The following is a 144179-nucleotide window of genomic DNA, read 5'->3' on the forward strand; positions in this document are numbered from 1 at the left end:
AAACCAAAGTGCTCTGTTACACGCAGGACATGAATAATGAAATGTCTGCCTACAATATGAAACATGTGCATTCATTAAGCTCTCCCCCATTGCCGAGCCAGCTTTCTAATAAACAAATGAGTGTGTATACAGTGTACGGCTACAGCAGCCATTCACAGAAATAAAATAACCTGCTTTATTGTCGCCTTAAATGAAGGCAAGTGGCAGAATCATGTTTTATAGTAGCTTCAAACCTTGAAATGCGGTATGTAAACATCCGCCAGCACTGTACAGCTGGAGCCCTGGAGCACTGAGCTACAAGCACTGGTGAAGCGCTGTGCTGTGCTGTGTATTTGCAAGTACAAGACAGAAAATCTATGTAATTACCTCTGAAGCAGAAGACACTGTGCTGCCTGACAGAACAGCGTGTGTATGAAGCACTTTGTGAGGTCTCTGCTGACTAATTCCCAGCTCCACATGATTTTATCCATAAGTTTTCTGCATTAACCCCTATCGCGCTAAGGCACTTCAGATTTACTGTGTTTCCCCTTCTGCATCATACATAAATTGTAACTTTTTTTTATTTTCTTTGCTTTTTTTTTGTAACTTCGTTTGCATGTGTAGATATTTAGGTTAACCTGTAGGATTATGAAATAACATCTGCTTATTTCAACAAAGCATCTGTTTTGCCTTCTTCAGCAGACGATAATATTGGGCAGAAATGCTGATGTACAGAAAAGTGGTTCAAGCCATTCAGCGTACACTTGTTCCAAAGAGTGACTCTTTTATTTTACTTTATTTTTTCTATTTACTTACTTACTTAACTCTTCCTTAACTTTTAGGTACCAGCTAGGATGTATAATACTGAGGGAGAGATGTATCAAGCAACAACATTCGGTAAAACCTGCATTTGGTTCCCAATATGTATTAAAGTGGTCTGCGGCAGATATTGTAGATATCCATACAATTAAATGGGGCTGTGATGCTACAGACAGCAACTTGTGTCTGATAGGCAGCACATATATAGAAGCCTATGGAACTCTCGCGTCATAAACCTGGAAATTCTCTTATTGGAAGATCTGTCCTGGGAGTAAAGGGGCCTATCAATTAGGCGACCTGAAAGTCTGAACGTCATTCAGTGAAAGAGTCCGACCTCTATCCCTGAACATGCCCAACCTGACGAGCGTTGTCAGGTTGACGGGCATGTTCAGTAGACAGTTGGGGACTGCAAGGACCAAGTGTGCATGCGCATCGCTGGTCCTTGCCAGCTATCCATTACCCGACTTTGGCCCTCATTCAGAGCCGTACGCTCTGAGCAGAGCGCACGCTCTGAATGAGGGCCGCCCTCCATAATTATGGAGCGTCCTCCTGGACGCTCGTATAGCTGTGGGTCACCACCCACAGCCTATACGAGCGTGCAGTTTTATGGCCGCGATGGCCTTGACCATCGCAACTATTGCCACTGCGAGCCGGAGCCTGCGGTTGAGTTTTTCAACCGCAAGGCCCGGAGTGATTTTGGCTCTATCAGAGCCAAAATCACTCCCACTGACATCACTAGTGATGTCAGTGGGCCGGCTTCTGACGGTAGGCATTCCCTTGGGAACGCCCCCGTCAGGGAGGCATGCCCCCGGCACGCCCACCAAAGGGGGCGTGCTGTCAATCAACATCGACAGCACGCCCCCTTTGATCAGACACAACGAGCGAAGGAAAGTCCTTTGCTCGTCGCGTCTGGCGCATGCGCACAACGGATCTCCCGCCGTCGTGCGCATGCGCAGTGCACAACATCGACCCACTTGCGAGCGGACAGCAGCTTGCGAGTGGGTCTGAATCAGGCCCTTTGTGAACAATGCGACCAAAACCTCCTTCTTTTGGTCGGATTGTTCACAAAGTCGGGTAATGGATAGGCCCCTTAAGTCATCATGCATACAAGTGTTAATATTCACCGGTATGCTTGCAATAAAGGACTGGATGTATCACATAGTATCAGTGGCTACTCCAGGGGTGGGGGTACAGCACAGTCCATAATTCAAATATCGGAGCAACACCAACTGCCAGTGAGTCCCAGCCAGTGATGTTTGAAATGGCAGTTGGTGTGGCTCCCTTATTTTAAGTTTGGAGTGTGCTGCAGCCCCTCCCCTGGAGCCACCACTGCATAGTATACATCCCACCCTGAAGATGAAACGTGCTTTAGTTAATGTGTGCTTTAGCCATTAGCCGGCGTGCTGACATTCAGTGAACCATTTTTCCCATCACTAGAGATGAGGAAAATTTCCAAAACTGTTTAACTGAATTTTGTATAATTTGGCCTTAAGAGTTCCGAGGCTTACCCCAGCTGAACGAATTGACCATCGCTGTATAATTTTCAATTGTTCATCTTTTTTAATTGAAAAAACAATGGCGATTTTGATGCAGTTCAGCGATTATCGGTAAACTGCGGTAAATTCATGGCACATTGTATAATTTGGCCTTAAGAGTTCCGAGGCTTACCCCAGCTGAACGAATTGACCATCGCTGTATAATTTTCAATTGTTCATCTTTTTTAATTGAAAAAACAATGGCGATTTTGATGCAGTTCAGCGATTATCGGTAAACTGTGGTAAATTCATGGCACATTGTATAATTTGGCCTTAAGAGTTCCGAGGCTTACCCCAGCTGAACGAATTGACCATCGCTGTATAATTTTCAATTGTTCAGCTTTTTTAATTGAAAAAACAATGGCGATTTTGATGCAGTTCAGCGATTATCGGTAAACTGCGCCCTATTCAAGGTACATTGCCGTTGTTGCTCGCAGAGACTTTTTACTCACGGTGTGATTTTCAGGCAGGGAGCATTTTGGGGAGGTAATGTGGAGTGGCACAAAAAAATAGTAGGTGTAGCACAACTGTGTTGGAGGCATGTCACAGCCTGCCTCTGCGATCCTGTAAGCAATAAAAGATGTCTATTCTAATCAGCCTTAGGGTAACTCAGAACTGTGAAAATTGAATGATCTGTGATCAGTGCTGCGTCTTTTTTATGTAGATGCCTGGATTTGAAAAGTCGCAGATGGGTGTTATAATCCTCAATGTCTGCGACATTTGCATATTTTCGCAAAGCAGCTGCCATGGCTTTACCGTACAGCTCCGAATCAGGCCCACAGTGCTGAAAAGCAAAAAAAAGTCACAGGTGCTTTCCACCTGTTTTGCTGGAGAACTTGATTTAAGTGACGTTTCGCCATATCTTGTGCACTTAAACGCATTTGGATAAGAAAAGAAAATAGAGATAAAAATAAGAAAATAGAGAGATCCATTGTAAAATGTAACAGTCTCTGACACAACTCAATGAAACAGAATATTTGCCACATCTATGTCTTTGGGGGTGGATTAAACTATGACCCCTTACCTTTGGCCTCTGTCCTCCTATTTCCCCTTTTTCTCTAAAAGTAACAACTTTCCCTGTGTTGCAGTGATGTGCGGTCAGGTGAGGCAGGTGAGGCAGAGCCTTTCCTACCACACTTAGGTATACTCCAGAGTTTTGACTATAAAAATTATAAGAAAAATATAATAAAAATATTATAAATATCTTCTTTGTATTATTCTAATATTTTTTAAACTCTGGAGTAAATAGTGTATGGCAGGTGAGGCACTGCCTCCCCTATCTACCTTTTCCTCACATCTCTGATCAAAACACAACAAATGTCCTGCACTATATACTGCTGCACCTTAGTGTAATGCCCTCATTAACCCTCAGGTTCATATATCTATGTGTATCTGGCTCTGATACTAGCCAGTGCCTCCCCAGCCATTTACCTCACTGCACTTCACTGCCAGTGCCTCCCCAGTCATTTACCTCACCGCACGTCACTGCCAGTGCCTCCCCAGCCATTTACCTCACTGCCAGTGCCTCCCCAGCCATTTACCTCACCGCACGTCACTGCCAGTGCCTCCCCAGTCATTTACCTAACCGCACGTCACTGCCGGTACCTCCCCAGTCATTTACCTCACCGAATGTCACTGCCAGTGCCTCCCCAACCATTTACCTCACCGCACGTCACTGCCAGTGCCTCCCCAACCATTTACCTAGCTGCACGTCACTGCCAGTGCCTCCCCAGTCATTTACCTTACTGCACGTCACTGCCAGTGCCTACCCAGCCATTTAGCTCACCACACGTCACTGCCAGTGCCTCCCCAGTCATTTACCTCACTGCACGTCACTGCCAGTACCTCCCCAGCCATTTACCTCACCGAATGTCACTGCCAGTGCCTCCCCAACCATTTACCTCACCGCACGTCACTGACAGTGCCTCCCCAGCCATTCAACTCACCGCACATCACTGCCAGTGCCTCCCCAGCTATTTACCTCACCGCACGTCACTGCGCAGTACCTCCCCTGCCATTTACCTCACTGCACTTCACTGCCAGTGCCTCCCCAGCCATTCACCTCACTGCATGTCACTGCCAGTTCCTCCCCAGCCATTTACCTCACCGCACGTCACTGCGCAGTGCCTCCCCAGCCATTTACCTCACCGCACGTCACTGCTGTGTTGATATATATTTTTTTGCTCTTAATTTATTTGGCTCCCAACTCAGAATCAGTCCCTCATAGCAGTGTAGTGTTATTTGGCTACTAGGAGATGGCATTGGATGTAAATGAAAACAGACACGAAGAGCAGCCTACGTAGGTAGTTAGATGTGTTACTGCCATTATTGGTAGTACTGGGATGCTCCATGATATCTCAGTCTACAGCAAAGAGCAGCTGACCAGGGTCACAGTGGAGATCAGCTGACACCAATCACAGAAGAGGTAACCTGGTGCACAGGCACAGACTCAGGGTATTCTTTGCGAAAAGTGCTGGGTAGAGGTTCGCAGGGACAGAACTTTCTCGCAACCTCTGTCCTTGCATGCAATATTTGATAGATCCTTGCAATGTATTCAAATATGTCATTGTGATTTAGAGCAAATTTATCACACCATTCCACATCTGAGATGCGGATTGTGATAAATCTGCCCTTTAGTGATTTATTTTTGCATTCTTTTTAATGCTTTTTGTTTTTTTCTGACAAAGCATTTAATATCCTGCAAAAACATAGGCTTAGATATTAGGCTTAGATATTGTAGAGCTCGCAGCCCATGTTAGGCCATGTAAAAGTATATTTTATCACTAGAGGAGCTGAAATAGATTAAAGGGAGATATATTACTATGTCCCTATCTTAGAGCTAAGAAATATTCTCTATTGGCGCTTATTGCAACAATGCAGGGTGTTTTAGTGCTTAAATGTATTAGAAGAGAGTCACCGGATAGATGTTATGTAAAACTCACCTCTCCAGTATAGATGAGTGGTTTGGTTTTACTGAAAACTGAACACATCCATACTTTGAGGCTCGAAGTCGAACCAAGTACTGGCTCAGATCACTTAGGGGATCCGAGTAGAACCAGGTCCCTGCTCCGGTCTTCTTGTACAGTTTGGACTTCGGATCTAAAAAATAAAGATCTGCAGTCCGGTACTGCTCAGTTATTTTCACCAATCCAAGTTCAGATTTATCTTAGGGCTATCCAAAAAATGTAAGAGCCAAATAACCAGTAAGATGCCATTTTAAGATACGAACTGCTCATATCTAGTAAAACATTTGAGATTTTGTATTGAATGTAAATATCATCCTCATGATTTCAAATGCTGAGAGATGGTCATATTGACTAAACATGATTGAAAAGGAAAGTTATTAATGTTAGTAATATTATAGCAACATAAACAGGTCCAAGTTATATGACTTTAGCTGTTTATAAATTTTTATAGAAATCCAAAATCAAAACCGAATCAAAACACATGAGGGTGGTTTTGCCAAAACCAAACCATGATAACGATTTAGAACTAGGGGTGAGCGGGTTCGGATTTCTGAAATCCGAACCCCCCCGAGCCCCCCCGATCCGAGTCCGATCCGAATCAGGCTCGACTTTTCCCGCCTGACTCGGATCTGAAATCGAGGCAAAACGTCATCATCCCGCCTTCCGAGTCTCGCGGGTTTTGGATCCTATATAAGGTACCCACGTCGGCGCCATTTTCTCACTCGGCTGTGGACAGTGAAGAGGGAGGGTGGGAGTTAGGGCTGTGTAGTGTAGTGTAGTGTAGTGCTGCTGTTGTCCACTACTTCAAAGTCCATAGGGGCTGGCTGTGTTGTGCTGTGCTGCTGTTGTTAATAGGGGCTGTGTCCACTACTTCAAAGTCCATAGGGCTGGCTGGACTGTGTTGTGCAGTCAGTTCTCCATAGGGGCTGTGTCCACTCCAAAGTCCTGTGCAGTGTCCCAGTCCTAAAGAGGTGCTGTAGTGTTGTCCAGGGGGTGCTCTGTCCATCAGGGGTGCTCCCCCCAAGTGCTAAAAAAATAATATATTTTCTGTGTTTGTGAATTGTGTGTGCAGTAGCCGCACGTGCATCAACAAAGTAGTGCCAAGCGTGCGCCTGTGTCATAAGTAAAGGGCCGGCTGGCTTGACCGTTAAGGGTGCTGTAACCCCCGAAAGTACACTCCAGTCCAAACCAAAAAAAAAATTATTTTCTGTGTTTGTGAATTGTGTGCGCAGTAGCCGCACGTGCATCAACAAAGTAGTGCCAAGCGTGCGCCTGTGTCATAAGTAAAGGGCCGGCTGGCTTGACCGTTAAGGGTGCTGTAACCCCCGAAAGTACACTCCAGTCCAAACCAAAAAAAAAATTATTTTCTGTGTTTGTGAATTGTGTGCGCAGTAGCCGCACGTGCATCAACAAAGTAGTGCCAAGCGTGCGCCTGTGTCATAAGTAAAGGGCCGGCTGGCTTGACCGTTAAGGGTGCTGTAACCCCCGAAAGTACACTCCAGTCCAAACCAAAAAAAAAATTATTTTCTGTGTTTGTGAATTGTGTGCACAGTAGCCGCACGTGCATCAACAAATTAGTGCCAAGCGTGCGCCTGTGTCATAAGTAAAGGGCCGGCTGGCTTGACCGTTAAAGGGTGCTGTAACCCCCGAAAGTACACTCCAGTCCAAACCAAAAAAAAATTATTTTCTGTGTTTGTGAATTGTGTGCGCAGTAGCCGCACGTGCATCAACAAAGTAGTGCCAAGCGTGCGCCTGTGTCATAAGTAAAGGGCCGGCTGGCTTGACCGTTAAGGGTGCTGTAACCCCCGAAAGTACACTCCAGTTCAAACCTAAAAAAAAATTATTTTCTGTGTTTGTGAATTGTGTGCGCAGTAGCCGCACGTGCATCAACAAAGTAGTGCCAAGCGTGCGCCTGTGTCATAAGTAAAGGGCCGGCTGGCTTGACCGTTAAAGGGTGCTGTAACCCCCGAAAGTACACTCCAGTCCAAACCAAAAAAAAATTATTTTCTGTGTTTGTGAATTGTGTGCGCAGTAGCCGCACGTGCATCAACAAAGTAGTGCCAAGCGTGCGCCTGTGTCATAAGTAAAGGGCCGGCTGGCTTGACCGTTAAGGGTGCTGTAACCCCCGAAAGTACACTCCAGTCCAAACCTAAAAAAAAATTATTTTCTGTGTTTGTGAATTGTGTGCGCAGTAGCCGCACGTGCATCAACAAAGTAGTGCCAAGTGTGCGCCTGTGTCATAAGTAAAGGGCCGGCTGGCTTGACCGTTAAGGGTGCTGTAACCCCCGAAAGTACACTCCAGTCCAAACCAAAAAAAAAATTATTTTCTGTGTTTGTGAATTGTGTGCACTCTGGCTGCACGTGCATCAACAAAGGAGCAGCGCCAAGCGTGCGCCTGTGTCCCATAAGTAAAGAGCCGGCTGGCTCATTTCTTAAAGGGTGGTGTAACCCACAAAGTGCACTACTCTCCAGCAAAAATAAAATAATATTTTCTGTGTTTGTGTGCGCTTTAGCCGCACGTATATATATCAATATAACATAAATTGGGGACCAAACTTTCTCTGATAAAAATAAAATAGGGAAAGATCAAGAACCTCTTCCTCCTAGTGCTGTTGCTGCTGCTGGGAGTTGTTCATCATCCCAGAGAGGAAGTAGGAACATCACTACTTTTACTAAACAATTGACCCTCCAACAGTCCCTAGCGATGAGGATGAAGTACGACAGCAGTCATCCTGAAGCAAAACGTATAACTGAGGCCTTGACTGCTATGTTGGTGTTAGACGTGCGTCCGGTATCCGACATTAGTGCAGTGGGATTTAGACAATTGATGGAGGTAGTGTGTCCTCGGTTCCAAATCCCGTCTAGATTCCACCTGCATCCTCAAAGCAGCAGCGACAAGCGTGCGTCTGTCTGTTAAAGGGTGGTGACACCCTCAAAGTGTTCTACACAAACAATTAAAATATTGTTCTTTTATTTTCGGTCTTTGTGAAATGTGTGGGCTGTAGCCTCACCTGCATCCTTAAAGCAGCAGCGACAAGAGTGCGTCTGTCTGTTAAAGGGTGGTGTAACTCTCAAAGTGTTCCAAAAAATAAAAAACTATTTTTTTAATGTGTTTGTGACTTGTGTGCGATGTAGCCACACTTGCATCCTCAAATCAGCAGCGACAAGCGTGCGTCTGTCTGTTAAAGGGTGGTGACACCCTCAAAGTGTGCTACACAAACAATTAAAATATTGTTCTTTTTTTTTTGGTCTTTGTGAAATGTGTGGGCTGTAGCCACTCCTGCATCCTTAAAGCAGCAGCGACAAGCGTGCGTCTGTCTGTTAAAGGGTGGTGACACCCTCAAAGTGTGCTACACAAACAATTAAAATATTGTTCTTTTTTCTGTCTTTGTGAATTGTGTGGGCTGTAGCCGCACCTGCATCCTTAAAGCAGCAGCGACAAGCGTGCGTCTGTCTGTTAAAGGGTGGTGACACCCTCAAAGTGTGCTACACAAACAATTAAAATATTGTTCTTTTTTCTGTCTTTGTGAATTGTGTGGGCTGTAGCCGCACCTGCATCCTTAAAGCAGCAGCGACAAGCGTGCGTCTGTCTGTTAAAGGGTGGTGACACCCTCAAAGTGTGCTACACAAACAATTAAAATATTGTTCTTTTTTTTTTGGTCTTTGTGAAATGTGTGGGCTGTAGCCGCACCTGCATCCTTAAAGCAGCAGCGACAAGCGTGCGTCTGTCTGTTAAAGGGTGGTGACACCCTCAAAGTGTTCTACACAAACAATTAAAATATTGTTCTTTTTTTTTCGGTCTTTGTGAAATGTGTGGGCTGTAGCCGCACCTGCATCCTTAAAGCAGCAGCGACAAGCGTGCGTCTGTCTGTTAAAGGGTGGTGTAACTCTCAAAGTGTTCCAAAAAATAAAAAACTATTTTTTTAATGTGTTTGTGACTTGTGTGCGATGTAGCCACACTTGCATCCTCAAAGCAGCAGCGACAAGCGTGCGTCTGTCTGTTAAAGGGTGGTGACACCCTCAAAGTGTGCTACAGAAACAATTAAAATATTGTTCTTTTTTTTTCTGTCTATGTGAATTGTGTGGGCTGTAGCCGCACCTGCATCCTTAAAGCAGCAGCGACAAGCGTGCGTCTGTCTGTTAAAGGGTGATGACACCTCAAAGTGTTCTACACAAACAATTAAAATATTGTTCTTTTTTTTTTTGGTCTTTGTGAAATGTGTGGGCTGTAGCCGCACCTGCATCCTTAAAGCAGCAGCGACAAGCGTGCGTCTGTCTGTTAAAGGGTGGTGACACCTCAAAGTGTTCTACACAAACAATTAAAATATTCTTCTTCTTTTTTCTGTCTTTTTGAATTGTGTGGGCTGTAGCCGCACTTGCATCCTCAAAGCAGCAGCGACAAGCGTGCGTCTGTCTGTTAAAGGGTGGTGTAACCCTCAAAGTGTGCTCCACAAACAATAAAAATATTCTTTTTTTTTCTCTGTCTTTGTGAATTGTGTGGGCTGTAGCCGCACTTGAATCCTCAAAGCAGCAGCGACAAGCGTGCGTCTGTCTGTTAAAGGATTACATCGGTGACAGCATCCAAGTAGGCATGTCAGACAGTCCGTACCTGTACTGGCAGGAAAAAGAAGCAATTTGGAGGTCCCTGTACAAACTGGCTCTATTTTACCTGAGTTGCCCCCCCTCCAGTGTGTACTCCGAAAGAGTGTTTAGTGCAGCCTGGAACCTTGTCAGCGAAAGGCGTAGGAGGTTGCTTCCACAAAATGTGGAGAAGATGATGTTCATAAAATGAATTATCAACTCTTCCAGGGAGACCAGCCTCCAGAACGTACAGAGGGACCTGTGGTTCCAGCAGGGACGAATTAATACTCTGTGAGGATGAGGATGTACACACTGAAGAGGGTGAGGAATCGGTGGATGAGGAGGATGAGGATGACATCTTGCCTCCGTAGAGCCAGTTTGTGCAGGGACACATTAATTGCCAGCTTGTTTTGTGGGGGCCCAAACGAACCAATCATTTCAGCCACAGTTGTGTGGCAGACCCTGGCGCTGAAATGATTGATTTGTTAAAGTGTGCATGTCCTGTTTATACAACATAAGGGTGGGTGGGAGGGCCCAAGGACAATTCCATCTTGCACTTCTTTTTTTTCTTTGCATTATGTACAGTTTGGGGCCTAGTTTTTCTAACTGCCATCCTGTCTGCCACTGCAGTGTCACTCCTAGATGGGTCACGTGTTTGTGCCGCCCACTCGTGTCGCTTAGCATAGTCATCCAGCTACCTCGGTGCAACCTTTTGGGCATGAAAACACTATTGTGAGGTGTGAGGTGTTCAGAATAGACTGGAAATTAGTGGAAATTAAGGTTATTGAGGTTAATAATAGCATAGGAGCAGAGAAACCAACAAATTCTGTGATTTTAGCTGTTTTTATGCTTTTTTTTAAAAAAATACAGATCCAAAACACAAAACCCAGAACCCAAAACACGGAAGGGTGGTTTTGGCAAAACCAATCCAGATCCAAAACACGAAGAAAGATCCAGATCCAAAACCAAAACACAAAACACGAAAAGTGGCCGGTGCACACCCCTATTTAGAACCAAAATCAAAACACTGGGATCTGCGCTCTGTCTTACCTGTAACACATCAGCCTTGTGATGATGTAAAACGGAATCACTCTTGGTGGGTGCACAGAAACATGTGCAAAATCTTACAGAAAATGTGAGATCTGAATGTGAGAGGACTGCAAGTGTGTTAAGATATGGGGAGATCGTGGAAGTACTAGTATGTAGGTTAATACATAGCACCATCTAAGACTTGCACTATGTGTAATTGCACAAATGACAGAGGCAGAAAGCACAACTGGAGAAGTCAGTGGGGATAACCCTTTTTTTCGGCAAAAGAAAAGAACAAAAGAGGTAATTACCACCTTATACATTTGCCCCCAAGACTTCTTTCAGAGAAGACACATTGGTGTTCCCTTAAACTGATAATTTCAGGCTATTAGAAGAATGCTATGGCAGCTGGTGCCACACAATCAATGGCCACAATATAAATTCTCCATAGTGCCCTCTTAAAGGATTCAAATTTGACATCTATGGACATTATTGACGAGTTAGATCATTTCTGTAAATTAGTAATGCAGGCTGATATAAGTGTAATCTCTTGTAAGTTTTTTGATATTTCTGTTTATGTGTTTGGTGAACTTTCTGTGCTTTAGAAGTGATATAATTTAATTGAATTCAAAATGTCAACAGGCAACAAAGATCTACTTTTATTAGTTTAATTAGAAGGGATGCAAAGCAAGACAATTAAAAGACGCTGTTTTATGAATAAAATGCTTCTATCTATAGAAATAAGTGATTTTCTCCTAGTGCTGAATTTATTTAGTACTTACTTTTTATTTGTATGGGGGAGAGATTGGTTACCAGTCACCAGTTGAAACTGTGGTTGTAGCTAATATCTGGTTTGAAATATTAAAGGAAATAAATCAAATATTATGATTAGTACAATAAAGTTCTCTGGGGCAATTGCATGAATCAGTGACTGGTGATCCAGGAAAACACAGAAAAAAGGGACCATTACCACTTTTCCAAATATATGAAGAGGAAGGTGATACAGAAACCAGGGATTTCTCCAAGCAGCGCTATTGGCTTCTGGGTTTATCACCATCACCGTAGCTGGAGAAGCAAGATCAGCATTTGCTAAGCATCAAAAAGCTGATCATTTTGGTGTTTGCTCAGTAGTACATAGTGCCATCACTCCCCGGTGACCTCGCTGTGTCTGTATCAGAACTGAAACGGAACTGCTATTAGTGGGCGCACTGTGGTGGTTGCGAGATCTCACAAAACCTCAAGATCTTATTCTGGACCAATGGCACATCTGATGGGACTGGCAGGTAACACATAGCACCACCCCCTGGGCTCTGCACCCTTGGTTGTTGCACCACTTGTCCACCCCTAGTTATGACCCTGATTATTTGTATAATTAAATAGATAATAATAAATTTAATAATACTTACAGAACTTTAGTTTAGCGATGAAAAGTTTGTAGATCAGAGTTCAATACTTCATAATGCAGGACCATGTACAGAAGAGGATCAGTACACTGTACTACTGTAAAAAGAACCATGGCACCATTATAGGTGCTATTAATAATAATTATGCTTTCAAACAGCGGTGACTGTTAGGCTAGTACATTAAAATAATACAGCCACAGCATAGCATAATGCGGCAGCCAAATATTAGTTAAGCCGAATAATATGTAAAATAAATGTGAGATACCCAAAGACATATAGTTAGAGAGCACTAAATTAGAAGTAATTTTAATTGCAATTCATTGATTTGGAAATATTTCAAATTGATCAAATCAATTTTGAGTGACTGGCAGAGCAAATGGCAGAAAATATCTGGGAGAACAACGTATAGACAGAGCGTTCTCGTTAAACAAGCAAGTGCAAAACATGACCTACTGTACAGTAATATATAGGTACAATACTTTGAAAAAAGTAATCAGAGATCAGAAAATTTGCTATTATGCCAGCATTTCAAGTGCCAGTACGCAGCCACTGCCAGTTTAATTTTGAGCCATGTAGCTTAGAGACACTGCCCGGGCTGTGATCTATGGCGCGGCGGCATGAAATCATAGGTCACTCACGTCGCCACCCTGCCCACATTCGCTATATCTCTGCACTGTACAGTAAGTGATTGAGTGTGACTGAAGTTACACACCACTGATTGCTGAGGGCCGGTGCCAACCATGTCTGAGGGACAAGGATGACTAGGAGCTCCTATCTCTGTTACCATCAGGTCAAGCAAGTCTTTTGTTGGAGCCAATGTCTTTGATTTTTTTCCTGTGGGGGTCAATGTCTTTGATTTTTTCCTGTGTGGGCCAATGTCTTTGATTTTTTCCTGTGTGGGCCAATGTCTTTGGTTTTGTTTTTTCTTTGGTGGCCAATGTCTTTGATTTTTTTTCTTTGGTCGGCCAATGTCTTTGTTTTTGTTTTTTTTGGTGGCCAATGTCTTTGTTTTTTTTCTGTGTGGGCCAATGTCTTTGTTTTTTTTTCTTTGGTGGCCAATGTCTTTGGTTTTTTTCTTTGGCGGCCAATGTCTGTGATTTTTTCTTCTTTGGCGGCCATTGTCTTTGTTTTTTTTCAGTGTGGGTCAATGTCTTTGTTTTTTTTTCCCATGAGGGATAATTTTTATGTTTTTTTTATGGTGTGCCTTGGCAATATTAAAACTTGTTCGGTGTGTCGCGAGTTGAAAAAGGTTGAAAATCACTGTATTAAGTAATATTGAAAATCACTGTATTAAGCAGTATTGTATGGCTTATTTGCCAGGTCGCATGATTCAGTAGCCTGTACTTTCTCTAACTCCATAGTGTGTTCACTTGTTGTGGCCGCAGCTAAAACACGACAATTTTGTCATTTAGGTTCTGCAATACATGAGCCTCCCTGCTGTTGTCATAGATCAATCTATTCAACAGGAGCATCTAAGTACTGGCAATGCCACTGGTACTATTTGCACTAACAATTAAGGTTATGTAAGAAGAGATTCTCAGATAGCAGATAACAGCCTCCAAAACAACAGCTTTTTAAATGGGTCATTACTATTAGGTGTGAGGGGCATGAGAATGCCGATAACACTTTGGTAACTAACCCCCCTATCACTTCTATCCCCTCCAGCAGCTTAGCCCTCCCCCAAGTGTATAACCCTTAAAATAAAATAAAAAAAGAACAGGTTTTGAACATTTTTGTGTTTACCATTTGTGTCAACTATTTGTCCCTGTTGACCTTTCAACACTGTTGACCATCTGATGTGGACAAATTGACTATCGACCTTTTACATTGGCAACCTTTTATCCAGATACTGCTAAGCTCTTGTTTATTAAACTTCCATCCTATCTGCTGCCTCCCTGCCACTCTCCTTCATTTGCACCCAATGGCATCTCCTTGCAATAGCAGCAAATGGATATTTTATTAAACTGTTAACTGCCTTCCTAGGATTTTTTTGGGCAATCTGTTTCAATTGTCTATAACTCTGCCTTGAGGATAAACATCGGGCCTACATACAGTACAGAAATATGTCAATGCATTTAATGTAGATAATCCTATTTTTCACGGTTGTGTTACACAAACCCATTTAGTATGGATTGTAGCTAACATATTTAGCCAGGCACTTTGCTGTAGCATATAACGTTGCTAATTGTGAGGTTGTCTCTTTAAAACAGACTTAATGATTTTTTTTTTTTTAGCTTTTCTTTTCACAGTAGCTGAAAGAGAAGAAAGAGGTTTTTGCAGATGAGACGGAGGAGTGTGAATTACAGTAGCTGAAAGAGAAGAAAGGTTGTTGTAGATGAGACGGAGGAGTGTGAATTACAGTAGCTGAAAGAGAAGAAAGGTTGTTGTAGATGAGATGGAGGAGTGTGAATTACAGTAGCTGAAAGAGAAGAAAGAGGTTGTTGCAGATGAATCAGAGACTGTAAACTACAGAAGTTGTCAGCAGTTGTAAGAGAAGATATTCAGAGTAGTGTGAATTCCAGTAGCTCTCAGAGTATAAAGAGGTAATTGTAGATGAATAGGAGATGAAAAAAGCATTAATTAATTTGGATTAAGTGCAGTGTGATCCACATAAAAGAGATGAATGAGTGGTTATGAGAAGCGCACAACAGAAAAGTATGAAAGTAAAAGTGAAATAACTGCTCCTGAAAAGTGCACAGTGATAACGTTATCTGAAAAGCTACAGGACAGTTATGACAGTCCTGATTTCAGAGGTAAAAAGGTTTGTGCCCTGCAGGCAAAATAAGTTTCTATCATGGCAAATGGACATCAAATGAATTGAATAGATAGAGGTTGTGGGTGTGGCCAATATGTTGTATAATAGCCAATGGGTATAACATGTTTTGAACAGGTGTGGGTTGCGGGTGTGGCCAAGATATGTATCATAGCCAATGGGCATCAAAGGGATTGAACAAATATGGGTTGTGGGTGTGACCAATATGTTGTATCATAGCCAATGAGCATTCATTGTACTGAACAAGTGTGGGCTGTGGGTGTGGCCTAATTTTTCCTAATTGTTCAGTTATAAATATGGAAAAAGAATGGCATTATAACAGTGGGGTAGTTAATGGATAGTTTGCAGCCTCTGTTCTTGAAAAATATATTTTGCTCTTTGATTATTGTTATCATGTTCAATTTTATAAACAATACATAACACTGCACGTAAAGTCGCCGCTTGCTATTCATAAGTACAACACTGATGAACTGAAAAAGTGTTTCTTTTCTACAACAAAAGTTTCTGCTACTCAGAAGAAAGGTGGTGGTACTCACCAGGGAACACATGGATACAATGTTGACACAACATTAAAAATAACTTCTGGATTCTGGGTTGGTTGCTTTTATATTATTATTTATTTATGAAAGTAATTCACTAATTTCTTAGTACATTTGGAACTACAGTGTAGTTATTAGAATTACAACTGATACCATAAGAAGGTACCAGTACTGGTTCTAATTCATCATTGTGTTCTGAATATCAAGTATTCTTCAAATGTTTTGGTTTAGATTCAGATTTGGTTCAGTTTTGTATTCCTTAAATAAAATTATAAAACATCGATAAAAAATGCTAAAATCATGTAATTTGGACCTACTGTACGTACATATAATCCAAACTTAGTTCAGTTTTTGAATCCGAGTTCTGACCTGAAAGCAGACCTGAGCCTGGACTTGGTTCCACTCAGAACTCCAAAGAGATTAGGAACTGCGACTCGATTCAACTTAGACTTAAGTTCTGGTGTGTTCGTATTTCAGAAAAACCGAACCACACATCTCTTATTATTTTGGATAGATTTAAAAGACAGAAATGAAGGACTAGACATCTAGACTCCATGCGCGCTAAACAGCCCTTCTAGTCGCGCCATGCCGTGACTCGGTAGCGCCGATAGTCTTTCGTGTGACTTTTCACCTCCAAATGCGTCTTATTCGCACCGTGATGTGAATATGTAGCACAGGCATCTGCTGATTAAAATGATATGTGGCATGCCTATGTTCTCTATGCATCTGCGGGTGTATCTGCATGTGAAATGCTACGTTACAGTGTCAGCGGCTGTAACACTGTAACATAACATTTTGCATGCAGATACACCCGCAGTCACACAGAGAACATAGGCATGCCGCATATCATTCTAATCAGCAGAAGCTACCTGTGCTAAATATTCACATCACTGTGCGAATAAGATGCATTTGAATGTAAAACGTCGAATGAAAAGATGATCGCAACTACCGAGTCACACTGTGCTCCCGCGTTATGTGTAGCGCGACTTGTAGCGCATGGTGGATGGATGTATGTGGGCACAACTGTACAATACAGATGGTAGACTTCAACTTTATAAAATGTGCTTACACAAAGGAATCAGCCACATTGACCAGTGGGAGTCAGGCATGGGATTCTGAATTGCTGCAAAGTTCATTGCACCTTCAACTCTCTCTTGTCAACGTTCAAGAAAACAGGGGATTCTCTGAGCAGGGGTGGTTTAAGAGAGGAGGGGGCTTGTGAGCAGTCTCTGTGTGGGCCCCCTCCTTCCTTTCTTTGCGGCACAATTATGAGTAGGCTTTGGAACTGTGCCAGATCTCAGAGGACATGGTGGCTGTGTCATTTTCCCATTGATTTCTGCAGCACTGATGCCAATGTATGTATAATGTATGGGTGCATGGTCTGCATTGTGATCCTCCCTGGAACCAGGGGGTTTCCGTGTGCACCTCACACCCTGCAACCATTATAGATAGGCCACTGTCTCCGAGACCCTCACTTTCTGTGTATTGGGAAGTGGTCAGTGGCATAACTACCATAGGTGCAGCGGGTATAGCTGCTATGGGGCCGGGACTGACCCGGGGACTGGCCCTCCCCCTGCACCTACGCTGCCAGGCCTCAGCATGCGCACCCCCCATTCGGCAGCCCCCTCCCTCACCCTCCTCACCCCTTTCTCTTTGAGTCGGCTTACCTGCTCAGTGGTCACATCGGCTCTGCCTCCAGCTCTTCTTTATTCTCATTGACTGATACTGGGAGGAGTCACGGCCGCCTCCTCCCATCATCAATCAGTGAGGACTGAGGAGATGGAGCCGACAGGGAGAGAAAGTGTTCCTTCCCTGTGCAGCATGACCGTGGAGCAGATAAGTCTACTTTCAAGAAGAGTGGAGTGAGGAGGCTGCGGAGGGAGGGTGTCGCGGACCCAGGGGGGGCTGTGAAAATTTTTACTATGGAGCCCCCAGGTCCACTTACGCCCCTGGAAGTGGTTAAATAAGTTCTGAACGTAGAGCTGTCCGCTAATAAGTAGCTGTTTCATATTAACAATGGGAAAGAATAATGCAGTATAAAACATGCTGTTGTGTATGAAGGGAATAAATCATATTGAGTGATATGTTGTTGGTGATGTATATGTTTATCATGGGCAGAGATTAAAGTTGAAAAGGCTTTCTCGATCAAAGCTTTGTGTCTTTTTCAAATCTATAAACCTAGCATATTGATCATGCCCCAACTCTCTAAGGCGCGATTGGATCCATCGGGACAGTTAAAAGACTTATTGGGAAAACGTACGGCTAACCCAGGGCTTTCTTTGTTTTATTGCAAATTATACTTTGTCTTCTACACATAAAAAATCTCATAAAGTAGAAGCAAGATCTCAGCAGCTCATGTTATAATGACTAAACAGTGCTGAAGAGCTTGCAATATAGATTAAAGCAGACCCCTGTATGCATAATAAATGCTGTTAAAATGAAAATGTTTAATAAAAACAAAATCTGACAAATACCTAGTGTAATGGATGTATTTATGATTCTTGGAAATAGAAAAAAATCCTGAACATTGTTGAAATAATTGGGAGATATAAGCATTATAATAATTGTGAATATAGAAGAAGTAGTTATGGCTAGTGGTGTGCGCAGACCACAGTGTTTTGGTTTTGGTTCTAAATCACCGGGATGTTTTGGTTTTGCCAAAACCTCCCTCAAGTGTTATGGTATGGTTTTGGTTTTGGATTTCTTTAAAAATTTATGAAAACAGCTAAAATCATGTAACTTGGACCTATGTTTTGTTCCTATACTATTATTAACATCAATGACTTTAATTTCCAGTCAATTTTGACCACCTCACAGCACCTGAAATCATGAGGGAGGGACTTAAATGCAATCCAAACTCAGAACCCCAAAGTATTGGTCTTTCCGGTTTTCAGCAAAACCAAACCACTCATCTCTAGTTACGGTTGTACCTTGTTTTCTAAATGACAACCTACAGTAAGTCACTGTACTGTATATAATTTCAGGTCACATAGTATCTTTGTTTTAAATCCTGTATTCTTAGTTTTGACACATTAATCTCGTTCATAGTGGTTGTGCTGCAGATTGTTAATGTGACAACTTATTTGCTTTTCCCCTACTGACTCTTTTTTAGAGTTATATCTACTGTATATAGGTTGCCACACCTCCCAACATTTCGGAATTGAGGGAAGACCTTGCCCCCTTCTAAAAAGAAGCATGGCTGCACCATGGGGGAAGTCTGGACCATGCCACCCAGGCCTGTTTCCAGCAATTCTGAGGTCACTTAACTGTCCAATGGATTCAGTAGCATGAGCGAGAGCTGATGAATGATTATTATGCTAGGTTTCTAGTTATAAAAATGAGGCTTTCACCGAGAAAGCCTCATAACATTAATAACTATAAAATAGCTCTAATACTGCAACTTGAAAACATACCTAACAATTAATTATTATTATTATTTTATTACCAGTTATTTATATAGGGCGTAAATATTCTGCAGTGCTTTACAGATAATATTTGTCCATTCACATCAGTCCCTGCCCCAGTATAGCTCTCAATCTATGTTCCCTATCACACAGGGGCGTTTCTAGAGAGGAGGGGGCCATGTGCAGTCTCTGATATGGGCCCCCTCCTCTCTGTCCAGCAGCCAGCACTGGAGTTATAGACTCTGGGCATTATAGTGCGCCCAGAGTCTATAGAGTATGCGCAGGTCAGCAGGAAAATGGCCGCGGTGGCCATTTTTCAGTCATTTTTTACATCGCCGGACCCCCGCGTCGATGTGGGACTCCGGAGAGGTAAGTAATACTATGGGTGCAGGGTGTGTGGTGCGGTGTAATACCAGGGGGGTCCATGTGCCCTGCACACCCTGCACCAATTATAGATACACACATGCTATCATATGCTCACACACATACACACTACGGTTAATTTTTTTTGGGAGCCAATTAACCTACCAGTATATTTTTGGAGTGTGGGAGGAAACCGGAGTACCCGGAGTAAACCCACGCAAGAACAGGGAGATTATACAAATGCCACACAGTTAGGGCCGTAGTGGAAATCGAACCCGTGACCTCAGTGCTGTGAGGCAGTAGTGCTAACCATTACACCGTCTGTGCTGCCCCAACAACCTCCTATTCCTGAAAAGATGTTGGCCTTTGAGTATTCATTGTTATAGGCAGGGTGTGCAAGTTGTCATGATGAAATCATGAAATCAGAACTTTTTGCAGCAACACGTAATCTTTTTGCCCGCTTCCCAACATCTCCTCCACTAATAAGCCTCTTCATTGGTACCTGTTTTCCATTGATCTGCTGCGTAGGGTGGGACAGACCTCACAACATTATAGCCAGTGCCGGTGCTACCACTAGACAACTTTAGACAGCCGCCTAACGGTGCCAGCCACTGGAGGGCGCCGCTGTGTTGACCAAAAAAAAAATGAATGGCATAATTCATGGCTGCGTAGCATATAATGAATTTGTGGCAAAGCTGTGTGGCATATTATGAATTGGCGGCAGAGTTATGAGGTACATTATGATTTTGGCGCTCTGCTGTGTGTAATATTCTATATGGTATATTATGAATTTGGGACACCGCTGTGTGGCATGATATTTAATTGGGTAGACTGATGCATGGCATATTATGAATTGGAGGGAGCAGGGGCAGTTGGGGAAATGTTGCCTAGGGCGCCCGGAAACCTTACACCGGCCCTGATTATAGCAGTCAAGACAGATGCCCTGATCGGTGGGATGGTGGCACAGGCCTCAAGAATGTGAGGTGTCCAGCCTAAATTTGGACATTTAGGGAGGTACAGTAGGGCCCACTGTAGCATATATTACAGCGCTAACATAGTGCAAACTTTTAAAAATAAATAAAGGTGCTTGCGTTCTATCCACCATATGATTAAAAAATTATATGAATAGACATAACTGCGGGCACCACAAATATTAAGGGTTATCAATCTCCCACAGCTGGCTTTGTTGGCTGCTAAAAGATCAGATGCATATCAGCACATGTGGCAATGCCTTTGCAGAAATATGGAGGTAAGCTATGTATAATTCTCTGAACAGAGCTAATCTGATATTCAATGGTAGAAATTACACACTATCCTCCTCTCCAACATTACATTTTTATTACCAAAAATAACAGTAAAATTATTTTTTTTTAGAAAATAAAGGTACTGTCACTGCTTCAACACAGGAAGGTACAGTATAACATTGTGCATTAATGTATCTTAATTAGGGATGTGCAGGCTCAGTTTTACTCGGTTCTTATCGCCACTTTACCGCAAATTTGGATTTATTATATTGGCTATCCAAAACACATGATAGGCGATAGCCAATAAAATGCAGTTTAAAGATCCGAGTAAATCCGAGTAAAACCGAACCCGCTCACCCCTAATCTTATCTGAGCTACACCCAAAAGCCTTTAGTTCTTGGCGGAATGGTTTCTACGGTTCTATCTATACTGTATATGTTTTCCAGAAAATACTCCGAATAAAGAGACTGCATCAAACCACAGCTTTCCCCCCCTTTGTTTATAGCTTACGCTTTTTAAAATCCATAGAGATTTCTTTAATCCTCCTCATATTCACAGTCATTTCTTCTATTGTATTGCTTTAAACTAACATTATTATAATTTCACTCTATTTTTAAGGATTTGCATTATCATTTATTTATGTGAGTTATCTAAATATATATTACACTTTTCTCTATAATTGCTGCAGATAACAGTTGTGTGGGTGAGTAATGAGTTTGGGGATGTCAGACACCCTACAACTGTAATTAATCCAGGCACTTCCATATTCACTTTTAAAATGCTGCATACAGTAGGTTTACCATGACAGATAGGGAATTGTAACAGTTTTATTACACTGCAATAAGCTGTTATAAAACCAGCAGCTAGTTATTGCGTTTCATGGACAAAGCTCATGTAAATATAGTAATTATTGTTCTCAGTAGTGTAAGACGAGTGATTGTGAATGTCATGAGCGAAAGGCTTTCATCTTCCAGGTTCCTTGCTTAGTACAGTATATATATAATAAGCACTTTTGTGTTCAGTTTGCTTAGAATCTTGGAACTGTTGTGTTGCACAATTATGTATTGTTGTATTCAACGTGCTACAGGCCTTGGGAGCTATACAGGGATAGATTTACAATTATAGCATTCTAGATATTATCATCATTATCGGTTGTTCATAAAGTGCCACCATATAACACAGTGCTGCAAAGAAATAGAGCAATAGTTTTCACTCACATCTGTCGCTGCCCCATTGGAGCTAACAGTCTAAATTCACTAACACACACACTAAGGTCCATTTTTTTGTTAAGTCGGGGGCCAATTAACCTACCGGTACAGTATGTGTTTTTGGAGTGTGGGAGGAAACCAGAGCACCAGGAGGAAACACACAATCATGGGGATGACATAGAAACTCCACATACAGTAGATAGTGCCCTTGTTGGTCATTGAACACATGACCATGCTGAGAGACAGCAATGCTAACCACAGAGTCACTGTGCTGCCCAATTGAAAATGTAAAGCAAGGGAGTGGATTTAAAACTACCAAATCTGTCACATGTTTAAACATTGAGAAGTTATATGGCTGCACAATTATATAAAAATACAATTGACATTTTGGAACTACAAGTTGAGTCTCCCATATCCGAAATGCTCGGGACCACGAGCATTTCAGATTTTGGATTATTCCGGTTTTCGGAATACCTGGGGGAGGCCCCGGCGTGTGCTGCGGGTGAGTCCGGAATGTGTTGCAGTGGTCCGGCGGGTGATACAGGGGTCCGGCGGGGTTTTTAGCGGTGGTCCGGCAGGTGCTACAGGGATCCGGCGGGTGTCGTGAGCGGTCCGGCGACTGAGGCGGAAGGGTCTGGCAGGTAAGGAGGAAGGGTTCGGCGGGTGCTGCGGCTGTCACGAGGGGTCCAGCGGGTGCTGCAGCTGTAACAGGGGTACGGCAGCTGCCGCTGGGGGTCCGGCGGGTGAAGCGGGGGTGGCGTGGCGTGTGGACCACGCCCACGCCGCTAGTCACTGGCCGCTGATACTAGTGACGTCACATATGCACCTAAATATTCCGGTTTTTGGAATATTTTGGTTTTTGGAATAACGGATATGGGAGACTCAACCTGTATCTTCTTATACTTATTCTTCTTGTAGTGTAACTGAGCAGACAAATATTTTTAGTTATATTTGCGGAAATTAACAAATTACCATTTGACAGCAACTCAACTATAATAGACATCTTGTACTTATTTGGTAATCATGTTTAAAACATGTCAGAATGTCAATTTATCTATTATTATTATTATTATTATTATTATTATTATTATTATTATTATTAATTATCATAATAGTAATAATAATAATAATAATAATAATAATAATAATAACCACCCTGTTTATAAAGAAGTTGCAAACATATTATGCAGCACTGTACAGTGAGGTTATCATCTTCCATAGAAAGTATGTACAATGACATAACACAGAAGCTAAGGGGGCCTCCACAAATTAACTTTCAGTCTGAGTGGTGCAAAGAACCCCAAATACATTAAGAAGTTAAAAATAACATTAATAGCTGTGGATGAGACTAATGAGACTGAGGGATGCAAGAATTATGTCTAGAATTACTTGAAAAAAATAAAGTGGTTCCTAAGGGAGCATTTGAAGGTTGTAAAAGTGGAGGAGAATGTAAAAGTTGGATTACAGAGTTCTGTACCTGGACCACAATGTAATAGCCAGCGATTCGCAAGGCACCGGAGGGATTTCGGCAGTGTCGGACTGGGACTTGAAGGGGGAAGACAGTGGTAGAGGCCCATGCTTCAAAGGTGTGGCCAGCCTCCAGTTGGGTGTGGCCATCCTCCAGATGGGTGTGGCCAGCCACCACGGAAGTTTGGCTAACCATCATAGAGGGCATAGCTTTTAGACAACATGGATACTACAGTGCATGTTCTGTTCATCCATGTTCCTGCTCTACCAGGTAACTGACTTTGTAATAGAGTAACAATTTATAATTCAAGTGCACTGTCTAAAACCTGACATTAGAAAGGGAGGTAAGGCCCACAGGCAGTGGGGCCCACCAGGAATTTCCCCTGTACTCCTGTGGGCCAGTACGACCCTGGATTTCTGCAATATAACTACTAGATTTAAAGCAGCCATGAGTTTTAATATAAACAAATCATCACTTTAAAATTAAATCTAGTGCTTCTATGCTCAAAATCAGGCTGGTCCCTACAAAATCTCAGGCTACTATATTTGGGCCATGGAAAGCTAATCAATAATAGATTGTTATATTGCTGTTATCAGAAGTGGGTTCAGGAATGACAGAGAGATTTGTAGCCAAAGACCATATTAGTACAAAAAAGATGTTCTAAGGTCCATCCAGCTAAAACTTTATTCTACCATTACAATATGGTGGCTATATGAAACATGTTGAAGTTTGTGTTTTAGAGACACTTATCTTGATAGAGTGTCTGTTCACATGGAGGGATCGCATGCCTGTCTGGATTGACATTGTCACTGTAGTGATATAACCGGGCTCCATCTACCTACAGTGTACCTGGTGTTAACCACATATGGTATGCAATGCCCCTTCAAGTTTTTATGAATAAAATATGCTTTTATCTTCAATATCCACACCATCTGATTCAATTCCTTCTTTTGTTTGACGCTGTTCATATATATCACCATGAGGAATTTGGTCGTATAAACTAAGACTTTGGAGTAAGATAAAAAGAAACCTTTATGTGTACTGTATGCATCTTATTGCTAACAAGTAAGCATTCTTACTGTATGGTGGACTGTCTGAACACTGGGTGCCTTCTAAGGAAGTTGGATACAATAACGATAAAGATATTCTTGGATGAGGACTATTTCACCACTTTCTGTAGGATTTAACATGAAGGGTGTAAAAGATTTTGGACTCTAAACCTTATCACACCATTGTATATTTGTTTATATTTTTTAAGTATTGGAAACCACATTTGGAAGAAATTCTACAACTGAAGGATTTCTGGAACCATCCATAGCGCGAATATTGTAAGAACTTTCTTTTTTTGTATGTAGCCAAGGACCATAATTTAAAATCAAAAACTAATTCAAACCAAACTCATTTATTTACGTTACTTATTTTTTATGCAATTATCCATTTACTAGATGTAGAACTAGATGAGATGAGTAAGTTAAACAAAACAAATAAAAAAAAAATCTAATTTACTGTATCTGCACTCTTCTGATCCACCAGTTACGTAGGACCCACTAAGCCTCAGAAGGTTCCTAGAAGGCGTCCTGTCCCTAATCCATGGAGGCTTGTAGTATTTCTGACCTGTGAAGCGCTTGAATAATTGTCGTGTGCTCAAATCAGAAACTAACATAGATATCAATGATCAGGAAGCTGCAGTGATTACAGTTCAGGCTGATTGTACCACAGGCACAAAATAAGACCCTGGGTGTATAGGATTCTTGTATAAGAATCTTAAAAGAAATTGAACCGGGGATCTCTATGTATTGTATAAACCTAGTGTAAAATATACTTTTTTTCCCCACCAAAAATGATGGCGCATAGCACAAAGTAAAACAACACTATAGTACATACAATTATAATGTAGATTTTGAGTGGAGGGGGCACCAGACCACTGCATTCTGCACGTACCATTGGTCCAAGGTCAAGGTCCATGTGACTGCAGATTTTAAGTGGAAAGTTCATACAAGAAGCAACTTCTTGTGTCCATATTTATGGCTGTCATTTTATAGTGCACTGAAACTATTGAGAAATTGAAACAAATGAGCACAACAAGTGGAATTAAACCCCGGCACTTTTTAGACTAATTATGATCCATTTCTAACCTTTTTAAAGGCATCTACCAAAGTCACTGCAAGAGCATAAAATTTGCCATTGTGAAATGAAATTCAGAAGTCTAGACAGGCCTGGTGGTGCATTGCAATGTGGCTGCTGTGAAGCTCTGAAGATGGTTAAGGCTCGATATATATTTCACCGCTGTCCTATTAATTGTATTTCATCTGAGGATGTGATGTGTGAGATAAATGTGTCTAATGATGGTCTAGCCATCAGAAATGAGGAAGCTTTAAGATAAAGCAATGCCATCCGTGTCTTTAGGCCATGGAACTACTGGATGCAATCTGATAGATTTTCATTTTTCAGCGAAAGTATCCATTAAATGTAACCAATCACTATTAGGCTAAGAAGAAGAAAAAAAGTTGCTATTTTGATCTCTAAACATCTACTTTAGTAGTTAAAAGTGCTGCATTGAAACTTTTAATAGTTAGATTTTTGTATGTAACATTGTTATTGTTAATGCAAATGTTAATAATGATTTTTCTTGATTTTCAAGGTATATATATATATATATATATATATATACAGTGACTGACTGAAGGGTGAAGGGTCCACTGGGGGATTGCAGTGGCATAGGCCCATGCTTTGGGGAGTGGTCAGTTACCACAGGGGTTGATTCCAGGACCCACAGGCTTGGACAGACATTAGAGACCATGTAACTGACTCTCTAATAGAGTAAAAATTTATGAGCCACAGCAGCATACGCTACAGTACGCTATGGCACACTGAGATCTCACCATGCAATCCTATGGAGGCACGGATGTGAATGCAGTGCGCCTATCCACTTGCGGGCGCACGCCTCGTGCCATGAATGGTGGTAATTTGCTACGTACGCAGCAGCAATGTAGTTGGTCCTCAAGTGTGGAAACTAGAAAAAGGAGTGTGGAAAAACTTTTTAGTTTATGTCACCAGTATGGTGGCCATCTTGAAGTCGGCCATCTTGGATGCAACTCTTAATTCTTAATTGGGAAGGTAGTCATGTGATATATCAAACAGTTGCAGAATTTCATAAGAAAAACAATATAAAGTGCTGCTCAGATTCATCGAGGATTGTAGAAAACAGAACAGACGACCAGATAGGAAAAATAAAGAGTAAGGAAGGGTATGGAGAGAGATTACAATACAATGTACAGTAATTGAAAGAGGACATATCTGAGAAAGGAAGAGGGAGTGTGACCCAGTGTGGACATTGAGGCTGTTCTGATTGTGTTAGTGACTAAGCTTTAATACAAAGATGGGTTTCAGAGAGCGTTTAAAGATTTGGAAGCTGGGTGTGAGTCTGATCGGGCATGATATGGAATTTCATAACTGTGTAGTGGTGCGGGAGAGGTATTGTAGGCGGGAGAGAGAGATGGCTACAAGAGGCGAGACACAGGACAGAGGTAGATCTAAGAGGGCGAGAGGGAGAGAATTTGACATGTATGAAGAAATTGTATTATTGGGATCTTTGGGAGAGGGGGAGATATTTCATAAGCAAAATACATGTTAGTGAATACACTGTGAGTGTGGCAGAAACTGGACGCCTATGAGAAGCGATAAACATGCCAAGACATGCCCTACTCAGGCTAAAGGCATAAATACACTCATTTTGCATATATATATATATATATATATATATATCCGATAGACAGGAACACTTACGGTTTCACATGTCCCATTAAGGCTTCTTAGACATGATCTGAAATTTCACAGAACCTGCTGAATTTTGGTCACTCAAATTTGAAAAAGCAATGAAATTCCGATCATTAAGGCTGATGCCTTAATGGACATGTTCCTAGCGCAATACAGATATGATATGCCATCACACCCCTGCGGTTAACTGCAGATTCAGCACTCTCACAGAGTGAGATTGCTGTCACTCACAAAATGGTGGAGCTGATAATTTACAGAATTGTGTGCTCAATGGAATACACACATGCAGTCTATGCAACTGAGGTCTGAGCAGAAGATAGAACTGCGCAGATGGAATAAGAGTGGAGTGGAGTGGATGTAGGAAGAGACAGAGCGGTGTGGATGGGAAAGACAGAAAGGCATGGAGAGGGAGGGTGATTGAGCATTACAGATGGGGGGCACCCCAGGCTTGGACTGAAAGCCCAGGGCTATTCTCGGCACCCCTGCCGGGTCAAGTAGTGTATATGAAAGTTAAAATATTGTTGTTTGCAGAAGGACTACAGGTCCCAGAAAGCCTCCACCACATGCTGGTACTTGGAGAACCACAAGTACTAGCAAATGGGGGATTAAGGGCCCGCTGGTGCCTATAGTACCCCTATAAAAGAAATATTAAAATAAAACAAGAACACCAATTGTTGAAAAAGTTTATTTTCCTGCACCCTCCCCTGGGAGGAGGCAACCTTTAAGCTATTTTACATGGCTGCCATCTCCCCCAGGACTTCCACGGCGTCTTAACCTGGAAGGCGCCACTCAATCAGGACTTCCCCGGTCTCTTCTTTCTTTGGAAGCTCTTCTCTGCTGCCTCCTCACCATCACACTGACATTCTGTTGCCTCATGCTGGCTTATATAAGCCAGCCAAGGGGGAGGGGCGTTGGCGTGGCGAGCCATGATTAGCTCGCTGCGGCCATCTTTGAATTTCAAAAATGGCACTGAGGTGCCATTTTTTAAATGGACACGGAAGTAACCTTAAGTTAATAAAATGTAACTGTCAATGGAGTGAGTGTGCTATCTTTTTTTTAATTTAATTTGCAGTGAAACTACATGTACCAGTGGGCAAGTAATGCCCGACATGCTGGTACTTGTGGTTCTACAAGTACCAGCATGTGGGGTAGGTTTCCTGGGTTCTGCAGTTCCACAGCAAAAGACAATAATTTTACCATCAACAAATTCACTACACTACACAATCAACATGGCACCCACCACCCAGGGGTGCCGGGGATAGCTTCGGGCTATCAGTCTGGAACTGGGATCCCTTGCCTGGGCTGACTAGAAGTCAGGGGTGATGCTTCAGCTGCGGGACCCAGTGAAAGGGCTCCCCTGGCTGTGGCATTACCTCCCGCTATAAAAAGTCAGGTGCTGGTTCTGGATAATACAGGGGAGCCCTACACATTTTTTTCCCCTGTATTTCCAGAACCAGGACCAGCTCAGAACCCAGTGCTGGTTGCGCTTAATACAGGGGACCCCTACAACGTTTGTCACCTGTATTTTGGCAACCAGGACTGGTTCTGAATAGTCCGGAGTAGGGGAGAGCAGGTTCGGATTTCAGAAATCCGAACCCCCCCGAACCCCCTCAATCCGAGGCCGATCCGAGTCAGGCTCGACTTTTCCCACCTGATTCGGATCTGAAATCGAGGCAAAACGTCATCATCCCGCCTTCCGGGTCTCGCGGGTTTTGGATCCTATATAAGGTACCCGCGTCGGTGCCATTTTCTCACTCGGCTGTGGACAGTGAAGAGGGAGGGTGGGAGTTATGGCTGGCTGAGCTGTGTAGTGTAGTGTAGTGCTGTGCTGTGTAGTGTTGTGCTGTGCTGCGGTTGTCTATAGGGGCTGTGTCCACTACTCCAAAGTCCATAGGGGCTGGCTGTGTTGTGCTGTGCTGCTGTTGTCCATAGGGGCTGTGTCCACTACTTCAAAGTCCATAGGGGCTGGCTGGACTGTGTTGTGCAGTCAGTTCTCCATAGGGGCTGTGTCCACTCCAAAGTCCTGTGCTGTGTCCCAGTCCTAAAGGGGTGCTGTAGTGTTGTCCAGGGGGTGCTCTGTCCATCAGGGGTGCTCCCCCCAAGTGCTAAAAAAAAATATATATATTTTTTTGTGTTTGTGAATTGTGTGCGCAGTAGCCGCACGTGCATCAACAAAGTAGTGCCAAGCGTGCGCCTGTGTCATAAGTAAAGGGCTGGCTGGCTTGACCGTTAAAGGGTGCTGTAACCCCCAAAGTACACTCCAAACCAAAAAATAAATATTTTCTGTGTTTGTGAATTGTGTGCGCAGTAGCCGCACGTGCATCAACAAAGTAGTGCCAAGTGTGCGCCTGTGTCATAAGTAAAGGGCCGGCTGGCTTGACCGTTAAAGGGTGCTGTAACCCCCAAAGTACACTCCAAACCAAATAAAAAAATATTTTCTGTGTTTGTGAATTGTGTGCGCAGTAGCCGCACGTGCATCAACAAAGTAGTGCCAAGCGTGCGCCTGTGTCATAAGTAAAGGGCTGGCTGGCTTGACCGTTAAAGGGTGCTGTAACCCCCAAAGTACACTCCAAACCAAATAAAAAAATATTTTCTGTGTTTGTGAATTGTGTGCACTGTGGCTGCACGTGCATCAATAAAGGAGCAGCGCCAAGCGTGCGTCTATGTCCCATAAGTAAAGAGCCGGCTGGCTCATTTCTTAAAGGGTGGTGTAACCCACAAAGTGCACTACTCTCCGCAAAAATTAAAAAATGTTTTCTGTGTTTGTGTGCGCCTTAGCCGCACGTATATATCAATATAACATAAATGAAGGACCAAACTTTCTCCGATAAAAATAAAATAGGGAAAGATCAAGAGCCACTTCCTCCTAGTGCTGTTGCTACTGCTGGGAGTTGTTCATCATCCCAGAGAGGAAGTAAAAACACCACTACTTTTACTAAACAATTGACCCTCCAACAGTCCCTAGCAATGAGGATGAAGTACGACAGCAGTCATCCTGAAGCAAAACGTATAACTGAGGCCTTGACTGCTATGTTGGTGTTAGATGTGCGTCTGGTATCCGCCATTAGTGCAGTGGGATTTATACAATTGATGGAGGTAGTGTGTCCCCGGTTCCAAATCCCATCTAGATTCCACCTGCATCCTCAAAGCAGCAGTGACAAGCGCTCCACAAACAATAAAAAAATTCTTCTTTTTTTTTCTCTTTGTGAAATGTGTGGGCTATAGCCACAACTGCATCCTTAAAGCAGCAGCGACAAGCATGCGTCTGTCTGTTAAAGGGTGGTGTAACCCTCAAAGTGCGCTCCACAAACAATAAAAAAATTCTTCTTTTTTTTTCTGTCTTTGTGAATTGTGTGGGCTGTAGCCGCACTTGCATCCTCAAAGCAGCAGCGACAAGCGTGCGTCTGTCTGTTAAAGGGTGGTGTAACCCTCAAAGTGCTCCAAAAAATAAAAAACTATTTTTTTTATGTGTTTGTGACTTGTGTGCGATGTAGCCGCACGTGCATCAACACAGTAGCAGCGCTAAGCGTGCACCTGTGTCATAAGTCAAGGGCCAGTTTGGACATCTGGTCCGGACTTAAGGACGTGCCAACAATTTCTGACAAGTCTACTGTCACTGCATATCATACTGTCCTCAAAGCAGCAGCGACAAGCGTGCGTCTGTCTGTTAAAGGGTGGTGTAACCCTCAAAGTGCGCTCCACAAACAATAAAAATCTTTTTTTTTCTGTCTTTGTGAAATGTGTGGGCTGTAGCCGCACTTGCATCCTTAAAGCAGCAGCGACAAGCGTGTGTCTGTCTGTTAAAGGGTGGTGTAACCCTCAAAGTGCGCTCCACAAACAATAAAAAAATTATTCTTTTTTTTTCTGTCTTTGTGAAATGTGTGGGCTGTAGCCGCACTTGCATCCTTAAAGCAGCAGCGACAAGCGTGTGTCTGTCTGTTAAAGGGTGGTGTAACCCTCAAAGTGCGCTCCACAAACAATAAAAAAATTATTCTTTTTTTTTCTGTCTTTGTGAAATGTGTAGGCTGTAGCTGCACTTACATCCTTAAAGCAGCAGCGACAAGCGTGTGTCTGTCTGTTAAAGGGTGGTGTAACCCTCAAAGTGCGCTCCACAAACAATAAAAAAATTATTCTTTTTTTTTCTGTCTTTGTGAATTGTGTGGGCTGTAGCCGCACTTGCATCCTTAAAACAGCAGCGACAAGCGTGCGTCTGTCTGTTAAAGGATTACATCGGTGACAGCATCCAAGTATCCATGTCAGACAGTCCGTACCTGTACTGGCTGGAAAAATAAGCAATTTTGAGGTCGCTGTACAAACTGGCTCTATTTTACCTGAGTTGCCCCCCCTTCAGTGTGTACTAAGAAAAAGTGTTTAGTGCAGCCGGGAACCTTGTCAGCGAAAGGCGTAGGAGGTTGCTTCCACAAAATGTGGAGAAGATGATGTTCATAAAATGAATTATCAACTCTTCCAGGGAGACCAGCCTCCAGAACGTACAGAGGGACCTGTGGTTGTGGATTCCAGTGGGGATGAATTAATACTCTGTGAGGATGAGGATGTACACAACACTGAAGAGGGTGAGGAATCGGTGGATGAGGAGGATGAGGATGACATCTTGCCTCCTTAGAGCCAGTTTGTGCAGGGACAGATTAATTGCCAGCTTGTTTTGTGGGGGCCCAAACGAACTAATCATTTCAGCCACAGTCGTGTGGCAGACCCTGGCTCTGAAATGTTTGGTTTGTTAAAGTGTGCATGTCCTGTTTATACAACATAAGGGTCGGTGGGAGGGCCCAAGGACAATTCCATCTTGCACCTCTTTTTTTCTTTGAATTATGTACTGTTTGGTGCCTAGTTTTTCAAACTGCCATCCTGTCTGCCACTGCAGTGTCACTCCTAGATGGACCACGTGTTTGTGCCGCCCACTCGTATCTCTTAGCATAGTCATCCAGCTACCTCGGTGCAACCTTTTGGATATAAAAACACTATTGTGAGGTGTGAGGTGTTCAGAATAGACTGGAAATGAGTGGAAATCAAAGTTATTGAGGTTAATAGCATAGGAGCAGAAAAACCCACAAATTCTGTGATTTTAGCTGTTTTTATGCTTTTTGAAAAAAAAATACAGATCCAAAACACAAAACCCAGAACCCAAAACACGGAAGGGTGGTTTTGGCAAAACCAATCCAGATCCAAAACACGAAGAAATATCCAGATCCAAAACCAAAACACTAAACACGAAAAGTGGCTGGTGCACACCCCTAGTCCGGAGCTGGTGGTGCTTTATACGAGAGCCCCATATGTCATTTGTCTCCTGTAATTAGCACAACCAGTGCTGGGTCTCCAAATCCTGGGGCTGGTTGTTCTTTTGTGGCATGGGCACACCGTTTTTTTTTAAACATAGAAGCACAGTTGGATCTCACTGATCCTGTGCGTACTTCTGTGTTTTATTTATACACAGATGGAGGGATCGCAGATCTTCCTGATATGAGCCTGCATCTGTCTGCCTCTAACTCCTGCTATCTCTGCCTGGTCCTGCAACCCGCACCACTGACACCTTCACCACCGCTAATGTCTGAACTGCCACCGCTAATGCCCGCTACTTCCCCTGGGTCCTGAAGCCCACACTGCCACAGCTTATGCCCGCTACTTTCCCCAGGTTCTGGCCACAGATAAAGCCCGCTTCCTTCCCCCGAGTCCCACTGCCACTACCACCAGCAAAGGACAGCCATCTTGGTGCACCCAAGAGAAGCCACACTGAGTACACCTCCAGCTGGAGGCACCTACTGAAGCTGCACAACAAGTTGAAGCTTCCTATCTGTACAATGGAGCAAATGTGTGGAAATAGTTTAAAAACTGTAACTTTCTAATTTATCTTAACTCAATAAGCACCTTCCCAGGAACAATAGCCACCTATTAAAATAAACCCCAAGTTTTAATTTGCTCTGTACTCTGACTTATGCCTTCCCAAAAATCCCCCCTAGAGAACAGCTAAAACGTAGTCCTAATAGAGTGTATCAGAAAAAACTGATGGCTGAATCTTTAGATTACTCCCAAATCCTCAATTTTTATGTTGCCCTGAAATTTGGCATGCAGCACCGAGCGACAATTCTACCTGTCCATGCCAAATTTTAGCTTGATAACTCTAATAGCTTTTGAGGTGTAGCCCCTTAAACACCATGCCCCCCCCCCTCGGGAGTTATCTACGTATTTTTCGATTCAGCCTTAAACCCTGGACCTAGTAACATGAAAATCAGAGAGTTTATTCCTCCCATAACCTAGGTACCAACTATTTTTGCGAAATTCGACTCCTAAAGGGGCTCAAATGTTTCCACCCCCTGTGCAGTGTCCTGTCTGACTGACTCATCGTGGCTGCAGCACAGTTCAATATTCAAATAAGGGAGCCACACCAACTTTCATCCCAACTGCTGCCAAACATCACTGGCAGTTGGTGTGGCTCCCCTATTTGAACATTGGACTGTGCAGCAGCTGAGCTCCACCTCTGGGGCCGCCACTAGTCATATAATCCTGATGTGGTTTATGAGGCAGTTATTACTAGGGATGTGCGCTGACCCCCGTGTTTTGTTTTTGTTTTCGGTTTTGGATCTGTATCTGTATCTGGTTTTGCAAAACCAGCCTTGTGTGTTTTGGTTTTGGATCTGGATCTTTTTTCAAAAAATGATAAAAATAGGTAAAAGCACATATTATTAACCTTAATAACATTTATTCCCAGTCATTTGCAGTCAATTCTGACTACCTCACAGCTGACAATATTGATATTTTCATCTAGGTTAGGCCTAGGGCAAAAATGTTGCTTCCAGCTAGCTGGCTGACTAAACTAGGTTGCTGCTGTCTGATAATAATAAGTGCGGCTAAAACACAACCATACACAGAAAAAAATATACTTTTTATTATATTTTTTTTTTTTGTCCAGAACTTGGGGCCTGGAGCACCCCTGACCGAGGCAGCAGCGATCGATGACACAGACAGCACTAGGTTGCTGTCTGTTGATAATTTCTGTGGCTAATGCACATGCACACACAGAAAAAAAAATGCTTTTTATTATACATATATTTTTTTGTCCAGAACTTCAGGCCCAGAGAACCCCTGACCAAGGCAGGAGCGATTGATGACACAGGCAGCACTAGGTTGCTGTCTGATAATAAGTGTGGCTAACGCACACGCACACACAGTCAAAAAATTCACTTTTTATTATATATATATATATTAGGGGTGTGCACCGGCCACTTTTCGTGTTTTGGTTTTGGATCTGGATCTTTCTTCGTGTTTTGGATCTGGATTGGTTTTGCCAAAACCACCCTTCCGTGTTTTGGGTTCTGGGTTTTGTGTTTTGGATCTGTATTTTTTTTTAAAAAAAGCATAAAAACAGCTAAAATCACAGAATTTGTAGGTTTTTCTGCTCCTATGCTATTATTAACCTCAATAACCTTAATTTCCACTAATTTCCAGTCTATTCTGAACACCTCACACCTCACAATAGTGTTTTTATGTCCAAAAGGTTGCACCGAGGTAGCTGGATGACTATGCTAAGCGACACGAGTGGGCGGCACAAACACGTGACCCATCTAGGCGTGATACTGCAGTGGCAGACAGGATGGCAGTTTGAAAAACTAGGCCCCAAACTGTACATAATGCAAAGAAAAAAAAGAGGTGCAAGATGGAATTGTCCTTGGGCCCTCCCACCCACCCTTATGTTGTATAAACAGGACATGCACACTTTAACAAACCAATAATTTCAGCCCCAGGGTCTGCCACACAACTGTGGCTGAAATGATTGGTTCGTTTGGGCCCCCACAAAACAAGCTGGCAATTAATCTGTCCCTGCACAAACTGGCTCTACGGAGGCAAGATGTCGTCCTCATCCTCCTCATCCACCGATTCCTTACCCTCTTCAGTGTGTACATCCTCATCCTCACAAAGTATTAACTCGTCCCCACTTGAATCCACCACCACAGGTCCCTCTGTACGTTCTGGAGGCTGGTCTCCCTGGAAGAGCTGATAATTCATTTTGATGAACATCATCTTCTCCACATTCTGTGGAAGCAACCTCCTACGCCTTTCGCTGACAAGGTTCCCGGCTGCACTAAGCACTCTTTCGGAGTACACACTGGAGGGGGGGCAACTCAGGTAAAATAGAGCCAGTTTGTACAGGGGCCTCCAAATTGCCTCTTTTTCCTGCCAGTACAGGTATGGACTGTCTGACATGGCTACTTGGATGCTGTCACCGATGTAATCCTCCACCATTCTGTCAATGGTGACAGTATCATATGCAGTGACAGTAGACATGTCAGAAATTGTTGCCAGGTCCTTCAGTCAGGACCAGATGTCCAAACTTGGTCCTGCCTGCCCTGCATCACCGCCAGCAGGTTGCTTAGGATACCTAAGTTTTTTCCTGGCAGCCCCAGTTGCGGGAGAAAATGAAGAAGGAGCTGTTGACGTGTCACGTTCCAATTCAGCTGACAGTGTGTTCACCAGCAGGTCTTTGCACCTCTGCAGGCTTGTGTCAGCCGGAAAGAGAGACACCACATAGGCTTTAAACCTAGGATCGAGCACGGTGGCCAAAATGTAGTGGTCTGATTTCAACAGATTGACCACCCTGGAATCCTGGCAAAGCGAATGAGGGGCTTCATCCACAAGTCCCACATGCCGAGCGGAATCGCTCCGTTTTAGCTCCTCCTTCACTTTCTCCAGCTGCATCTGCAAAAGCCTGATGAGGGTAATGACTTGACTCAAGCTGGCAGTGTCTGAACTGACTTCACGTGTGGCAAGTTCGAAGGGCTGGAGAACCTTGCACAACACGGAAATCATTCTCCACTGTGCTTGAGTCAGTGCATACCCCCTCCTTTGCCTATGTCATAGGTGGATGTATAGGCTTGTATGGCCTTTTGCTGCTCCTCCATCCTCTGAAGCATATAGAGGGTTGAGTTCCACCGCGTCACAACCTCTTGCTTCAGGTGATGGTGGGGCAGGTCCAAGAGTGTTTGCTGGTGCTCCAGTCTTCGGCACGCAGTCGCTGAATGGCGAAAGTGGGCAGAAATTTTTCGGGCCACCCAAAACGTCTCCTGCACGCCCCTGTCGCTTTTCAGAAAATTCTGCACCACCAAGTTTATTGTGTGAGCAAAACATGGGACGTGCTGGAATTTGCCCAAATGTAATGCCCGCACAATATTGGTGGCGTTGTCAGATATCACAAATCCCCAGGAGAGTCTAAGTGGGGTAAGCCACTGGGCGATGATTTCCCTCAGTTTCTCTAAGAGGTTGTCGGCGGTGTGACTCTTACTGAAACCGGTGATACACAGCGTAGCCTGCCTTGGATCGAGCTGGCGTTTCTGAGATGCTGCTACTGGTGACGCTGCTGTTGCTGCATAAGGTGATACATCTACCCAGTGGGCTGTCACAGTCATATAGTCCTTAGTCTGCCCTGTTCCACTTGTCCACATGTCCGTGGTTAAGTGGACATTGTGTACAACGGCATTTTTCAGGACACTGAGGACACTTTTTCTGACATTTCTGTACAGTCTCGGTATCGCCTGCCTAGTGAAGTGGAATCTAGACGGGATTGGGAACCGGGGACACACTACCTCCAACAATTGTCTAAATCCCACTGCACTAATGGCGGATACCGGACGCACATCTAACACCAACATAGCAGTCAAGGCCTCAGTTATACGTTTTGCTTCAGGATGACTGCTGTCGTACTTCATCCTCCTCGCTAAGGACTGTTGGAGGGTCAATTGTTTAGTAAAAGTAGTGGTGTTCCTACTTCCTCTCTTGGATGATGAACGACTCCCAGCACCAGCAACAGCAGCAGTGGCAGCAGTAGGCGTAGCAATGCAGGATACTCCAGAGGAATCCCGGATAGGAGAGTCAGTCATGCCAGTGACATGGCCTGCAGGACTACTTCCAATCCTGACTAAGGAATAAATTGATGAGGAGGGAGTTGACGGTGTGGTTTGCAGGCGCTTGGATACAACAGGACAACGGGATTTAGGTGTCCCTGGACTGCTTACGGTCTTAGCCAAAGTTTCTGAACTTGACAGTAACTTTTTATGAACGCGCTGCAGGTGCCATATAAGGGAGGATGTTCCTAGGTGGTTGTCGTCCCTACCCCTACTTATTTCACCTTTACATATGGTACATATGGCAAGACAGTTGTTGTCCGGATTTGGATAGAAATATTGCCAGACCAAAGAGGTGGAATGTTTGGTCTTCTGCCTAGGCATGACTGTGATGGGCTTTTTCATCCCACGGACAACAACTGTCTCCCCCGGAGCCTGATTTAAACAAACCACATCACCATCAGAATCCTCCTCACCAACTTCCTCCTCAGCGCCAGCTACACCAGTATCCTCATCCTGTTGTACTTCAACAGTGACATCTTCAATTTGCATATCAGCAAGTGGACTGTGGGTGCTCCTTTCAGCACTTGCAGGGGGCGTGCAAATGGTGGAAAGAGCCACCTCTTCCCGTCCAGTGCTGGGAAGGTCAGGCATCGCAACCACCACCACACTTGGACTCTCCTTGGGGATTTGTGATATCTTCTTAGAAAGCACAGTTCTTCACTGTGCTTTTGCCAGCTTAACTCTTTTGATTTTTTTAGTGAGAAGAGGGCTTCCACCGTCATGTGAAGCTGAACCACTAGTCATGAACATACTAGGGATCGACCTTAGCCGTTCCTTGCCACTCCGTGTCGTAAATGGCATATTGGCAAGTTTACGTTTCTCTTCAGCTGATTTAAATGTTTTTTTCAAGGTCATTTTCCTGAACTTTGTCATTTGGGATTGTATGTGCCCTCTATTATGACATTGGGCATCGGCCTTGGCAGACGACGTTGATGGCATGTTATCGTCTATGTCATGACTAGTGGCAGCAGCTTCAGCACTAGGAGGAAGTGGTTCTTGATCTTTCTCTATTTTATTTTTATCGGAGAAAGTTTGGTCCTCCATTTATGTTATATCAATTTGATATATACGTGCGGCTAAACACAGAAAATATTTTTTTATTTTTGCAGGAGATTAGTGCACTTTGTGGGTTGCACCAGCCTTTAAGAAATGAGCCAGCCGGCTCTTTACTTATGGGACACAGGCGCACGCTTGGCGCTGCTCCTTTGTTGATGCACGTGCGGCTACTGCGCACACAATTCACAAACACAGAAATTAATTTTTTGTTTGGTTTGGACTGGAGTGTACTTTGGGGGTTACAGCACCCTTTAACGGTCAAACCAGCCGGCCCTTTACTTATGACACAGGCGCACGCTTGGCACTACTTTGTTGATGCACGTGCGGCTACTGCACACACAATTCACAAACACAGAAAAAATATTTTGTTATTTGGTTTGGAGTGTACTTTGGGGGTTACAGCACCCTTTAACGGTCAAGCCAGCCGGCCCTTTACTTATGACACAGGCGCACGCTTGGCACTACTTTGTTGATGCATGTGCGGCTACTGCGCACACAATTCACAAACACAGAAAATAATTTTTTTTTTGGTTTGGACTGCAGTGTACTTTGGGGGTTACAGCACCCTTTAACGGTCAAGCCAGCCGGCCCTTTACTTATGACACAGGCGCACGCTTGGCACTACTTTGTTGATGCACGTGCGGCTACTGCGCACAGAATTCACAAACACAGAAAATATATTATTTTTTTAGCACTTGGGGGGAGCACCCCTGATGGACAGAGCACTCCCTGGACAACACTACAGCACCCCTTTAGGACTGGGACGCTGCACAGGACTTTGGAGAGGACACAGCCCCTATGGAGAACTGACTGCACAACACAGTCCCGCCAGCCCCTATGGACTTTGAAGTAGTGGACACAGCCCCTATTAACTACAGCAGCACAGCACAACACAGCCAGCCCCTATGGACTTTGAAGTAGTGGACAACAGCAGCACTACACTACACTACACTACACAGCCCAGCCAGCCCTAACTCCCACCCTCCCTCTTCACTGTCCACAGCCGAGTGAGAAAATGGCGCCGATGCGGGTACCTTATATAGGATCCAAAACCCGCGAGACTCGGAAGGCGGGATGATGACGTTTTGCCTCGATTTCAGATCCGAGTCAGGCGGGAAAAGTCGAGCCTGACTCGGATCGGACTCGGATCGGGGGTGCTCGGGGGGGTTCGGATTTCAGAAATCCGAACCAGCTCACCCCTAATATATATATAAATATTTTGTCCAGAACCTGGTGCCACGAGCACCCCTGACTGAGGCAGCAGTGATTGACGACACAGGCACCACGCTACCAGCCCAGATGGACACAGCAGACAGTACCAGCCCAGATGGACACAGCAGACAGCACCAGCCCAGATGGATGCCATATAAATAAAGGATAATAATAATAATAATAATAATAATAATAATAATAATAATAATAATAATACGAAGGTTAGAGAGGAAAATGTGTTACAACAGCAGTGAGAGGCGAATAAGTAACTACAGGGATGAGTGATGGTAATGTGTTACTACTGGTGTGAGTGAGGGTTTGTTTATCTACAAAGGTGAATGAGGAGACTTAGGTTTAGGCTGCAGGGAAGGAAGGTTAGGTTTAGGCACTAGGGGGGAGGTTAGGGTTACCTAAATCCCCGGTTGGGATTTCCACTGCTACCGGCGTCGGGATCTGAACCACCGGCCTTATAGCTGTTGGTCATTCATACTGATTCTGATAGGAAAAGACTACAAAATAGTATGTAAGAGCTTAGATATTCCAGTGAGCACTGATGGATGAATTGTGAGGAAATGTAAGCTGCATCAAAGCCCCCAGGCCATCCCTCCAATCTCAGCCACAGAGAAAGAAAAAGACTTGTGATAGAGCCAAAAAGAGGACAACTATCTCTTTGGTGGAGCTACGGAGTTCTTTAGGGAGTTGAATACTTTTGCAAGACACTGTATGCCTGTATACCAGGAAACAATGTACACACAGCAATATAATAATTAGTTCATGGGTAGATGAAATTGAATCTTAACTTAGTCAGCAAGATGAAGTGCCTTCTAGATATCACCTAGAAGTAGATGTCTTTGATGGGAGCATAATAAATCACCAATAGATAGATATATATATACACCATACATGATGACTGAAGAGGTGAGAATGCACAGTAAATTAGGGGATGTACTAAGTTTTGGAGAGAGATAAAATACCAACCAATCAGCTCCTACTATAACTGTCATGTTACGGGCTGTCTTTGAAAAATGGCAGTTAGGAACTGTGCGGTTGGTATTTTTTCTCTTTCCAAGGCTTGATACATCTTCCCCAAATATACATAGTACAATTTACAGCTACTGATATCGCAGTGTTCTTCTATCTCTTTTCGTTTTTCCTTTTCCACTTCTCCTTCTTAATCTTTTCTTTCTCAAGTGGGATCAAGATCCTCGAACAGTGACAGGAGTCAGACATTTCTTTCACCAGTCCTAAGCAATGTGTCATGCAACCAGTCCAGGCTGCTGAGTTGAAATCTAATGCACCAGGACAGGCAAAATTCTTTTTAAATTACAACAGGTGGAATTATCAATACTTGGCCTAAAATGAACATCCATTTAGACGTTTGAAGTTAATATCAAATGTCGTTGTCAAATACAGACTAATTTTCCATTTTTCAGGTGTTAATTTCAATTCCTCCTGGCCTTGGCGTATTATGATGTAAAAGGCAACTCAATAAAGCACAATCTCACATTGCAGAATGTGTTGGTCGTCTTTAATATGTCCCAGTAACAGGTGAGTATTTATCTCTCGGTTTAATGTAATACCATTTTTCTGATTAATCTACTTTTCAATATTATTAAGTTTATAATTTCAATATAAATAAAAAATAGTCTAATGCATATTTAATTTTTCTGAAGCAAGCATTGGAATTTCAGATTGTGCTTTTTACATGTATGAGATGTGCAGTAAGGTTCTCCAGGATTCTAAAACCATACGAAATTCATGAATTTGTATAGATCCAATTTGCGGTTCTAATCTCCTGAGGAGATCCGGATAAATCCAAGTTGCAGTTCGGAAATTGGGTTTTAAATCCAAATTTCATTATTTGGATTGCAAAAATTATATGATTTTAGCTGTATGTATGTGTATTGCTTTATTAAAGGAGATCACAGCCCCACAGAAACTCACTCGTCCTGGTGGTATATTTTTGAAAGTCGACACTCCTTTGCATCAGTGGTGTATATAGTGATCCAAGCGCCCCTGGCAATGTAATGGACTGGCACCCCCCCTATGCTGCATTGCCCCCAGTAGTAGCCCCCCTATACAGTGCCCCCAGTAGTAGTCCCCCCATACAGTGCCCCCCAGTAGTAGACACCAGTAGTAGTCCCCCATATACAGTGCCCCCAGTAGTAGTCCCCCCTATATAGTGCCCCCAGTAGTGGCCAGCCCCCTAAATTGCCCCCAGTATTGGCCACCCCTATACAGTGCCCCCAGTAGTGGCCACCCACCCCCTAAATTGCCCCCAGTAGTGGCCCCCCCTATACAGTGCTCCAAGTAGTGGCCACACCGATAAATTGCCCCCAGTAGTGGCCATTCCTATATAGTGCCCTCCAGTAATGGGCACCCCCCATAAAGTGCCCCCAGTAGCGGCCACCCCCTCTTTCAGTGCCCCCCCTGTAGTGCCAGGCTTACACATACAAACACACACACAAAGAACAAAAAAAAATTCAACTTACCTGATCCCCGCTCCTGATGCGACCGCCGCTGTCCGCTCTGAGTCCCGGCTGCTCTTCTCCTGCATGGGAGAGACGTTATGACGTATGACATCTCTCCCATCACATGCTGCGGGGGGAGCCGGCACACGGAGCTCATTAGTGAGCTCCAGCTGGCTCCCTCCGCACATGACGAAGCAGCAAATGAGAGCCGCTGGCGGCTGTGTGTTTGTAAACGGTATAGGGCAGACCGCTATCATTGCAGTCTGCCCTACACTTGTGGGGCCGGGGGACTTGTCCACCCCTTGGCTACTGGTGGCACTGCCGGACGGCGCCCCCCTTTGGTCGGCACCCCTGGCGAGTGCCATCCTGGCCAATGGGTAATAACGCCCCTGCTTTGCATGTTTGACCTAAAAATGTAAAGCAGCACTAATATTAAGTGTTAAGCCCAGCTTATACCCCTTTTACACCTAAATTCCAGGTCTGACCTGGAGTTGGAACAGGGTTCCAATCTGGATCAGACCCGGAATTTAGCCGGCGCAGACCCAGGGCATTCCCGAGTCAGCGCCGTTCACATCGGAGTCGGGTCTGCATAGACCCGGCTTTTCTGGCAATGAAGTGGACGCTTAGAGATTAAGTAATCTCCAAGCGCCACTGAAGCCGGACCAATCAGCTGGCATGTGGCACACTCCAGGTCATTGTGACCCAGAGTGTGCCATTCACACTGCAGGGCTTCACAGGTTACTCCCGTGTTAAACCCTGCAAGTTACCTGGGTTGGATTGCCGGGTCACTCGACCCAGTGATCCAACCCTCTCCCCTTTTACACCAAGGAGCTACCCAGGGTAACCCTGCAGTAACCCGGGTTTTAGCTCCAGTGTAAAAGAGGTATAAGTTTGTTCTCAATATCAATGCTACTTTAAATTTTGCTGTCAAACTGGCTGAGAATTGGGAGTTTGCAATTGCTACTGTTTTGTAAATAATATACCAAGTGGTCTGTGTCTTTGGGAATACTACTGCAGCATTACATACTGACCTGTCTTTTATGTTTAGCCTTAAAACTCTAAAGCTCTGACTGCAAAACATTGACTGCAGCAAAACTTAATTGTTTTCCATACTTGTCATTAATGGCAATAAGGACCTCATTCAGAGTTGGACGAAGCGGCCGCTCAGTCGTACTGGAAAAGGGGCCGGATATTCAAATGATTCCCCCGCAAGTTGCGATCCGTAAGTTCGGATCGGTAGCTGGCCGACCAAGGGGAGGAAGCGGTCGGAATTCAAAAGAATACGCCCCCTTCTCGTACGCTTTGCACGTCATCTCCGGGCATATAAGGATTAATCGAGACCATCTGGAACCATCGGAACTGGTCGTAGAGCTTAAGGTTGACTATACCCTCTCTTAAGCTCTACGATCATGTCAGTGTAAAAACCTCCCATGTCACATGTGCCATGATGCTACTTTGTTAATTATGCACTCCCATAAACCGTATGCACTCCCATAAAACGCCGTTCGCATAATTAGGCACGCCTGCGTTCAGATCTCCACTCCCCCGGTTTCAAGCACCTTCCCCTGTTAACACCCACAAACGACTCAATCTGTCACTCAAACTACCAACCTGGCTGTGTTCAAGGAGAGAGAAATTTCTGATTGTAGCAACTAGTTTGTGCACGCGCATTGCGAACTTTACGCATGCGCAGTATAGCGAACATCGGTGGTGTACGACCGTGCGGCCACAACGACCAACTCTGAATGAGATCCTAAGTACCTAAGTGTGCAAATACACAGACTGACTGCTACAAAATACCCAGAAGTGAAATGGCTTGATAAAGATATTTGGCACCTTTTATTTAGATTATTTACTGATTTGTTTAGGTATTGATTTGGTTATTAATTGATTAAATTAATTAAATAGATACTGATTAAACTATTTGATTAGACATAGTTATACAGCAACATGTTTGATATACAGAGGGTTAGCAGCGGCAGAGAGCTGACTTCAAAAATCTTATGCAATTATAAACTACAAGTAGGCCAAAGACCAGAAGTGAAATGATTTGAAATCAATTGCCAACTTTACTTTTGATTAGGTACTGTTTTAATTAGATGATAATTTCATTAGTTACTGTCTAAATTATTTGTTTAGATATTGAAGTTATTTGATTAGAAACTGTAATATAGTAATATGTTTGACATGAAGAGGGATAGCAGTCCTCATTTTGAAAATAAGAAGCAATCTTATTTTCAAAATGTGATTCTACATGAATCACGTCATTCGGCCCCGCCCCTATGCAAATTACAGCCAATCGCAGCAGTTTTCAGTGAGGGGGCGGGGCTTAATGACGCGACTCACCAGGCCCCGCCCCCGTTGCCATCCTCCTGCTTCTCTTACCCAGGCTTCTCCCGGGAAGAGATTTTAGAAGGTAGGCAACTATGCTTCAGCTACCCGTCAGACTTCAAACTGATATAACAGCCATGGCTTTCCACAGACACCTACAAAAACTGCCTCTTAAAGTAGAATGTCAGTGGCATAAATCTTAATTCAAATGACTTCCACACATACTGTAAAATAGGAATCCACCCATCTGTCATCTTAACCCTCTGTCCCATGCTCACTGTCTACCCCATCCGTGTCAACCCTGTCTGTTTGCCCATCCCATCTAGAATGTAAGCTCTCACGAGCAGGGCCCTCTTTCCTCTTGTGCTTATCCTTTCTTTACTTATATTATCTGCTCTATACTCAAAAGCACCTAACCCGTGACTTTTGCCATCCTGCTTCTGTTGCAGCAGTGTTTATATACCATGTACTTGTATTGCATTGTCTTAAACTGTATGACACTGTTTTCTTGTTCTGCTCAACTGTCTATGTACTATGTCTATGTACTATGTCTATGTACTATGTTTGTGCACTATGTTTATGTACTATGTAAGGCGCTGCGGAACACTTGTGGCGCCATATAAATAATGGATAATAATAATAATAATAATAATAATAATAATCACCAACTATTATCTGTCCCTGTTTATGTTTTACAACAACATGTGTTAGAGGCAAAGGAAGAGATGCAGTAGAGAATTAATCTAAAAAAAAATAATATGCCACCAAGAAGCTGGCCAAAGGCCAGAAGTGAACTGTTTTGAAATATACAAATGGCATCTTTTAATTTTTTTAGGTTATACGCACGAATGTGTGAGAGGTGGAGGGATAGCAGTGACACAGTGCTTATTTTAAAAGAAAAGGTAAATAAAAATGCTGGCCAAAGCCAATTATGTAAAATAGTGCAATATGGAATTATCCTTGGAATTCCCACCTACCCTTCTGTTGTATATTAAAAAGAACATGCACAAACCAAGCATTTTAGGAACAGGGAATGTCACTTTTTGTCTGAAGTGCTTGGTTTGTTTGGGCCCCCCCAGAAAAAAAACAACAACTTGGTTGTTGGTAATTCTTATGGGACAGCAGAATAAATAGTTGTATTAGCAATTTACTAATGAACTTTATGCTAACAGTGGTCACCTTGCTTAATATTATTAATATAATCATCCTCATCAGAAAATCATCAGTACTCAAAATGTATTCATCCCTACTGGAATCCAGCATTAGAAATTCTGTTTTTTATTTTTTAATTTAATGACACCAGTCACCAACTACTCATAATGTTCCTGGCTGTGTTAAAAACTCTTTAAAACTACAAAATACTCATTGGAGGGTTGATTGGCAGATTTGGTACACCATAGCTGGATTGTACAAGGGACACCAAATTGCCTTTTCTTCTCACAGAATTTAAAGGGAAAAAATGCAATTATCAACCTTTATACTCATACAAAGTTACACCATTCTGCTTATACAAAGTGTATCAGATTGGGAAATGGTAAACTGTAGGTGTCAATATAAATGGGCATTTCCTTAAAGCCTGACCATATGTCCTAATCTTTCACAATGTTGAACTGTGTTGACTCGTCATTAGTTGGATATTTAGAAAACAAAAATTCTAGCAGTAGAATGTGCAGGAAACACTTTGTGACATCAGTCTGGAACTTGCGTACAAGCTGTCTGCATCACTTAAGATCTGTATCAGTTGGGAAGAAGGGCATGACACATGGTTTAAACCTAAGATCAAGCTAGTTGCCAAAATGTAGTGATCCAAATCCAAGATGCTGCAAACCCTTGGATCCCAGACAGGAAGACTATAGATCACTTGAGATCTCTTGCCTGTGTTGGGGGTACTGTAAATGTTTTTCCACACACTAGAAGTGGATTTTGTAGTCTTTTTTGCCCAAGGATGACAATGTACTTTTCCTGGGCATGTGGTGGTGCCACTGGTGGCTGCCTTACTTCAACCCAATCAGCATCATCTCCTTGATAAAGTGCAACATATTCAACTTTGTTATTCTCATTATTGTCAGATCTGCAACAGACCCTATCATCCTGTTATTAGCAAGTACTATGTCTATGTCTAAATTGGCATCAGTACTACTTTATAAGTTATATCTGGCTGCTCTATAACTATAGTGACAGAACACACTTAGCACTCATGGATACCTTTAGAATATCCTCTGGGATCTGTGAATGCCGGATTTCTTCTTCCACCTCAGTGTTTTATTGAGGCTGATTTGTAGGTGACGCACAAAGGTAAAGGATGTAGTAGCTTCCTATTTTGAAAAAAATCATGTGTTTCTGCCATCGATTTGCAAATCTCCATATTTAGTAGAGTTTGTATAGTCACAAAATCCCAGCTGCAGACTTTGTAGGATATCAGTGTTTGAATGTTGTGAGCAATAACCATCAAACACAGTGACCCTACTAAGTTTGCAGTATAATAATTGCTTGATCTGTTTGATGAATATATGGATCTGCCAGCGGTAAATCCTTACTGGCTATATTATCCAGTCAGATACATAAATAGTATGTTAAAAGGGTCAGCAAATATTTATTTGTTCACTTGTCTCTTTATTTTAAAAATTCATTATGTAACATGTTGTAATTAGAGATGAGCGGTTTGGGTTTTGTTGAAAAACTACACATCAGAACTTCGAGGTTCTGAGTCAAATTGAGTTCCAGCTCTGATCGTGTTAGGATCCCCGAGTAGAACCGAGTACTGACGCAGATCTACCCATACTATAAGCCTGGATCTCGGATCCAAAAAAACAAATCTTGGTTTTGACTTTCATGTAAACAGGTCCAAACTACATGATATTAGCTGTTTTTGTAAATTTGAAAGAAATATAAAACCAAAACTCGAACCGAATAAAATACAGTTGAGGGTTTTGCCAAACCACAACCAAAACCATAACATTTGAGGGTGTTTTTACCAAAACCACAACCAAAACCATAATATTTGAGGGTGTGTTTGCCAAAACCATAACATTTGAGGGTGTTTTTGCCAAAATCGAAACCAAAACATGGGGGAGGTCTGTGTACATCTCTAGTTTTAATATAAAAAGTAAAACAATACAGTTGGATGCATCTATTTGGCCACAATTCCCCAGCTCCCGCTTGAAAGAGCAGCCATCATTTCTACCATCAGCATTTGCACCAGTTCCATCCTTGGTGCAGGAAATCCAACCCAACGGATCTAGGCAAGTGCACAGCTCAGAACAGGAAATGCCCATGGTAAATTTATTCCACATGCAAACTTCCTATTTCCTCCCCTTTGTCATCTCTTAATGCCCATCCAATCGCAAGTGAGATTCAACTAATGGAGCGTACACACGGTCAGATTTGTCAGACTTGTCAGATTTGTCAGATGAACGATTGAACGACTAAACGATTTGAACGATTTGAATGATTTGTCCAAAGTTTTGAACGATTTGAACGATTTGAACGATTGAACAATTTTTGAATGCATTAAAATGAATGGAATCGTCCAAGTCTGACTGCAAACCCATCAGATGTCAGATATCGTTATCTGACAAACGGGAACGCGCATCGTTGATCGTCCATTGTTCAGGCATGTCAGATATGAACGATTTTCCTTCAGATATGAACGACTGAACGATTTTTAAATCGTTATCGTCCATATCTGAAGAAAAAATCTGATCGTGTGTATGCACCATAAGATGTATATGACTCATAAATAGTTTAATCTACATATTAAGCCCACAAGGCATGTTTAGTTTGCTAAAAAATTGTGCATCCACATTCGGGACTGTTTGCAGTTGGGATTCAGGCATTTTTTGTCTCTGACACGTACGTGTAACTGCTGCGTAAAGATCACAGACTACACTACCTGTAATCAGCTAATGGCATTACAGTAATTGTCCATTGATCTGAATTGTGCAGTTTTACTCATGAGATCTTCAAACTTGTGAACCTCAGAAAGTGACCATTTGTCCATGTGAGGTTAACACAGTTCGACATCAGCAAGACACTGGGATGAGGGTCATTTCCCTTGGTGTTTTCAATTACACATCTTGCTGAGAGGGGCTGATTCAACCATGAATGTCATCTAGCTCACGCTGGGATAAGAACACACTCTATACATTTGTTTTACCTTTTCTTTTACCATATTAAATTAAGTCATGAATAAAGCAAGGTTAAATAAGTTAATTTCCTAGTTGCATTGCCTTTTACATATTCCGGCAACCCAAACCAAATTAGTATACTAGAGATGTATATATATATATATATATATATATATATATATAGATATATATATAGATATTTATATACGTTTGCAATATATATATATATATTATATACACAAATGCACACACATTTACTTACTTAGCAATCACGCTCTACATAATTTAATTGTGAAAGGAATTCCCAAGCAAATGAAACTAGTTTTAGATTTCTACCTTAAAATTCTACATTATTTCGCAATATTCAATAAGCGACTTACTTTACAACTTTTTCAGTATTTCCCAAATTTCTGCTAGAACTCTGTGTTTTTGTCATTTTTATTTCACTTTGTCAGTTTTTTTTATGCCACTTTTCCCTTCGCTGCCATATTACTGCCGGCAGGGTGCATACATCAGCCTGATACTTGTGACTGATTCATGCCTATTTGCAAGGTGAGTGAGCTATAGCGCTGCTTACGTATGATCCCTTTGGAGTGTTAAACTTTAAAAAGAAAAGAAAATCAGCAATACTTATACCAGTTTTGTCCTTTGTAAAAAACATAAAGTAAATCTTGGCTGCAATCACATTTTTCAACGATGGACAATGAGGAGCCAATGGGAGACAAGCTTGGTTTAATGTTGCAACACAAACTAAATTTTACATAAAACACATTATAAGTAAGAAGCAGGAATCAATTTCAATAAGTATCAATAAATTTGTACATTACATATTAGTGTTTGTAAATATAGTATACAGCAATTAGGCTTAGCAACTGGTTAGTGCCCATTTATGCCTGAAGATGTCACTGTTGCTGTAGCTGTTCCTAAGGAACATTATTCTGTGTGTAAGTTCTACAGAAACATTCAATAAGGGAGTAACATAATAAAAATAACCATCCAATACATAAATATATATATATATATATATAAATGTGCAGTTAGGTTCTCTTGCATTCATTCTTAAGTGACAAATGAATGTTACATTAATAAGGAATTGAGTTATTTTACATTTTCCTGTCCTGAAACTAAGGAGGAATTTGGGTCAATGAGATTACTGTTCAAGAGAAAGCTACATAGAAACTTAGAATTTGACAGTAGATAAGAACCATTTGGCCCACCTAGTCTACCACTTTATGGTTAGTTTACTTGGGTTAGTGGTTAGTGTTTTTGTAGCATTAGTGTTGGGGTTAGGGTTTAGTGTGTTAGGCTATTAGAGTTAGGGGTTATGGTATTAGTGTTAGGGGTGGGTTAGAGGCTTGTTTAGGGCCGGTGGTTAAGAATATTAGGGGGTTAGCGTTGTTTGGGTATTAGTGTAAGAATTTTAGGGTTAGGAGTAGGTATTAGGTTTAGGTGTTAGGGTAGGGGATTAGGGCTAGGGGTCAAGATTGATAGGAGATTAGGGTGTTTGTGTTTCAGGATTAGGGTATTAGAGTTAGGGAATTTTGTTAGGGTATTAAGATGGGGGTTAGGGTAGGTGGACAGATACTCATGGTCAGGTCTTCGAGATCCAGCTGATAGTGCCAGAGGAAGCCAATGTGGGTGGAGGAGAGAAGGGAGCACTGTTCTTTGTCCTCAGTGAATATCTCTTCAAGAGACTTTCGCACAGGTGCCCAAACATAATACTAATCACATACCTATGCAACATCTTCCATTGTGCACCCCAATGCTCTGGTCAAACCATATTTGGATTAAGATCTAAATCAATGTAGCAGCTTCTAGCTCCTTTCTCTAATCTCCACAGAGTATTTTACAAATTACATCAGCTACCTCGGATTTTATAACTGTAATATCAGTCATGCATGATTATGGCATTGGTGTCAGTGCTATCCACACATGGATACCAGGCTTGCCAGTGCAGTACCTTGCTTTGGCAACTGAAGGACTTTCTTGGAAAGTACAGTGAGTTCCAACTCTAACCCTTTATGATTCTAAGAGAAGAAGAGTCATCATCATATCCAGTGATGGACCTTCTGGAGATGGTGGGGGTGGTCGTCTCCTTGTGACAGCCCATAACAGCGATCTCCTACATTGCTAATAAATAGTTATGCAAAGAGGAAAAACTAGAAAAAAGACAAATAAGCCTTTGTTGGGGCACTTAGAAATTAAATGTAATGAAAATTAATGAACAGAATTATATGAAATTACAACTTAACTTTTAATAGTGAACTTGGTAAGATAAATTATCTTCAGTTAGGTAACTCACATGTAAAACAAATACATATAGTGAACAAATGTAAGCAACATAAATGTTGCAATCAGCATAAAGTAAGAAAACAATTGTTGGTATATATAATATGATATATGAGAGTGATTTACTTTGTATCACAAGTCATTGATTGAATGGCAGCAGGGAACAAGATTATTTAGACCCTATATGTACCAAGTACATCAATCAGTGTATATCCGCTGCCAGTAAGAATGATGTGTAAACATGGATAAAGAGCACAGATGTTACAATCAAGACTAAGTAAAGCACTCAGTTTATATACACTAGGATAAATTCAGTTAATATTATTGCATATGTGAACCTCTGTGCTGTTTGAGACTTTATTTGAGACCTTGTTGTTTATAATTCATATGTGAATAAATTCTATTTTACTTTTATCATGTGCTACTGAGTTTCATGGAAAGGTCATTCCTAAGACCATCCCAGTTTATTGTGCCTAGTAGGCCTGCCTCCCTCCAGGAGTCTCAAGTGTCTGCAGCCGTGACAGTTTGCACAGACCTAAAAATGAATCCAGATCTGGAACAGGCTACTGGGGTACAGGTGCTTCAGGGTTTGACCACCCATTTGGAAGTACAGGAAAATACTCAAGTTCAAATTTTACAGTGTCTACAGGATCTTTCCACACGTCTTGGTAAACTTAAAATTCCTGTTACAAGTACATCTGGGGATTCTGCTTCTCATTTACGCCTACCTACTCCCACCTCTTATGATGGTAATCCAAAAACATGTAGAGGATTTCTCAACCAATGTGAGATTCATTTTAAATTGTTTCCTCAGAGTTTTACCACCCCTCATGTCAAAGTGGCTTATATTATGTCATTATTGTCTGGTACTGCTCTTGAGTGGGGCCTCTCCTTTATGGGAGAGAAATGATGCCTTAATGTCTAATTACCAAGCTTTTGTTTCTACTTTTAAAAGGATATTTGATGAATCTGGAAGATCAGTGGCTGCATCTGTGGACATTCTACGAGTAAAGCAGGGAGCAGCTCCAGTTGGTCAGTATGTGGTTCATTTTCAAACTATAGCCGCAGACCTTAAGTGGAACAATGAGGCATTAAGAGCAGCATATTGGAATGGTCTCTCTGAGAGACTTAAAGATGAGTTGGTGTCTCGGGATCTTCCTGAGAGATTGGATGAGTTAATTTCAATGACTATTAAAATTGATCTGTGTATGTGAGAATGAGGGGTTCAGAGGAATCGCACTGAGTGTTCTAAAAATTCTCTTCCCCAGTCTCGCTCTGTTCATGGTACTGATGAGCCTATGCAAATGAATAAAGCCAAATTGTCTGAAGTGGAGAAGCAACGAAGAAGGCGTTCTAATCTGTGCTTGTATTGTGCATCCTCAGAACATTTTTTGGCTAAATGTCCAATAAGGCCAGGAAACAGTCGTCCTTAGTTGATGGAGGGGAAGTCAAAATAGAGGTACTCTCTAAAGTTTCCCCCAAAATAGATTGTGACAGCCCATAACAGGCATCTCCTGCATTGCTAATAAATAGTTATGCAAAGAGCAAAAACTAGAAAAAACACAAAAAGCCTTTGTTGGGGCATGAAAATTAATGAACAGAATTATATGAAATTACAACTTAACTTTTAATAGTGAACTTGGTAAGATAAATTATTTTCAGTTAGGTAACTCACATGTAAAACAAATACATAGAGTGAACAAACGTAAGCAACAAACAGTAAATGTTTAAACATAAATGACCAGGGAAGGGGGGAATAAGGGGATATAGTTTGAGCACAGGATATAATATATTGGATATAATTAGTCAAAAGAATAATGAAAATCCACAATTATAAATATCAAACCCTAGTATAGGTGTCAAGCAGAAATATTGTAAAGTGTGGAGGTGCATCTGACTGAGGAAGCGACAGTGAAACGCGCGTCTCAGACCCGCGAATCCGGCTGTGTACAGGCGGGATTCGTCATGGCAGCATACTGACAGGCTCTTCTAGTGGCAGATTTTCTATACTACACACCGGCTCCCTGGAGGTGAGCGCTCAGGTACTTTTCATACTACACTTTCTTTAGCGCACTGAGTGGCTTTATTTAACAGAGACAAGTTTGTGACCCTGCAATACCTTTAGGGCAACAGAGCTCCACTTGTCCTGTACTAGCCTTAGTGCAGCTACACTCATACTCTTTCTTCCTATCACTGCATATGCGATCTGGGTTTCCCACCACTCACCACTACCTTTGGTATATGACTGGCAGCAGCACAGATCGCAAACCTATGCTGTGTTATTTCATTACGATAACTATTGTCTCTATGAGTACTCTCATTGGGGTGCGCTTATTAGAGGTTCCTGCAATGTTTACACCAGGACCTTCTTTTTAACGTAGTCCAACAGCAGATACTCATTGTACTTATTCCCTACCCTGGGAGTACCTTTATAGTACGCTCACATGCCATTCAATGGTTATACAATGGCATGCAGCAGCTGCTATTTTGTAAACTCCACATAAAGGAGTAGCTTTACTTTTTCCTATAACCTTACTGTCTACAAGTACCTGGGTGGCATCACAGGTGACCTACGTGTGATCTGCCTTTCATTACAACCTGTGATTTACTTATATTCATTTTGATATTTGCAGGGTCAGCTATTATTTCATCTGACCCCCTTATCATTGTATTTCTCTGATTACTGTTCAGTGTTATTGTGCTGTGATATCTCACGTAACCTATATTGAATATTGTATGGTTATTATCACATTCTTTTCTAGAAGATTTCCTTGTATGCTTCTGCCGTAATTCTGATTAGCCATTGTGCTATGACGACATTATGAGGTCATTGAACTAGTATATGTTTTATATAGGTCTCAATATTGTATGAGACAGAGAATTATAGACCTATTTGTAATATTTCACTTAGCTTCACATAATTGTGATAAGTATTGTATTATATGTTGTCTTATGTTCTATGTATGTTCGTGTTCTGCTTGTGATAATTTATAGCTGTTATTCCAACAGTAATGCCAATAAGTAACAGGCTCAGACTTGTTTTTGGTATTTTAAAATATATCTAATAAAAGTTATTTTTTATATATTATTCTTATTATAACCTTTACATTCGAGTGCCCCCAACAAGAGAGTTTTCTTCTTCTCCCCCATAAAACAGTAAATGTTGTAATCTTCCCCAGTCTCGCTATGTTCATGGTACATCTGATGAGCCTATGCAAATTAATAAAGCCAAATTGTCTGAAGTGGAGAAGCAACGTAGAAGGCGTTCTAATCTGTTTGTATTGTGCATCCTCAGAAAATTTTTTGGCTAAATGTCCAATAAAGCCAGGAAACGGTCATCCTTAGTTGATGGAGGGGAAGTCAAACTAGAGGTACTCTCTAAAGTTTCCCCCAAAATATCCTTGTGACAGCCCATAACAGGCATCTCCTACATTGCTAATAAATAGTTATGCAAAGAGCATAACTGTGAGCATTCCTGACTTTGGTTCTTCATGTCAAGAGTTTTCTGCATTGCTAGATTCTGGAGCAGCTGGCAATTTTATTTCATTGTCTTTGGTTCAAAAGTAAAAAATTCCTGTTGTCAAATTAACCTGTTCTTTTTCCCTTTCTGCAGTAAATCGGATTGGAATTTCTAATGGATATGTTACACATCAAACAAAGTCTGTGAAGTTGAGGGTAGGAGCTTTGCATGAAGAAAGTTTAGAGTTTTTGGTATTACCTATTTCTATGAATGATATAGTTCGTAGTTTACCATAGTTAACTCTTCATAACCCTCATATTGATTGGACTTGTTCTCAAATTGTTTCTTGGAGTCCCAAATGCAAAACAAATTGTTTGATTCCTGTGGTACGATTGGCTGAAGTGAAAGTAGATGTTCCACCTTCTCTACCACAGCCTTATCATGAATTTGCTGATGTCTTTTCAACGCAGGCGGCAGACGAACTCCCACCACATCGTCCCTGGGATTGTCCTATTGAACTTATCCCTGGTAAAATGCCACCTAAAGGTCGAGTGTACCCTCTCTCTGTTCCTGAGACTCAAGCCATGTCGGAGTATGTGCGAGATAACCTACTGTATGAAAGGGGTTTATCAGGCGTTCTTCATCTCCCGCTGGAGCAGGCTTTTTTTTTGTAAAGATGCATTTTTTGCGGCCCCCATTCTAGTTCAACCTGACGTTCAGAAACCATTTATACTAGAAGTGGATGCTTCCACTTATGGAGATGGGGCTGTTTTGTCTCAAGTGGCTGTAGATGGGAGAACAGTGTCTGGTGGATTCTTTTCATGAAAGTTTTCTAGTGCTGAGAGTAATTGCTCCATTGAGGACCAGGAACTGTTAGCTATTAAGTTAGCTTTGGAAGAGTGGAGATATTTATTAGTAGGCGCAAAACATCCTGTTACTATTTTTACAGAGCACAGAAAAAAAAGAGATTTGCCCCCCAGCACACTGCAGCAAAAACAATACTTAAATCCTACATGATAATAGAGATTTAGAGGTATTAGTTACACACATTTGCAAATATATGAATAAGCGCCAGGCCAATCGTCAATGCTCCTCTATACTGGCATCCCTAACATTAAGGGGCTCACGTTCGAGAAGCAAGGCACCCCAAAAAAATTCCAGCCAAGGGCCATCCCCAGGGCATCACACGAAAAAGGGAAAAAGGTGATAGTGAAGTATAAAGAAAAGATGTGTAAAGATAAATCAATAAGTGTTAATGAAATGATAAAGAATTAAAATGACATAATGTACAAACAAATAGAGAAGTGAAAAAAGTATTCTATGTGAATTAAGTGGTGATGCCATGAGAAAGGCCCAGTCAGAACCCCCCCGGGGGCCCCACTCCCAAACACTCACCCCAGAATAATTATTGCTACATAATGGTAGCACCCACTCTGGGTCATATAATTACAATTGATGTACTGCATGATAACAGTACATATATAAGCTGAGAGCTAACTTACCTTGGAGGTACCCCAAAAAACCTCCACATGGCACTATAAGCATCAGCACCTCCTCCTAATGCTGACTGCCTTCATGCCTCTCCAAACTTGCAAAAAAAATGGTAGTTGCTCAAATCAGCTTAATTGCATAACACAGGTGCTTTTCTGTGTTCAGTGTAAACACCGCCCTTTACTAGCACCTGTGTTATGCAATTAAGCTGATCTGAGCAACTACCATTTTTTTTTGCACGTTTTTTTGCGACTATTTTTACAGACCATAAACATTTGTTGTATTTGAAGACTGCCCATTGCCTGAACCCACAACAAGCTCGTTGGGCACTCTTCTTTTCTCATTTTGATTTTGTCTTCAGGTATCGTCCAGGTTCTTTGAATAAAAAGGCAGATGCTCTCACACGCTCAATGTTGGAAGAGAAAGAACAAAATGAGGATCAAAGGTACCCTATAATAAACCAACTGGCCTTTTCTTCAATTTCCATCTCTCTTGATCCTCCTCCTGGGAAGATATTTGTGGCACCTGAGTTACGAGGTAAACTTCTTTCATGGGCTCATGATTCTCATTTTTCTGGACATCCAGGGGTTCATAAAATGTACTCTTTTTTGCAACGTTCCTATTGGTGGTCTTCCATGAAAAAAGATGTCCAAGAGTTTATACGTTCTTGTTCTAAGTGTGTACAACATACAGTAAGTACTCTCGGCAGTCTCCAGTTGGTCCTCTCCATCCACTACCCATTCCCACCGAACCATGCACCCATCTTTCCATGGATTTTATTACAGATCTTCCTGAGTCTAGGGGGTGTATTTGGGTAGTGGTGGATCATTTTACCAAGATGGCTAATTTTTGCCCTTTGGCTCGAATTCCATCAGCCCCCAAATTAGCACAAATATTTATCAAAGAGATATTTCATCTTCATGGACTTCCTTCTCAGATAGTGTCTCATCGGGGTGTCCAGTTTTTTGCTCGGTTTTGGAGGACTTTATGTTCATCATTGCAAATTAAATTACAGTTTTCTTCTGCATATCATCCTCAGTCAAATGGACAAACTGAAAGAGTGAACCAGGAGTTGGAGACCTTCTTAAGAATGTATATTTCTTCCTCCCAAGATGATTGGATGGATTTTTTGCCTTGGGCTGAGTTTGTTCATAACTTTCATTATTCGTCTGCTACAGGTGTAAGTCCTTTTTTTTGCATATACTGGTCAACATCCTTGAGTTCCTGAGCTTCAGTCAATTCCTACTGTGGACATCCCAGCAGCTAAAGCTACCCTCCAACATTTTTCTGGAATTTGGACCCAGGTACATAAGTGTCTTAGGAAAGCCTCTCACAATTATAAAACCTTTGCTGATAGAAAACGTTCGGCTGTTCCTAAGTATTCTGTTGGGGATCGTGTCTGGTTGTCTACTAGAAATCTTCAACTTAAAGTACCTACCATGAAGTTTTCTCCCCGGTATATTGGTCCTTTTCGTATTATTAAAATGATCAAACCAGTGGCATGTAAGTTACAGTTACCTCCAACTATGCGTGTTCCTAACTCCTTTCATATCTCCTTGCTTAGACCATTGATTCTTAATCGATTTAATGACAGCTTGCCTAAAGTACCTCTTATAACAACTACTCAAGGTGTGGAGTTTGAGATCGATAAGATTCTGGATTTACGTAAGTATCAAAATCAATTGCAATATCTTGTAGACTGGAAGGGTTATGGCCCGGAGGAGAGATCTTGGATTAAAGACTGATGTCCATTCTCCTAAGTTGATATGTAATTTTCATGCTAAATTCCCTTTAAAACCTGGTGGGTGTTCGGAGACCACCCAAAAAGGGGGGGGGGTAGTGTCAGGACTGTGACTATTTCAGTACATAAAGATAGATTACTTTTGCCAAAGTTCCATTGTTGTCATTGGAGGAGCTATCCTGCTTGCTGGCATGCTTCTCATTCAGGGGATAGAGTGTTAAAGTGATCATCTGTTTCCCAGGTGTTGTCAGGTTGTGGGATTCCTAGATTGCTCATTATTTCAAACCTGATTCCATTTGGGTCACATGTTCTGAAACTTCCTATGGATCACAGACCTCTAGTATAAAGCCTGTTACTAACTGTGTCTCATTGTCTGTGCAACGTTGCTTTCAGGTCTTTTCTTGGACTCCTGCAAGATCCCTGCTGTGCCTGTGGATTGCTGTGGACTTTGTTGTATTCCAAATGAACTTCTGATGTCAGTCACCCACGGCACTACAGGGCCCAGCATTCCTCCCCCTCCTTGCCCTTACCACTCCTACCCTTCTGTCTCACCAACTCTGACATCCTTCTCCCCTGCTTCTGGAGAAGAAGTATTGGCCCTCATCCTGTCCTCCCCTCCTTCCACCTCCCCTTTTAACCCTATCCCTTCCCGTCTCCTCTCCCACCTGTCTCCTTCTGCCTGTTCCCATCTGGCTCACCTCCTTAATCTCTCCCTATCATCTGGCACTGTCCCTTCTGCATTCAAACATGCTCTTGTGTCCCCCATTCTTAAAAAACCTACCCTTGATCCTAACATACTTTCCAACTATCGACCCATCTCTCTTCTCCCTTTTGCTTCCAACTGCCTTACCACCTTTCTTTCCTCCCACTCCCTCCTTGACTTATTTCAATCTGGCTTCCGATCTCTCCACTCCACTGAAACTGCCCTCACAAAAGTCAGCAACGACCTCCTTGCCGCCAAATCCAGGGGCCACTACTCTCTGCTCATTCTCCTTGACCTCTCTGCTGCATTTGACACTGTAGGCCACCCTCTCCTCTCCTCCTGCAAATCCTTTACTCTCTCAGTTTACATGGCACTGCCCTCTCCTGGCTGTGTCCTCTCATGACTCCTCTTCCCCTCCACTTCCACTAACAGTAGGAGTTCCCCAAGGTTCTGTTCTTGGACCTCTCCTTTTCTCCCTATATACATCCTCTTTAGGTGAACTCATTAACTCCTTTGACCTCCAATATCATCTCTATGCAGATGATACTCAAATTTACCTTTCCACCCCTGGACTCTCCGCCTCGCTCCTTACCCGTATCTCCAACTGTCTCTCTGCTGTCTCTTCGTGGATGTCCCAGCGCTTTCTTAAACTTAACATGTCTAAGACTGAGCTGATCATCTTCCCACCCTCTTCCACTACATCACTTCCCACAATTTAATTATCTATTGATGGCACAACTATCTCCTCTAGCCCCAAAGTGCGCTGTCTTGGAGTTATCTTAGACTCCTCCCTCTCCTTTAAACTGCACATTCAGCACCTCTCGCAGTCCTGCCATTTTCACCTAAAAAAAACCTCCTGGATTAGACCCTTCCTCACCCAGGATGCCACTAAAACCCTCATCCACTCACTGGTCATATCCAGATTGGACTACTGTAACCTTCTCCTAGCTGGCTTCCCAGTCTCTCACCTCTCTCCACTACAATCGGTTCTCAATGCTGCTGCTTGGCTCATCTTCCTCTCCAGATGTTCTACATCTGCTTCCCCTCTCCTTCAAGCCCTACACTGGCTCCCCTTCCCCTTCAGATGCCAATTCAAGGTTCTTACATTCGCCTACAAAGCCCTCACCAAATCCTCTCCTGCATACATTTCTGACCTTCTCTCCCTTCACACTCCTGCCCATCCACTTAGCTCAACTAATGCATGCCGCCTCTCTTGCCAACTGATTACTTCCTCCCACTCCCGCATCTGAGATTTTGCCCGTGCTGCTCCCTACCTTTGGAATGCTCTCCCTCTCCCTATCAGACTCTCCAGCTCTCTACAAATCTTCAAACGGGCTCTCAAGACCCACTACTTCATCAAGGCCTTTCAGCACTCATCCTAACCCACCTCATGCTCTTTCCTTCCTATCTTCCCCTTCTGTGTCACGCCTGTCTATCTGCCCCTCCCCTTAGAATGTAAGCTCTCACGAGCAGGGACCTCTTCCCTCATGTGCTTCTCTTTACATTTTCTTCTACTCTCTACTCCCCATTAGGGCACCTAACACGGGACTGACAACTCCCGGCAGCTTATTGTGAGTGCTTTAATCAATATTTCAGCAATGTATATAAGTTGTGTCCTTGTCCTGCACTGTAATGTACTGTAAGTTACTTGTTCCTTGTTCACCTATTAGTTCTATGTACTATGTAAGGTGCTGCAGAACACTTGTGGCGCCTTATAAATAAAGGATAATAATAATTATAATTGCCTAAGTATTGCTGATTATTCCTTCATTGCAGTTTCACCATTTTGCTGCACTATTTACTTTGCCTGTTGTCTTTCCATTCCTGTGGATATTGAACTCATCCTTGTTACAGTTGTCAAATGCACCATTACAGTGTCATCTCTGTATCACGGGGCTCAACCCCGCTCTGAACCCTAGACACACTACAGGGCCCAACCCTGCTACAATCTTCTCCGCATCATGGTGCTCAACCCCGCTACAACCTTCTCCGCATCACGGGGCTCATCCCCGCTACAATCTTCTCTGCGCCATGGGGCTCAACCCCGCTACAATCTTTTTCTGCATCACGTGGCTCAACCCCGCTACAATCTTCTCTGCATCCTAGGGCTCAACCCCGCTACAATCTTCTCTGCGTCACGGGGTTCAAACCCGCTACAATCCTCTCTGCATCACGGGGCTCAACCCCGCTCTGAAATCTAGCCACACCGCAGGGCTCAACCCTGTCCTGGAATCTCATCATCTTACATGGCTTGACCATGCTCCGAATTCACTACTCTACAAGGCTCAAGTTTGCTACATCTCTCACTGCACCGCAGGGCTTGGTCCTGTCCTGGAACTATATTATTCTGCAGGGCCTGCTCTGCTCTGGATTTCCATTACTACAGGGTTCTACCCAGGTAAAGGTCCTTAATGTCATCCTGAGGTGTTAGCCTCATTCTGGACTTGGGGTTCCCTATCACATTAGTTCCTATATGCTAATGACTGCTTATATATATTTGGGGATTCTCTCCTATACATATTATTGCATATGTGAACCTCTGTGCTGTTTGATACTTTATTTGAGACCTTGTTGTTTAGAATTCATATGTGAATAAATTCTATTTTACTTTTATCCTGTGCTACTGAGTTTCATAGAAAGGTCATTCCTAAGACCACCCAGTTTATTGTGCCTAGTAGGCCTGCCTCCCTCCAGGAGTCTCAGTGTCGGCAGCTATGACAACCAGTAAGGAGACTATTGCAATAGTCAATGTGGGAAATAATGAGTGCATGGATTAAAGTTTTTGCAGTGTCTTGGTGAGATATGGTCAAATTTTGGATATGGTTTTTAGATGTATGTAACATGATTTTGATACAGATTGAATGTGGGGAACAAAGGACAGTTCAGAGTCAAGGATGACACCAAGGCAGCAAGCTTGTGGGATGGGGTGGATTGTTGAGTTATCAACAGTGATAAAGAGATCAGGTGGGTAACTGTTAATGGCCGGTGGAAATATAATTAATTCTGGTTTAGAAGTATTAAGTTTCAGGTGGCGAGATGATATCAAAGATGAAATGACAGTAATACATTCAATGACACAGACCAGTACAGATGGTGATAAATCTGGGTAGGATAGGTAGATTTGAGTATCATCCACATACAGATGGTACTGAAATCCTAAAGAGCGCATTAGTTTGCCAAGAGAGGTGGTATAGATTGAGAATAGCAAAGGACCTAAGACAACTCTATTAAAAAGTCACTTGGGGTTAGAGGCTTGAGCAGAGATTAGAGATTGGAAATAGGTTTGTTTGGCAGCGTCCAGAGCATTATGGTAAAAGGTGTACATACTGTAGTCTTATATGTGAGGAAGTCACTTGGAGTATGATACTTATGCCTCTGATGTTCTACAGATGTGTCATACACTTTGGCTTCAGTGGCACAAAGCCACAGGCAATTTGGCCTCGCCGAACTTCTTTGCGCACAAAATGTGCAACTCTTCCCTGTGTGACTGAGGGCCTGACTCACAGACGTACGCTAATGCTGCTGCAGCTGCAAGAGTAGTAGCTGGTAGAAAATATGCACAAGACACAGCTACCAGGATTTGTATTGGGGCACCCACCAGCAGCATCCATGGTACTGTGCCCAAAGATGCAGCTCGACTACAGATCAGTTGATTATCAGACTTCCGAATACCCCAATAGTCACCAGAAATGTGCTGGAACTGAGTAGCAGGAGCCATCTTCACTGCTTATGGGATCGCGGTCGCAGGCAGAGACATGTCAACGGTTACAACACACCTACGTTTGAGTCTCCTCGACTCGTTGCTGCCTACAAATGGTCAAAAACTTTGCAAACAAATCCTCACTACGAGTGACATCAGTAATGACACTTGATGCATGCTCAATGCAACTCAGATACATGTGCAGACCAGCAATAATCGCTCAACTGTGTAAATATCACCATTAAAGTACATCTCTGAATCAGGCCATCAGTCTGAATCTGTGTTAAAAGTGCCCCAACGCTAACTTGCTAAGTTGTATGCTTTATGACTTTGTATGAATGCAAAATCAATTTCTGTGTAGTCAATGTTTCAGCATATCGACTCTAGTACACTATGTTTGGCTTTTTTGCTGTATTATACCATGCATAAAAGATGCAACATTTAAAGACAAATACTTTACTCTTCTTGTATTGTCAATTTTGCCGAGCATCTTGCACTGTATGGCGTATAGGCGTTAGGGGATAAATTTACTAAAATTCGAGTTTGGTCAAATTAGCAATCTCTGGAGACTTTGGCCATTTTTTCCCACTCGCAAATTTACTAATGTCATACTCAGGAGAAAAGTCTGGAGAGTTAGCAAACTCTCTTCAATTCACCATCGGCACACTTGTGTAACTTTTCACTAGTGAAGATAGGATTCAGGTATTTACCAAGATGAGAGCTGCAAAACTCTCACAAGAATGGACAAAACTCCTGTCCTAATTCGTGATATCAATTCACCTGCCTGTGAGCTGCGAGTTCAGCAGAAACATACACAGATCAGTGTGATCCATGTATGTTTCTGCCTGTAAATAGACAAAATAAAGTGAAAGGTAAAAAAAAATGATGTAGGGTCCCCCTACCCAAAGCATAACCAGCCCCAGGCTGCTCAGCAAGTCCTGGTTCCTAAAAGTACAGGGAAAAAAACTGCATAGGGATCCCCCTATTTTTATAAACAGTACCAGACTCAACTCCGGCCGAGGTGTCATGCCACAGCCAGGGGACCCTATCACCGGGTCACCCCAGCCAAAGCATTATCACCCCAAGCCCGTCAGCCCTAGCAGGAAATCTCAGGGGAGGCGGGGACCTCCCCAATAAAGGGGTCCTCCCTCTCCTGAGAACCCCAGGCTTAGTCTGAAGCCCGGGGCTCTTCCCCACACCCTTGGCCTGTGGGTATGGGGGTAATAGTAGTGAAAATAGATGTCAACTAGATTCCTGATATCCCCACACTCATATTTAATTTAACTCTTTTGCTGCTATGGGTTTTCACACCCCTGCGCTGGGCCTGTTTTGCAACTTTTTGCACTTGTCACATTCCAAAATAAATATCAATAATTTGTTATGCAGTACACAGAAACTTTATAACGTTTATTTTTTACAGACTTTTACTTTTCAGAAAATGTCATTAGTATTTTTGTTCCTTTTATCACATAAAAAAAATTACTCAAATGTCCGAAAAAAATGTGGAATTTTTTTTTACATTGAAATTGCTAAAAAGTGTACTAAAAGCAAATGCGTATACTATTATATCTTTTTTATCTAAACACCACAAATAAATATGTGAATTAAAGAAAGTCTGGACCTACCATTTAAATTCAGAATTTTTCCAAAACATCCAAGTTTGCTATAGTGAATACATTGTTAGTCGTTGTTCCCGGAATGTAACATGGAATCGGAACTCTAAATCCCATTGGCAAAATGAGTAGTAATGCTGTAATTTTCCCTCGAGATTAGACTGTTGCTATTGAAAATAATTGCCTCTGCCTCATACGTCTCAGGGGTCGAGGGGCTCTCTCCATGCCATGTGTTTGTGAGGCACAATCGGCACATCGGCTGTCTAAAAATGGAAATTACAATAATTTTTAATATTTTATAATTAGATAGAATCAGAAGTAATTTGAATAAGTAATAACTGAACAAGTAATCAACGTATGATCAGTGTTGAATTTTTTATGTTTCCCTCAACCTAATTGCTTTAGTTCCACGCTCAGAGCTATGTCTCTCTATTTCACATCAATGCTGCATTGCTCGCTCACGGATAAATTACAGGTGGAGCAGAGTTTATTTCAGAGAATTTTGCACCCGGGCAATGTTTTAGAGAAGATCTGTTATTTTCTAAGGCCTTACCGCAGAATGCTCCCTGTAGTAAATAGGAGAGAAGATTCTCCTGGACACCCTGCTCACCTAAGTGAGCGTTTTATTAATTGAGGTATCTTCCAGTTGGGCCCCTTTCAGCCTGAAGAGTTGCAGAGAAAGAGGAAGCCAGGAGCAAGCTATGTGCTCTAGCAGCCTGACTGAGCTTCCAGGTCTAGTTATCAGACTTTATTCTCCTCTGAGCTAACCAAATATTGCTTGCTGCCATCATGTTAAGCAATGCACTTATCCATAGCAATATAAGCAATTTCTAGATATCTAAGAACATTGATACTATTCAAATCAAATAATATTGTTATGGAACATGTACACAATTCTCAATAAGACACCTTGGTTTCAATACATTTAGGAATAAATAATAATTGTATCCTCCCTCATAGTATTATGCTTTATGCAGAGCGTTAAAGCCCGCAAATGCTAGGAAAATGAATATACTGTATACTGTAGTAATTGTCAGAGTTAGCCAATATCATACAGCAATAGGGAAGTGGACAAGCAATTACCACCCTGGCATAACCAAAGTGCAGGAACTACTGCCATGGCTGCCACAAAAACTACATTAGGGATATTTTATTGGAATCTTCAATATCTGAATACTATGGGCAGCACACTTGGCACAGTGGTTAGCATTGCTGGCTTACAGGTCTGAGGTCTCCCTGTGTTTGTGTAGCTTTCCTGTGAGCACTCCCTAGTTCCCTCACACAATCCAAAAACAACCAGGCTGGATAACTAGATGCTATCAAAAAGGAACACTAGTGTAAATGTGGTGGGGTATATAGATTGTAAACTACACTGGTGCAGGGACCGAAGTGAATTATCAAAAAAAAATAAAATAAAAAAAAAATAATAAAAAAAAATATATATATATATATATATATATACAGTCAGGTGCATAAATATTGGGACATTGACAGAATTTTCATATTCTGGCCTGTATTCACCACCACAATGGCTTTGACATTAAACAAACAAGATGTGCTTTAAATGCAGACTTTCAGATTTAATTTGAGGGTAATTACATCCAAATCAGGTGAACATTGTAGGAATTACAAGGGTTTCTATATGTGCCTCCCACTTTTTAAGGGGCCAAAAGGAATGGGACAAACTAAACAATTCTAAATCTAACTTTCACTTTTTAATACTTTATTGCAAATCCTTTGCAGGCAATTACAGCCTGAAGTCTGGAACGCATAGACATCACCAGACGCTGGATTTCATCCCTGGTGATGCTCTGCCAGGCCTCTACTGCAAATGTCTTCATTTCCTGCTTGTTCTTGGGGCATTTTCCCTTTAGTTATGTCTTCATCAAGTGAAATGCATGCTCAATCGGATTCAGGTCAGGGGATTGACTTGGCCATTGCATAACATTCCACTTTTTAGCCTTAAAAAACTATTTGGTTGCTTTTGCAGTTTGCTTCAGGTCATTGTCCATCTGCACTGTGAAGCCCCGTCTAATGAGTTCTGAAGCATTTGACTGAATACGAGCATATAATATTGCCCGAAACACTTCAGAATTCATTCTGCTGCTTTTGTCAGTAGTCATATCATCAATAAATACAAGGGGACCAGTTTCATTGGCAGCCATACATGCCCACGCCATGACACTACCACCACCATGCTTCACTGATGAGGTGGTATGTTATGGATCATGAGCAGTTCCTTTCCTTCTCCATACTCTTCTCTTCCCATCACTCTGGTACAAGTTGATCTTTGTCTCATCTGTCCATAGGATGTTGTTCCAGAACTGTAATGGCTTTTTTAGATGTTGTTTGGCAAACTCTAATCTGATGTTCCTGTTTTTGAGGCTCACCAATGGTTTACATCTTGTGGTGAACCCTCTATATTCACTCTTGTGAAGTCTTCTCTTGATTGTTGACTTTGACACATATACACCTACATCCTGGAGAGTGTTCTTGATATGGCCAAATGCTGTGAAGGGGTTTTTCTTCACCAGGGAAATTATTCTTCTGTCATCCACCACAGTTGTTTTCCGTGGTCTTCCGGATCTTTTGGTGTTGCTGAGCTCTTTCTTTTTAATAATGTTCCAAACAGTTGATTTGGCCACACCTAATGTTTTTGCTATCTCTATGATGGGTTAGTTATGATTTTTCAGACTAATGATGGCTTGCTTCACTGATAGTGACAGCTCTTTGGATCTCATATTGAGAGTCGACAGCAACTGTTTCCAAATGCAAATGTCACACCTAGAATCAACTCCAGACCTTTTACCTGCTTAATTGATAAAGAAATAATGAGGGAATAGCCCAAACCTGTCCATGAAATAGCTTTTGAGTTGATAGGATCATTACTTTTGGCTCCTTAAAAAGTGGGAGGCACATATAGAAACCGTTGTAATTCCTACACCGTTCACCAGATTTGGATGTAATTACCCACAAATTATATCTGAAAGTCTGCAGGTAAAGCACATCTTGTTTGTCTCATTTCAAAGCCATTGTGGTGGTGAATAGAGGCCAAAATATGAAAATTCTGTCAATGTCCCAATATTTATGCACCCGACTGTATAAATAAACAGTATATAGAATAGCTGAAGTATCCAGCGTTGGTCGGGTTTAAAGCATACTTGCTGAAATGTCAGCAGGGGGATCTGGGAGGGGGCTGGCAGGTCAGTCCAGCAGGGAGGATGGGGGCGGTTCAAGTGGGCAGAGGGGGGCGTGCCGACGCAATTGCGTCATAGTGGCCCCACCCCCCACTTTATAATGCCAATATTACTGGAATTACAAGGCAGGGGGTGGGGCTACGATGATGCAATTCAGCACGACTCGCATTATCGCACCCCCAGACTGCCCACTTATGTGGCTGGTGCGGGGGGTTTGCGGGGTGCCGGCTGCCATTCCGGGGGACTTGCCTAGTCTTGCTGGGTGTTCGGAGCGGAACCCAATTTTCGGGAGGCTCCCGATAGTCCCGGGAGAGTAGGCAGGTATGGTTTAAAGTTATCAATGAGTTGGATTTAACTATAAAATTTTAAAATAGTTCTGTCTGGCGCACTCCACCATGAGGTCTGACCAGTACCTCCAAATTCTCTATTAAGCATCCCAGACCAATTGCCACCCTGCTGTGAAGTTTTCATAAAAATCCTTCCAGTGGAAGGCCCAGAACAGGCTCCCGGGGTAAAAGCTCTGCCCAGTGTACACCAACGGAGGTCCGACCAGGACCCTAAACCCCTTAAAACCTGGCCAGGATCCAACTGGACCACCTTGCATTAGTCTCATCCAAATTGGTTCAGGGGTGTCTGAGTGCATAACCGGACAGACAAACAGATCAATGAATTTTATATAAATATAATATATTTATCTAATTCTATATGTATATATATATATATATATATATATATATGTGTGTGTGTACATCGCAAATGGTGCCACGCAAAGCACAAGGCACGTGCCCTTGAACGTATATGCACATTATGGCCCTGATTCAGAGCCGGATGCTCTGACCAGAGAGCTTGCTCTGAATCAGGGCCCACCTCCATTAAAATGGAGCGTCCTCCTGGATGCTCGTATAGCTGTGGGTCACCACCCACAGCATATACGAGCGTCCAACAAGATGGTCGCGATGGTCTTGACCATCGCGACCATCGGACTAGCGAGAGAAACCCTGTGGTCGGGTTTCTCAACCGCAAGGCCAGGAGTGATTTTGGCTCTATCAGAGCCAAAATCACTCCCACTGACATCACTAGTGATGTCAGTGGGGCCGGCTTCAGACGGTAGGAGTTCCCATAGGAACGCCTCCGTCTGGAAGGCACACCCTGGAACGCCCACCAAAGGGGGCGTGCTTTCAATCAACATCGACAGCACGCCCCCTTTAGTGCGAGACCCGGAGCGATGGAAAGTCCTTCGCTCGCCGGGTCTCGCGCATGCACACGACGGAGCTCCCTCCGTCGTGCGCATGCGCAGTGGGGAACATCGACCCACTTGCGAGCGGACTGTCGCTCGCGAGTGGGTCTGAATGACCCCCTATGTTCGCAGTAGCGTGTGTGTGTATTTATATAAATCCTTTCCCATGTAATGTAAACATTGGAGTAATGTTCTGTGCACGCATACACATAAGTCCATATGCAGATTCAGATACATCCTCTTTTTGCATTTGCTTAGAGTAGGGATGAGCATCAAAGATTGATCTTGAATTTTATATGAATCCTGGTGGCAGGATGTGTCAAAGGGGTCAATCTAAAAGCCTCAATGCTGGCAGCAATGATCTCTTACATGTTCCCTGGCATCAAAATGATTGACTCGGTATGACCAATTGGCCATCCCTAGTTTATAGAAGCCATATGAATGAGTGGAGGAACAGGGTGTGTGAGCAACATTCAGATCCAGGGCTTTAAATAGCTAAGCTGGGACTTACTTCCGATTCCGGCTGGCAAGGAAAGGACGTAGTTAAAATCCATATAAAAGAGATAATTTTAATGTTCTTTAATAATAGAATCCTAGTCTCAGATGGCGGTTAGTCCAAAGGGAAGTTAAGGAAGTTGAATTGGTAGTTCTACCTCCTCAGTCGACTGGAATAAAGAAATGAAGAGCACACTTTTGTGTTTTTCGGTGGAAGTGACATCACAGAGCCGCAATCTAGGGGTGTGGAGGATCTTGGAATTTGTAGTCTTCTTAGAGATGCAGGTACTGGTATAGATGGTTTGGATTTGACCATATAGCAGTTTTGGATTTGCGTTGGGCTGAGGGGCTCACAGCGCCCCCCTCCATAGTGACGCAGACAATTTTGTTTAATGTTTTTTCTAAGGGGGCGTGGCCATGCTTCCCCAATTAGGTCACATCCCTATAGTAATGGAGCCTGGGCCGGCTCTCTATGGCCCTAAGGTTAACTCCTTCCTTACATTGTGCAGTTTCTCGCCCTGCCGCTCCGGCGTTTTGAATCTCTTCCCAGATAAGAGATCAAATAAATGTATATTATGTGTATTAGTCTCATTTGACATGTTCAACTGCTCAGAAAGTTTGTTTGGATAACAATAAACTCTTATATTAGTATATACGAGTATACTGTACCAATAAGACTTTGCAATGCCTTAGCCCCACCAGAGAATGCAAACTATATATAAACAAGTACTGTACATACATTTTATTACTTTAAGACTGCAACATGATGTGTGTCTGCATTTAATAATAATTACCTTTGCATTGCTCTCTCTTTTTACTTAGTACATCTGTGTAAAGTAATTCATTTTCATTAAACTTGCGCTGAATTCGCCTCACGTTGTCATTTCTCCTAGATTTGACCATTTTGGACATTTTCAGATATCCTTCTGATATTGACTGTCATAGTTTTGAGATGTGAAAGTCAGACTTCTCAAAGGCAAAAAGGAAATTGTGAGGCTCGTGTTGTATCTGCTTGTTGTGTGTTACATTTTTCAAATTGCTCTCAGATGTCTGTTATGTGGGGCTTTTTGTCAAGTTTCTGGAATTTGATATATAGGGCCTGATTCAGACCCACTCGCGAGCGGCTGTCCGCTCGCAAGTGGGTCGATGTTATGGACTGAGCATGTGCACGACGGAGGGAGCTCCGTCGTGCGCATGCGCCAGACGCGACGAGCGAAGGAAATTCCTTCGCTCGTTGTGTCCGATCAAAGGGGGCGTGCTGTCAATGTTGATTGACAGCACGCCCCCTTTGGTGGGCGTGCCGGGGGCGTGCCTCCCTGACGGGGGCGTTGCCACGGGAACGCCTCCCGTCAAAAGCCGGCCCACTGACATCACTAGTGATGTCAGTGGGAGCGATTTTGGCTCTGATAGGCAGTTAAATCACTTCGGAGCTTGAGGTTGAAAACCTCAACCGCAGGCTCCGGCTCGCAATTTCGATGGTCGCGATGGTCTCAACCATCGCGGCCATCACAATGCACGCTCGTATAGCCTGTGGGTGGTGACCCACAGCTATACGAGCATCCAGGAGGACGCTCCATTTTCATGGAGCCCGGCCCTCATTCAGAGCGTGCGCTCTGCTCAGAGCGTACGGCTCTGAATGAGGGCCATATTTTGTTGGATGCTATCCATAATCTCATTAAAAAAAACAGAATCAGTTTCAAAGAAACCATGTAGATCATACAGTGGAATGGGACTGAAATACCGGCGTTCAAATCTCGACAATGGAAGCCCGACAGGGGGAGATCATGGTAAGTACCCTAACCCTCCCATGTCCCCCCCTAACCCTTCCTTTGTGGTGCCTAACCCTCAAACTCCTCGGGTGGTGCCTAACCTAACCCCCCTTCCCGCACCCTAAACCTCCCCGTGGGGTGTCTAACCCTAACCTTCCCCCAGTGGTGCCTAACCCTAACCCCCCTTCAACCTCCCTAACCATCCTTGGGGGCGAGGCCTAACCCTAAGTCCCCCCGTGGGTACCTTAACCTAACCCCCCCTCCCACGTCTAACACTTACATGGGTCCGGTCTCTTACGATCAGGATGCCGGCTGTTGGGTTTCCGATGCCTTGTATCTAGATCGTAAGAGAGATAGCGGCATCAGCATTTTGCCTGGCGGCAGGATGCCATCACCGGTATATCGATGGCTGGCATCTCGTCCACCAGGATATTGACTACATCCCCATACATTACTTCTGTAAGAAACATAAAGCAGTTTAACAGAGTAATTCGTAGGATAACATATTTTATATATTTTTCAATTATTTGTTATACTGCAACCTAGGCAATATCAGCATTGCTTCCCAAATTCCCACCCGCCTACCATATTCATTGAGAATATCACTTGTATCTATTTGAAATTTAAATAATTGTACCCCCATAACCTGACTACCTGTCACTCACTTAGCGAGTGGTTCCTCTGTGCAGGCGCAATCACACTGCAATGGCTGATTGTGCGCTGTGCGGCTTTCACGCATGCGCAATAGCAATCACTCCATCTGCGATAATAACGGCATTGCATACATTTTGGAATTAGGCCCAGAGGGAAAAAGACTCCTCCTGCCATCATCACAGATCCGAATGCTGCATCCGAAGATGCAGCATCAGATCAACATCGCTACCATCGGTTGCAATGATTCTGGCATTGGCCATCTGAGTGAGCTGAAGCTTACTCAGACTGGATGCCTCCTGCCCGCTTGCGTGGCCAGGAAATCTGCATCCTCTGATGCAGACCCTAGCCTCTGCACTGCCTGGAAATGGGGATGACATGCCCCCATTTCCATTAATGCAGGACGGCACCACACACCTTTCTGCCTCCGAATGGGCTCAGCATGTGAATCTTGCTGTGGTTTAGGGGAACTGCGTGCAATCATGCAGGACTCCACCATTGGAAATGTACATGGACCATCAGGTTTACGTACATTCTTAAATCAGTCACAGTGTACAGTATGGATACTGGTGGGATGGTGTAGGTGCGCTACTCAGGAGTGGGGGTGCGAGATGGAGTGGGCTGATGTTGCGGCTAAAGACACTGGTGGTATCCCCAATATCACCGTGTGGAGTGTAGTCAATTAGGTATGATGTTGTGCCTTATTGATAGCGCAACAAAGTATAAGTATGTAAAATTGTACAATTTATTCTTAGTTAAAACATTGATCAAAAAAATGACATGAATAAATGTGTGAAAATAAAATGCAAATGTGTGCCGTGATGTGAGGGAGGCCTCCTTGTACAGTCTGTGTGCCGGATTCCTGTCCATGGAGTTGCCGCTGCCTGGAACAGGTGGCAGTGGCTGCTGCTTGTGGCGCTCTGACGGAGAGTGTGCACTGTACTCACCGCCAGTATGATGGTTACTGTGGTCCATCTGGCAGTTCCAGAATGTAGACGGAGCGTGTCCAACGCGTTTCACCCACCACACCAGCAGTAAACTACCAAACGGCACTACAGGATGAGGTAGGGGGTGCATGCACCCACGTACAGACACTTGCAATACTGCACCATATGCAGCGTCTAGTAGTCACCATTACCAACTTTAAACAACAATTATAGCACCATATGCAGCATTGCATCAGGACTTTGCTCTACCAGACAAGACATTCCCAAATGAATTGTTACAATTGTCTCTATTTATATATGCATTGTCTGTACTATAATCAGCTGTATCCACTATTGGTTACATTGTAGCACCATTTTAATTACACTGTATTGCTTTTTCATACGTCATTTTTTTTTATCCTATCTGTAATTCAATTTTATTTGCATTTTATTTTCATACATTTATTCATGTCATTTTTTGATCCATGTTTTAATTAAGAATAAATTGTCCAATTTTATATACTTATACTTTGTTATGCTATCAATAAGACATAACATCATAATTAATTGACTACAGTGTACAGTGTGTTTCAGGTATGTTCAAGACTGCAGTAAATATTCAGGAAGATATCTTTACTATAGAGATACTAGCTCTTACTTCATCCACCATATGGTAAATGTCTCAGATTGGACTGCAACTAAGATGCTATTGTGTTATGGTTTCATGGTTACCGAGTGTATTTCAGCCCTGAGAACATATAGTACAAATATACAATAACAGCCAATATCACACATAGCCATGCTTGGCGGTGGACTGCCAATCTGCATCATTAAAGCAAAATAGCTAAAGCAGGAGCTACTCACAGGATTTAAAATCCAATTGGAGGATTGGGCTCCATGCTGAGAAAGCTGACAGGTGAATCGTACGTCCAGGACAGGAAGGAGGGAGTGTCTGCTGTGCACGGCTGATCTCCCACTGGTATCAGAAAGCTGTAACCACATCGCACATCCCCCGCTGACATCTAGTCAGTGGTCAGGTACATTCCTCTTCTCCGTGCTCTCTCTCAGCACCGTAGCCTGTCGGGGACATGCTGCTATGTTGTAAACATCAGTGTGCCCTACCGCTTCCCGGTCTGCAGCAGAAGCAGTCTTTACTTTCTTCCTCAGCACTAGAACACCCAATTGTACTCTCATTGTGCAACCTATGTTAAATCAAGTTGCAGAAAAGCAGATGTGACGTGGTGTTAGTGGTGCTGCGATTATTCACTTACCTTATCCATGGTGGATGATACAAAATGATCACATTGTGTTTATGAATGTTTAATCTGCAGAAATCATGATTTCAATGTATAATACAGCACATTGGTGTAACGCCATGCAGGCAGAGAGAAGGTATATAAAGGTGGAAATACCATAGATGTGGTAATAGAATTGCCCTGTATAGAGCCATGGTCATGAATTTGGATATTCTCAAATAGATGAAACCGAAAACTGATTGATAGAAATGGCCATAGGGTATAAATGGAGAAGAGGTAGGTACGTTATCTTAAACATCATAGCCTTATATAATAGAATTAAGTTCAATGGTCTCATTGAGGCCAACTGGATACATAGAATCAAATTGTAGGATCCAGTACACTTCTTGACGACAGAGATTGATATATCGATTCCCCCCCCTCGATGTAAGGTCAATCGATTCCAAACCTTTGATTGAAAGACTTTTAGGATCACCTACATGTACTTTATTGTGGGCTACTTTGGACCACATAACCAACTCCCTTTATAAACTTTGGAGTAGCAGGTTGAAGTGAACTATTACACAGCCCCATGAATTTGCGTAGGACACACTAAAAGGTCTGTTATCACTTTCATCAACTAATACAGCTGAGCCAGATATTCAGTTATTTGGGAGTAGTCCTACCACTATTAACTCTATAGGAGAGACATTTAATACCTACAGGATGTTCTATATACTTTTTAACTTTTAATAGCCATTTAATTACAATAAATATGTTTTTAGTGATACATCCGTTCCTTATAATTGTTATTATTTATTAATTTTATTGATGAGCGTTGGTTCTTTATTGTTATTTGTATTTCTATTTGGGTATTGACTATCCCTTACCGGCTGCCGCATGGTAGCGCACTGAAATATAAATTTTTTCTTCTTCTTGCACGTTTTCAGCATGTCTTCTCCCTCAGTCCTGCCTGTGTTTATGTCTGCCCTGTCAGTGAGTGTGTGTCCTAGACTTGTCTGTGCATACCCCAATCCTCATATAGAAAAAGAAGGAAATTCCGCACAGGAATTATAAGATATATGAGAAAAACAAAAATTAAACACAATTAATGGGTAAATGACACTACTATAAATTAATTTGGTGGTGTACCCAAGGAGTAAGAAATACTCAAATACAGTCAGGTGCATAAATATTGGGACATTGACAGAATTTTCATATTTTGGCCTCTATTCACCACCACAATGGCTTTGAAATGAAACAAACAAGATGTGCTTTAACTGCAGACTTTCAGATTTAATTTAAGGGTAATTACATCCAAATCAGGTGAACGGTGTAGGAATTACAACGGTTTCTATATGTGCCTTCCACTTTTTAAGGGGCAAAAAGTAATGGGACAAACTAAACAATCCTAAATCTAACTTTCCTTTTTAATACTTTATTGCAAATCCTTTGCAGGCAATTACAGTCTGAAGTCTGGAACGCATAGACATCACCAGACGCTGGGTTTCATCCCTGGTGATGCTCTGCCAGGCCTCTACTGGAAATGTCTTCAGTTCCTGCTTGTTTTTGGGGCATTTTCCCTTCAGTTTTGCCTTCATCAAGTGAAATGCATGCTCAATCGGATTCAGGTCAGGGGATTGACTTGGCCATTGCATAACATTCCACTTTTTAGGCTTAAAAAAGCTCATATTCAGTGCACATTTGCTAAAAAAATTTGACAAATGCAAGCATGTCCCCTATTAAACTGTCAAAAACCTCACTGTTACAAATTGAGATCTGTCCAGTATTTTGTTCATCTTTAAATCTAAATGAACTCCACACTAGTAAGTTGAGCAGTCATAGCAGAAACACATAAATTTGATGCATATATAGGGAAATTTAGTAATTTTTTTATATTCCACACAAGGTCCTCGGTATAAGATTACTTACACATTATTGGTATTAAAAAATTCAACTCCCCTTGAAGAAGAGGCTAAAAAAAAATCAGAGGGACATAATGCCTTTATGTAGCATCGCTGCGGAAGTTGGCACAAAATGAGAGACAGAAATAAAGATTTTTTGGGGGTCAAACACCAATACTTTTCTATGTATAAAGAGAGCTGCCAGTAGGAGCAGCAAAATGCGTCAGTAATCTACTTTGTCAGCAGCACTTGCACTATAAAGACTTCTGTAGTATCTTCAACCAGACCAACCTCCTTATTTGGAAATACTACCAAATTTGTTGTGTCCTTCTGCTGGATAACATTTGAATATTTAAAGACTTAACACCTAATTTTAGGCTCATTTATATTATCAACTAACAGGACAATTGGAGGATAAGGAACTTAAGGTGGGTACACACCTACCAGATATATCTGTAGATGATGGTCATTCATATACACTGAACAGAATGGGTATGAAGTTCATATCCCGATGCCGGCAGCCCTATGGGAGAATATCCTAATGCCAACAGCCCTGACACGACAGGTAAGTACCCGATCCCTACCCCTCTCCCCATCTATCCCTAAGCCTCCTTTAGTGGTGCAAAACCCTAATGTCCCCCCTAGTACCTAACCCTAACCTCCCCCCTGGGGTGCCTAACCCCTCCTTACTACACCCTAAACCTAACCCTCCCGGGGGAGTGCCTAACCTAACCTCCTCCTGGGGTTGCCTAACCCTAACCCCCCCTCCCCCTAGCCTAACGCTAACCCTCCCTGGGGGTGCCTAACCCTAAGTCTCCCAGGAGCCCCTATACCTAACCCTCTTGTGGCTAAGACGCCCGGATTTATCTCGATCGGTCTGATGTCCTTCTGTAATCCGGCATCAGGATTAAGAGAGGTGTCAGTATTTCAATGCCTATCTAAAGTCCCCCGTCATGCTTTGGTTGTTGGGATATAGACCAGCGGCATGTAGTCCGCTAGTCTATTAACTGCATCCCCACTTAACAACCATCATCTTTCAGGCAACCGTGGGTCCTGCTGGCTGGGGGGCGGGTCCGCCTGTACACACTTGCCAATGGATAGATATGTCTGCAGATATATCTATCCATCGGCTGTGCAGCACAGCCAATGTGATATGTCTGTGAACGACGTCATTCACAGACACATCGCTGGTACACACTGGCCGACAGGCATCAGATACTGTATATTAGCTGATCAATTTATATATCTGTCATTGTGTACCCAGCTTAATATCTACAGTATTCCTGACTATATCTGCTAAGTTATTTAACTTTAAGGTCTACAAATGTATGCTGTTATCTGTTTTATAGCTATTTTATCTTACCTATTGCTTTTTAATCAATGTTATTTCTTATTTCATCTGCTTAGCAACTGATTAATGTTTACGTGCCATGAGGCCACTGGTGCGCTGTTTATCTTTCTTTGTATTGTTGTATAACAACACACTTCTATACTATTTAAAATGAAAAATTATGTTGTGCAAATTACAAAATATTTTTTTTGCTAATAAATTGTAAACAAGTGATTATTTATATATATATTTATTATAATTACAAGATATCAAGTTGACCAAATGCAGTGCTAGAACAATGAAATGAAAAGAGAATTTATCAGAGAGAGCCAATGAATCCTGATAGAGCTCCGCTTTACAACATTATAAAGTCCTTTAGTTCTGCAGCTTCTCTCCCCAAAGTCCATAATCTTTATGAGTCAACTGATCTTTCTAACAGAGAAAATGGGAGCAGTTCATAGTGTAAAACCAGATGTCTCTTTATGCCTTTTGAAAATACTCATCACATTGTTTGATAAAGAAAAAAAAAACAGATGTTGAAAATCGGGATAGTGATAATTATCAATCAGTTAGTCTTCATTTTTTCCCCAAGTTGTTAGTACCAGTAGTGGATTTTACCTAGGGCCGCAGCCCCTCCCCAGTAATATCCGCCATCATAGTGAGCAAGTTGCAGTCCATGGCTGCACTAGCTACGCTGTGACTAGCAGTGACTTAAGACTTGGAAGCTCATAATGCCAATTACACACAGTACAAAAAGTTCCATCGTGACCCAGCCAACACAGGTCCAGGTCTACTCCTCACCGTGCAGCACGGGCAGTGGCAGCAACTGCTGGTTACCACCAGGATTGACATCCTATCCCTTCCTCTCATCCTTCAGTGAGTGTTTCTATAGCCCCTAAAAACAATTCTTCAGAGAATGATGATGATGTCTGCCAGTGCCACCAATAGTCAGCTAGCTTTAACATGGATTATTGTCTTTGGTTGAGATCACACATAGGCCCGTATTCAATTTGAGGTGAAAAGTCCGGATCCATGATACTTTTTCGCCGATGACGTAATTTTCGCCTGTTTTGCTTTTACCCCGTAAGTTTTGCCTATGAATGGGAGGCGGAAAAAAGTGCAGAATTGGGGTTTTGGGGTGCAATGTTGTGGGAACCCCCGTGCAGCCTTCAAACAGTCCCCCAAAGGTAATCTGTGTAAAAAAAAAAAAACACCACTTAAGAACACCCCAAAAAAATCACTTTGAATTTGGGGGCGTAAAAAAAAATGTTGAGGGACAAAGTTACAAACTAGCGAACTTGACTCTGGGGGGTCCCCAAGTATGCCCCAGGTGTTTTTTTATTGCAGGTGCTTGCGGCAAGTGGAGTTTTCATGATTTTTTCAACTTCACTTTAGCAACTTTTAAATATGCTGACCCCCATTTTCAAGTACCCCAAATTTGCTGGGATAAGTTATTTTCTGGAAAAAATACTTCTGAATACTATTCTGCACCACGTATAGAAAAACTCTATCTAGCAGCTATTGAGCCCGTTTAAAAACACCAAATACCTACAGCAAACCAAATCGGGGGGTACCATAGTGAACCCCCTTGTCAGAGCATCTTTTAGGGGGTGTCAGGATGATTTCCCCAAATTGACAGTACTTTCCGCCTATTCAAGTTTCGCCGGGTCCCGTTTTTGCGTACTCTCAAATTGAATACAGGGTAAAGCGGGCATGGGCGCGATACTTTTCCGCCTACAAAACAGGCGAAGTAGGCAAAAAGTCCTGGATGCGAAAAAGTATCGCGGCTCGACTCAAATTGAATATGGCTCTTAGTCAAATTAAATGACACTAATAATGCAATGATGATTCATGATTGATTAGGATAGTAAGGAGAGGATAAGATCAGCAGAGAAAAAGAGTTTAATTACAAGGAATGTCCCTGAAACATCCTGTGTATCGGTGCAATCCTAATAAAATGTATTTCATAATTCAAGGTAAATATATTCAGATACAAATCAATAGCTGAATCAAGTATTCAACAGCACACGCTAAGTGCTGAGCTATATTGTGAGGGTACCATAGATACTGTACAGATGTACAATGGATATCCTGCCATCATTTTATTCACACTATATTCAGTACAAATCTGTGATCTACATGCTTTGTGAATTTACCATCAAGGCTGTTAAGTATATCTATATTTTCTAATGATTTGTATGCACAGGACAAAACCTATAAAAAATATTCATCTACTTTGAATTAATTCAGATTTTTTTCATAGGAAAAAAAAGGGAGATTCTGGAGATTCTTAACATTGACTAAGGAACATATTTTAGGTTCGGAAGAAAGTGACATTGTACAAGTATAAAATGCAGGTCCCCACTAGATGGAAAAACCCTTTCTTTAAGCTCGTACAGCTTCATGAGCTACAGAAAATTATCAAAAATCATGTCATGGCCATTGGACCATTCGGGCTGCTGGGTGGGTCAAACTGACGCCATGGAAAGTGCTGAGTGGCTCATGTTGGCTGCTCATTCCATTCACACCATAAAGCCACAGAATAACCTCATCTCTTTTTGACTATTGTTTGTATCTGTAAATAAATACTACTTCAGTCTGAATCTACCAATTTTCTAAATCAGTGCCGTACAAAGTATTGTATCCAGATGGAGACCAATGTTAACCATATGGAGGCTGGTGCCTATAGATAGTGTGACACTGGTCAGATAACAAGCTGACCATATTACATAATCACTCAGATAAACAAAAGAAGTGAGGGCCCTGCTCGCTAGAGATTATGGGTCTCATTCAGACCCGGTCATTAGATGCAAGCGGTCACTCTGATTGCAGGCGGCAGATTACTTCTTGAAGTGCGGCCTCCTGGTCGCTTAGCGACCGACCAGTGTGATGGTCACGATGGTCAGGACCATTGCGACCATCGGGGCTTGTGACGAGACCCTAAGGCTGGGTCTCAGCACTTGCAAGCCCCAGGGAGCTTCCTGCTCTGAACGAGCAGGAAGCTCTCCACTGACATCATTGCTGATGTCAGTGGGGCTGCCCCCAAATGACAAGCATTCCGTTGGGAACGCCTCCGTTTGGCCGGCCACCACCCCGGCCAACATTCCAAATGGGGCGAGCTGTCAATCAACATCGACAGCTCGCCCCCTTTGGTGAGAAACCCGGTGCAACAGAGTGGCCGTCGCTAGCCGGGTCTCATGCATGCACACGTCGGAGCCAGCTCCAATGTGCGCATGCCCAGTAGGCAAACATCGACCCGGTTGCGAGCGCTCAGCGCTTGCGACCGGGTCTGAATGAGGCCCTATATTCTATAGGGTATGCTGACAAACACAGGATGGAGAGCGGGCCAAATTATAGGAATGTGATGGTGCTTGATGGAAGAGGTGAGACTTGAAGGTACAAGGCTGGGTGGAAGTTGAATTGAGCATGTGGGGGCTTTCCAGAAGTTGGGGACAACTGTAGGAATCCTGAGGATGGGAATGGAAAGTGGTAATCAGAGATGAGTAGAGGCATCAGTAGAGGGAAGAGAGACTGAGTATTAAATTGAAGTTGGAGATGTAGGAATAAGAGGCACGATTCAGGGCTTTTTATGCAAGTCAGAGGAGTTTGAACTTAAAATGGCATGGGGCATATGGGACCTGGTGCATCAACTGACAGAGAAAAGTAGAAGTGTAGTGATAAGTGAAGAAAAGGTGTTGGGCAAATGTTATTGTGGACATATTGGAGATTGGTAGGTCTTTGAGGAGTAGATTACAGTAATCTAAGGGGTTTATTTAAGAAACAAAAATGTTACTTTTCTCCAGTATTTAGCTAAAGGAAGCCATTCTTTTGTTTTCTCTGTATTTGGCTACATGAAAAGTGCAGATAAATTACTGATTTCCCCACCTTTTCATTTCTCCTGTCACATTCCTGCAGCCCCACTGGATATAATGAGGGCAGTACAGGAATGGTATTTATGTAGATGGAGAAGCCAAGCTACTCACATCTTTTCTGAGAAACATAATGCCATCTCTACATGGTGTTATTTTTGTCTTCTTACTTGCAGAAATGGAGAACAGCAGGGAAGTGGCATTCTTTCCCTGCTTTCGTCTGCTGCCCTGGCTGGCTCCATCACCTCTGCTCCCACAGCGGCTTCCGCTCCCCTAGCTGACTTCCTCTTCTCTGCTTCCCCCAACTGCTTCTCCAATCAGAGTCAGACATCACTGACACTGATAGGGACAAGTGCAGGCCATGCAAACATCTTTCTCCAAATGTGAAAGATGTTTTAAATCTCCTCACCGTGAAGTTCTTTACCGGAAGGGCTGTCCTGGCACTTCAAATTATATCAATATAGGCTGAGTCTGCCATATGCAAAATGTTTGGGACCAGGGATATTTTGGATAATGGAATATTCTGTATTTTGGAATATTTGCATTGAATATTGAAATATCTTGGGAATGGGACCCAAATATACACACAGAATGCATTTATGATTTATATAGACCTTAAACACACAGAGCCTGCAGGAAATGTTATACAATAGTTTCAATAATTTTGTGGCTCAAAGTTTGTGTACATACATAAATTAATTTATGTTTCATATACACCCTATACACACAGCCTGTAGGTCATTTTATACATTATTTTTAATAATTTGTTCCTTAGACAAAGTTTGAGTACATTCAACCATCAACAATCAAAGGTTTCATCATCTCAGTCATGCCAAGATGATTCCATATTTCGGAATATTCCGTATTTTGGAATATTTGGATATGGGAGACTCAACCTGTATTGAGATAAAAACAAGGAGAAAATCCACATTTTTTGTGCCACTTTTCAATTGGTTTTTTAAATAGACCCCAAAGTGACAGAAGATAAGAGCACAGATTAAAATTTTAGTAGCTGAGAAAGGTCTTGATGGATGGGCAACAGCGATTGGCGCTCTCAGGATAACCTCTATCTATACCACTAGCTGCTCGCTCTGTGAGGTGTTACAATCTCCTGTATGCACTTTCAATCAAAAAAAGGGGGAAGAGTAATCGGTATATGGTATAGGGATGCATACTATAAAGATTTGTACATGTGTGATGTATTATACATCTGTATAGATGTTGCTCACTATGGAGGTCATTCAGAGTCGGTCGTGAGCGCAGAGCGCTCACGACCAACTCGATGTTGCCCCACAGCGCATGCGCACGACGGAGCCGGCTCCGTCGTGCGCATGCGCGAGACCCGGCTAACGACGGGTGATCTGTTGTTAGGGGTCTCGTAGCAGACGGGCAGAGCTGTCGATGTTGAGTGACAGCTCGCCCAGTTTTCTGGGCGGGCCGGGGGCGTGTCTGGCCAAATGGAGGCGTTCCAGTAGGAACGCTTGCTGTTTGGGGGCAGCCCCACTGACATCATCAGTGATGTCAGTGGGGAGCTTCCTGCTCGATCAGAGCAGGAAGCTCCCTGGGGCTTAAGGTTGACGAGACCCTACCTTAGGGTCTCGTCGTAAGCCCCGATGGTCGCGATGGTCTTGACCATCGCGAGCATCACCCTTGTCGGTCGTTAGAGCTGTGGGTGTTAACCCACAGCCTAACAACCGACATGGAGGCGGCCGTTCAGGAAGCAAGCGGCCTCCCTGTTTCAGAACGACCGCTTGCATCCTACAACCGCCTCTGAATGAGGCCCTATGTCCTTAGGAATGATAACAACAGTGAGCAACACTGGTGGGAAAATAACTACAGTTTTAACAGACTTAACAGATACAAATTCTGACCACACGCCCCCAATGTGGAACACTATTATTAACATATCTTGAAATACTCATAAGTATTGCTCACTATCATTCCTAAAGGACAAAGTGATGATGGCTGCTGTCATGTGTGGAGGCTGGGAGCGGTGCTGTCGAATAGATGCTGCCGTCAAAAAATATGGTACCGTCTAGATGCCCTTCACCAAACGGACCCTGACATTATCAGTTACTATCCACGTGGACAAAGGGAGAAATAGGAATAGCAAAGCGAGCCACCGTGCCTAAAGTGTGGCGAGGGCACAAATTTCTACTATCGGAGGCCAGATACTCCTGCTGAGACAAAATAACAGCACTGTGAGGGCATGGTACCGCACTTCTGCCCTCAATCACATCATTCAGGGTCCTTAGGATGAAGGGGAAATAGAATGAACCCTAAGACTATAGGTGGATGTGTGCATGCATTTCTGATCACTGGCCGCAGCCAGGATTGCAACCTCATTTTATGTGCGACTCAGGCCCCCAGAATGTAATGGGCATGTTACAATGTTTGTTTGGTGGTTCTCTCTCCCTACTTCTCTCTTTATTTTTTATCTTTTTTTCTCCACTGTAGTTTCTCATTCACTTATTCATTTGCATTAATTAATTTATCTCTCCTTCTCGCATACTTCTTTCCCTTTATCACTCTCCTAGTCACTCTGGGCCTGATTCAGAGCCTGACGCTATTTGCGCTCGCTCGTTCAGAAAAAAGGGGTGGCTATTCAAATGAACCGTTCGCTCTTTGCGGTCTGTTCACGCCTCTAGGTCTGAACGAGCGAACAAAACTTGCGTTCGTTTTTTGGAAAACTACGCCCCCTGGCCGCTCGCATCCTACGTCATGTCCGCTATTTATTAGATTAATCGAGTACATCGACCAGCTTAAGAACTGCTCGCTATTCTTGTGGTTGGTTTTTCCTACCACAATCTTGCGAGCAGTTCTGACTATAAAATAACCCAGTGACGTGGTCAATGACGCTGCTGTATTAATTATGCACACCCATAAAATGCCCATTTTGACCTTTAAGCACGCCTGCGTTCTGATCTCCACTCCCCGTTTTCAAGCACCTTCCCCTGTTACCACCCACATACGCCTCCTCCTGTCACTCAAAATAGCAGGCATTCGCTATTTAGCGAACAAACGATTTTCGGCCACACTGACTGGTTCGCGCATGCGTATTACGATCCGTATGCATGCGCAGTTGTGCAAACATCGCTCGGAACGAACGAGCGGCTGCTTACGAGCGGCTCTGAATCAGGCCCTCTGTTTTTAGTTCTTTAGTGTCCGTCCTTGTCTCTCTGTGTCCCTCGGTGTGTCTATGAGTGTTTTTGTAAATCCTCCACCTTCTCACTGGCAGCAGCTGACATGGTTACACTGTATTTCTCAATGTAAATTCTGCATTGCTTACAATAGAATAAATCAAGCAAAAAGATCTAGCTAAAGTGATAGAGGGATTTCCGTATAGTACACTTGTTGGAAATTATGGAAATTCAGGCCAAATAAAGAATATTTTTGGGGGATAGTGTCTGAAAATGTTTCTAATAAATAGTAAAAATAAAAATATTGGGTGCAGATATTGTTAAAGCTAAGTACATATGTTTATTCAATTTACAGCAAATTAAGGGCTTCATTCAGAGCCGCTCGTAAGCGGCCGCTCGTTCGTTCCGAGCGATGTTCGCACATCTGCGCATGCGTATGGGTTTTAGTACGCATGCGCGAACCAGTCAGTGCGGTCGAAAATCGTGTGCTCGCAATATAGCGAATGCCTGCTAATTTGATTGACAGGATGAGGCGTTTGTGGGTGGTAACAGGGGAAGGTGCTTGAAAACGGGGAGTGGAGATCCGAACGCAGGCGTGCCAAACGGTCAAAACGGGCGCTTAATGGGTGTGCATAATTAACAAAGCAGCGTCATCGACCACGTCAGTTGGGTGTCTTTTAGACAGAACTGCTGGCATGATTGCGTTAGGAAAATCCAACCACAAGAATAGCGAGCAGTTCATTCGCCTTTCGATGTACTCGATCAATCTAATAAATAGCGGCGATGACGTATGATGCGAGCGGCCAGGGGGCGTTTTTTTACAAAAAAACGTCCGCATGTTTTGTTTGCTCGTTCAGACCTAGAGGCGTGAACAGACCGCAAAGAGCGAACGGTCAATTTAAATAGCCTGCCCCTTTTTCTGGACGAGCGAGCGCAAATAGCGTCCGGCTCTGAATCAGACCCTAAGTGTTTAAGTAGAATGTAAATATGACCTTTTCTACTCCATTCATTATTTTTTCCCTGTGCATCTTGAAGAAAATCAATATATATATTTTTTTACATTTTCTTGTTATTTCTTTTTCCAGGACAATTTCCTAGTTATCAATGTGGTGTGCTGATTCAGTAAAATAAAACATAATACAAATGACTGAACAACATGCATTCTATAAAAGTGAATGTACTGTGGTGTCAGCTAAACCACGTCCGGTTGCATCATGTAAGATAAAGTGGAAGTGACAGGGACAAATGGTGATAATACAATGGAGAATATGGAACAGAAAAAAGTGCAATCCACATGACACGTTAAGACAAAATTTCATCCCTTATGACTTATAGATTATCCATCAATGGGCAGCCTCTACAATGTAACTTTCATCAGAATTAGTTGCCCTGTAATGAAGAGGGAGCAATTTAGCATGTAGGCAGTAATGTTTAGGTACTTGCACAGCCAGCATCTTATAATGAGCATGTTACTTACAGTCCTTACTAAGCAGTGACATGCGTTGAGATCAATGAATGGGGAGGCACACATGGAGATGTGTCTTAGTGCTGGGAGCCAGTCTCCTAACTGCATCACTGTTTCTTATCTTGCTGCTGCTGACTGAGCTCCGATCTCTAAACACTGCAGTGCACTTTCTGGTCACATGACACATCCAAGGTGTCCATCATTGCTCAAGACATGCCTCCCATTCTTCCAGGCATGCCTCTATTCGCTCTCTTTCGGTACGGCTCCCAGATCTGCAAGCAGTGTCTGACTATACAGAAGCGAGGCTGAGCTGTTGCTGACTCATTTCTCGTCTCCATGCAGTCCCAGGGAGCTCCGCAAAGCTGGTGAGTGTTAACTATAAAAATGATTACAATATACCAAGAAGATGTTTATAAGTTGTAAATATCTTCTTTGTATTATTCTAATCATTTTTATATCCAATCAAAGGAGTATAACAGGGGAGGCTCTGACTACCCTGACTGCATGTCCCTGTTAGTAAGTTGTGCGCAGTTATGCTTATGTGTCCTCACACCTAGATGTGATATGACCTTCCTGGTTACAGCTACTGAATCCACAAACTCTGGCACTAACTTTAGATCATGGAACAAAACTGTAAGGGGCATATGCGCCAACAACCACATATAAAATGTGGTTGTGGTATGAAAAATTTACCCCCAACTCACAATGCAGTCTTGAAAATGACCACTTGCATTTGATAGTGTTAGGACATCGAGACAGAGCTTCCAAAAAGGCTCTTTCCCAGCGAATGTCTAGAAACAATGTGTTATTAGTATTTTGTGTAGGACCACCAGAGCAGAGACGCCTTTAAGTGCCTGGTGGACTACCATATATTTGCAAATGTATGTAAATAAGTCCCGTGCATTTTATTATTATTAAGTAGGATGCAGGTCTCTTTTGCTTTCCCATTGCAGTGTGCTGGGGGAAATGAAGTTTTGATTTTTTTTTATCTATGCTAACCCCTGCATTGCATGCACCTGTGATGGGCCAATTAAGTGGGCCATTCTGTGTACCACTGTTCTGAGAGGCACGTATGGGATCCGTGGCTGGAGGGTATGCTGATCCTTGTCGGGCTATATTGGAGGATCCTGGTGTTCCTCCAAGAGAATTAGCTCAGTTTAGAAACACATCAATACATGACCCAAAGTGGTGCTATTATTATCTAGTGCAGGACCACTGGAGAAGATGCATTGATGTGGCTGGTGTCTTATCATATGTTTGGAAATGTGTATAACTGACTGCTCTGCGTTCTGTTATCATGTACCTGTAGGATGCAAGCCTCTTGCTGGCCCATTGCAACGTGCTAGAGGAATTTATTTTGTTTTGTTTTTTTTCTTTTCTAGATGAAACCCTCCATTACACGCACCTGTGATGGGCTAATAAATTGATTGAGCAACTTCCATTCTATGTATCAAAGTCTTTGCAATAGCAATATGTTTTTTCCAATTTTACCGTACAAGTCCATGTCACAATTGCTTAGACAGCTTCTCATGGATCTGTCACCCTCTCTGTTGGAAAAGGTGTTTTATGTCTTTCCTTCCAGTATCTCTCCTTCCAATTTCACAATGTGTTCGCTTGTCGTAGAAATCCCTTTATCTACTGTATATACAAACTACTTTGCTGAAATAATTATTTTCTTTTACCTCTGTCCCTTATATCCACTAGACTGCACCTATTCATTCCTGGAAAATGTTTCTGATAGGTTTTGTCATACAACCCCTATGCCACTTGCTTTTCTTCATAAGACAAGGTGAGTACTATACCAGTTGATTTATATTTGCAGAACAGTATGCACACACGTGCCCATGCAGGTTTGTGTGTTTCTGGCATTTAAATCTAAAGGTGCGTACACACTGTATGATCAATCAGCGATAATGATATCGCTGACTTATCATTGTGCACCTTACCGGTGTGCTGGATGATCGTTATTGTTCATCCAGCACACCACCAACCCACCAATGACAGGCCAGCAACCCTCGATCAACGATTGCAGGTCCTTATGTAACCTGGTTGATATCGAGCAGGTTGGCCTGCTTGCACAGGCGATGGTCGAAGTTGTTATCGTCCATTTGTGCCCATGCATCGCTAGTCGTTGGGCACCAAAGCATGAATGATCTGAACGATATTGATATGGTCGATATCATTATCTTTCATATCGTGCATTTTTATCGTACCGTGTGTACGCACCATAAGCCTGGGTGGGCTAGACATAACATGACATGAGCAACATAAGCTAAGGGCAGTATGGATGTGTTCATGCAGTTGTAAACATGCCTAGACTGAGAAAAAAATGCATGTACAGTATGGCTGGGAGAGCAGTATCATTTGTGGGTGGTCAGGGGCAGATGGAAATATTAGAAAATATTGATGACGCCGCCAGCACTAGTGAACCCGTTGTGATTGGCTGTTTGCAAACACTCCAGGTCTACATGAGTTGTATTAGAGAAGTTTTACCAGTTTTATAGCTGCCTAATATCAAAAACGTTTGTTGAAGAGAAATTAAATGGGTTGAAAGTTTGGTGCAAGTGGGACGTGTGCTTTGTGTAGATAAATACATTTACTTTTCCCAACCAGAATTCATATAGCTCTCTCCATAAATAAGCGTAAATATATTATTTTTTACAGTAATTTACACAGTAAGCACAGTATCTGCTCCTGTAACTGATTTATTTTTCTTTGATGTTTTTGATTTTACAGGCAGTCACCTTTCACTCTGTATTCTGCTTATAGATTTATATCCATTATGTACAGCAGGTTTTGACCATACCAGGATCATATGCAGTAGTTGGGAATGGTTATTAATTATGAAGTATTGCACTAAACTATGAAAGCTAAAGTGTAACATAATTTGTATTTTGTTTTTTTTCTAAAGTAGTTTTTTTTATTTTTCATTTTGTTTCTGTAAAAACAAAAACAAAACGAAAAATGAAAAGAAAAACCCTATTTTAAAAAAAAATCTATATAATATGTATTACTTATAATAATAATAATAATAATAATAATAATAATAATAATAATAATAAATTTTTTTTAACAATATTGATAATACAGTTGCAGCCCATCTGTGCATTCTCTACTTAGGCCAAGTCATTTGTCGCACCTGGCCGGTGCTGTGGTTTGATGACGCTATTTCTTCATTTATCCTACCGAGATTCATCTAATATCCGTTCAGCTGGCATGTCATATATATGCATCATAAATTCTTCCCTGAAGGAAAAGATAGTTTACACTGACAGATTGACTAATATGAAACTGAGGCTGAGAACTTCAAAGACATATGATACAGCCTTAATAGTTCTCCTGGAAACCTTTCTAACTAATATCCACAGCATCTTATAGACAGAGATATGTTTGTAGCTTTCTTATGCCTGAATGCCATCCAAATCTTACAAAATATTATGTTTGTAATTTAAAAAAAAATTAAATGAACAAAAACAAATGGAGAATATGGCTTATGCCTCATTAAAATGTGAATGTAAATTCTCCTAGCTTTCGCTCTATTAATGTATATTGTATAATAAACTATAGTTTAGTTTCCATTTTATTGTACTGTCCATTTGTCTTTCTAAATAAGAGAGTGTATAGGGTTATGTGATGAAAAATGGTTATTTCTGAAATTTGCCACTTCAGTGACAGCGCTGTATAATCTTTGTCATAATTACAACAGAGTACATTGATATCATATTATTTCTGTGATAAAATTATATCCTCTGAACTAAATCACATTTAATGAGTTTTCTTAGCTATTTTGGCAAGAGAAAGTCTACTTTGCTGGCTCTTGATGCACTGGTTTAGGGTACAATCCATTTGAAAACAATTTAATAAAAATCTGAAACATATCATAGTTACTTTTTTAATACAATTATTATTACAGCATCCATATTATTTATTAAACAAATCATATACATTTATTACATACAGTACAACTCTAAACATGTCTGCATTTAGACTGTGCTCTAAAGATAACTGTTATATCATAATAACGTAATAAGTTATTATATCAATATTTGCTGAAATATTGTACTTAACCTACATTGTATGATTAATAACATGTCTAGTAGTCTGTTTTACTTCGTGACAGTTCCATGTACAATATTCTCTGTATAAATGGGAGTATAATAAGGTCACTTGCCCTGTAGCAGATTATAAATCTGAGGCCCACTGACATCACTCTCCTGTTTATATTGACCTGCATGCAGAGCTCTATATATCTCTGCGACCAGACTTCCCCTACCTGTAAGCTTGATTTCATATAGGCTTACCTACTTTTTAATTTCACATTCCCAGAGGAGGGCCTGAACATTGGGCATGGCCAAACCAACAGTAGGGTTATAGTAATTGTATTAGTCAATGTTCTTAATATTTTCTCACCACTCTAATACAGCCCTTTTACATGCCAACAGAGCCCCTTTCTATATAATCAGAGCCCTCTCATGTCACTTTATATGCCTTCTGCATTGCATGCCCCCTTACATGTAATCAGAACACTCGCATGCCCCTTTATATGTCATCAGAGCCCTTTCATGTCCACTCTCATTCCCATCTGATCCTCATGCCACTTTAAATACCATCAGAGCCATCTTATGTATGTTAATTTGCCACTATAGCCTTATTATGTTCATATGCTACTCATGGCCCATTATATGCCATCAGAGCCCTCTCATGCTTATCTGCTCTTTATATCCCTTTATTTGCCAGCTGCTCTTATGTCATCAGAGTCCCCTTTATATGGCATGACTATGGCAATAGAGAACACATCTGTACTTGCTCATGCTCAGCTCACATGTGTTCAACTCTCAGCACATTTATGCATTTCACTCCACAGTGGTAGTCTTTGCAAACCACTTATTCTTTATGGTTTTTTAACCCACAAAATTAAAACACCAATAATATTAAATAACTGACTGTTTAAAATGTGTGATTTGTAAATCTAGCCCCTCGTCTCCTATCTTTTCCTCTTATTCCAAAACACTCTACTTTTCTTTATGCAACTTTTCTCTTGTTTTCCCCCCTCCTTGCTTTTTATGATTGCCTACAGTATGTGTATATACTGTGCAACTTACTTGTAGAAGCCCGATGTAACTGTGGAATTGGCTCTACCCTCTGACAGCCTTGCAGCTATCTCTAACAATACTGCAGCCATACCGGACAGATTGGCAGCTTTCTTTAAAAAAAACTGCATCCTTGTTTGTAAGCGCAGAAGCTCATTCAGAGAGTATTTGACTTTACTCTGTTATGCTGATGACTTTGAGTCTCACATAAAGCAGTTGCAATTATGGCCTCTTCCAGTGGCCAGATATCAGTGCAAACATCCTTCTGTATTCTAAGTTGGCTTCATCTATGCCACGGCACCGCCCAGCCTCCATGTGTGCAAGCAGTCGTCATCTCTTTTATTTGCATCTGTACCAGCCTCATTTTTACTGCAGGAGATCCAATGCAGGAGACATGCCCATGGGACAATTTGTATTTGTGCAAAGGCCCTGTTGCTGCAATGTTTCCATCCAGTAATGTCCATTCAGCTATAAGTGAGAAGTGACAAAGATGCTTGTAAATGTTCTATATTGTATACTCATTGTGTAGTTTGCTAAAAATTAGAATATTTATATCACTGCATTTGGGCTTGTGTGCAGCTCTGAATCAAGCCCCCTGTCTTTGGGGTATGATACCCTTTTTATTTCTTTGAGTCGTAATATTTATCTACTCTCCTGTCTTTCCCGTACTCAGTACACATTCGCTGTGTTCTCTTCAGCTCCAGAAGTGAAGTGCACTGGCTTCAGCACTCTGCTGTTTCTTTGTTCCTGGTTTCTGGGTAGATATGGCCCATCTGGGTATAGCAGCTATCATTACAGTGGCCATGTCTATGTCCTAATAATAATAATACTTTTATTTATATAGCGCTTTGCTCCAGTAGTACTCGAGGTCGCTTTACAAGCATCGAAAGCATAGTACAGAGGTTTAGTATTATACAAAGAAGAAAACATACCGAAAAACAATGAACATAGTGAATGGGGACAATGAACTTAATACAGGGTCAGTGCAGCCATTTTGAGTAATACATTCCACACATTTCATAACCCACCCTTGAAAGGTACCAGGCGAGGCAACCATTTTGGGCTCGTTACATAGGTTACCCTGGGTGGAAAAAGCAACACCTAGAAGAGATGACACAAAATGGGGAAGTTGCAGAGTACTAAAGGTAGAAGTAGAAACATTACATAACTATCAGTTCCTAGCATACCAGTCGAGGCAGCCATATAGGGCGCACTGCAATGGTGACAATGTGTGGGATACGTCATACAAGCAACTCTGATATATACGGGTGACTGAAACATTTGTAATATGATACAAACAATGAATAGATTGACGTGTTGTTCATCCTGCCCAAGAAAGAACCATCTGAGGTGGCCATTTGGGGCATTCTGTGTAGGGTACATCTTGTAATTAGCGGAAGTATAACATCTGGATGGCGTGATAAGAACATTTTTTTTTTAAAGAGAAGCTGAATACATAAAACAGCAGTTTTTTTTTAAAGAGAAGCTGAAGGCATAAAACAGCAGTATTAAAACAATGGTGACAGCATTATAAAAACTATGGTAAAGTTAATCAGAAATGAAAAAATAATGGAGTAAACTGCGCCAAGCTTCATGACATGGCCTGCACCTAGCATCTCCCGCACTTGAGTATGCAGTCTTGTCGCATCCAGCAGTTTGTTGAGTGCGATTGCACCGCAGCAGGAGACTGTTTAATTTGTGGTTTGAAACTAGGCCAAAGTCCAAATCCAGTTTCAACTCCGGTTCTAACTCTATACTACAGATGCCGTGCTTAAGCTGCAAGCTAAGGTGGCAGGCAGGGACGTAACTAGGGTAGTGTGACCTGTGTCATGGCACAGGGCACCACAGGGCATGGGGGTGCTGTTCGGGCCTGTCAATTCTCTGTTTATTATCATTCTTACTTGTGGCTTTCTCTTACTTTATCCCCAGCATCTCCTGGCCTCTCCTATCTCTACCCTGGCCCTTCTCCATGAGGCCATGGACCTTTTTTGGGTGTGTTATCTCCCTATTTAAAAAAATGGGGGGTGCCAAAGCTCATTCTGGTACAGGGCACCAAAAAGTCTAGTTACGGCTCTGATGGCAGGCCAAGCCTTTGCAGGCTCTCCAAAAATTCTCTTTTGCAGGAGATGCTGGGTCAGCTGGTACAGAGGAGGGAGTGTTTGAGCAGTTTGTTTAACAAGCTAATTAGTAGGGGGGGAAGTTGCAGCCTCACATTTATGTTTGGTGAGCTCTGATGTACAGTAATCTCCTGTGCTCTCACATGTCGATGATTCCGGGCACTGTCAAGTCTAGCAATAGAGACTGTGCTGCATCCTTACAGGCTCCATGTCAGGAGTTTACAGGCTCATCCTCCCCATTCAGTGCTACTGTTGTATCTTAGAAAATGTGGTATGTTCTTACTTTTCACCTAGATGAATGCATGTTACAAGATTGTTTGAAAAATACTTGTTGTTTGTGAGTTTAAAACATAGAATGGACAGATTAAATGATTCAATGCTTATTTCTTACAGATATCAATAGAAATAATCATATTGATGTCCTACATACTACAGTATAAAACCGGAATAGAATCCCTTTCATCAGAAAAGACCATACAGCAACATAGTAACACAGGGCCAGAGCTGCATCTATGCCTGGTGGCCCATCAATAAATTCTGCTACAAATCCCTTCCCTGGTTACATACATGTGTATGATTGTGTAAGGACTGAGATGCTGAGTGTCTGTATACGCTGTGATACCGCCTGGCGCATCCTTAGATGCCACCATTGGTTGCACCTTCATTACTTATGCCCTATGGCAGGTGATCAGAGTGTGACCTCCTATCCATGTGAACAGTGTCTCTGTACACAGTGGCGTTGCACGGAGGGTGCGGACCACACCTGGGTGTCACCCGCCGAGGGGTAACACCAAAGTGGCAAATCCTTATCACTGACAGGAGCAGGGTGCTGGACTGAAGCATTACGTGCAGCACTCAGCTCCTGACACAGTGAGGGAGCCGGCACTGCAAAACAGACTGGTCCACGGGGGCTGACTGCATCTCCGGCACGCCTGGACCTGGAGTGACAAAAACGGGGGTTCAGGCCGTGAGGCCACGCTCCCACCCATGAGGCCATGCCCCCATATCCAATGTTGTGCGGCTTCACCTCATTCACTACACAACAGGTAGGGACGCCACTGTGTGTAGAAAACACTTCGACAACACACCCAAAACACTCCCATAACATTCCCATGAGGCAGATAATGTCTGTGAGTCTGTTTTAGCCAACTCCAAGTCACCACCCAGCACTTTTCCAAGACACCTCTGATACCAGCATTCTTAAACGCAATAGCGCCTTTGTACGTACTGTACACCCTGTGTAGCACATACACCGTAGGAGATTTTAGGGATTTTTATGCAAGTGTGTTTAACAAAAAATATCACTGAACTACTTGAATATCAGCAATAAGTGTGTCTCAGAATCAGGCCTAACACCAATACATTGTGCTGTACCTCAATATCTGCTGCCTGAGACTGATCCCACACCTGTGCATAACCACACCCACAAAATCCAGGTAACAGTCATTGGAAGGTGGAAGCCAGGACACAGGTGACTTTTCCCATCCCTGCACCCTCATCGGATTTAGGCCCTGATTCAGACCCACTCGCAAGCGGCTGTCCGCTCGCAAGTGGGTCGATGGTCTGCACTGAGCATGTGCAGGACGGAGGGAGCTCCGTCGTGCGCATGCGCCTGACGCGATGAGCGAAGGAAAGTCCTTCGCTCGTTGTGTCTGATCAAAGGGGGCGTGCTGTCGATGTTGATTGTTGATGTTGACGTGCCGGGGGCGTGCCTCCCTGACGGGGGCGTTCCTGACGCTCCATTTTTATGGAGGGCGGCCCTCATTCAGAGCGTGTGCTCTGCTCAGAGCGTATGGCTCTGAATGAGGGCCTTAGTAAGATAGTAAGGCTGCCATGTGTATTTACAAGAGTCTCTCCATAGGGCACCAACTCTACACAGCACAGATATCTGACCTAGAAAATGGAAATCTCTATACATTGTACATAATGTTTTCTGCATTCTCTGCTGTCGAATAAAAGAGCGAAGTGCCTTGAAGAGCCGGTACCCTGTGTATGCCACTGTGTACATGTGGGCACAGTAGGCTTACATGCTTGTGCCACCATGCATCATTGGCTGACATTAGCAAAGGCAATGTTAGCAGAGAGCTAATGGCTCAAATGAATAAGCCTTTCTTTGCCAATTTAGCCTCAACACTGAACAAACCCATCAAACATGTTACACTTCAACCATTAATGAGTAATTATACATGTGCATGAGCTACTTCTGGATCTGATGCCCAATGAGGAAAACTAAAGATTGCAGATGCCAGTTTGACAGACTGTCCCAAACACCGCCTGAAAGCATTAAGCATTCCAGGTCTGATGATTGATGCTTCATCTCAGAGCATGTCCTATCAATCCTCGCATGATTAGATAACTGGAAAACACCTTAACTTTAAAATATGCTCTTTCATCTTCCTTGATTGTCATAACTGTTTCCCTCTTCACCATTCCAAAAAAAATGTAACCTTTCAAAACAATGAAAGTATTGTTTCCACATCCCTATAATTATTATGAAAGGATCATAAAGTTTAAGTGAGATTTGCAGCCCTTTGCACAGGAAGACGAAATGTCCCACAAGAGAGATTTGATCTTATCTCTTACAGTTATATGGTGTATGGATCTGTATCTCCAGGCTCTGGCATTAGCCCCTCTGCCTCAGGTAACTCATTTAGCTGTGATGGCATACGACAATAAATACACAATTTACCGACAGAAATTAGACAACAATTGAGATTAATCCTGAGGTGCTATTGGTAACATCTCAGATAATATATATATTCTATCACAGTTATTTTTCTATAGTCACCTCTACTGCTGCCATGAGATGAAACAATCCCCTATGGTTGACACAGTGTATCAAGTGTTTTATAATAGTCTAATTGCAGCTAATGGTTTGTGCAGCTAATTAAGGTCCTATGAATTACAGTAATCAGTCAGCCTCATCTTCTGAACAAGATAGTTCCTTCCACTCAACCGTCTCTTAAATGAGCAACAACAAAATACACCATAATCATCTCCAAGCCTCATTAGACAACCGAGAAATGAATAGGAAGGATTTTTTTTCCCCTTAATTATTACAAAAATATTTACTTAAAGAGACACAAGTTGTTAAAAAAACACATTTCTTTATTGTATTCAGGTGTCTTGTGGAGTCTCTGCCATTATCAGATACAGCAAAGGCTCATGTTAATTTTTCTCTGGCGGATGAGAACATTCATCGTGAATTTCTTTAATCTCCAGAACAGACAAATATCTTCCTGCTGAATTTTACAAATGAGCAGGTTCCCCGTTAATCCAGTTTGGTTTGTTCTTATAATTTTAAACCAACTAATGGGATTAGTATGATATGTTGGCCATCATGGTCATCATATTGACGCTGGGGATGTTGACATTCATCAAGCAGACAGGGATGAAATGTCGACATGTTAGACTATTGATATTGTCCCTGGTGGCGTCTTCCAGGTTCCGGCGCTCATGTGACTGCGACATCCAGGTCAGCTCCCGGTTCCTACAGCATTTCGGTGAGTATTTCTTCCCTATCCCTAACCCTAATACCTACTAACCCTAACTTTTCCTCTTGTGCCTAACCCTAACCACACCTCCCACAGCCAAACCTTAACCCTCCTGCCCGCAGCTTTACATTAACCTCTATCCTTCAGCAAAATCCTAACCTCCCCCCAATGCCTAATCATAACCCTCCTGCCGTGGGCCAAACCCTAACCTCCCCTTACATGTGGTACCCCAGAAGCTGGGAGTACCTTATACTGAGTGCTTTTGCCATGTAAATGTATTATCCCATGTTGGGATTCCCTGTTAAACACCATTGTCTCATGCAGAATATACTACCCCCACACAGAGGGGAAATTGGAGTGGCCTGCCCCCCTGGACTATGTTAGCGGTTGGGCGTGCGGACAGGAGCAAATTAACCCACTGCTACAGAGGGGAAACTTGCCCTATACAGCAAACATAAGTGGCCAGTGAAGAGAGCAGCATGAGCGGTGAGCAGGAAGGGGCCCACACACGCGACTGTTATTATAAAGGAGACTCACGCAGGGGGCCACTGGGTGGCTGCCTGAGGAGAGCCTGTGGAGAGCCTGTGGAGAGAGGAGCTGGAGTGCCTCACTGACCGGAGGGGCAGAGAGAGAGCTGCCTCTGACGTGAGGAGAGCAGGACTTACCTTTGCATGCTGTGTGGTCTCATCGCAGCCGGAAGATGTCAGCCGGGATACAGCCAGCCAGAGAGCTGTGAGGACACTGCAAGTAGCGGTGTCAGTGGGAGCAGCCCAGAGACCTGCCCCCGGGGTTGGTGAGTGACAGCCAGGAGCCAGAGGTGCAGCCTGTGCGGAGCTCATATCAAAGTGCCGGAGGCTGATCAGGATTGACGGAGGAGGAGTGACTGGGCGCTGGGGACAGGCTAAGCGGTAAGAGGAGATGGGGGACAGCAGACTCCTGTGAGAAAACCCCTCCAGTAGCTCCTAGTCTGAGAATAGACCACAGTATCCAAGCCAGTGTGACTCCTATTAAGCACTACTCCCTAAGCTGTCCTAAGAGCAGTCCCTTTCGGTAATAGCCACTGGGACTCATGGGAGAACTATTGATAGTCTACCTGCATGACATTAACCCTTATCAGTGGATAGCTGCTGACAGTTTAAAGTTAAGTAGTGAAAAAATAGCAAGGTCATCTCAGTGGCTATAATCAACCCTGTAGCTGCATATTGTAGCAAGCATCATTTCTCTACAGGGATAGTGAAGGACTGGTAAATAGATCAGAAGGGCAGCATGCATAAGCCTCAGTAAGGACAGTGAGTGGAGTTATCATATCTCTCAGACCCAATTCAGGGAGCATAGTCAGAAGAGTCTGTTACAAGTTATCTAGGAGCATAGCCAGAAGAGACTGTGACAATTAGTTCATAAGCGAGCTTGATTCGATACAAATTATTAACCTTTAAAGGAATAGCGTTACAGTAAATATTTAATGCAGAACAGTCAGTAAACTTATCCAACAAATAGCAGTACAGGACTTCGTATAAGACCAGGATCTTTTAATCTGTTCCCTCTGAGAAGCTACTCATCAACCCAGGCAACGTTCTATTAATACTAAACTTATAGCCAATTATCTCTTGCATACAGAGATAGGACTAGTGACTAGTGTATTACATTGTTGGGTGCACCTGATATTAGTTAGTATTTTTTTGCCTGAGTCAAACTACTGTACAGGAGTGTGATGTTATATACTCATTTGCTGTTAATCTATTGCTCCCATAGGTTGGATCGAGTATCCTGCGTTCCAGATTTAATAAATAAAAAATGGATCGAAGTGTACTATATTCATTTAAAAGAGTGTCAATTCTATTATGATGTAATTGTTTAAATGTAAAGTTTTTATTAACATTTACGTTTTACCGCATATATTCTTTTGATTAAATACTACTTGTCCAAATACCCTCTTGCCTGTATCTAGTACTTACCATCCGGACAAGTTCATGTCTACCCAAGGCGATCCAGAAAAAGAGTTACATGGTAAGGGAACACTCCAATACACCACACTTAGAACAGTACACCCTTAGCGGGCTGTCAGATACAGCCTATCCCTAACCTTTCCCCACAGCCTAACCCTAACCCCTCCTCCCACATCCTAACCCTAACCCCTCCTCCCACAGCCTAACAATAACCCCTCCCCCCAAAGCCTAAACATAACCCTCCTGCATGCAGCTTTACCCAAACATCCCCCCTCAGCCTTTCCCAAACTTCCCCCCCTCAGCCTTACCCAAACTTCCCCCCCACAGGGTAACCCTAACCACTCCTCCCACAGCCTAACAATAACCCCCCTCCCACAGACATACCCTAACCTCCCCCCACAGCCTAAACATAACCCTCCTGCCTGCAGCTTTACCCAAACATCCCCCCTCAGCCTTACCCAAACTTCCCCCCGCACAGCCTAACCCTAACCACTCCTCCTGCAGCCAAACCCTAACCTCCCCCCACAGTCTAACCCTAACCCCTCCTCCCTCAGTCTTACCCTAACCTCCCCACACAGCCTTACCTTAACCTCCTTTCACAGCCTAACCCCTCCTCCCTCAGCCTTACCCTAACCTTCCCCCACAGCCTTACCTTAACCTCCTCCCACAGCCTAACCCCTCCTCCCTCAGCCTTACCCTAACCTCCTCCCACAGCCTAACCCCTCCTCCCTCAGCCTTACCGTAACCTCCCTCCACAGCCTTACCCTAACCTGCCCCCACAGCCTAACCATAACAATCCTCCTGCAGCCTTACCCTAACATCCCCCCACAGCCTAACCCTAACCCCTCCTCCTGCAGCCTTACCCCAACCTCCCCCCCACAGCCATACCCTAATCTCCCCCATTAGCCTAACCATAACCTCTCCCCACAGCCTAACTCCAACTCCCCCTCCCGCAGCCATACCCTAATCTCCCCCCACAGCCTTACCATAACCCTCCTGCCTGTTGCTTTACTCTAATGTCAACATTCTGACTATGTCAACATTTCACCAGTGGACCAACTAACTAACTAACTACCTAAATAGCGAACTAACTTACTAACCAGATCTTTAATAAAATAATTAAACATTAGTTTATTTTAATTCTTGTATTTAAGCCTTTTAACAGATTAAGACAGTGTTTCCCAAGCAAGGCACTTTCACAGTCTAGGTTTTAAGACTTTCAGTACTTGAACACATAAAGTTAAATCAAATTGACTGAGATACTCATTAAGCCACCTGTGCTCAAGCATGGTTATCCTTAAAACCTGGAAAATCAGGATGCCTTTAAGTAACAAGTTTGGGAACTACTGGATTACGAGATACAACAAATATTATATAACAACTGTATAAATATAACTTTTCCCATTTGACTGCTTTTTAATTATCTTGTACTTATTGAACATCAATGTACTGTATTAGAAGTATATTACCCTAATGGGTTTTATACAGGGATGGATCCACCTTTGTTCAATTCCTAAGCTCGCTGTCTTGTGCACCCTCACACCAAACCCTTTCTCGTACTTTTAATACTGACCCCCTTTTCTGTTTTCCAGCTCACATAGCCTGAGGGCTTTTTCAGCTGATGGACATTCACTCAGGGTTGGACTGGCCCACAGGGCTACAGGGGAAATCCCCGGTGAGTCCTACTGCCTGAGGGCCCCACCCCCTCCTGTAGGTATGGAGCAGAATCATGGATGAACTTGTGTGCTTGATTTGTTTCAAGATGAGTCCTTCTACCAATCAGAGTGGGTGGTCCTGACACACCTCTGTCCCCACTATTGCATGTCCTCTCTAATGTTTGGCCAAGTCGATCTGTTGTGGTTGGCCACACCCCCTTTGGTAACTGGTCACACCCCTTAGCTTGGGCCCCTACCACTGGTGGGCCCTTTATGTCCCCAGTCTGACACTGCACTGACTCTATGCAATTACCACAATGTCCTACTGGAAGCTGGACTTTGCAGTAGAATGGGTTGTTTCTCAGAACTGAGAAGATCCTGTATTAAAATTTTTAAGTTCCATATTTGCTTCTCCTTTCCACCTGGCACCTATTTTTTGCACAGTGTTTATTCATTTGCATTTTAATTCATTAATTCATAGTCTATGAAAAAACGGTTGCAGTGTCGATGGTCGAGTAATTCTGTAACGTAATTTAGTCGGGGTAGGTAATGGAACAATCAAAGCTAAATTCTGCCAACAAACATAAGAAGAATTAGGAAAATAGTCAATGAAACCGCTTGAACATTTTGCTCTTGTCTACGGTAAGGCAGTTTCTCTTTTTAATATAGTTAGCGCTTGAACTACGTTATAAAGTTCTAGGGTATCAAATTAGTAGCAGCGAAAAGTGTTTATGATTTTTTTTTACTTGCTATTAAAAGGCAAACTGTTTGAAAAAGTATCCAACATTCTAGTGCCAGTTTACTTTGCTGTCATTTATTATTAGTGGGACTTTTGACAATCCTTGTTTTCAATAATTCTTGAATGCCTTTTATGCAATACTTCCTGTAGTAGTGCCCCTTATGCATTGCCCCCTGTAGTAGTCCCCATTATGCAATGCCCCCTGTAGTAGTGCCCATTATGCAATGCCCCCTGTAGTAGAACCCACTATGCAGTGCTTTCTGTAGTAGTGTCCCTTATGCAATGTCCCCTGTAGTAGTGTCCATTATGCAGTGCCCCCTGTAATTGTGCCCTATATTCACTGCCCCCTGTAGTTGTGCCCCATATGCAGTGCCACCAGTACTTACCTCATTGCATCGCTGACTCCACGCTGTCAGGGCTCCCGCTGTCACTGCTGCCGACTAGATCTAACTAGATTCAGCAGGCGCGCAGGCTCCTCACATAGTGGGTGACGTCATGGCACCCGCGCACTGCACCAGTGAGAAGGCTGGCATCTTTAGCCTCTGAACGTTTCAGAGGCCAATATTCACAGTTGCAGTGGGGGGTCTGCAGGGGCCGTTATACTGCAGAGCCGCATCACAAAAAGCCACGGGTTGGCCACTGCTGCCCTAGTGGAATGGAGTAGCACAGCAGAGTGCTATTCTTTTGCCAATTTTTGTGGTGAATATTTTCCCCAGTGTAATACGGAGGTGAGAAGGAAGGAGGAGATGCCTTTACTAGACACCTGTATGGGGGGAAATTCAATTCACAGTGATGTCACTGTATTGTCCTGATGCGCACATTATTATCTCTTATGGTAGACAATCCTCACTTTTATTCCTGGGCACCTGTATGGGCTGTGAGGAAGAATTAGCAAAGTTGAAACTGGTTATAAAGTGCCTTCTCCTGTCCTTTCCAGAAGCACTTTGTGGCCATTACACAGAATTTAACTCCTCATAAGTTTTAAGTGTAGTGGATTTAGCGGTTCTATTGCTCTTAGAATCTGCTGTGAAACTGGTGATATTTCTCCAAATATAACACATAAACACAGCCCAGGTTTTCGCTGGAATCCCGTCTGCCCTACTTCTGTCTGGCACGTCATTGTACAAACCGCTTCTCACAAGGTTTCACATCAATTATTTAATCTGGTAGTGCAGGGAAATACTGGGAATTCCCAGCATAAGAGATGTTGTATATTTAATGCTGTGATCATACAAGTAAAAATAAATAAATGCTGCTTAATGTTTTTTCATCATCCTGCCTTGTATACAGGGTACCGTTTCCTAAAGTGCCTCAGCTTTGTGGAAATGTTAAAAGTGTGCAACTGGGTCCCAGGTGCCTATGAGGGGAAATCCATTGTTGTGGAACACAGGGAAAATGTGGCATTTGCTTTCCTGCAGGCACCATGCACATAAACCTCTTTATCTTCCCTTTCTGCATAATCCTGATATCCAGGAGAGTCAGGCAGCCTAACATCAATGTTTGAAGCATAGATCATGGTACCTATTACGCATGGTAGAAAATGATCCCCCAATCTCTTTATAGATGACCCATATTAATTTTGCAATTTGGAGAATTGTGGGAAGGAAGTACACCTTGTTTTTTGGTCATCATTTTGGGCCCCTTTGGTGATAGAGGGGAGAGAGTGACAATGGCCCTCATTCAGAGCCACTCGCTAGCGGCAGTACGCTCGTTCCGAGCGATGTTCGCACATCTGCGCATGCGTACGGTTTTTAGTACGCATGCGCGAACCAGTCAGTGCGGCCGAAAATCGTTGGTACGCAATATAGCGAGGGCCTGCTATTTTGAGTGACAGATTGAGGCGTATGTGGGTGGTAACAGGGGAAGGTGCTTGAAAACGGGGAGTGGAGATCAGAACGCAGGCGTGCTTAAAGGTCAAAGCGGGCATTTTAAGGGAGTGCATAATTAATACAGCAACGTCATTGACCACGTCACTTGGTTTTTTTTAACTCAGAACTGCTCGCAAAATAGCGGTTGAAAACACCAACCACAAGAATAGCGAGCAGTTCATACGCTGTACGATGTACTCGATTAATCTAATAAATAGCGGACATGACGTATGGTGCGTGCGGCCAGGGGGCGTTTTTATCAAAAAAACGAGCGTATGTTTTGCTCACTCGTTCAGACTTAGAGGTGGGAACAGACTGCAATTTGCGAACGGATCATTTGAATAGCCACCCCTTGTTTTTGAACGAACGACCACAAATAGCGAACGGCTCTGAATCAGGCCCAATGTTTCTATTCTTTAATGATATTTGTCACTAGTTTATATAATCTGCTGCTTCGGTAGCATGTTTATCAATTTTTTAATATTTCCAATATAGACTACGCATTTTTTCTTCTGCAATATCCTTAATAAAGAGAATTGACAAGTAACTATGTTGCCGACTTACAGTTATGTCTTCAACATGTCAAGCCGGGTTGAGTATGGGATGCCGGCACTAGGGATTCCGGCGGTCAGAAACCTGACGCCGGCATCCAGACAGGGTTAAAATACCAACACCAGCTGGTAAGTACTCTAACCCAACCCATACCCCTAAACCTAACCCCTCCTCCCAGCACCCAAAGCCTAATTCCCCCCAGTGCCTAAACCTAACCGTCCCCTCCTAGTGCCTAAACCTAACCCTACCCACCTAGTGCCTAACCCTAACCCTCTCCCTAGTGCCTAACCCTAACCCTCCCCCACAGTGCCAAACCATAACCCTCCTCCCTAGTGCCTAACCCTCTCCCTAGTGCCTAACCCTAACCCTCCCCCTAGTGTCTAACCCTAACCCTCTCCCTAGTGCTTCACCCTAAGCCTCTTCCTAGTGCCTTACCCTAACCCTCCCCCCCTAGTGCCTAACCCTAACCGTCTCCCTAGTGCCTAGACCTAACCCTCTCCCTAGTGCCTAACCCTAACCCTCTCCCTAGTGCCTAACCCTAACCCTCCCCCCTAGTGCCTAACCCTCTCCCTAGTGCCTAACCCTAACCCTCTCCCTAGTGCCTAACCCTAACCCTCTCCCTAGTGCCTAACCATAACCCTCCCCCTAGTGCCTAACCCTTACCCTCCTCCCTAGTGCCTAACCATAACCCTCCTCCCTAAGTGCCTAACCCTAACCCTCTCCCTAGTGCCTAACCCTAACCCTCCCACTAGTGCCTAACCCTAACCCTCTCCCTAGTGCCTAACTCTAACCCTCTCCCTAGTGCCTAACCTTAGCCCTCCCCCTAGAGCCTAACCCTATCCCTCTCCCTAGTGCCTAAACCTAACCCTTCCCCCAGTGCCTAACCCTCTCCCTAGTGCCTCTAAACCCTAACCACCCCCCTAGCACCACTACTTATTGTCTGGATACCGGTGGTCGGGATGCTGGCGCCGGGATTCTGACTGGTGTCGGGGTTCTGGCATCGGCATTCTGAGCGCAGGTATCCTGACAACCAGTATTTCAACTACCTCCCGTCACACCATTGTGTATTGACTCTTTTGCATAATCAATGTATGATAATTTGTACACATGTGTGATAATTTCTACACCTACCATGGTCAATGTTATGGGAACTTCTGTTCTTGTTTGCATTATATATACTATAATGCTTAAATAAAAGAATATTTTTTAAATTCAAATAATTGGTATAATACTCTGCTTGTACTACTTGCTGTACAGAACGTTTTGTTGCTTCATACAGTAAACCAGAAAAACATTTAAAAAATCTGACCTTCCCCCCAAAATTTTTAGAATGTTAGAAATGTAAGTAGAACAATAAATATTAACAAGTGACCTGCAGCATTATTCTATAACAGTAACTATCCCACAAGGAATTCTTAACATTATTCATTTTAGGTGTAACCTGAATAGAAAAATTCAGTTTTGAGTAGCGTTCCGTCAATTTATATTTAAATTAGAGATGTGCGGTTCAGTTCTCCAGAAATCCAAATTCACCCGATTCTGTGAATCCGGGTAAATCCGAGTCGCGGTTCTAATCTCCTGAGGATATCTGGGTAAATCCGGGTCGCGTTTCTGATCTTTTTTCGGTTCGGAATTCGGATTTTTAAAAACTTTTTATCTATTTTTTATTTAAAAAATCCGGATCCAAAACCAAAACCAAAACAGTTGAGGGTGGTTTGCAAAACCAAATCCAGATCCAAAACCTTGAATGAGATACAGATCTAAAACCAAAACCAAAACACGGGGGTCGGCACACATCCCTAATTTAAATCCTAAATTGTATTTACTTGTGCTCTGAATATAAACCAGAGGGGTCTCCCGATAACTGTTATAGTTAGGGAAAGCTGTCCCTAATCCTGGGTCACCTGTATGAACTAAGGATGTCTCTGCAGAGATCATCTGTCACATTTGGAGGATTCTCTCCTGGCTCCTATCCTCAAACCCTCTAGGTCACTATTATAACTGATAATTACCAAATATAAGTGATGTTTTGCATTCAATCATAACTTTTAAAATACCATCTACAACTGAACTTTAGGCCGTTAAGCTGAATTTATCATGATAGAATGTAAATGTCATAAGGTAAGACTATCTATCTGTGGCAACAAACATACTGTCTATCTACATTTATCATAATGGAATTGTTTTGTGAATGGAGAACCTTTTATACTGGTTAGAGAAGTATTACACATTTTAGAATAAAGGTTTGCAAAAAGAGAAAACACTATGTACTAAAGCAGCTGCCGAATGCAGATGCTAATATCCATCACAATACACAGACAGGTAATATTTATTATTTAACTTTGGCCTAACATGAAATAATGACCTTGTTACCAGGAATAATTGGATACATTATCGTGTTCAATACATATAATATTTTGAGTGTGTTTGCATTAATCATGAAATCAGCATTAACCTCTAACAGAAGGTGGATTGATTAATAAATGTTGTGTTACAGCAATCAGCTAAGCATTTATTTTCCCCCATTTATTTTTGTGGTCCTTACAGCATCATATTTCTATTTTGTGTATTCATAGCACACGGAGTGTAAATATAATTTATGAACACGTAGAGCCACGTTACAGATGTAATTTGTCATGCGCTTATTTTACACAGAGTACATGGGTAAGCGTACAGTTTAGCAGGCCAAGATGGAGGTGACTGCGGCAGTGCTGCGGGACAGATCGGGTTTTCCCGTGCTGATTACAGGCTGGGTACAGAAATGTATCTCATCTTGCTGTTACTTGCAAAAATTACATTAATTGTTGGGCAGCAAATGATCTAAATGAGCAGGAACACAAATGACTTGTCTTTTACATATCTGTGTAGTTAGTGGAGATTTGGACTAAAATGTCAAATAGAAACAAATTTACAGATGAACAAATGTTATGTGATAAAAAAGCTCATTATGGTCCAAATGTAACAGGGTGAGAGTCTAGGAAATGTGAGAGTTTAGCAGTAGCCACTCATACTTTTCAAACTTGGCCAATATAAGAGTCCGAGAACAGTAGCATTCTACTAATGCTACCAATGCTGCTAATACTTCAGCAGCTATTACTGCTACTGCTACTACTGTTACTACTACTACTTCTACTAATGCTGCTACTACAGCTGCTACTACTACTGCTGCTATTACTGCTACTACTGTTACTACTACTGCTACTACTGCTACTACTACTGCTACTACCACTGCTGCTATTACTGCTACTGCTACTACTGTTACTACTACTACTTCTACTAATGCTGCTACTACAGCTGCTACTACTACTGCTGCTATTACTGCTACTACTGTTACTACTACTGCTACTACTGCTACTACTACTGCTACTACCACTGCTGCTATTACTGCTACTGCTACTACTGTTACTACTACTACTTCTACTAATGCTGATACTACTGCTGCTACTACCACTGCTGCTATTACTGCTACTACTGTTACTACTACTACTTCTACTAATGCTGATACTACAGCTGCTACTACTACTGCTGCTATTACTGCTACTACTGCTACTACTACTGCTACTACCACTGCTGCTATTACTGCTACTAATGCTGCTATTACTACTACTAATGCTGATACTACTGCTGCTACTACTACTGCTGCTATTACTTCTACTGCTACTACTGCTGCTATTACTACTACTAATGCTGATACTACTGCTGCTACTACTACTGCTGCTATTACTTCTACTACTGTAACTACTACTGCTACTACTGCTACTACTGCTACTACTAATGCTGCTATTACTACTACTAATGCTGATACTACTGCTGCTACTACTACTGCTGCTATTACTGCTACTACTGTTACTACTACTGCTACTACTGCTACTACTACTACTACTAATGCTGCTATTACTGCTACTGCTACTACTGTTACTACTACTACTTCTACTAATGCTTATACTACTGCTGCTATTACTGCTACTACTGTTACTACTACTGCTACTACTGCTACTACTACTACTACTACTAATGCTGCTATTACTGCTACTGCTACTACTGTTACTACTACTACTTCTACTAATGCTGATACTACTGCTGCTACTACCACTGCTGCTATTACTGCTACTACTGTTACTACTACTACTTCTACTAATGCTGATACTACAGCTGCTACTACTACTGCTGCTATTACTGCTACTACTGTTACTACTACTGCTACTACTGCTACTACTACTGCTACTACCACTGCTGCTATTACTGCTACTGCTACTACTGCTGCTATTACTACTACTAATGCTGATACTACAGCTGCTACTACTACTGCTGCTATTACTTCTACTACTGTTACTACTACTGCTACTACTGCTACTACTACTGCTACTACCACTGCTGCTATTACTGCTACTAATGCTGCTATTACTACTACTAATGCTGATACTACTGCTGCTACTACTACTGCTGCTATTACTTCTACTGCTACTACTGCTGCTATTACTACTACTAATGCTGATACTACTGCTGCTACTACTACTGCTGCTATTACTTCTACTACTGTAACTACTACTGCTACTACTGCTACTACTGCTACTACTAATGCTGCTATTACTACTACTAATGCTGATACTACTGCTGCTACTACTACTGCTGCTATTACTTCTACTACTGTTACTACTACTGCTACTACTGCTACTACTACTACTACTACTACTAATGCTGCTATTACTGCTACTGCTACTACTGTTACTACTACTACTTCTACTAATGCTTATACTACTGCTGCTATTACTGCTACTACTGTTACTACTACTGCTACTACTGCTACTACTACTACTACTACTACTACTAATGCTGCTATTACTGCTACTGCTACTACTGTTACTACTACTACTTCTACTAATGCTGATACTACTGCTGCTACTACCACTGCTGCTATTACTGCTACTACTGTTACTACTACTACTTCTACTAATGCTGATACTACAGCTGCTACTACTACTGCTGCTATTACTGCTACTACTGTTACTACTACTGCTACTACTGCTACTACTACTGCTACTACCACTGCTGCTATTACTGCTACTGCTACTACTGCTGCTATTACTACTACTAATGCTGATACTACAGCTGCTACTACTACTGCTGCTATTACTTCTACTACTGTTACTACTACTGCTACTACTGCTACTACTGCTACTACTAATGCTGCTATTACTACTACTAATGCTGATACTACTGCTGCTACTACTACTGCTGCTATTACTTCTACTACTGTTACTACTACTGCTACTACTGCTACTACTACTACTACTACTACTACTAATGCTGCTATTACTGCTACTGCTACTACTGTTACTACTACTACTTCTACTAATGCTGATACTACTGCTGCTATTACTGCTACTACTGTTACTACTACTGCTACTACTGCTACATCTACAACTTCTAATGCTGCTATTACTGCTACTGCTACTACTGTTACTACTACTACTTCTACTAATGCTGATACTACTGCTGCTACTACTACTGCTGCTATTACTGCTACTACTGTTACTACTACTGCTACTACTGCTACTACTAATGCTGCTATTACTGCTACTGCTACTACTGTTACTACTACTACTTCTACTAATGCTGCTACTACTACTGCTGCTATTACTGCTACTACTGCAACAACTACTGCTGCTATTACTGCTACTGCTACTACTGCTGCTATTACTACTATTGATACTACTACTATTTCTACTACTGCTATTACTGCTACTACTACTTCTACTACTGCTGAAGTTACTTCTGCTACTACTGCTGCTATTACTGCTACTACTTCTACTACTGCTGAAGTTACTTCTGCTACTACTGCTGCTATTACTGCTACTGCTGCTACTGCTACTACTGCTGCTATTACTGCTACTGCTGCTAATGCTATTACTGCTACTACTACTGCGTCTACAGCTCTTACTTTTGCTACTGCTGCTGTTACTGCTATTACTACTACTGCTACTACTACTGCTGCTACTATTACTGCTGTTGTACCTGCTAGTGATTATACTGCTACTACTACTAATGCTATTACTGCTACTTTTACTACTGCTTCTACAACTGGCACTACTGTTACTACTACTGCTCTTAATTCTCCTACTGCTGCTATCACTACTACTACTACTACCACAGTTACTACTACTGCTGCTACTATTACTGCTGTTATTACTGCTAGTATTGCTACTACTGCTGCTACTACTACTGTTACTACTACTGCTACTACTACTAATGCTATTACTGCTACTACTATTATTTCTACTGCTACTTTTACTTCTACTAGTACTACTACTACTACTACTGTTCCTGCTACTACTGTTGCTACTACTACTGCTACTACTACTGATGCTATTTCTGCTACTAATACTGCTAATATTACTAATACTATTGTTACTAATACTACTGCTGCTACTACTACTACTACTACTACTGCTATTACTGCTACTTCTACTACTGCTACTACTACTGCTGCTACTATTACTGCTGTTATTACTGCTAGTATTGCTACTACTACTGCTGCTAGTACTACTGCTGCTACTACTACTAATGCTATTACTGCTACTGCTACTACTATTATTTCTACTGCTACTGTTACTTCTACTAGTACTACTACTGTTCCTGCTACTACTGATGCTACTACTACTGCTACTACTACTGATGCTATTTCTGCTACTACTACTACTGCTACTATTACTACTACTATTGTTACTAATACTACCGCTGCTACTACTGCTGCTTCTACTACTACTACTGCTATTACTGCTACTTCTTCTACTGATACTACTACTGCTACTACTACTGCTGCTACTATTACTGCTGTTATTACTGCTAGTATTGCTACTACTACTGCTGCTATTACTGCTACTACTGTTACTACTACTGCTGCTACTGCTACTACTACTGCTACTACCACTGCTGCTATTACTGCTATTGCTACTACTGCTGCTATTACTACTACTAATACTGATACTACTGCTGCTACTACTACTGCTGCTATTACTTCTACTACTGTTACTACTACTGCTACTACTGCTACTACTGCTACTACTAATGCTGCTATTACTACTACTAATGCTGATACTACTGCTGCTACTACTACTGCTGCTATTACTTCTACTACTGTTACTACTACTGCTACTACTGCTACTACTACTACTACTACTAATGCTGCTATTACTGCTACTGCTACTACTGTTACTACTACTACTTCTACTAATGCTGATACTACTGCTGCTACTACTACTGCTGCTATTACTTCTACTACTGTTACTACTACTGCTACTACTGCTACTACTGCTACTACTAATGCTGCTATTACTGCTACTGCTACTACTGTTACTACTACTACTTCTACTAATGCTGATACTACTGCTGCTATTACTGCTACTACTGTTACTACTACTGCTACTACTGCTACTACTACTACTACTAATGCTGCTATTACTGCTACTGCTACTACTGTTACTACTACTACTTCTACTAATGCTGATACTACTGCTGCTACTACTACTGCTGCTATTACTGCTACTACTGTTACTACTACTGCTACTACTGCTACTACTGCTACTACTAATGCTGCTATTACTGCTACTGCTACTACTGTTACTACTACTACTACTTCTACTAATGCTGCTACTACTACTGCTGCTATTACTGCTACTACTGCAACAACTACTGCTGCTATTACTGCTACTGCTACTACTGCTGCTATTACTACTATTGATACTACTACTAGTTCTACTACTGCTATTACTGCTACTACTACTTCTACTACTGCTGAAGTTACTTCTGCTACTACTGCTGCTATTACTGCTACTACTTCTACTACTGCTGAAGTTACTTCTGCTACTACTGCTGCTATTACTGCTACTGCTGCTACTGCTACTACTGCTGCTATTACTGCTACTGCTGCTAATGCTATTACTGCTACTACTACTGCTTCTACAGCTCTTACTTTTGCTACTGCTGCTGTTACTGCTATTACTACTACTGCTACTACTACTGCTGCTACTATTACTGCTGTTGTACCTGCTAGTGATTATACTGCTACTACTACTAATGCTATTACTGCTACTTTTACTACTGCTTCTACAACTGGCACTACTGTTACTACTACTGCTCTTAATTCTCCTACTGCTGCTATCACTACTACTACTACCACAGTTACTACTACTGCTGCTACTATTACTGCTGTTATTACTGCTAGTATTGCTACTACTGCTGCTAATACTACTGTTACTACTACTGCTACTACTAATGCTATTACTGCTCCTGCTACTACTATTATTTCTACTGCTACTTTTACTTCTACTAGTACTACTACTACTACTACTACTACTACTACTGATGCTACTACTACTGCTACTACTACTGATGCTATTTCTGCTGCTACTACTACTGCTAATATTACTACTACTATTGTTACTAATACTACTGCTGCTACTACTACTACTACTACTGCTATTACTGCAACTTCTACTACTGCTACTACTACTGCTGCTACTATTACTGCTGTTATTACTGCTAGTATTGCTACTACTACTGCTGCTACTACTACTGCTGCTACTACAACTAATGCTATTACTGCTACTGCTACTACTATTATTTCTACTGCTACTGTTACTTCTACTAGTACTACTACTGTTCCTGCTACTACTGATGCTACTACTACTGCTACTACTACTGATGCTATTTCTGCTACTACTACTACTGCTACTATTACTACTACAATTGTTACTAATACTACTGCTGCTACTACTGCTGCTACTACTACTTCTACTGCTATTACAGCTACTTCTACTACTGATACTACTACAACTTTTACTACTTCTAAAGTTACTAATGTTACTACTGCTACTACTATTACTTGTACTACTATTGCTGCTATTACTGCTACTGTTGATACTACTACTTCTACTTTTTCTACTTCTACTACTGCTAAAGTTACTACTGTTACTACTACTTTTGCAGCTACTACTGCTGCTCTTACTGCTACTGCTACTACCACTGTTACTACTACTGCTGCTACTGCTACTACTACTGCTACTGCTGCTATTACTGCTACTAATACTGCTACTACTGATGCTACTACTACTGCTACTACTACTGATGCTATTTCTGCTACTACTACTACTGCTACTATTACTACTACTATTGTTACTAATACTACTGCTGCTACTACTGCTGCTACTACTACTTCTACTGCTATTACAGCTTCTTCTACTACTGATACTACTACAACTTTTACTACTTCTAAAGTTACTAATGTTACTACTGCTACTACTATTACTTGTACTACTATTGCTGCTATTACTGCTACTGTTGATACTACTACTTCTACTTTTTCTACTTCTACTACTGCTAAAGTTACTAATGTTACTACTGCTACTACTGTTACTACTACTTTTGCAGCTACTACTGCTGCTCTTACTGCTACTGCTACTACTACTGCTACTGCTGCTATTACTGCTACTAATACTGCTGCTACTGCTACTGTTACTACTACTGCTCTTACTTGTGCTACTGCTGCTATTACTGCTACTACTAATACTACTGTTACTACTATGGCTGCTACTATTACTGCTGTAATTACTGCTACTACTGCTACTACTACTATTGCTATTACTGCTACTATGGCTACTACTGTTGCTGCTATTACTGCTACTATGGTTACCACTGCTGCTGTTAATATCACTACTGCTATATGGCTACTTCTACTACTACTACTACTGCTACTGCTTCTACTATTACTGCTACTACTACTGCTACTACTACTACTACTGCTGCTGCTATTACTGCTTTACTGCTTCTACTTTTACTGCTACTACTACAGCTACTACTATTACTAATACTACTACTGCTAAAGTTTCTACTAGCTATTGTTATTACTGCTACTACTGCTGCTTTTATTTATACTACTGCTACTGCTGCTATTACTGCTGCTATTACTGCTACTTCTACTGCTCACACTACTACAACTTTTACTACTTCTACTACTGCTAAAGTTACTACTGTTATTACTGCTGCTATTACTGCTACTATGGCTACTACTGCTGTTGTTACCCACCCACAAATGGCACTTCTTGTAAATCTCTCTGTGATGGCTCTGCATAGTCACTGCAATCGCCATCCCGATCATAGTGGCTAGTAGGCAACAATTGCCCGATTGCGTGCATATTAGCAACTGCATTCTTGCTGAATCAGGACCAAAGACACGTGAATGGACTAAACCAATGTATATTCCATACTTACAGTAGTTGTCTGGTTTGTGGAATTTGTTCATCATTTGAATAAAAAGAAAGAGGACACGTTACAGATACAGTGAACATAATGAGGTTTTATTGTTTTGAGAATATGCACAGAAATGGGGCTTAGAAGAGATTTCATACTGAACCTGTATATGCCACAATCTATAAAGTGGGTGGATGAAGAGATAAATAAAACTATTCTCCATAGTTTAAGATTCTCAAAAATGCATTGTTTTGCCGCTGCTGAAACTTAGGAAATTCTAGTTGAAATGAGAAAAAAAAAATATATATATATATCTTTTGTAGCAAAAAATTCTGGAGATCATTTAAAAAGAGCAAGGTGGCCATTTGTTAGTAAGAAGTCCTCTTTAAATGGTGTCACATGTTTACAGACCAAGGGACTTATTCAGAGATGAACGGGATTGCAGAGCCGCACACAAGGACCTAAACAGAACCCTTCCCCCTTACTGCCTAACCTTAACCTCCCCTCCTAGTGCCTAAACATAGCCTCCCCATCCCTGCACCCTAAACCTAACACTCTCTCCCCAGTGCCTTAACCTAACCTCACCCCTAGTGCCTAAACCTAACCTCCCCCTCCTTGCACCCTAAACATAACCCTCCCCCCGTAGTGCCTAACCCTACCCTCCCCTACTAGTGCCTAAACATAACCTCCCCCTCCCTGAACCCTAAACCTAACACCCCCTCCCCGGGGCCTAAACCTAACCTCACCCCATAGTGCCTAAACCTAACCTTTCCCTCCCCACACCCTAAACCTAACCCTACTCCCTTAGTTCCTAACCCTGACCCTCCCCCTAGTGCCTAATCGTAACCCTAAACCTAAACCTCCCCTAACTCCCGATACTTACCTTTGGAATGCCAGTGGTTGGGATACTGGACCCAGGATCCAGATACTGTTGGGATTTTGGCACCGGTAGACCATCGGCATCCCGCACGCCGGGGTGCTTACTACATCCAATAGGCACCTGCTATCACATGGAGCAAGCAGGTTCATCCTGTCGTCTGAGCCTCTTGCATGACGTCAATAAGGAAGAAGGACATTGGACTAGCTCCCATACTTAACACATTCAGTTATTAGCTTCATCTCAGAAAGCCCTATAACCAACATAGCAGCAAATCTAAATATATATATATGAATTGATAAAGCCTAGGTCATGTAATTTATGTTCCTCTGGGAAATAAGGCCTTGCATAATTTTGAATAAAATAATAAAAAAAAAATTCTAGAAACAACCTAATATAAACAGTAATATACTGTAGTAATTATTCGCTAAATTTATTTTAATTAAATAATATAAAATCTTTATTTTGCAATGACATTTTTACTTACAATTTTAATTTTTTTATTTTCAAATCTTAACAAATTAAAATCAAATCCATTGTGTCAGCAAATCGGGGTGTTGTCTAATAGCTTCTCTGCAATTGATTGATATCTTGGTGCAGCCCTGCGAGGGAGCCCTCTGGCAGTGTTTTCGAGCAGGTGGTAAAACATTATCATCTGAAACATCCGTAGAAGTAAGATATGCAACATTAATGTTTGTAACAATTTTAATCAGAACTAATTATTACATACAGTAATCACACGCCACATACATTATGCTGCTGATAGGGCGTTTGCTGTGAACATGTTTTTTTTTGTTGTTCGAACAATTTCAACTGGACAGAGGGACCAATTCAGACCCACTCGCTAGATGCGTTCACAGACAGCCATCAGCTGCCAAAGTATGCAAATTCCGTTAACGCACGGCAAGACATTAGCACGCCCACTATGTTTTGGCATGCGATCGCGTGTGTATTTAGACGCCCACCAGCCTGACACAAGACGCCCACTTTTTCTTAGTAACACACGTCATCTCCATGAAGTGTATTAAACAATCGGTAACATCGGCTGACATCGGACCAATAGGGAGGAATTGTGGTTGACCATACCCTACTGAAAGCACTGTGAGTGCTGCTGTGTGTAATTCAGCGATGTGACGTGTATGCTGACGCTGCATCTTAATTATGCACACCACTGAAAAGGCGTTAAGATGCACAGACACGCCTGCGTTCGCACCACCACAGTCCCGTTTGCATCGACCAGCCCCATCACCACCCACAAACAGCTCGTTCTGTCACTCATTCTAGCGAGGCGTCTATATACAGAATGCGAACGCTTCCTGATCACATGGACTAGCTCGCGCACGAGCACTGTGTCTTATATGCATGCGCAGATTGCAAACATTGACAGGCTACGTGCAAACGCAGCCTAGCGAGCGGGTCTGAATCGGGCCCAGAGTTCCATATGAGTGCACTTTGCAGACTTTTTATGTATCACTTGCTTGTTTCTATGAGCAACTATAGATAAGGGGGAAAGTGAAAAAGGGTAATACATAATACAATATAATGCAATTAGTGCAAACATGTATAAAGTGGCACTTACACCATTCATTTTTTTAACGAATATGGGCTCATTTAAGGTCTACAGGAGGAACATTCAGCATGTAGCCCTCACGCTCCAGTGGAACTACATATGCCAGCATTCCCTGCCGCAGTTTTAGCATGCACTAATAGCAAATCTATCTCAGGGCATGCTGGGATGTGTTGATCCACAGCAGCCGGAGGACTGTATATAACCATTAAAAACAAGTTTAGAAAAGAGGACCAGATACTATATATGTTTACATTCTGCCAACATGCCCACATCCTCCTGTCACCCCTCCTCTATGAACTTTGAGGGTCCGACATTCTCTTCTTAAACCACTTGTGGCTCTCTCTCTTCCTCTTTGCGTTGTCACCTCCATACTGGGCCAAGTTTCTGTTGTTCATGACCCCCAGCCAGACACTTCTCTAGTTGCTCTTTTGTCATAGAAATTCCCTGCCCATCCCATGAGGATGCTCCAAAAAAAGGTAGGGGGGCCCTGATTCAGAGCGAGCACTCTGGTCAGAGCGTTCAGCTCTGAATCAGGCCCACTGTTAGGCAGGAAAGCATTTCTTCTCAGCGGCCCAACAGGGCACAAGCAGTAGTTGCGGCGGGGCACCTTTCTTTCAGAGGCGTGCATAAATTAGGCACTGCGATCTCTTTAACAGCACGAGAGCTCACTGGGTGTCAGGAGAGCTGCCGAGTCTGCGGCTGGTGAGACTTGTTGCATATGAAATCATGGCTGCCTGCTGTGTGTTGATGGTACCGATGTTTACCCTGTTGCATGTCATCGTACTGATATGAGAAGGCAGCAGTGGGCGTCCCTATACTTGGCTATGCTCTGGGAAGCATTAGAGTATTTTAGCAACTGTGAGAGTACGCAGTTGCGTTTCCATTACCGCCTGTCTCTGAATCAGGCCCAAAATAGTGTAATATTGTGCTGCACTGCATTGCACTTTATATGCTGGAGAATGGACGCAGAATCTTAGATGCGTTATATGTGGAATATACTGTAACACTACACTTCACTTAGATTCATTTAGCTCTATAGACCTAATTCATAGCTGGGAATAGAGTAAGAAAGAGCAAGTAACTGTGCATCTTGGTAAAACCATGCTGCACTCATAGGCAAATGCAGGGGGGGGGTTCTGTCTGCCTGGAACCCCCCCTCCCCAGCACATACCATGACCACAGTAGAAATATAAATATAATACAATTTTACTAGTTCTACATGTTCTTCTCAGTATCACAAATGAAATAATTAGTACCACCTGTGGATCTTTTAACATGTATCAGCCAGTAATAAATAACCTGTGCACCAACTAGGAGATATGGAAAACATGCACTGTTAGAGATACACTGCTATAGAGCCCAATATGTACTTATATGTCCTGGGAAGTGCTAGGTTCTTCCGCTGCTCCTCCAGACTCCCAGACTTGCTCTAATGATCTGGAATGGTGCCCACATCTAAAATAAAAACATTCAGCTCAGGCAGGATGGCCTACTGCCGCATCTAATGGTTTACTGTGATCCTGTAAATGCTGGAATTATGACACACAATACACATTTTATTAAAGCTGGTTAAGTACTAATGATGCCCTCTTCGTGGACTGGCCACACTCGCTCTAAAATTAAGCATTTGGGAACCCCCCTCTAGAAATCCTGCGTTTACCACTGCTGTACTGCAGGTGGGGCAGATGTAACATGTGCTGAGAGATTAGATTTGGGAGAGGGAGTGTCCAGACTGAAATCTAGGATAAAGTTGTCCAGCATTTGTGGGCTACAGGTATAAGCAGCCGTTATTTACCCCACATGCAGAAAAAGTATGCATTTGCACCCCTTACAATGCAACATGGTTTGTCTTGGTGCACAGTTACTTGGTCTTTCTTATGCTGGGCCTACACTATACAATTATCTGTCAGATATCTGTCCAATCTGGCTGGTTGGAATGAAAATCTGGTAATGTATGGGAGCAAATGGCAATCGATTATAATGGTTTTAAGCACTGGAAAACAGACGAAAACGATTGTTCAAATTGGTTACATTTGTTTTATTTAACCAATTTGGCTGAATGTCCATTTTTGTCTGTTTTCAAGTGTTTGTGAACAAATGTTCGATTGTCATTTGCTCCCGTACATTACCAGGTTTTCATTCCAACGAGCCAGATTGGACAGATATCTGACAGAAAATTGTACAGTGTATGCCCAGCATTACTCTATCCCCAAATGTGAATCAGACCCTGTGTCATATGGCAGCAAAGCTCTGGTTATTTAATCTCCTATGGTTTTTTTTTATCTTTTTATTTCCCTTTGAATTCCATTATAGTTGTAAGTTTTTATTTATTAGTTATGTTTGTGAAATATAAGAAATATATTTATTCAACAGAATAAAGTGGAAATTTCACGTCTAAAAGACGATGTTCCACTCAAAACTTATTTTTTTAAAGACATTGCTATTAATTATTATTAAAAAAGAATGAAGAGCAATTATCATAAATGTTATTAAAACTGAAGTATATCAAATCAAATATTGCCACATTTTAATTACTACAATTACTCCTCATATTTCTCATACATTTTTCAAAGCAGTATCATTCTGTCTGTACCACCAATAAGACTACACAATTAAGAAATGCCACAGAGATAGATAGATAGATAGATAGATAGATAGATAGATAGATAGATAGATAGATAGATAGACAGACACACAAACAGACAAATAAATGGACAGGTAAATGGACAAAAGGATAGATAGATAGATAGATAGATAGATAGATAGATAGATAGATAGATAGATAGATAGATAGATAGATAGATAGATAGATAGATAGATAGATGTGCAATCCATAGATATGAGAGATATATAGAGATAGATAGATAGATAGATAGATAGATAGATGTGCAATCCATAGATATGAGATATATAGAGATAGATAGACACACAAACAGACAGATAAATGGACAGGTAAATGGACAAAAGGATAGATAGATAGATAGATAGATAGATAGATAGATAGATAGATAGATAGATAGATAGATAGATAGATAGATAGATAGATATGCAATCCATAGATATGAGATATATAGAGATAGATTGATAGATAGATAGATAGATAGATAGATAGATAGATAGATAGATAGATAGATAGATAGATAGATAGACAGACACACAAACAGACAAATAAATGGACAGGTAAATGGACAAAAGGATAGATAGATAGATAGATAGATAGATAGATAGATAGATAGATAGATAGATAGATAGATAGATAGATAGATAGATGTGCAATCCATAGATATGAGAGATATATAGAGATAGATAGATAGATAGATAGATAGATGTGCAATCCATAGATATGAGATATATAGAGATAGATAGACACACAAACAGACAGATAAATGGACAGGTAAATGGACAAAAGGATAGATAGATAGATAGATAGATAGATAGATAGATAGATAGATAGATAGATAGATAGATAGATAGATATGCAATCCATAGATATGAGATATATAGAGATAGATTGATAGATAGATAGATAGATAGATAGATAGATAGATAGATAGATAGATAGATAGATAGATAGATAGATAGATAGATAGATAGATAGATAGATAGATCATTATAATACTTCCAAATGTCTACATTCCCAACTTTTATTAGAGACAAGTAAATCGTAATAGAATAATCACTGATAGAGCAACCTAACATGAAAGCACACTCTGGAGATGTACTGTATAATGCTAGATGAGTACTGTACCACCTGGAATGTTATTTTACTTTAATGAAGTGCCTTACATCACTGTGCCAATGTTTATATTTTTGACCATGGACATATCACAGACTAAACAGTTATCCAGTATGCTCATTACATGGAAGAACTGCAGGTAAACATAAAACACATAAAAGGGTACATTTACTAAGAATCATGTTTGGTCGAGATTGCAATCTCAGGTGTGTTTAGGCATTTTTTCCAACTCGCAAATTAGCTAAAGACAAACTCGGGTGTGTTTGGGAGAGATTTCTCTATGTACACTAAAAATCTTGGGTGAGATTGCAAACACGACCAAACTCGAAATGTAGGGTCCCCCTAAAAAAGCATAAACAGCCCTGGGCTGCTCAGCCAGTTCTGATTCCTAAAAATATGGGGAAAAAAATTTGTACGGTTCCCCTGTATTTTAGGAACCAGCACTGGGCTACTGACCCTGTTCTGGTTTTAATAATATGAGCACAAAAATTGCGTAGTTGTCCCCCTATTTTTAAAACCAGCACTGAGCTCAAATCTGGCCAGGGTGTAATGCCTCAGCCAGGAAACCCTTTTAACAAGTCACCCCAGCCAAAGCATTATTATCCTAAGTGGCCAGCCATAGCCAGGGATCTCAGAGGAGGTGAGGACCCCCAATAAAGGGGTCCCTGCTCTCCTGAGCATCTTAGTCTTATGCTGAATCCCAGGGTTCTTCCCTGCAACCTTGGCTGTGTGTGCAGGGGTAATAGTGTTGAAAATACCATTAAGCTATTGTTTTTTACAGTGGAACTTCAGATACCAGCGTGCATGCTCTTTGACACTTGTGGAACTAAAAGTCTAGAAGTTTTTTAACTATTATTTTTACAGCAGGGGTATGGGTACTGGCTGCCTGCTGGCACTTGTAGTTCCACAAGTGCCAAAGGGCAGGTATACTGGCACTTGTAGTTCCACTGTAATAAACAAGTTTAATGCTATTTTCAACACTATTACTGATGCACCCACATCCCAGGGGTGAAGGGAAGAGCCCTGGGATTTAGCGTAAGCCTGGGGTGTTCTGGAGAAGGGGGACCCCTCTATTGGGGGTTCCCCACCTCCCCCAGAGCCCTAATTTGGGCTGAATGGCTTGAGGTGATAATGCTTTAGCCAGGAAGGCCCGGTGAATGTGTCCCTTGGCTGTGGCATTACACCCTGGCCAGGTTTGAGCCCAGTGCTGGTTTTAAAAATAGGAGGACCCCTACGCAATTTTCCCACCATTATTTTTAAAAACAGGACTAGCTCAGCAGCCCAGTGCTAGTTCCTAACATACGGGGGAACCCTGCTCATTTTTCCCCATATTTTTAGGAACAGGACTGACTGAGCAGCCCAGGTCTGGTTATACTTTTTTAGGGGGAACCTACATCACTTTTTTTTTAAATAACCCTTTTTTTACAGTTAAAACACACAAGCAGCCTTCACATTTCTCACTGATATGTGCAGGCTGTTTGTTCAGGAGTGTTTGGCTGTGGTCAGACACTGCGAACTCAGGTGAGAAATCTTGACCAGATACACCATCAGAAAACACTCTCAGCAAAACACAATTCTTGGTAAATTAGAGTTTCAGCGAGTCAAATCGAGTTTAAAAATGGCAAAACTTGACCATACATGATTCTTAGTAAATGTATCCCAAAGTGTCAATGTCTTGAGAATGACATGTACAGTTATAGCTATGGACTCCTTGCTTATAAGCAGGCATTGTGCGAGGGGTATAGGTATCATATGTGCATTATATACGATTGTTGTGCAATGTGTGAAGTTATGTTCTTATGTTTCTTACTGAAATGTCCCCAGGTCATGGTTAGGTGGTCTGAATGATTTAGGAGGGAATCAGAAGGCAATGGTCTTACAACCATCGTTTCTATCATATCATCTGCAGCATACTCACCCCCTTCATTAACATTGGTCAGTTCCTATTGTTTCACATAAACAGCAGATTGATATAGTGACACCAACACACTGATGGTTACAGTACCTAGTACACAAGGGGAAGGTCACAAGTATCCTTCATCAGTTCATACAGTAGCTACATATAGGGTAGATAATACTATTGGCTACAGTCACATAAAGCGGCAGGACATCGAGGGAATTTGATTGGGAATAAAAAGACATGTTCTTAACGAGAAAGGATTCATTAAATTAGTCAGACCACAGAGTGTGGAGTTCTGCCTTCTCCCAGAAACCTGTGTACTTAAATTTGGATTTGGCGGTTGTGGCGTTTAACCTGGTGATTGTTTAGGATGTAATTTACTGTTATTGGTGTATTATATTATGTTGCTTTTGTAGCATATTATAAAGATACATATCTTGTTTTTTCCATGCTTTGTTGTCTGTGCGATATTACCCCTAAGGTACATTGGGCTATCTAGTGAGCTGAACCTCTAACACCCAGGTACTTCACAATTGCTATCCCAAACAAAAGAGAAATTTATAGCGGAATGTGCAAAACTACATTCCAAAGGGTGACAACGTGCATCTCCAAATGGAGGAGATTGGTAGGATGGTACATTCACAAATATTGATGAATGACTGACTGGCATGCATCTGAATTGTCTTTCCCATTGGACAACATTGTGCCACAGTTATAATAACTTGTTGGTGCAAGTGCATATACAACATCATGCATTAGTCAATCCAGGACAATTTAAATGGCCTCCCTCTGGCGGTATTTGGTCTGATGGTTGACAGTTACTATTTTGACATTCATAATGTCAAAACCACAATGTCGACACTAGATAGTCAACATGGTTAAACATGTCAACAGGTTCCATGCCGACATCCTAACAATGTTGACATGTTCACAATGTTGACATTAGAAGTATCGCCAAGTGACATTTGGACATTCTCAGAATGTTGATGGTTAGGGTTAGGCACCACCAGGAGGGTTAGGTTTAGGCTGTGAAGGGGGGGAGGGGATTAGGGTTAGACACTAGGATAATGTTAGGCATTAAAGTTTGGAATATGTTTATAGTAAGCACTCATCTGAATGCAGATCCATCAGACAGCTTCGCCGGAAGTGTTGGTCACATTGCCGTGGGACCTGGAAGATGAAACTGGAGACGTCACTATCACCGACGCCATGCAAGTGACCATTGGGCCACAGGGAAGTTAGATTAACATTCTATGATGTCAACATGTCATCCACGTAGACATGATGAATGTTGACATGCTGCATATCAACATGCTAAATGTTGACAGAGCAGCCATGTCAACCTTATGCATGTCAACATGAGAACTATCAACCTAACATACCACACACCCCTCTGGCACAGTGTTGTTTCTTATCCCTCTGGTTCTGTATTCTCCATGCTGACAGCAATGGCGGCTGCAGGGTGGGGAATTGTGGCAACTCTAGAGGAAGGTCAAGGCTGAGATTCACCACTAGGACCAGTGACTATGTCTAGTCAATTTACATAATTGTGTCATTCCCAATTCACTTATCAGGCTAAAAAAAAAATTACGGTTCCTCATCCTCTGTTGCACCCTCCAAAATACCACTAACAACTGATATGCACTACTTCTAGAGGCAGCGAAGGTAAAGGAGATAAAACCCAGAGCGTCAACTTGTGGTCCCATTCACCTTAGCTAAAATATGTATTGGAATGTCCAAGAGAAGATTTTTCCATCCTACATGTCTTCTGAAACATCTAATTAGATGTCAAAGGCCCCTCTTGAAATCTAGTTAAAACAATTTTGTCTACATTCAGGTGTTCTCTCTTCTTACATCCATATTTCTCTTATATCTCTTTCAGTTTTCTCCTTGATATCTCTCTCTCTCTCTCTCTCTCTCTCTCTCTCTCTCTCTCTCTCGTCTGTTTATCAAGCTAATACCGACTTTAAAACATGTGGAAATGGCTGTTTCCCCAGGATGAAGACATGTTTAAATTTCCCACTAATCTGGCAAAGCTGTGAAGCAGGAGATATTGGAGACAAATCTTGATTTGTGAGCAATAGCACTCACAGCGAACTCAGCCAGACCTGGCCAAACATGCGCCATTGCACAGTAACTTAGATCTTACTCATCACCAGGATGGAGTCTCATCAGAGCTAATGTCCCTGGCATTGTAGATTGATACATAGCCCTGAAAAAAATGCTTCTCTATTGCCATGATCTACAGTGACAAGGAATATGAATTCTTGGGGGGGGGGGGCAGATTGTGATTTCTAATCAATATACTGTACATCTTATTCATTCTTTTTTAAATCATTATATTTCTCTCTGACTTTTTTTCAGTTTCTCTGTCATTTTCTTTTTCTCTGCTTCTCTATTTGTCTTTCTGTGACTGTGGGCTCTATTTACTACAATCCGCATATTGAATACGGATTGTAGTGTGATATTACCGAGTGAATTCGCATTGCAAATTCAGGCAATATCACAGGGATTTACTATAAATCCCTTGCAGGGACAAAGCTTGCGATAAAGCTCTGTCCCTGCGGATCCCATCCGCACTCTAGTCGCGGTATTTTAAAAAAAAATACCGCAACTAAGAGCCCGCGCATGCTCCGACCCACCGTCACTGCTACCCCCAACCGACGCTAAGCCCCGCCCCCCGCGACCCCCCCTCCCTTCATTACACTTACCTGCATCCTCCTGGCCTCCGGTGATCTTCTCCGGGCTTCCCTATCAGGTGATCTCCCATACTGCACTGGGGCCCTATCACCTGATGACCAGGCAGCAGTGCACTGTGGGAGACCAGCTGACTGGAGACGAGCCATCACCGGAGGCCCGATCACCAGTCCCTGGATTCAGGTAAGTAAAAAAAAAATGTTTCAATTTTTCTTTTTTTTACAGTAATCAGCTTGCGGTCTGTTTAGACCACACAGCTGATTACTGGGACCGACTCCCGGCTCTGCTCTCCCCGTTAGAGCAGAGTGGGAGCCCGGTAACCGGGGGAGACCCAGGATACCGCTTCCCCCGGTATTTTTTTACAATTTATTTTTAGTAACTATGGTCAGATCACATTTCCCATTACAGTTATGGGAAATGCGATCTGCTTACTAAAAATAAGTGATACTAGGGGTTGGAGTAGAATTTTACTAATTCTACTCCAATTGCCCTGTAATAACTATAGGTGATACTAAAATAATGTGAAAAGGGTGTAAAAACACCCTTTTTCACTTTATTTTAGTAAAAATAATGTTAATAAATAGAGCCCATAGTGTCTCATGCTCTGATAACAATGATTTCCTAATACAGCTTATTGCACTGATAAAAAAAATCTGTTATCATTGCATATTTATTAATATTTCTCCAAGGCAGCTGATTGATACTCTGTTACCTTGGTGATGGTACTGTAGACCTGAGCTGTAAGGGTTAATTTAACACTTTATTGGTCCACTTCACTCATGCAGAGTACAGGTATAGAGAGAATAACCATGTGTTGTAAGTAACATGGCAAATCTGTGACCAGTGGTATTAAACTGTCCTTAATATGCAACTGACATACCCATCAGCAGAAATTCCATAAGTAGAAATGTGTTACTCTCATACCCATCCGTGGGGAATTGCAAATATTTTGCCTCTCAGCAGTAATGTATCACTATTATGCCCATCATTGACAATGTCACTAGACATTGGTATTCATGTGACCGTCAGGTAGTAATATATAAACTAATATAATGATCAATAGTCATTCAGCTATACAACAGATGATGAGGAAGAAGCATTTTTGCAGAAATGAGAGGGGCCTATTTATCATCGATAAATGGCCCAGTAAACATGCGGAAATGCTAGTTTCCACATACTTAGGTTACCGGGTCATTCATCATCAGGGGTCCAAATAGGACCACCTGATATTCAGCAAACTCCGAAAACTGAAAGCACCATTTTCAGACGGCGCTTGTTCTCGCATCTCGGCTCCTTCCTATGGGAATGAGTTCCAGTGATGCAAAGAGGGTTCCTAGCGGATCCCTTCGCCGCCTCCTCATGATCTCCCTGGTGGCTTTGCGCATGAATGACCTCAGTAAGCAATGCAGCTACATTTGTAGCTGCGTTACTAACCGAGGGGACAGCTGGTTTTCGGAGCAGTTGTCACCGCACCGGAGCAATGATGAATTGCTCCAGTGTAATGTGTCCCCCTCTGAGAGTTGGATACTTAAGTGAGATCAATACTTACGGCCATCAATGATGAGTAGGCCACTAAGGGACAGATGTATGAAGCTCTGGGAAGTGATAAAGTGGAGAGTGATAAACGACCAACCAATCAGCTCCCAAACACAGCCTGTAACATGACAGTTGGGAGCTGATTGGCTGGTCGTTTATCACTTTGCGCTTTATAATTTTCCAGAGCTTCATACATCTGCCCCTAAGTCCTCTTCAGTAATGCTGGGTAAACACTGGCCGACATATTGGCTGTTCAATTGAATGGTTGATATATTGTGAGAGCGTCGGCCAGTGTGTACCAGTTATATGTCTGTGAAAGACATAGTTCAGGGAGGGGGGTGTGACGTGACTCCTGGCCAGAGGACAACACGGCCAGATATTTCTTTAGATGGCAGTGATGGTTGTTCAGTGTGTATACAACCATTATCTGCAGATACAGTATATTTGCAGATCAGTCAATTTGCAGATATATCTTTCAGGTGTGTACCCAGCTTAAGTCTTTCATATAGGCACTTACTGTAGTGTCATTGCAATAGGAGCATAGGCAGACCTTCACAAGATTAATAATTTTGCACCAATGAGTCTTTCTGTGAATGTGTTGATGAACTGTACAGCGCCCCCTATGACACTTAGGGCAGTATTCAATTTGAGGCGAAAACCCGTCATTTTCGCCTGTTGTAATTATCCCCGTATTAAATTTCAAAGACTTTTTCGCCGGTGCGAAAAGTCTTTTTAAAAAAAACGGGCATAACTTTTCTCCACACTATAGGGGGGCGAAAAAAAAGTGCAGAATTAGGGTTTAGGGGTGCAGGCTTAAAAAAATAGCCTGCACCCTTAGGAATGTGCCCTAAAATTAATGTGTCACAAAAAGTTTTTAAAAAAAATAGGGACAGACCAAAGAATGTACTTGAATTTTGGGGTTAAAAAAAAATATGGGGGACAAAGTTTTAAAGCAGCAAAATTGATTCAGGGGAGGTCCCCATGTATGTGGCAGGTGTTTTGAAGAATGCGGGTAATAGCAGCAGGTGCATTTTTAAAGAATTTAAAAAATGCACTTTAGGGACTTAAAAATATGCTTGCACCCATTTTCATGTACCCCAAATTTAATGCAACTAGTTTTTTTTTTTAATTAAAAAAACTAAGTGCTCTTCTTCATCCCTTCTTCACAGGTGCATTTATGCACCTGCCGCCGCTATTAAAACCCCTACTTACCTTCTGCAGGCCAAAATGGGGGTACCCATAATGATCCACATGTCAGGACATCATTAGAGGGGTCCCTGGATGATTTCCCAAAAATTCCCTGATTTTTTCCATACTTGCCTCACCCCCGGGTCTCGATTCCACAGCTTCTGGAATTTAATATTGGGATAAGCGGACACGCGCCCAATACTTTATCCTGTCAAAAGCTCAGATGTGGTGCGAAAAGTCCGTCATGCGAAAAGTCCGGACTTTTCAAACCAAATTGTATACCCCCCTTAGCAGCATTAAATCCATGTTATCTACGTATACAAGGTTGCTGAATCATGTACAATACATGTACCCAAACTGAATTACAGTAGGATGAAAAACTAGTTAGCTTGACGATGAATTGATAGCTCACGTCTAATGATTCAAACATGTTTTAAAACTATCTTCTGTTTTCAAAAATATTTAATGTACATGAAGCTATGGTGATCTGCTTTTAGATTTTTTCATGCTAAGGACACCTGACACCACATACTCTTCTGATAACTCCCAATTTCAGCATGATATATAAGAGCTACTGTACAGTGCAGATGAGCAAATATGTACCCAAATATATACAAGTTGCTAGAGATTTAAATCAGATTGCTGACCTACATGTTCTACATTTTTTTCACAGGCCAATTTGAACATTGACCAATTTTCGCAGGTTATTTTTTGGGATGCAGTATGCATGTAATTTATATTAGGGCACTACTGTAATGGTTCTATGGAGTGTTTGCAACAATAGCGCATTTTCTCACTGAAGGGAAAAACAAAAAGATCTTTGGCATAAGTTTAACATTGATTTATCAGGATTACTTCTGTTTCGAAGGAATTGCCCTGCGCTCAATCCATCTTACTTTAGAAATTATTGGCAGTGAGCGACCCAGGAAAAATGGTTTGATAGATTGAATTATACTCCTGCACTAACAACATCAGGTGCTAACCGATTGTGTATACACTGGATTCTACAGAATGCCCTGTATGTAGTCTTTAGATTTTCTTCTGCTTTAGTATGTTACTATACACTGGCTTCTACAGAATGCTCTGTCTGTAGCCTTTAAGTTTCCTTCTGCTTAAGTATGTCACTTTACAGTGGCTTCTATAGAATGTCCTGTCTGTAGCCTTTAGGTTTCCTTCTGCTTTAGTATGTCACTTTACACTGGCTTCTATAGAATTCCCTGTCTGTAGTCTTTAGGTTTCCTTATGTTTTACTATGTCACTATTCACTGGTTTCTACAGAATGTCCTGTCTGTAGCCTTTAGGTTTCCTTCTGCTTTAGTATGTCACTAAACACTGGCTTCTACAGAATGCCCTGTATGTAGTCTTTTGGTTTCCTCCTGCTTTAGTGTGTCACTATACACTGGCTTCTACAGAATGCCCTGTCTGTAGTCTTTTGGTTTACTTCTGCTTTAGTATGTCACTATACACTGGCTTCTACAGAATGCCCTGTCTGTAGCCTTTATGTTAATTCTGCCTTAGTATGTCGCTATACACTGGCTTCTACAGAATGCCCTATCTGTAGACTTTAGGGTTCCATCTGCTCTAGTATGTCACTATACACTGGCTTCTACAGAATGCCAAGTATGTAGCCTTTAGGTTCCTCTGCTTTTGAATGTCACTATACACTGGCTTCAACAGAATGCCCTTTATGTAGTCTTTTGGTTTCCTCCTGCTTTAGTGTGTCACTATACACTGGCTTCTACAGAATGCCCTGTCTGTAGTCTTTTGGTTTACTTCTGCTTTAGTATGTCACTATACACTGGCTTCTACAGAATGCCCTGTCTGTAGCCTTTATGTTAATTCTGCCTTAGTATGTCGCTATACACTGGCTTCTACAGAATGCCCTATCTGTAGACTTTAGGGTTCCATCTGCTCTAGTATGTCACTATACACTGGCTTCTACAGAATGCCAAGTCTGTTGCCTTTAGGTTCCTCTGCTTTTGAATGTCACTATACACTGGCTTCAACAGAATGCCCTTTATGTAGTCTTTTGGTTTCCTCCTGCTTTAGTGTGTCACTATACACTGGCTTCTACAGAATGCCCTGTCTGTAGTCTTTTGGTTTACTTCTGCTTTAGTATGTCACTATACACTGGCTTCTACAGAATGCCCTGTCTGTAGCCTTTAGGTTAATTCTGCCTTAGTATGTTGCTATACACTGGCTTCTACAGAATGCCCTATCTGTAGACTTTAGGGTTCCATCTGCTCTAGTATGTCACTATACACTGGCTTCTACAGAATGCCAAGTCTGTAGCCTTTAGGTTCCTTCTGCTTTTGAACGTCACTATACACTGGCTTCTACAGAATGCCCTGTCTGTAGCTTTTAGGTTCCTTCTGCTTTAGTATGTCACTATAAACTGGCCTCTACAGAATGCCCTGTCTGTAGTATGTTACTATACACTGGCTTCTACAGAATGTCCTATCTGTAGTCTTTAGGGTTCCTTCTGCTCTATCATGTTACTATACACTGGCTTCTACAGAATGCTCTGTCTGTAGCCTTTAGGTTTCCTTATGCTTTAGTATGTCACTAAACACTGGCTTCTATAGAATTCCCTGTCTGTAGTCTTTATGTTTCCTTTTGCTTTACTATGTCACTATTCACTGTCTTCTACAGAATGCCCTGTCTGTAGTCTTTTGGTTTACTTCTGCTTTAGTGTGTTAAAAAACACTGGCTTCTACAGAATGTCCTGTCTGTAGTCTTTAAGGTTCCTTCTGCTCTAGTATGTTACTATACACTGGCTTCTACAGAATGTCCTGTCTGTAGTCTTTAAGGTTCCTTCTGCTCTAGTATGTTACTATACACTGGCTTCTACAGAATGTCCTGTCTGTAGTCTTTAAGGTTCCTTCTGCTCTAGTATGTTACTATACACTGGCTTCTACAGAATGTCCTGTCTGTAGTCTTTAAGGTTCCTTCTGCTCTAGTATGTTACTATACACTGGCTTCTACAGAATGCCCTGTCTGTAGCCTTTAGGTTAATTCTGCCTTAGTATGTTACTTTACACTGGCTTCTACAGAATGTCCTATCTGTAGTCTTTAAGGTTCCTTCTGCTCTAGTATGTTACTATACTCTGGCTTCTACAGAATGTCCTGTCTGTAGTCTTTAAGGTTCCTTCTGCTCTAGTATGTTACTATACACTGGCTTCTACAGAATGTCCTGTCTGTAGTCTTTAAGGTTCCTTCTGCTCTAGTATGTTACTATACACTGGCTTCTACAGAATGTCCTGTCTGTAGTCTTTAAGGTTCCTTCTGCTCTAGTATGTCACTAATCACTGGCTTCTACAGAATGTCCTATCTGTAGCCTCTAGGGTTCCTTCTGCTTTAGTATGTCACTTTACACTGGCTTCTATAGAATTCCCTGTCTGTAGTCTTTAGGTTTCCTTATGTTTTACTATGTCACTATTCACTGGTTTCTACAGAATGTCCTGTCTGTAGCCTTTAGGTTTCCTTCTGCTTTAGTATGTCACTAAACACTGGCTTCTACAGAATGCCCTGTATGTAGTCTTTTGGTTTCCTCCTGCTTTAGTGTGTCACTATACACTGGCTTCTACAGAATGCCCTGTCTGTAGTCTTTTGGTTTACTTCTGCTTTAGTATGTCACTATACACTGGCTTCTACAGAATGCCCTGTCTGTAGCCTTTATGTTAATTCTGCCTTAGTATGTCGCTATACACTGGCTTCTACAGAATGCCCTATCTGTAGACTTTAGGGTTCCATCTGCTCTAGTATGTCACTATACACTGGCTTCTACAGAATGCCAAGTATGTAGCCTTTAGGTTCCTCTGCTTTTGAATGTCACTATACACTGGCTTCAACAGAATGCCCTTTATGTAGTCTTTTGGTTTCCTCCTGCTTTAGTGTGTCACTATACACTGGCTTCTACAGAATGCCCTGTCTGTAGTCTTTTGGTTTACTTCTGCTTTAGTATGTCACTATACACTGGCTTCTACAGAATGCCCTGTCTGTAGCCTTTATGTTAATTCTGCCTTAGTATGTCGCTATACACTGGCTTCTACAGAATGCCCTATCTGTAGACTTTAGGGTTCCATCTGCTCTAGTATGTCACTATACACTGGCTTCTACAGAATGCCAAGTCTGTTGCCTTTAGGTTCCTCTGCTTTTGAATGTCACTATACACTGGCTTCAACAGAATGCCCTTTATGTAGTCTTTTGGTTTCCTCCTGCTTTAGTGTGTCACTATACACTGGCTTCTACAGAATGCCCTGTCTGTAGTCTTTTGGTTTACTTCTGCTTTAGTATGTCACTATACACTGGCTTCTACAGAATGCCCTGTCTGTAGCCTTTGGCTTAATTCTGCCTTAGTATGTTGCTATACACTGGCTTCTACAGAATGCCCTATCTGTAGACTTTAGGGTTCCATCTGCTCTAGTATGTCACTATACACTGGCTTCTACAGAATGCCAAGTCTGTAGCCTTTAGGTTCCTTCTGCTTTTGAACGTCACTATACACTGGCTTCTACAGAATGCCCTGTCTGTAGCTTTTAGGTTCCTTCTGCTTTAGTATGTCACTATAAACTGGCCTCTACAGAATGCCCTGTCTGTAGTATGTTACTATACACTGGCTTCTACAGAATGTCCTATCTGTAGTCTTTAGGGTTCCTTCTGCTCTATCATGTTACTATACACTGGCTTCTACAGAATGCTCTGTCTGTAGCCTTTAGGTTTCCTTATGCTTTAGTATGTCACTAAACACTGGCTTCTATAGAATTCCCTGTCTGTAGTCTTTATGTTTCCTTTTGCTTTACTATGTCACTATTCACTGTCTTCTACAGAATGCCCTGTCTGTAGTCTTTTGGTTTACTTCTGCTTTAGTGTGTTAAAAAACACTGGCTTCTACAGAATGTCCTGTCTGTAGTCTTTAAGGTTCCTTCTGCTCTAGTATGTTACTATACACTGGCTTCTACAGAATGTCCTGTCTGTAGTCTTTAAGGTTCCTTCTGCTCTAGTATGTTACTATACACTGGCTTCTACAGAATGTCCTGTCTGTAGTCTTTAAGGTTCCTTCTGCTCTAGTATGTTACTATACACTGGCTTCTACAGAATGTCCTGTCTGTAGTCTTTAAGGTTCCTTCTGCTCTAGTATGTTACTATACACTGGCTTCTACAGAATGCCCTGTCTGTAGCCTTTAGGTTAATTCTGCCTTAGTATGTTACTTTACACTGGCTTCTACAGAATGTCCTATCTGTAGTCTTTAAGGTTCCTTCTGCTCTAGTATGTTACTATACTCTGGCTTCTACAGAATGTCCTGTCTGTAGTCTTTAAGGTTCCTTCTGCTCTAGTATGTTACTATACACTGGCTTCTACAGAATGTCCTGTCTGTAGTCTTTAAGGTTCCTTCTGCTCTAGTATGTTACTATACACTGGCTTCTACAGAATGTCCTGTCTGTAGTCTTTAAGGTTCCTTCTGCTCTAGTATGTCACTAATCACTGGCTTCTACAGAATGTCCTATCTGTAGCCTTTAGGGTTCCTTCTGCTTTAGAATGTCACTATACATTGGATTCTACAGAATGCCCTATCTGTAGCCTTTAGGATTTCTTCTGCTTTAGAATGTCACTATACATTGGATTCTACAGAATGCCCTATCTGTAGCCTCTAGGGTTCCTTCTGCTTTAGTATGTCACTGTACACTGGCTTCTACAGAATGTCCTGTCTGTAGTCTTTAGGTTTCCTTCTGCTTTAGTATGTCACTATACACTGGCTTCTACAGAATGTCCTGTCTGTAGTCTTTAGGTTTCCTTCTGCTTTAGTATGTCACTGTAAACTGGCTTCTACAGAATGTCCTGTCTGTAGTCTTTTGGTTTACTTCTGCTTTAGTATGTCACTATACACTGGCTTCGACAGAATGTCCTGTCTGTAGTCTTTAAGGTTCCTTCTGCTCTAGTATGTCACTATACACTGGCTTCTACAGAATGCCCTGTCTGTAGCCTTTAGGTTAATTCTGCTTTAGTATGTCGCTATACACTGGCTTCTACAGAATGCCCTATATGTAGCCTTTAGGGTTCCTTCTGCTTTAGAATGTCACTATACACTGTCTTCTACAGAATGTCCTGTCTTTAGCCTTTAGGTTTCCTTCTGCTTTAGTATGTTACTATACACTGGCTTCTATAGAATTCCCTGTCTGTAGTCTTTAGGGTTCCTTCTGCTTTACTATTTCACTATACACTGGCTTCTACAGAAAGACTTTGGGCCAAGTGTAATAGGTATTCAGTTTCATTAACAGAACAAACTGGCACTTTCTCGCACTTTTAAAAAGTGCGAGTTTGTACTGAAACTCGCAAATTCAATAGCCTGTGAACTTTTCAGCTCGAGGCTACTGCATCTGATAGTTTATACGATTTTAGGACTATGTAAACTGGCATTAAAAGGTGCGAGTTTTAGACAAGCCATCACAGATCAATGAGATCCTTCTGTGTGTGTTTAAAAAAAAAAACGTGCACCCCCTCTCCAAAAGCATAACCATCCCCAGGCTTTATAAATCCTGTTCTGGTTCTAAAATACAGGGGCCAAAATGCGTAGGGAGCCCCTGTATATTAAGAACCAGCACAGGACTTTGGTGAGCTGGTCCTGGTTCTGGAAAATCAGGGGACAAAGTGAGTAGGAGTCCCCTGAAAATTCCAAAACCAGCACCGAACTCTTTCTAGCGGGGGGATCATGCCACAGCCAGGGAAAACCTTTCACCGGTTTCCCCGGCCAAAGCATTACCCCTGACCGCTAGTCAGCCCAGACTGGGGATCTCTAGGGAGTTGGGGACCCCCCCAATAAAGGGGCCCCCCTCTCCAGGGCACCCCATGCCAAGACTGACAGCCCGGGGCTATCCCCGGCACCCTAGGGCAGTGGGTGCCGGGTTGATAGTGTAAAGTATAAAATTAAAGTTTCCATATTGTCTTTAGTTGTTGAACCACAAGTACCAGCCAGCCTTCCTTGCATGCTGATATTTGGAGAAACACAAATACCAGCATGCGGGGCATTACGGGCCCGCTGGCACTTGTAGTTCCACAACTAGAGAAATACATAAATAAACAAATTCACACCATGAATGTAAAATTTTAATAAAACATACATGCACACTCACACATACTCACCTAGTATCCAAAGTAATCCATAGGGGTGTACCTGAAAAAAATATCCATACTCACCACTCCTATGCGTAGATCGCGTCCACTTGTCCAAGTAGGCATTCCAGAGGTTAAAATATAAAATCTGCGCATAAAAAAACGATCCATGCCGGACCCAGCAAAGGAATGTGTGTACACATACCTTTGCTCCGCGTAAATGACTGGGGCACACATGTGCCCCGTCATTGAAGAGGCCGCCAGCCAACCAGGGAGCATCTCTGTTGGAGCAGCTCCCTGATTAGCTGAATGCGGCTAGCCTGTGTCTCATCTTGACTTCAATGGTGAGAAATCCCCATTGAAGTCTGTTAATCTTGCGGATACATCACCTTCACTTCAATGGTGAGAAATCCCCATTGAAGTCTGTTAATCTTGTGGTTACATCACTGATACAATGTCGCGACATTGTATCATTGATGTAACCACAAGATTAACCTCAATTAAGCTTGCAGTTACGATGTAGCGGCTCCCTGCATAGACTTCAATGGGGAATTCTCACCATAGAAGTCTATGGGGGACACAGGCTGACCGCATTCAGCCAATCAGGGAGCTGCTCCATTGGAGATGCTCCCTGATTGGCTGGCGGCCTCTTCAATGATGGGGCACACGTGTGTCCCGGTCATTTACGCGGAGCAAAGGTATGTGTACACATCTACCTTTGCTTGGTCCGGCATGGATCGTTTTTTTTTCAGTTTGTTGTTTTAACTCCTGGATTGCCTACTTGGACAAGAGGACGCGATCGACGCATAGGAGAGGTGAGTATGGATTTTTTTTTCTTGTACCCCTATGGATTACTAGATGAGTATGTGTGAGTGTGAGTGTGCATGTATGTTTTATTAAAATTTTACATTCACGGTGTGTGTTTGTTTATTTACGTATTTCTTTAGTTGTGGAACTACAAGTGCCAGCGGGCCCATAATGCCCCACATGCTGGTATTTGTGGTTCTCTAAATACCAGCACATGGGGAAGCTTGCTGGTACTTGTGGTTCTACAACTAAAGACAATATTTAAACCTTAACTTAACACACAACACTAACACTATCAACCTGGCACCCACCGCCCTAGGGTGCCGGGGATAGACTCGGGCTATCAGTGTAGGCCTGGGTTGCCCTGGAGAGGGGGGCCCCTTTATTGGGGGGTCCCCAACTCCCCAGGGATCCCCAGCCTGGGCTGACTAGCGGTCAGCAGTAATGCTTTGGCCGGGGAAACCGGTGAAAGGTTTTCCCTGGCTGTGGCTTTATGCCCCCGCTAGAAAGAGTTCGGTGCTGGTTTTGGAACTTTCAGGGGACCCCTACTCGTTTTGTTCCTTGATTTTCCAGAACCAGGACCAGCTCAACAAAGCCCTGTGCTTGTTCTTAATATACTGGGGTCCCCTATGCATTTTGGCCCCTGTAATTTTAGAACCAGAACAGGCTTTATAAAGCCCGGGGCTGGTAAGACTTTTGGGGAGGGGGTGAACTTAATTTTTTAATTTTAAAACTTTTTACATAAGTACAAACACAAACATGTACATATCTCATGGATATGTGCATGTTTCTGTGTTAAAATTACCTCCTCAGGATATACTCGCCAGCCTGAAGCAGGTATATTATTTGGGGACTTTTGGTTATCTTTTTTTTGTGAGTCTGAAACTGACACTATTACATTGGGCGAGTTGATTGTTTTCCATGTGAAAACATCTGGATGCGAGTTTGAGAATGGGGAGTTTTAGTAACTCTGAAGAATGCGAGTTTTAGTGAACAGACACCCTATTACATTGGAGAGTAGTGAAAAATTGTGAGTTTAGCACCAAACTCGCAATTTACCAAAACTGACACCCTATTACATTAGGCCCTATATGTAGTCTTTTGGTTTTCATCTGCTTTAGTATGTCACTATACACTGGCTTCTACAGAATGCCCTGTCTGTAGTCTTTAGGTTTCCTTCTGCTTTAGAATGTCACTATACACTGGCTTCTACAGAATGCCCTATCTGTAGTCTTTAGGTTTTTTTCTACTTTAGTATGTCACTATACACTGGCTTCTACAGAATGCCCTGTCTGTAGCCTTTAGGGTTCCTTCTGCTTTAGTATGTCACTATACACTGGCTTCTACAGAATGCCAAGTCTGTAGCCTTTATGGTTCCTTCTGTTTTAGTATGTTACTATACACTGGCTTCTACAGAATGTCCTATCTTTAGTCTTTAGGGTTCCTTCTGCTCTAATATGTTACTATACACTGGCTTCTACAGAATGCCCTGTCTGTAGCCTTTAGGGTTCCTTCTGCTCTAGTATGTTACTATACACTGGCTTCTACAGAATGCTCTGTCTGTATTATGTTACTATACACTGGCTTCTACAGAATGTCCTGTCTGTAGTCTTTAGGGTTCCTTCTGCTTTAGGTTACATGACTCTTATAGGTTACATTTCTCATTATAAAAAGTCAACCAGAAGTATTTATTTTGAATTTAAGCTAACAATAATACTGAATATTGCTATATTAATATATCTAATTTGAAAGTCAACTCACCTGGAGGTACCCCAGAATACTCCAAATAGCACTACATTAACCATTACATCCTCCTAATGCTGGTCCCATCCATGCCTCTCAGACCACTAATATAAAATAGAGGTGTTTAAAAGGGAGAGGTTTAATATAGACTAAAAAAATAGTGTTCCCCAGCACACTGCAATAGACCAGTAATAAAATTTCAATACTTCATGATAATATAAATCTAGAGATCTTTGTTGCATATATTTTCAAATATATGTTAAAGCACCGGGGTCTACTACGCATGCGCAGAACACCGGAAAAATGTTAGCAGTGGCGGCCATTTTCCAGTGTTCTGAGCAGCGCTGACACCCGACGCAGAACGACGGACAGGTGAGTTTAAAATAATATGGATGCAGGGTAGGGATGAGCGGGTTTGCATTTCTGAAATCCGAACACTGCTGAGCCTCCCCGATCCAAGCCGGATCAGAGTCAGGTTCGAGTTTTCCCGCCTGACTCAGATCTGAAATCGAGGCAAAACGTCATCACCACACTGTTAAATTCTCACGGATTTTGGATTCAATAAAACGTCCCCACGTTGGTGCCATTTTTCACTCCGGCTGTGGACAGTGAAACAGGAGGGTGGGAGTTGTGCTGCTGTTGTCATCCATAGCGGCTATGTCCACTCCAGAGTACATAGGGGCTGGCTGGGCTGTGTTGTGCAGTCTGTTGTCCATAGGGGCTGTGTCCACTCCAAAGTCCATAGGGTCTGGCTGGACAGTGTTATGCAGTGTTCCATAAAGGCTGTAGTCCTAAAGGGGTGCTGTAGTGTTGTCCAGGGTGTGCTCTGTCCATCAGGGGTGCTCACCCCAAGTGCAAAAAATATATATTTTTCTGTTTGTGAGCGCTGTAGCTACACGTGCATTAACAAAGTTTTGCCAAGTGTGCGCCTGTGTCATAAGTAAAGAGCCAGCTGGCTTGTCTGTTGAAGGGTGGTGTAACCCCCAAAGTGCCTGAAAAAAAAAAAAAAATTCTGTGTTTGTGACTTGTGTGCGCTGTAGCCACACGTGCATCAACAAAGTAGCACCAAGCGTGCACCTGTGTCATAAATAAAGGTCCAGTTGGCTCGTCTGTGCACTCCAAAAAAAAAAATCAATCATTTCAGCCACAGTCCACATGCCACAGACCCTGGCGCTGAATTGATTGGTTTGTTTAAAGTGTGCATGTCCTGTTTAGACAACATAAGAGTGGGTGGGAGGGCCCAAGGACAATTCCATCTTGCACCTCTTTTTTATCTTTGCAATATGTACTGTTAGGATGGCAGTTTGAAAAACTAGGCCCCAATCTGCCACTGCAGTGCCACTCCTAGATGGGTCACGTGTTTGTGCCGCCCACTCGTGTCGCTTAGCATAGTCATCCAGCTACCTTGGTGCAACCTTTTGGCCTAAAAACAATATTGGAAGGTGTGAGGTGTTCAGAATAGACTGGAAATGAGTGGAAATTAATGTTATTGAGGTTAATAATAGCATAGTAACAGAAAAACCCACAAATTCTGTGATTTTAGCTGTTTTTATGCTTTTTTTCCAAAAAATACAGATCCAAAACACAAAACCAAGAAGGGTGGTTTTGGCAAACCCAATCCAGATCCAAAACATGAAGAAAGATCCAGATCCAAAACCAAAACACAAACACGAAAAGTGGCCGGTGCACAGCCCTAATGCAGGGTGTGCAGTGTGTGGCCCCCCTGGACCCGGGAGACTGTGTGCCCCGCACACACTGTACCCATTATAGATACGCCACTGTAACCACACAATAGCTGTGTTGTGTGCTGGCATAATGAACTGACCAGGAGTAATTTGGCCATTTGCCTTATGGGTAATTTTTAATTATAAGGTAATGTGGATTCCTGGTATAGTGCTTCAGATTCCTCCATCTCGTAAAGTGATTGGGTAGGTTATAGTGCTTGCAGACTGCAGTCACCACCATAACTTCCCCATTCCAATGTTGTCAAATATTGGAGTAGGTGGAGACCAGAGATTATCTTTCCTTTAGATTACATTGCGAGGACAGTGCCCTGCCTACCTCCAAATGGGTCACATGTTTACATGCATCTGGTAGGGCACAGTTTTATCTAGACATAATGGAGTATAGTATTTGAACTATATAGCCTAATCAGTCAGGATTTGTTAGCTCTTTTTATTATTATAGAATTTAACAAACTTTCAATACTTAAAAAAAAAAATTACCAAAGTTTCCAGGAGACAGTCAAATGGTAACAAAAGTCTGAAATATTTAATAGAGGACATCAGGTGGTCAACACTGCAAGAACAGGTGAAAAGAAGGTAAACACATGGTAAAATGGCCTGGGTACTGATGGGGGCATGGTCAAAAAGCTGCGAGCTGTGGTCACACCTCCTCAAGAATAAAATAATGTAAACTGCTATGTGTTCGGGAATCAGCATTGCAATTGCAAAGCGAGACATTTGGCCCCCTGAGTAGCTAGCGCAGAACCCATCTGGGCTCCTCTAAGAGACCCTGGCCATCTGCCCCCCCCTCTAGGTGCCACTGGGTAAACAGTATAGTTTGTCATATAGAAAATCAGCTTGTTACACTTTAGTAGGCCCTTTCTTTTTCTTCCTCCTCTTAGTGCTATGCGGAGTGTTAATTTCATTAACCTCACTACGCTAGGACTCCAAAGATTAGACATTACCTCCTGGACTCATGTTACCTTATATTTGGTCAAAGTAACATTTTCAGCACCAGACTACAGTATGTTACTGTGTTTCCCATGACATCTGGCATCAGCAGTTGGACATTAAACAAACATCACATTTTATGTATGTACCGTACATAGACTGGTTCCTCTGTGTTGTTTTATATCACTGTGTATTTAAAAAACAATTGGATTCAAACTACATTTTTTGACTAGTTTTAAAGACAGACAACCTGATTTCCCTTAAACCAGAATGAATTCAAAAGAAAATTACCAGAAACCATCTAAAAGAAATGGGGTTTTCAGTACATGTACATGAGTCACTTAGACATTTAAAATTCAGTTTTATTGTGAACCAGCATGCTTTTAATAGACCAGCAGCTATGTGCATGACTGATATGCATTTGTAATAGTATTTAGCAAAATACAAAAAAAAAATCCCACTGGGATTTTGTAGATAGAGCTAGTTTGGAATAAAATATACAAGTAATCCATACAACAAGGGTTGAACTGAATGTACTTTTATTTTAATCTTGCCTGTTGTAATTTAATTAGGCCCCTGGGTACTTCATTATCAGAAGACTGTTCACTGATGATATTGCTGCCGTATAATTTCACCATAAATTTTGCAAACTCCCTGGTTGTTACAGGAAAATAATGGTTATGTGAGATAATAATTACCCTAAATTCTATTCCTCTGGAAGTTATGTTTATCATTGAGATCTGCCTAGAAATTACATGTTTGAAACATAGCTAGTGGTTTATTCTGAGTCATAAGACCAACGCATTTCACTTTTTTAACTATAAATAGAGTACAGTAAGTTTCTGTGGAAAAAAAATCATTTGTATATCTTGGTTAAGGTGAAAACTAGACCCTGTTGTAATAAAGAATAATGAACAATTTCCTAATTACATTCTCACATTAGAGAGATTGTCTCCTAAGGGGATCTCAGTCTGCAGTTAACGTGCAATATTTTTAATTTTCACATAAATTGAAACCGTACACTCAGGGAACCACAAGTGCTGCCAATAGAGAATTGTTCCAAAAACAAACTTACAGCATTTACTATATATTGAGCAACAACATTAACAATTTGTGAGATTTGTTTTGTCATGGACTATATATATATATATATATATATATATATATATATATATATATATATAGACAGGTGGCATTCAAAGTCTTGTAAAGTCAGAAAATAAAAAATTAAGCAACAAAGGTAATCATCCAGGAATAATGGCAGCCTACATAACCAGTCACAGGCTTTGCTTGTGAGAGTTTACAGACTAAGCAAATGATTTGGGAGGGGAAATTGAAACCAAGACCAGGGAACTTGATATGAGAATGTGTAGAGGGATGGTAGGTTTTAATGTGCAGGTTTATTTTTAGGGCACATTTGAATGCCCATAGACTGCTAAACTTTCTTATTGGGCAGTGAAGTGAGTTCAAAAAGAGGGGATGAGTCTTGAATGTGGGAGTGGGAGGTTTTAATCAGCAAGGAGGCATGGTGATAATGAGAGGAAGATGGAGATGGCAAAAGGGAGTATGGACTGAGATAAGATAATATTTTGTGGCTATGTGCAGAAAGCAGTGCATTATTTTTGGAACAACTTCACTTATTATATTTATAACTGGATATGTCCAAGTTGTTTTATATTTTAACCTATAAGCTCTTGTGAGCAGGTATCTTATATGTCGTTACATAATTTTGTATTTTGCCAGTTATAAAAATGTATCTATGTTAATTTATTTTTTTGTCTGCATCTGTCTATACTCTTCACTGTATACTCATGTAATCCTGTATGTCCTGACGATCTCTTGTGAATCCATATGTACTATAGAAAACATAATAATAATAATAATAATAATAATAATAATAATAATAATAATAATGATAATAATAATAATAACCGAACAAGCACAAGGTACCCAAGCAAGAACTCCAGCTGGAATATTATTTTAGCAATCATTTGTTCAGCTGTTGCAATAGATCCTGCATATATAATAAGGATGACAGAAGCATAATTTAATCTATTTCCCATAGTACTGTAACATCAGAACAATACATGAAAGGACCTCATGTCGAGTTTTATGTAAACGTAATTTGCACTTTAATTTAACCCTTCAAAATGTGTCTTTTATTTTACTCCATATACGCAACAAAATACAGTATCTCGCTTATCTGTGCTCATATCCAATAAAACACATTGGGGGAGATGTAAGAAGCCCAGAAGCAGTATAAGCGCATGTTAGGTGCGCTTATACCGCTTCTCCCCGATGTATGATTGGGGGTCTGGGCGGTAAATGACAAAGGCGCTATGTGCCCCCATTATTATCGGCGCCAATAGCCTGGGCCATGTACGAATGGTCAGATCACCTGACCGTTTGGCCCACTGTAGCTGTCATTATCGACAGCTACAGCCTGGCTCTGCCCTGTCTCCACAGCAGGGACAGCGCTGTCCCTGCTTCCGGCTCCAGGCTGCATGCGGGGATCTTGCAATACTTGTGAAATCCCGCGCATGCTCAGTGGAGCTGTCTGGGACAGAGACACAGGGCATCAGCACTAGGCTGATGCGCTGTGGTCTCTAGTGGGTAGAGGCGGAGGGGGTAGTTAATGCTCCCCCTCTCCGGCCGATGAGATGTTCTTACATCTCATCGGTAGTGCTTCCTGCTTCGCCTCGGTAAAGAGGCGAAGCAGAAAGCTTTTTGCCTTATGTCTCCTTGGGGTAGATTTACTAAAACTTCTAAAACAGACAAGTGGTAGTGTTGCCAATAGCAACCAATCAGATTAAATAGAAATCATCCGCTGATTGGCTAAGATTATCTGGCTCTTAGCTAATCAACGCCTTACCATTTTGTAGTGCAGTATCCCTCATGGGTATATCCATATTGCGGTTAGCGTTACACATAACATACAGCATGTCCGTTCTGTCCCGGGTCACTGCATATGTTTCCTTACCAAGGCCCGTGGACTACTACATAGACAAGGGGACTGAGCACATCCAAGGAGTAGGTAAGTTAGAAGTGTGACTTATTTTTCTTTTTTATAAAGGGTAAATACAGTCAGTGTGTGTGTTTCCTGTCATTATTTTTATGTTTTCTCCACAATGGGACTACAGGTGCCAGCAGGTCCAGAATGTCCTGGGATAAAGGGCATGTGCATCCTTCCCCAAAACAGGTAACACTCCAATAAAATCTTACTCTGCCATCCTTTATCTCATCAACATACTCTCATCACACAATATAAGACCTCACTATTTGGAAAGTTCCCAGATATGTTCATCTCTATGAAAGTACAAAATGGATCTCATCCATTGGCTGATCCAGAAAATAACCCTTTCAGGACAACAGTGGTAACACTATATAATGTATAATATTTAGAGTATCTTGATTTATTTTGATAGGCAGCATGCCCTCTCTCCAAATCCTTCCCAACTCCAGTTCTAGGCCACCTGAGGATGGTTTCCATTAGAACATAGAGACCATAAGTGTGGGGTCCTCCAACTATAGTGACCTCTAGGCCTCAGCTGGCTAGCACAGTGGTGGCTCCTCTACAATGTAGAGATGTGCGTTGACCTCCTTGTTTTGGTTTTATATCTAGTTCATCTATGTGTTTTGGAATTGGTTTTGCAAAACCACCCTCAAGCATTTTGGTTTTGGATTATTTTTTTTTTAATTATAACATTTTTTAAAGACAGCTAAAAACATGTAAGTCTTGCAATCCCAAATCTGTAATTTGGATTTAAAATCCAAATTCCGAAGCACTGGCAGATCAGAAGATTTTTCCAGACCTCCACAGGAGATTAAAACTGTGAATTATATCTGTCTGGATTCGTGAAATTCAGGTGGATTCAGATTTCTGAAGAACTGAACTGCACATGTCTACTACAATGTAGAGGTATTGGAAAACAGCATCCCATCTGCTGAGATGCTGAAACAGCCATGCAGAAATACAATAAGAACCTTCCTAACCCAATCCTTCAGGGCTGTAGATCCTAGAGGAATAAACAAAACTGGAATTCTCAGAGTGGCTGCTGCCTTTCCAGTGATCTTATTATGAGTGGTCCTACTATAATGGACCCCTAAGTCATCAACCCATATCAAAAGCTCAAAAAAATAAAAGTGATACATTTAAAGAAAAAAAATATAATTAATTATTTTTTTTTATTCCCAAACCCTCCTTTACTAGTTTATTACAGTATACAACAAATAATATGTTTGCAGTTTTCTTTTTGGTACTTATTATAGTATTCTGAATTTATTTATTGTTTCTATTAGTTTTTTTTTCTTCATAGTTTGGACAATAACTATTAAATCTTCCATGACACTGTATCTTATCTAATTGATGAGCAAGGACTTTGGGTAATTAGTATCTAAATTGTATTTAAAAATTTGTTGTTTTAGGATTTCCGTTTTTACAATTTTGGTACAATTAGATAAGGGTCTTAGGAATCCCTTTCCATTATACTGGGACCACATCAGCCCTCACAGTCAAGGGCACCTGGGCTGGGGGGAGGTTGTATTTGTAATTCAGAACCTTTGGAAGGAGAGCACTAGTCATGTAATGACCTGTTCATGGTATCCATGTAATGGAAATCAGATCCTGCTTTCTAATGCTGGGGCTAGATAAGAATTTTAAGAGGAGACCATAACTATTTATTTAATTTTAGACAGTACTAATCCAGTGATGAAACAAAGTTTTAAAAATTGTATGTAATTGAAAAGGGGAAGCTGGGTAAAGGGCCGGAGGTTGGACTTTCATGTAAAGGTTATAAATTTGCTTAGTGGATCTTTATATTTTGTTTTATATTTTTCTGTCCACACATGATGCATCTCCTGCATTCAGAGTGAACGTACGCACCTTAATGAACCCGTATGGGAAGACCATCAAGGCACAGCCATGAAAACTCATTATGTTCCACATAATAACTGAACACATAAAGCTTTTCTCTGACACCCAAAATTGCTACTGATTTAATGGTTATTGACCACCACCATAATCCTGCCACCTTCCTACATTACTGCTCATCTGCTGCCCCCTCCCTCACTGTAACACCAAGCCCCCCACAGTCATGACACTCTCCTATGTCTCTTTCCTTCTGTACTTATCTATGCACATAAAATTATCTTTATTGTTTCACTCACTTGTCTCATTTCTGTGTTTTTTTTAAATTAGGTATTGGAAACACTTTTGTTTTATACAATTAAAATAAAACATGTACCCTGACAAAGTCTTTTACAGCAAGCTCTGTGTTTACATGGCAGCAAATGTTACATTCTACAATATTAATTACATTGTGTGATCCTTACATTCCTGGAATTCTTATTGTTTTGTAAATGACGCACTTACAGTACTTGACAAGGTGGCTTGAAGGGGCTGCACACTTACTTAAATTATTTGTCATCCGAAAGTCCTCCGTTGTGGACAGCATGATAATCTCTCCTTAGGAGTGAACTTGACAGTCTTTGTGTTCATTCTGGCTTTGTCCTTTTCGAGTACCTATTGTTTCTTTCTACTCACAGTGAAAATATAGATCACATAAATGTCCTTAGAGGCAATATGTCTTTCTGTTTACATACATTATTCATTTACACCCTAATGATGAATTTCTTCACGTACTGTAAATACTGTATACTGGGCATCCAAAATCGAACAAGAAATCAATAGTCAAAATTGAACCACATTGAATTCGATTTAGAAAAAGGCTTACAAAATTGAATTTTTGTAAATGTGGGATTTTGTAAGAGATTTCTACATTTGATTTGATTCGATTTCAGGTGAGCAAAATTTAACATAAAATCGAATGCAAAATCTAACTTTGATAAATATACCCCTTAGAATGTCAACATTATTGTCAAAATATTGACATTGACCTTGTCGGCATCTGCTGCTTGTCGACATGTTTGCAATGTGAAATGCTGACATTCTGCAAAGACTTACAATAGAGGGTTAGGGTTATTCTGTGGGAGATGGAGGTTAGACACAAGGGTGAGGGATAGGGTTAGGCACTAGGGGGTGGGTTTAGGATAGGCTGCAGGAGGGGAGGGTTAGGGTTAGTCAGCCAGTTGGAGGGTTAGGCACTAGGGGTAGGGATATCTTTCGGCACTAGGGGTTGGAATAGTGATAGGCTATGGGAGGGGAAGGTTATGATCAGACACTAGTGGGAGAGTTAGAGTTAGGCTACAGGAGGGGAG

This window comes from Taudactylus pleione, unplaced genomic scaffold (genome assembly GCF_031769625.1).
Source record: "Taudactylus pleione unplaced genomic scaffold, aTauple2 ptg000189l, whole genome shotgun sequence".
Lineage (NCBI taxonomy): Eukaryota > Metazoa > Chordata > Amphibia > Anura > Myobatrachidae > Taudactylus > Taudactylus pleione.